This window comes from Haemaphysalis longicornis, unplaced genomic scaffold, assembly GCF_048455015.1.
Source record: "Haemaphysalis longicornis isolate Haplotype H1 unplaced genomic scaffold, Haemaphysalis longicornis Haplotype H1 scaffold_1, whole genome shotgun sequence".
NCBI lineage: Eukaryota > Metazoa > Arthropoda > Arachnida > Ixodida > Ixodidae > Haemaphysalis > Haemaphysalis longicornis.
In genome coordinates, this window is record NW_027526203.1 from 442335038 (window position 1) to 442479216 (window position 144179).

General features: G+C 49.0%; 1 protein-coding gene and 1 pseudogene across 2 annotated transcripts; one reads left to right on the top strand and one right to left on the bottom strand.

The window, feature by feature from the left end:
* Positions 1-30709: 30709 nt before the first annotated feature.
* On the top strand, positions 30710-31640 carry LOC144162175 (CCR4-NOT transcription complex subunit 7 pseudogene; annotated as a pseudogene).
* A 14113-nt stretch (positions 31641-45753) lies between these two features.
* On the bottom strand, positions 45754-112868 carry Fz2 (frizzled 2). Of its 2 annotated transcripts, XM_077687535.1 has the most exons (3): positions 112633-112868; positions 110399-110477; positions 45754-50680 (listed from the first exon to the last, which is right to left on the bottom strand). In XM_077687535.1, exon 3 carries the CDS (start codon positions 50600-50602, stop codon positions 48860-48862), a length of 1743 nt encoding a protein of 580 aa, XP_077543661.1. In that variant the 5' UTR covers positions 50603-50680; positions 110399-110477; positions 112633-112868; the 3' UTR covers positions 45754-48859. The 2 variants fall into 2 exon arrangements, with proteins under 2 accessions (XP_077543661.1, XP_077543660.1); XM_077687534.1 differs by lacking the exon at positions 110399-110477 and having other exon boundaries at positions 112633-112867.
* Positions 112869-144179: the final 31311 nt, after the last annotated feature.

Below are 144179 nucleotides of genomic sequence, written 5' to 3' on the forward strand. Positions count from 1 at the left end.
TTGAACAAGCTATCACTGAGATTAAGCTAAACATACAAACTCTACAAAACAACCGCTAAAATTGCGTTCATATTAAGGCAATAAACGTACAAAAATGCGCCAAAGAAACAGAAACGATAAGCTTACATAAACACACAATCCTAACCCCATTAGCAAAGTGTCTGTCAATACAAGGTATTCGGACATAAAAATTACGTACTTATGGTTCGTCAAGCAGCACAGTTGCTTACAAAAGGTTGAAAGGGGACCAGGGAATGCGTCCAGCCTTCCTGCGAGCTTACTGCAGAGGAGTTGAATGGGCGCCAGGAAATTCTTGTTAACGCCTAAGGCGAGGACGTGCAACGGCCCAGATGTCGTGATGTTGCCTGTAGGATTCCTGAAATGGATAGCACCCAACAGCTATATACCATAAATGACGCTATGCATCAGTTTATACTGAAATACCAAGTCATCCTTGGCCCTTCGGCAGTGTAACGGTGCAATTACAAGCAAGATGGATGGGTTCATTCCGGAAACATTTATACCATTAGCAGTGGCGTACCTATGCTGTACTGTGCAAGGAAGTTTGTTTTCACCTGATCAATGAACACCGCGTTTAACTGACACGTTTCGGGACATACAACTTATGCATGTTGTTATAAAGGACCATAGAGCAAAGTATAGGGCTGCGAGGAAGCGTCTGGATAGTTGAACTCTTTGGAAATACGGCCCGAAACGTAGTAGTTACAATGCACGACGGGTAAGTGGGGAAAGGAGAGCTTGAAGTCAAAGGAAACTCCAGATTAGCTACTCCAGATGTAACTCTTCCCTGCATATACGACAGATAAAATGAATATCATTTTTTACGTGTACATGGCACCACTTTGGTTTTCGCTATGTTACGTATCAACCTATTTCTGTTGCACCAGGCCTAAAACACGGCGATGTCACGTTGCAGCAGTGTCGCAGTCTTGGATGTTGTGAATTTTTAAAATATTTTAATATTGTCTGTGGCAACCTGAAACGATAAATACTGAGTTGCTGTCGAAACATCGATAACAAAGAGAAAATGAGAGAGGTCCGAGGAAAGAGCCCTATGGCACACCGCACGCGGCCGAATGCATTCTGGTATGCTGTCCGTGACAGTGCACATAGCAGTAACGTCCAGTATGGTGCATAGGCGCGAAGAGCAGCGAATTAGGGACGTCAAAGTTAGAAAGCTTGGGAAACAACAATCGGTAAGCCGCATCGAACGGCTTGCTACGGTAACAGTAGACGGCGTCTAGTTGACCTAATTTTTAGACCACTGCACGCGTGTTCCATAAAACCAAGCAGATTTATAGTGGTCAAGTGTGCGGCGGAGCACCTCGCACAGCGCCCTAACTCGCTGGGAATTGCTGAAACACTGGGTGAGGCATCGGCTGGAGTTCGAAGCTCGGCGATGGGGCAAGTAAGGCTTTTGTAGTAATAATTATAATAACAATGATCATTTATTGACACTTGTAGCACATGCAACAAAACGCGGGGCCTGACAAGTACAAGAAAGAGGCTTGACGGGCTCCCTGAAATTCAGTGCGCGAAACAATAACGGCTGTGCATCAAGAAGCAAGATAAAAATGCGCTGATCACTAAAATTTCCAAAAATGAGGCAGCAGTTGGACGACAAATTTCAGTTTCAGTAACAAAAAAAAAATGGTTCAGAAATTCTGATCACTGTCTTCTGATGCGTGAGCATTCTTTTCAGCCAGACCGCTATACACCGAGCCCCATGATATCTGCTTCACTAGTATACACCGGTGCTTTGCTTGAAAGACGCCATATAACAATGTATGGAGGCCCCAGATATTTTCATGAAACGCGAAACGCCAAGGTCCTTTGAAGTCGGCTTCAATAATACAGACAAATTGATTGTTGGGAAGACACATTACAAGGGCAATGTAACCAGTCTGATAACAATGTATAAAAGCCCCATGTCTCCCTACGAAGCTCTATACAGCACGTTTCTTCAAATTTGGCTTCCCTACAATACACAACTCCATTGCTGGGAAGGCATTAAACAAGGGGAAAGTTAAAGTATCTTATCAAACTATGAAGGCCCCATTACTCTCTGAGGAGTGTACCTATATGCCGAGTCCCTTTTAAGTTGGCTTCACGACTGCACAAAAAATTACCCCATAACCCTGAGTAGGATGCGGATCATCGGGGGGTTCCGTTGCGTTCCGTTGTGTTAGTAGTTGGGTTTGGGGGAAATTGTCGAAGTTCCGGTACCGCCGCTCGACGTTCTCGAACCGACGCTGCTTGACGTTGCCGAAGCTCAGGATCCGCTGCTCGACGTTGACGCTTCGAAGCTGCTTCGCGCTGACGAAGTTCAGGGTCCGCCGCTCGCTTCAAGCGTTTGCGTTCAGCGTCGCGTGCCCTTCGCTTCGCAGCTTTGTCTTGAGTGGACGTAACGTTGCTATTTGTGCTTGGGCTGATGCTGACGCGTGCTTGCGTCAGCCCACTCACTGACGGGACTCTTGCTTCCATCACACTTCACCGGAAGCATCAACGGAGTCAACCGAAGCAGGCGCTGCACTGAACGCGCGCAGCGCTCTACCCGCTTTGTATTCACACTTGAAGGAGAGAAGACTAGAGGAGGAGAGTAGCGCATGCGCCGCCAGAGCAGAAGCGAGAACGCAGGAGAAGCGCAAGCAGGTGGTAGGAGAGAAGTGGAGAGAGTAACGCGCAGCTGTTGGAGAGCGGGAAGGAGGAGAGTTGCGCATGCGTAGTGTGAGTGCGGACGCCGACGCCGCAGGACATACCCCCGAGCAAGAGCTGCTCCGCATATAAAACGCATTTTTTTCCATTGCAGGAGCATTAAATGGCCCATTGAGCGGGAAAATCGGCGTTGGCCATTTTCCCGTATCGAGCGGGAAAATGGCCAACAACGCAACAAAAGCAAAAGAAAAAAATTTTGGCCTTGATGAGAATCGAACCCAGATTTCCGGAATACGAGTCAAGCACGCACCCCACCAGTTCGACAGCTCACTGACTAAGGGAGGACTTTTGCATGCTTTGTGAACTCGACTTGGGGCGGGGAGGGGGGAGTGGGGGGAGGGGGGGCAAGTGGGAGAGGTCGACGACTGGTGCACGGAGCTCGACGTGCAAAGGGTTTGACTTTTCTTAGCACGCCGGTAGGCGAAACATCAAGGTAACAACTCGTTACAGCTCCACATAGGCATAGCAAAATACATAGGCGGATTGGCCAGTGACGGTGACTGCTGCCGTCACAAGAAAACGGCTGTTACACCGATTCCCATTTTTGGTCTCGACTGAGCCGGGTGCCTACAACCTGCTCGTGATATTGCGTCTGAGGAGTGTTTCGTGATTTTGACGCACGCTATTGAATCTGAGAACTTGCGTCTAATTTTGGCGTTCCTGTGCTTTGCGCCAGTGAAGGTTGATGTGGATGCAGTAGTCTCAGCCTCCAACAAGAGATTGAGCGCTTGAAGTTTTTGAAATGTGTTGCATGCACGCAGAAGGAAACAAAGGCAGCTGACACTAGCAGTTAGGGTTTTTGCAAATATTTCTTGTGCAAGGCGTTCCCTTTGCAATTTAAGTGGAAGCTCAAATAGAAAGCAACCGAGAGCCGGTTTCACGTAATGCAACCTCCCCACCCCCCTCTTTCTTCCTTTTCTTCCTCGTGCGCTATCATGTTTCTAGATATGTATAGTCGCGTACAGTATGCATGAGCTGAACTGCTGATTAGTATTCGGATTATAATTCCGTCGAAACAATGACCCTAAAATATAAGGTTTGATGCATGACAACGTTCTGCTACTAGTGTGTGTATTTGATTTCAATTGGTTTTAGGGCAAATCGATCACAGCAGAGTTTGTATAGCAGGCATGCTCAGGATGCGCCCGGCCGCTGCAAAGGCACATTCAAGAGTTGTTCTTTGAGAGTCAAATATTAGGCTTTTTTTTTCATACCGGTCATTTTTCGCGTGTGGCGTAACGTGCGACGGCATTGTGTGATTGTCCGAAACCCGATCCTGCCCCTGGCCGAACAAAGTCGACGTTTGTTTGAAAGCGACAATGCTTTTTTTTTTTTTTTTTTTTTTTTTTTTTGTCGAGCATTACTGTGCGGCGCAAACAGGCGTTCCGGCCGACATTTTCCCTACGCAGAACCGGCTGGAGGCTGTTCGAGGCATGGAAGGCCGCTCCGGGATCCAGTGTCCGCGGCTGGGCGGACCGGCAGCCGGCCGGCCGCTTGCAACCGGAGAGCCCGCTGTCACGAGGACACTACCCTTTCGCGCGCTGTGGAGCCGGATGTCGCGGCGGAAGTCGCGCCGAATCCCGAGCCTGGGAAGCTCGCAAATCGGGTCGAGCCGGTAATCACGTGCGCGTCTGCGTCGATTCTCACGGAGTGTGCTCGTCTCCGTTGTTCAGTCCTTCGTGCCTGTCTCATAAACGCTTATGCCTTGCTCTTGATTGTCGTGTAATTTATATCGGTCACTCGCAGCATGCAGTTCCTTTTTTTTTACTTTAACGAGCGGATTTCTATTTTCGTTTTCCGTTCTGGCGTTACTGAACTAAAGTTTGGCCAGTGGGAATTTATTTCCCTGAAAGCCCTGAATATATTTCTATAATATACTTCGATACAAAGCTGCTGAATGACAAAGCGCTTCGTTAAAGAGAGCGAATTCCATGGATAACTATGGAAGCCATGCAATTTGACTCGAGAACATGACGTGCGCTGTAGCACCGTGCATCCGGGGGAAGCAGACTCACTGGTATTCTCCAGTGTGCTTCCGGCGATTTGTTTGTTGCAAAGACAAGGAAGTGAAATCGTCTGCAAAAATACTAGCAAAAAGAAAACGAAAAAAATCCCCCCCCCCCCCCCCCCCGTAGGCTGCTCAACGGTATTTCAATGTATGCACTCTAAAAAATTCTGTAAGGCTTTTTCGCTGAAATGTACCTTAATGACCAGTCATTAAATCTAAGGGAGAATATACGTTGAATAATGATGGAATACACATTATTTGATTCAAAAATGCTATGCGGTTTGGCATACCGAAATGCAAATGTTCAGTGTGTAATATCACCTCGCCGGCCATATCTCTTGCGCCGAATTGTACCTGCTTTGATTGTTTGACCACCAATATTTGTCATTAAGGTGCGCTGTGGTGAAACCGACCCACCGGTGCTTTCAAGAGCGTAGGTTGTTTCAATCGCATGAAGACTACCGAGGCGGATCGTTAGGTTCACCAGCTTCACGTAAAGCGACCAAGTACGGCATCCCTCGCACCACAGCTCTGCTTGCAAAGAACACTGACGTTCCCCATGAAACGAAACGTCATTTTCAAACTGCAATGGAAGCTGTTTGTGATGTCTTCAGCTTTCCCAGTGTTTAAAGGGACTGTGCAACACTTCCGAAAAAGGCTTTCACTCTTTCCTCCGGGTCTGGAAGCACTGCGAAAGATATAATTGTCGTCAGCACGGAGCGGCACTGCGTCATTTGCTCGTAAGTGGCTATCCAATGTATTCATTGCTGTAAGTAAAGAAAAGCCTGCAAATTGCCGCTACATCGCTGTAATGATGTAATTTGAGTGGTCGAAGAACGCCAAGACCGGGATAGAGAGAAAAATACTTTGAACACAAGCTTCTAACTTATTTGATGGGCATAGAGTCGTAATTTAGGCCTCAGGTACTTTCACCATCATCATCATCAGCCTACTTAGGTCCACTGCTGGGCGAAGGCCTCTCCCATTGACCTCCAACCGCCCCTGCCTGCGCTGCTCGACCCCACAATTTACCCCCGAATTTCTCTATTTTATCCCTCCATCGGGTTAATGGCCTTCCCCTCTTCTAGACCCATTTCTCGGTGTACACTTTGTTACACTGATTGTCCACTGGTTGTCGGTTCGTCTCACTACAAAGCCAGCCCAAGACCATTTCTTTTTCATTATTTGAACTACGATATCTTCTACTCGATAGTTTGTTCTTTGATCCAGATAGTTCGTTTCCTGTCCCTGAGTGTTATTCCTAACATTATTCGTTCCATGGCCCGTTGCCTAAGTTTGCTTTCTAGTTGTTTAGTAAGGTACCAAGTTTCAGCTCCATATGTAATCAACGACAGCATGCTCTGGTTGTAGATTTTTCTTTTGAGTGGCAGAGGCAGCTTACTTTTCATTATTTGGGAGTGTTTGCCAAGTGCCCCTCAACGCATACCTATTCAGCGCCGGATTTCTCCCTCGTGGTTGGGGTAAGCACTAACCATCTGTTCTAGGTAGTTATATTCTTTTACTTCTGCTAGTGTTTCGTTTCCTAAGCTGAAGAGTACGTTTTTGGTATGCTTATTTCCTCATTTCTTTAGATTTATTCGTTTTTTTTTTTTTTGCCCCACGGCCGTTCTTTCCAATTTTAGTTCCTCAAGCATTGTTTGCGTGTGTTCGGCAGTCTCACTCAGCGAGACTATGCCGTCCGCAAACCTCAAACGGCTCAAGTATTCCCCTTTTATCCTTAATCCTATGTTTTCGTTGTCAAGCTTTCTAAATACCCTTTCCAAACATGCTGTGAATAGCTTTGGCGAGATGGTACCTCCCTGTCTTACTCCCCTTCGGATTTGAAATCTATCGCTTCGTCTGTGGAGGGTTATCCTGTCCGTGCATTCCTTATATATGTTTTCTAAAAGTTTTATGTAGGTTTCTCTATTTCCTTGTCTTTTACCGCTTCTAGCACGGCAGCGGTGAGTGCGGAATCAAACGCTTTTTCATAATAAATGCCATGTAAAGGGGTCTAGTGTACTCTATGGATTTTTCTATCACTTGATTGGCGACATAGATGTGATCCCTGGTTGAGTACCCTTTCCTAAATGCAGCCTGCTCTCTGGGTTGTTGGAAAATCCAGGCTGCCACCTAAGCGGCTAACTATAACTTTGGTAAACTGCTTGTAAACAACTGAGAGTAGGCTGATAAGTCTGTAATTCTTGCGGTCATTGGGAACTCCCTTGTTATGAATCAGAATAATGTTGGCGTTTTTTCAGGCTATGGACACTTTTTGAGTCTTCACGCATTCGAAAATAGTACAGCAGGGTTTTACAGTACAATATCTCCTCCCTCCTTCAAAGTATTCACGGTGATGCTGTCGTCAACTGGGTGATTCCACGAGAGAACGAACATGCGTGGACACGCGCATTTTTTTTTTAAATGCAGAGCATTTCTTAGGCTCGCCTCTTCCTGCGTCGGACGATGTCAACAGCTCTGCGTCCGCAGCAGGTGCGCCTCTCCTCCTTCCCTCCTCTCTCTCAACAGCAGCTGGCGCGCGCATGCGTCGTAGTCAGCCCGTTCGCTCCGTCGCAGTCTCGGCGTAACAGGTGCGTGATAGCAGCGCGGTGGGGCGTGCGTAGAAGGGCGCGCGCTGCTTGCGCATGCGCGCTCTCCCCCCCGTACTGCTCTCCCTCTACTGCGCGCGCTGCAAATATTAAGCGTCTAGCGGCCGCTCGTGCTTCAGTCACTGCGTTGCTCCTTCCTTCCTTGGTTGACGCTCGCCCCCACGTTTACTCGTGTCTGCTACTCCAGCATCACGGAAGAAGCGATGGAAGCAACACTGCCTTCAACCAGTACTGAGGCCCCAATGCTCTGCATTTACTCGTGTTCGCCTCGCGGGAAGGCGCGGGAATTTTTTTTTCATATATTTTCGTGAGTAATGCGCAAGACAGACAACAGTTTCAAACTGCAATTCTTTTTCGTCTAGCGTGCGTACTTCGCGAAAAAAATTTGCAGAGGGGCCGCGGTTGGCACGCGATTTCCAGCGACTGCAGTTTTTTCCATCTTTGGGGCTTTGCGCACGGCAAGGTTTGATCATTATGACTGGAATGTGCTTGAAACCCGAACTACACCAATATTCCAAACAGTTCAAAACAAATTTTGCGTTCTGTCGTGAACAAAAAAAAATTTTAAGATGTGAAATTGCACCATACGCTAGATTGCAGTATGCTGCTGAAGTATGGAATCCCCATTTTAAGAAGAATGTTATGCAGCTTGAAAGAGTTCAACGAAAGACAGTGAGATTTATTTTTGGTAAATATAGAAGGCATGATTCGCCATCCTTGTTGATGCAGAAGTACAACGTATTGACTCTCGAGGCTCGCCGAAGAGTTAGTCGCCTTGGGTTTCTTCATAACTGCCTTGTAGGGAAAACTAAATTATTACTTCCTAATTGTACAAAACCTTTAACTTCACGGGCAGCTAGACATAACCATGAATACTCATTATCGCCAATTTTAGCCAGAACTGACACTCACAAGTACACATTTTTCCCCCGAACTGTGTCTGAATGGAATTCTTTGCCACGAGAGGTTTTTGAATCTGCTGATTTTATGTAAGAGCTTGAGTCCCACATTGTAAATTTTGATGGTTGAACGTTGCTATAATCTTCGTGTTGTCTTGATTGTTGTTACTAATCTTCATTATACTGTATGTATACTGTGTAGCCCCTCCTGCCAGGGCCAAAATACTGGCCTGCAGTATCGTTGAATAAAAATAAAATAAATAAATAAAACTTTGACGCCCCCCTATCTCCCTCTCTGTAATTGTGATCAACTTGTAGGTGGTAAGTAATGTCGACCAGATATTTGTAAACATATCAGTAAAATATCGCTTGTCTAGAAACTATATATGTTATATATACTCAAAAAAAATGATTGACTGCTGTGCTTTTTCTAAAAATGCATAAATGTAAAAATAAGAATAAAAAAAATCCCGGTCTCGATTTTCTTAAAAGTGTGTGTGTGTGTGGGGGGGGGGAGATTCCTCGAGAGGATCAACAGTACTGATGGAAAACATGTCGCATAATTTTGTTTGTACCGAAGTTATAAGCCGCTGAAATCACGCGTTCAAGACGCGTCTCTGTGCCGTGTGCTCCGGCTAGTAACGCTGCTTTTCTAGCTTCGTGCTTTGATAAAAAAGGGTGTGTTCGGATTCTGCGGCCACACCAGGTACTTTTCAAGCTTGTATGTCCTTCTAAAAAGAAATCCACGTTTTTAATCTTTTTTTATTTGCGATGTTTCTCTGAATAAGCGCTAGCAAAGCTACGCCTGTGGCGAAGACGCGCCAAAAAAAACACGACTTTGCGGGTGTAACGTCTCTTTTAGCAAAATCAAAAGGCAGGGTAATAATAAAAAGAAGTTTTCTTGGTTAGGCGCCGATGTTAGGTTGAGGTTGTCATTTATCCTGTCTACACTGACCTCGTTCGGCTCGTTCAGAAGCGCGAATGTGTTTTGAAGAGTTATTATAAACTCATGTTATCTGGCTCTGACTGATTCTATGCGGGGTTTAAAAGTTTTCACGAGTTTCCTTCTTTCTCTTCCCAGATTCAACCTCAGCTTGCATGTAACCTTCCTATAATAGCTGCTCCGAATCTTACTTAGCACCTCTACGTCTTGCACAATACCTGGATTGTCGCCTAAAATCAAGTCGATTTCGTTTTTTATTGTACCATCGGGACTTCTCGATGTCCATTTCCTATTGGTTCGTTTGTAGAATAATGTGTTCACCAACCTCAGGTTATCTTTCCCTGTAAATCCTACCAGTGTATCTCCTCGACTGTTGCGATTGTCTATTCCGAAGTTTCCCACTTACCTCTCATCAATTTGCTTCTTTCCTACCTTTGCCTTAAAGTCTGCCATCATAACCGTGAACTGCGTTGTTCCCTTCTTCCTTGATGATTAGACGTCCTCGTAGAAGCTGTCTACGGCTTCGTCATCATAGCTGGTCGTTGGCGCATAGGCCTGCACTATCTTTAACCTGCATCGCTTGTTTAGCTTAATCATAACACCCGCGACTCCATCGTAATGCTGAAAAACGCCTCCACGTTTCCTGCTATTTCCCTGTGGATTAAAAATCCCACCCCGTGTTCTTTCTTCTCTTGGGGTCCACTGTAACACACACTATTCCCGCTAGTGAGCACCATGAAGCTTTCTCCTGTCATTCTAACTTTGCTTAGCCCGACAATATCCAACTTAATGTCCGAGAGGGGGGGGGGGGGGAAACAACATCTTTACTCGCCGGCTAAAAGGTCACGGTGGCTCTCACTCCCTCGCTAGGAGGGGGGTGCCGGCCGCGACTGCTGGCGTGTGATCGCCGCCAGCGCAAACTGCGCGGCGGCTTTCTGTGTGTCCTTGTCCGTCTCTCGCACCGCACGCGCGAGATGGGGCGGTAGTATATTCGTTCCCGCTTCCGCGTCGTTGCAATCCCACATCATGTGGGTCATGGAGCTCCTCTAGTAGTACAGCTAAGCTTCCGTCACTAGACAAGGCGGGTGCGTTGAACGTTGCCAGGGTCAAGTTCCAACGGTGGCCTGTCCAGACCCATAGAGTCGTGGCTCCCGCTGCTGTATCGCTTTTCTGACCGCCGCCGTGGACAAGGTGCTCTACACTTGCGGGGGACTTAGGGCCGAGAGTGGAGTTGGTTAGTAATGGCAGGGTGGCCAAACCCTTCCCTTGTGAGGGAGTGCTGTTTATGTCCCTAAGAACCTTCCTAGTATGGGTTAACCTTTCTAGTGTAGCCCCTTAGGTATCCGGGTGATGGTTGCTTCCGGAGCAGGCAGCACTCCATACCTGCACGGGTTGCCGACACAGAGCCAGACGAGATAGAGATAGACAGCGAGAGAAGTTTACCGCGGACGGCGTTGCCGCGCACGCCTGCAGTGCTGTTGAACCACCGTTTGTCGGTTTTGCTTTTTATGGGCGCGGTTCTGAAGAAATCAGCTGAGACGCTCGCTTACTGGGGTGATCCACTGACGTCTGGCCATTGCAAAGATAAGCCACTGCCATGCTAAAGTGTATAGCTACGAAAAAAATGGGTAGTTTGAAGCTCACTTGGCCAAAAAGGCCGTTTATGTTGTATATACTCCCTTGCCATTTTAATACCATTCTAAGCCGAAAAACTACTTATCGTGTGCTGCGCCAACAACGGTTGCCTTTTGGCAGTGATGCGCAAACGTTAGGTAACTCTGTGTTCTTGGGCAACCATTGTTTTACTTGCTTAGACACCAGGTGTGACTCAACGCGGTCACCCCCACGCCGAAGAAACAAAAACGTTTATATCTGTAAAACTATTAGCCCTAGGGGGTTCAAATTTGATACAAAGGTGCTCTGGAGCTTTATGAAAGAGGAGTGCGAAAGAATTAGAGCTAACCTGTCAGATTGCATGTAGTAAATTTGAAAATTCGCGCAGCTCCGTCTAAACACGTCCGCCATGAGGCGAAGCTTCTCAAAGCTACGGTGATTGTTTGTATTTGGGGTTTTGACTGTAACTTCACCAAAAAAGCACCTAGCGAGCTGATTTAACTTGTTAAACTATCGCAATAGTCCCGCGATAACGCGAGCATGGCCTTAAAGGTGCCACTCTGTCGCGCAAGTTAGCTAGGTTTGTTTTACTTGCTTTGACACCAAATGTGACTCAACGGGGCCGCCCCCGGACCGTAGAAAAGAAAACGTTTATATCTGTAAATCTATTGGTGCTAGGAGGTTCAAATAGGAGGAGGTACTTTGCGACCCCCTAGTCGAAGTACTGGATGTGTTGGTTGACTACGTTCTGCAAGCAAGTGGCTGTCCTGCATCACTGACCGGTCCGAAGCCTAGATAGGAAAGAGGGCCATTCGAAAATTGAAGCGCATGCCAAGAAATTACAAATGTACTTTTATTTTGCTGCTTGAGACGCGTAGATGCAGTGATACGTAGCGCCACTTGCGCACATTTGATTTTTTTCCTCCCGAGACTGGGATTTGGCCACCCTGGTGTGGTATTCGGCCTCAACAGAACCCTGATCGCTAATCTTTGGTATTCGTTTTAGTGGCAGTGGGCGTCTTTTGGTATTACCTCAGAGTGTCCCAATCGTTCGCTTCTCTTCGGCATTCATATATTTTCTATACCCAGCTGTGGAGTACTGCGTTGTCCGATAGCAATAACATCACAGGTTACCAGCGCGGCCAAACTAGAAAGGCTTTCCAAGGCAACAACCACACGCCCTCTCCAGAGCAGGATCTGGCCATTCTGGTGTAGTGGTCGTCCGAAACTTCCAATAGATCATGGGAGAGGGCTTCGTCCTGCAGTGGACGCAAGTAGGCGCGCGATGGCTTTGACAAAGCTTCGTTAAACTACATATTTTCTGCCAGCAAGTCATGCCGTAGTACGTGTCACAGTAGCTACATTACTACGAGAGTTTCGAGTGTTTCCCGCAGCCGAACACACTCACAGAATTTTTGTAACTGAAGGCTACTACTGGTGGTTGCAGCGCTATCCCGATACAAAGTATACTCATCTTGGTTCGCCAATATTCCGATATGTAAGCAGTTTTCCGTATTTTCTTTCTGCGCCTTGCTTTCAGAAAGCGCGACAACGTAATGAGCCGTTTATTTTTCATTGGGAACAAAGCAATGCAGCGTTTATCTCCAATAAACAGACCTTCGCTCACCAGTATTGGGATCTTGATTGCCTCGCCTGTGTGCCGAAGGTTTCTTCGACACCTCCCCGAAACTTGTGTGCGGAACAATTTGATAGTGTGTGTTGGTGGTATTTTCCTTTACGGGCTGTTAAAAACAGTAATTCTTTCACTTCATCTCAATACAACTAAAAAATGATTTAGGGAGATAGAAGAAACAATCCATACGACCAGTGAGGAGGAGGCGGCCCTCGCCCTAGAACTCCCACACCCAGAGTCGTCCTTTCGGACTCTTAATCGGTGATTAGCAACTTCTCTGCAGGGATATGCTCCATATCACCCTCGAAATCATTTCCCGTGGAACACTGTACCACCCCGCAGCCCTACTGTGAACCCCGGCCGACACAGGCCCACAAGCCAATGAAACGGGCAACCGTATACAGCTCTAGCTCTTACCAGCCGAGCAGGCCCTTCTTTTCGTTCTTCCCATGGCACCCCCAGAATTCCAGGAAGCTCTAATCTCGTACTGCGACATAACCATCACTTCCGCCTCCTCCGCAGGATATATCCTCCCCCACACCCTTCCCTCACTTAGAAGGCCACTTGTAAGAAACCAGTTTCAAGAAAACAAGCAACTGAAAAACAGGCCCTAAATAAGTTGAACTCGGCTTCACACTGAATTTGCTATCCAGAAACAAAACCTCTGTATTACGAGACCAGCCGGCCAAGTTCACTAAACAAAGTTTTAAACGCATGTTCTAACGTGCGCCTGACACAAGGGATATTTACGGGATATGGAACGCGAAGGCGCTGCATTGTCAAGGCTAGCATCCCTACGATGAATGGTACCGGATATGCGTTGTTCTCGCTGCCCACACTTGATGCATGCTTTGATTCAGCTTTAGACCAAGCACACCCAGTACGATTAGGCCGTCCATCCTGCCACTTAGTTTATCCCTGATCCCACGCACCAGTGAGATGCACATTCCCTCCCCCTTGACAGAGACGTCCCACAAGCAATTTAACGGAGCTGGACTAAGGTAGATGCTGCCAGGCCTTACGCAGGCAAGGACAAAAGACAACATTGCACATCGCTGACACTTCCCGCCGGTTTATTTCGATCCAGCCATCGCGGTACAGACACATCTGACAGCCCAGAGGCAATAAGGAAAATAAAGAGAGGTGAAGATATCTGGAAAAAAAAAAAAAACTTCACGTTGAAGTGGCTGGTTTAACGCTACGCGCAACTACCCGCCGCTCCACGGGCGGCTACGCGTCGCTCCGTGCAGCTACACGCCATTCCAAGGCAGCCACAGGTCGCTCCAGGTAGCTACGCGCCACTCCAGGCAGCTACGTGCCACGCCATGGCAGCTGCACGCTGCTCCAGGGTAGCTACACGCTGCTCCACGGTAGCCAGACGCTGCTCCAGGGCAGCTAGACGCTTCTCCAGGGCAGTTACGCGCCCCTCGAGGCTGCTAAGCTCCCCTACAGGGCAGGTATACACGCTGCTCCGTGGCTTACAAAGGCCCGCACCAGAGGCTGGGTGCTGCGCATGGAAGCCGGGAGGTGTTTCTTCCAGGAGTTCTGACCCAAGCAGTGCTTCACTTCGGCCTGACTGTGGACTGCAGGTTAGGTCGCCACGTATCCCGAGTGGCCGGCCATGGTAGCCCGACAGCCTTCGGGACTCCCAGGCTGCCTGTGCATGCCACCTTCGTCGACCATCGAGGCGAATGCGCTCTGGGGTGTCTCGCCTCACATCCTCTCTCGCTAAGGGAGGCTCCGAGGAAGGTGGGTGCACTCAAATGTAGCAATCAAGTAGCGGCGGTCAGCAGAGGCTGGCGGGGTGTCTCATTTAGAGAGACGAGGTCTTCGACGACATGCTAAGGGAAATCGAATATGGATGTACGAGCGTGCTGGCGCGGGTTGCACGAGCTCCACAAGCATTTCTTCTTTCTCACAAAACCCGTGGGTGCAGCATCACAGTGTTTTAATGAGTGGCTAAAACGTACGCATTTCGGCATTTTTGGCAGTGGATATCCGACGCTGCTGGCTCGGACCAGGGGGGGCTCGGGACAGGCTGGTGACCTTCCGGGACATCGCTCAGCACTATCGCATGGAGCGCCAGAAATATCCCGCAGCGCATCCCACCCTCAACAGACGTCAATCTGTAGCCTGGCGTCAGCTGCAGGCTAATGCCTTCCCCAATCCTGCAGTATTGAGCCACATTTATCCCGACCTTTATAAAGACCAATGCAAGGGGTGCACCCAGCGAGCCACACTCACTCACATCATTTGGGCTTGTGATGCTCAGCCGCGAACTATACGAGCATGCTTACGAATCACCAGTGCGGAGCAGTGGGAGACCTGTTTGCTTAGCTCCGACCCCGAAATACAGGTTAAGGTCGTCCAACTGGCCGAAGATGCCGCTCGCGCCCAAGGACTGCAGGCTGCCATCTGAGGGGGAGGAATTCAGGAAGGCTCCCACTTCCGCTTCCTCCTTTCACCCAGTTTTGGGCAAAATAAAGTTATCATCATCATCATCACGCTACAAATGGAATCATGCACCCCTCCTTCTAACGACGATGATGGTTGAACGCGAATCTCTCTCGTGATGGATTCATTGGTTGGCCAATCCCACATGAAGAGAATGTGCTACTCTGGAGGTACGTACCACTTTTCTAGAATACCCACAGCAACTCTCGGGTCTGCACTTCGTACGCCTAACGACTGGGTTTGGTGTGTACGGTGATAATCCGTACCTGATACTTGGCGTTCGCTTGAAAAAGGAGCAATCGGATAAACGACGGTTTTATAACGCGAGGGAGCCATGTTCGATTCCGCCCGCTGGAAGCGTTTTTTAGGAGCGAAGCGTTTTTTTCTCTACCTGTAGCTGCTGTTGAGGCGGATGTCGAAGCAGCCTGTTTTGATCCTAAATGTCCGTAATAGCATATGCGTGCGTATTTTGTACCAATTTTCTCAAAATTTCTGGCACACTCTTTTTCTATAAACAACGCGTAGTTTTGAAACTCACATTTATTAGGGATCGTCCGTGTTTATGTGAAGCCTTAGAATAGTTAACTACAGGTGATTTTACAAGACTAATGCAAAAAGAAAAAAAAAGATTGCGCAAGTCCGCCTCCACACAATGCCCTTTGCCATGATTTGAAGTGCAACAAAAACACACGGACGAAGAACAGCTAGACGAGACAAGCGCCTGTCTCGTCTACTCTGTTCTTCATCCGTGTGTTTTTGCTGCGCTTCAAATCATGGCACCTATTCACCAACTGACCAGCAAGAAGTTCTTCTCACATTGCCCTTTAATGGCCCATAACTGGACTCTAAGGAGCAAATTAGGCGAATAACGGGGCCTCGTGCGAAGCTTACTTTCCCGCGAAGCAAGCAATCAATGGTCATTCACAATGCATGGTGAAAAAGGAGACCCACATGGGTTTATAAGGGTGTGTCCGCCACGGCTGCCGCTTTTTGCCCAGAAATGTGCAAATTCCGTGCAGCCTTGAAACGGGACAATTATATGTGCATTATAAGGCGCCAGCAACCGATGTACCAAACCAATAAGCTAAAAAAAGAGCTATAAAACTACGCGAGTGTACGTGTGTGTGTACACTCACCCTCACCTCTTTCTAGACGCGTAGATGAACCTATTTGCAGTCTGGTTTCTCAACTAATTGGCTTGCCGTGTTCGATGCATGGATTCGTTAAGATGCCTCATAGTTGCGCCATCGATAGTTTTTTTTTCTCTCTCTTTCCGGTTGCCAGCGTAATTTTGTGCTTCGTTTGTCACGTTCTTCGAACAACACAGGTATAAAAATGTCCCGTGTAGGCTGTAGTCCAGTCAGTAGTACAGATACCACTCTTACCCATGCGGTGCAGTTAAGACAATCAACCAATCAATAAATAAATCAATCAATAAATAAATCAATCAGCCATTTGTTTAACGTGCCCAGGAACAACCGAAAGGCCTTTATGCTGGCGCACGCGAAAAAAAAAGAATAAATAAGAATGAATAAAAATAACACAATACAATAAAATGACAGTATTCAGAAGAAAACTACAAATCAAAAGAGGCCCAATGAATTGAGAAATATTAGGACAGCAGGGCAAAAGTACATTAACATAGTATGACAAATAGCTAGCGACAATGAGAAAAAATCATTGTCTTACGCATTGTCGCTGACAATGCGCAAGACAAACTGAAAGAAAAGGTCGGAGCAAATTGCACAATATGTGATGTTACGTTATAACGGTAGAAAGCTCGGAGGAAAACGCTAACTGTGACTTATCAAAAACATCGAGGTCAAAAAAATAGGAGTTATAAAGACTTTGTATCCTGTGGAGTGTTGAGTGTTGACAAAGGCAGGCAGTTACAAGAAACGGCCTGTTCTCTTGTTAGCTTACGCGGAATAATAATAATAATAATAATAATAATAATAATAATAATAATAATAATAATAATAATAATAATCAATCAATCAATCAATCAATCAATCATGTTTATTTACGTGCCCAGGAACAGCCAGAGGCCTGAGTGCTGGCGCACGGGTAGTTACATGAAAACAAAATACAAGAAACATATTGAAAGAAACAAACAAGCGACAACACACACACAAATTGAAGTAGCGAAAATTACAGAAATAAAGCACAGGCGGAGTCTGGGTACAGGTAAAAAAGAAAAAGAAGATGCCTTTGTGGCTCAGCTTATTGTAATGAATACACAACAAGCAGAGAACAAAGTTTAACAGTAAGACGACAAGAACAATGACAAAGTATAGAGACAAATGATAAGACAACCATGATAAGTAAACAGTTTCAAAAACCGGCAACTATATTGGTTAAACAGAACCACAGAGAAACCAAATTTCAGCAATAAAAAAAAGAAAAACGAACGACAGAGATATCATAGATGTTTAACATACTGTGTTCAACAAAGCAGAACGGTAAATTGTAAAGGAGCTTTGAAAGATGTCAAGGCGTTCAGAGAAGCGGTTGTAGCAATTCTGTATTCTGCGCACTGGAGAATGATTGGAGTTGCGCGCAGCGGTCAAGAAAGGGCGATGCGACCTGGTGGGCCTCTGTGGAACACTAAACTCTAAACAGTTTAGCAGGTCTGCGCAACAAAGGTCACCATGAACAATTTTGTGAAGAAATGCAAGGTCTGCACGCATACGTCTGCAGGTCAACGAAGGAATGGAAGGAACTATGGGTAAGTCAGAATCAGGACCCGAACTGTGATTGTGATGACGGTGCTTAAATATGGATAAAAACTTCTTCTGCACACGTTCTATTGATTCACTACTAGATTTGGAGATGCCGTTCCAGGCAACAGAAGCATATTCTAACTGGGGGATACATATTGCATTGTATAGCATTAGAAATGGATCTGGAGAAGAGAATTCCTTTGTAATCCGACACACATTTCCAAGACTTCGGAGCGCTCGCCGGGTGATGAGCCTAATATGAGAAGAAAAAGAGAGGGTACCGTCGAAAAGAACCCCGAGGTCCCTAATCTCCTCAACCCTTTGCAACGGAGCTCCCGCTATACTGTAGGAAAACAGTAGACGATGGGTTTTCCGGCTGTACGTGACAACCTTTGTTTTAGCTGGATTTAAAATTAGACAGTTTTTGCTGCACCAGACCGATAATTCCGACACATCCCTCTGCAAGGCACAGCAGTCCTGAAAACTGCTAATGTGCCTAAATAGTTTGACATCATCAGCATAGAGAAGAAATGAAGATTTTGTTAACACTGTTGACACATCATTGATAAAGATAGAAAACAATAGTGGACCCAGCACAGAACCCTGAGGTACACCACTCGTTGCAGTGTAAACACTAGACCTTTTGAAGTTTACATCTACGTAAAAGGACCGGTCAAGGAGATAGTTGGACAACAAGGCAACAAGACTTGCATCAACACCGGACATAGTAAGCTTGTTAATTAATAATTTATGGTTCACTACATCAAACGCCTTACTGACGTCAAAATAAATTACATCCAACTGGCCGTTTTCACAAACTGCAGCCGAAGCCTGAGTCATGAAGCTTGCAAGATTTGTAACCGTCGATCGACCCGAGAAAAAGCCGTGCTGATTTGGTATCAGAACGTTCTTGACGCAGGCAGCAAGAACGTTGTGCAGAGCTGACTCAAAGAGTTTTGAGGCGACACAAAGGAGTGAGATTGGGCGATAGTTGGTAACGGCTGACTTATCACCAGACTTAAATATTGGAAAAATTCGAGCAATCTTCCATGCACGAGGAAATTTGCCGAAAAGCAAACAGTTATTATAAATGGAAGTTAAGACAGGCACAAAAATGTTGCCATAAGCCTTCATGAGGGCTGCTGGAATTCCGTCTGCACCACAGGAAAATGACGGTTTCATCCGTTTAAGGCTATCATTGACAAGTTTTTCATCGAACATAAGTGTACTAAAATTAGACATATTATTAAACAATAGGCGTTCGTCGGGACCATCTGGCAGTTGAAAGACAGAATGAAAGTACTGAGCAAAGCTCGTGGCGACATCCTCAACCTGTTCCCCATCGGAATTAATCAGACTAATGTGTTCTTTAGACGCCTTAGAACGGCCGCGTACATACCTCCAGAAGTCAGCCGGTTTCTGAGACGCAGAAGCCTCTAACGACTCTATATAGAGCTGGTGGTCACGCCGGTAGAGGCTTTTACAAAGTGAGCGATACCGACTAAAATCCGCTTTCCACTTGTCAAGCCCAGACCGCTTGGCCTTTTTGTGGGCACTGTCCTTAAGTTTAAGCGAACTTCGAAGTTCTTTAGAGAACCAGTGGGGAAATTTGGAATGAACAGGCTTATAAAAAGGGATGTACTTTTCCATGCCACTCCTGACAATTTCGGTAAAACGTCGAACCTGTTCGTCAACATCATTGACATCAAAAACACTAGACCATTCAGCAGATGAATAAAAGTGATAGAGCCCAACATAATCTCCACGCTTGAAAGCATATCGCGGGACTGCACAATCGTCAACACCACCATAGCAATGCTGGGCAGCGACAGAGATAGAGACAATAAGAGGGGGGTGAAACTTGTCGGGGCGTACAAGAGATATTTCGGAGGCACACACTTGTACGTTTTTCAAGTTCGAGAAGCACACATCTAGGACATTACAATAATAATAATAATAATAATAATAATAATAATATGATGATGATGATGATGATGATGATGATGGTGGTGGTGGTTGTGGTGGTGGGGGTGGTAATTCTTTATTCTACAAGTCGCATACGAAACATCAACAGAAAGGGGAGTGCCTAAGCCATCAAGGGCTTCTGGGTGCTACCCGGAAGTTGTAAGCAAACAAAAACACAAAAGTGCGAACAGAATAATGGGGATTTGGTTCCCATCAAGTGATGGAGAGACTGCGGGTAAAAGCTGCCGAAAGAAGCAGCTTGACAGAAGCCCACATCCCCCTATGCATGGCAATCGACACAGCAACACGCACCAGCTTTTTTTTTTCTGCGTTTCATTTCTTTTCTATCTGCATTCAATTAAGAAATTACAAAACTTGACAGAATGAAAACAGTAAATGGATCACATACAGTATACTGTTTTCGGTGCATATTATAAATATTAGCGGTAGAATAATGCACAGTCCCAAAACACGTATACACTGAAAAAAAAAGTACAACCACAATGATTACAACAAGCGTGAAAACAATCAGAAAAATGAAAGTGGCTTGGGTATACAAACATTTCAGTACCTGTGGCCATAAAGTGTTGTGCTTTTTTTTCTGCTTTTCATTTCTTTTCTATCTGCATTCAAGGATATCACACTTCCTTCCGACGAAGTTAAACCCATGTACCGTGACAACCTGTGTCTGTTCTCACTGCACGGCCAGAGTTCGATTGACCTCAGTGGCTGATTCATTTTCTTCTCAGATTGTCTTTCGTATGGTGTAGCGAGAGACGGACTAAGTTGCTTAAAAAAACTTTCTTTGTGTGTCAAATTTTTTTCCTTAATTTCCCTAAAATTTTCTCCCTTCGAATTCCTCCTGGTTTTGATTGTTAACCTTCTTTCCCAATGAGATGTCAGTCCGCCTTGGGCGATCCCCCACAGTGGGTACGCGTCATTGTTATCTTGACTCCAACCAAATAGCCGACTTCGCTCACCGTCCCCGCTAGTTTCCTAGCGTTGGCCAAGGCCAAATTTCAGAAATCTTTAGCGTGGACAACTCCCCCCACGTACGAGTCGAGCAGGTGCTTTCGTCATTCACGTCCGACTTTCTGAGTGGAGGAGTGAAAAAGTGAGGCAGGCGCAAAGCTTTCTAGCATAACTTTTATTGCTGTTCTCACGCGAGCACTGACTACAGTTGTGCCTGTAATGGTCGGTTCTCATCGAGCCGTACTTTGCGAGGGACCAAGCTTCGGGAAGGCCTTTGTCTCGAGCCCTTGGGGTGGGTGGTTAGCGCGGGAGGAGGCGGCGCCCACTGAGCACGTGCCGCCGCTTCGGCCGGACGGGGTTAAGGGGCCTTCCAGCTCGCGCATATGAGAGCGCCAATCAATAAATCAGGCAGCCTGGCTGGTGCGGCTCCCCTCTGCCAGGCACGCTGCTTGGGCTTCGTAACAGGATGGGGTTCGCGACCGGTAATCCATCAAATGTGCTACGCTTCTCCCGCGGTTGCCATGGATACTCCGCCACCGACAACACGACCCACGCCCCTCGGCGGGCGGCGCGAGGAATACAAACACAAAGTGTCACTCCAAATGGCACCCGCCGAACGCAGTAGCTCATATTTTTATCGCGCTCTCCGCTACTTGCAGTCCTATCTGCGTTTTGCTTCGGGCAGAATACCTGGAAAGCGGGTGCTAGCCAGTAACAAATGAAATGCGGCGGAATTAGCTGCCTCACTGACCAGACGCGGACGAGTTGATTCGCAACCGGCTGGTGTACTAATGTACTTGAAAATATTTTTGCGCCATCAGAGTACGCCAACATTACGTAATTTATTGCGACATAATACGAGTTCTAATACGGCAAAGACGTTCCAGATCATTTATTTTGTGGGGTTTTATAAAAATTCGATGAACTTCCCATAAACTCCTAAAACGCACATGGGTCTGGTTCCCCACAATGCACCTCCGCGACCAACCGCAGACGACAAAGAGGTATGGGCGGCAATCAAGAGGCCCAGAACCCGATTTGGCCTGAGAGATATGACCTGCACTGGGACATTGTGGCAATGAACGGACGACGTTTAATGTTACGTTACTTCGGGACTCCCTATTCGTCAAATCTGCTTCCCTGAATGCAGCGGTTCGGCAGTAAGGTGCATTGTGGCCAAGAATACCAGCGTAAGTTTTTAGAGTGGAGCGCATAAAAAGTGCTCTTCGGTAAATTCAACTGTATTACACGCTTTGCGGCAAAGCTAACTTTATAGCAAAAGCACCGTCAAAAAAGGGCTGCTGAAGAGCTTTTCAAAAAGATTTTGTTGGGGCATCACTCGTGGTTCTCTTCATGCTGAATTCAACAAACATGTTTGCTTCATGTGCAAATACACCAGAACCACTTTTTTTCGCCAAAAAAAAAACGACCCCTGCCCGAGGACGCAATCAAAGCGCTGCCTTTCACGATTGGCCGGCGGTGGATGACGTCATATCCGAAAGCATCGACGCTGCGGTGACCGCTCGGCCTGAAGAGCTCATTTTGTTCCCGTTCAGATACGGGACAGAGAGTCTTCTGGCGAATGGAAGACTCACACAATATTTTCTTAGATAAGGGAGCCTGAGGAAAAATTAGCAGTGTCTTGGATCGGCTATGCCTGCAGGATATACGTAGCGTGAGCTAAGGTTCAGCTGGTTGTTCTAGTAGCTGATTCTCTTGCTTACTGCTGCCAAAACGATTTCCAATCCAATCCAATCCAGTCCAGTCCAGTCCAGTCCGGCGCGCCAGCTGTGCGCCGGGTGACTGTGGAGTGTTAAGTGTTGACACAGGCAGGCAGTTACAAGAAACGGCCTGTTCTCTTGTTAGCTTACGCGGAATAATAATAATAATAATAATAATAATAATAATAATAATAATAATAATAATAATAATAATAATAATAATAATAATAATAATAATAATAATAATAATAATAATAATAATAATATAATGATGATGATGATGATGATGAAGGCCGTTGATGGCCTTGGGGCCATCAACGGCCCGCCCATTATAGTGCGCCACCATGCATATACATTGCATATACAAAGTGGCCGAGGGTTAGCAATTTCGCGTGGCTCCTGGAGAGCCAGGAGCAATTGCTAAACCTCGGCCAGTGTAGCTCACACTACAAAACAAACGCAACAAGTTCCCTCGCTACGAGCTTTAGAAATGGGTTTCCCCCAACGACTCCCGACCGACTTCGGCTTCTTCTATGCAGGGAACATCTGAAAATATTGTATCGTAGCTTTGACTACCAGCGCTAATCACAATTTGTAGCACAATTTTTCAACACACCATCACCCCTTTGCTCGCATGTGTAACTTTGCTTCTACATTCGGGCAGGCGGCAACCAGCTGTGTGCAGCGGCCTGCGTCGATTCATGCGCGCAGGCAACAGCGATGCGGCCACCGGTCACCGCGTCGCGTGGAGGGTCTGGTGCCTAGTTACACCGTGACCGTTCACCCTAGAGAATGTTAGTTTTGGCATTGCGGCACGTACGCAGTTTTAGAATATAGTAAGCGAGCGTTGTAAGGGGGCCCCCAAAAGTTAGGGTAGCCCAAACGCAACACGCTCGCGTCTTCTCCAACAGCTGGCAGACGGCTTGGGTTGCACGATGTTGGGAACTTTAGGCTTTGCGTCGAGACAGCGTCGGTAGTCTGAACAAAGTCCACGGAGCAAGAATATATTGGAGGCGAAACGGCACATTGCGACAAGCGCGGGCGAGCGACCAGATAATGTCACAATGAAAACCAAGGCGGACTGCAAAGCTTGGTAGCTGCGACGGCGAAGGAGAAGGTAGCGGCACCTGATGGGCGAAGTGATAGCGGCCGCACTTATTCCGCGGCTGAGCAGTGAAATGCCGATTGCGGCGGCCGCGCAGTTTTTTCACCCGCGGCAGATGCCGCTGGCTTAACGTATGATGAGCGCTTGTGACATTATCTGGCCGCGCTAGGAAGCCTAGTTTCGCCTCCTATCTTATTCTTGCTCCTTGACATAGCCTAAGGCTATGTTCAGACTTCCGACGCTCTTCCGACTCTCGACGCTAAGCTTGAAGTTCATTCAGACAACCAACGTAACAGCCATATCGTGAGCTATGGACGTGAAAAAAACGGTGTGTCACCGGTGTCACGCAGTTCGGTTGGCTGAGGTGTGAAATGACGTCATTCTTTAAAGTTATTACGACAGTTGCGGCAACAGTCTGAACCCGGCTTAATGCTACTTTCGCGGCAATTATGTATGCAGAAGTGGAGTTTCTCAGTAAACTTACGCCGAAAGGAGAGCAAATGGTTTTGCACGGCATGCGCCTAATCGTACGCTTCATACAGGCAATCTTCAGCTAACTTACGCGGTACACTTTGCATTGAACTCGGGTCGTCGGTGCCGCCCCCTTTCGGCGCACTTCTACAGCAGCGCCGGCACTCGTGCTTTGGAGCGCTCATTTGCAGGTCGCCCTCTCAGTGCAGCGCGCATGCGAAGAAGCTGTGCCGGCGCGTGCTCACAAGTGGCGCGGATTCCTCGCGGAAGCCGTGTCTTATCGCCGTCAAATTGAATGAGCAGGGAAGCTCGGCCCGCTGGCACGGCGAACAAAAGGGGCGCGCTCCTCGAGCGCCGAAAGCGCGCGGCGGTTCAGCTCGCGACGACGCAAAATGGATCGCCTTTGTCTCGGCCAGACGCACAGCGGGGCACACCTTCTTGGTCGTCCGGCCGTCCGCTGGGCAGAAATTGATTCCATAATTAGATCCGGATAATGAACGCTGGCGCGCTCACTGTTACGACCTCATTGTGAGAGGGAATTAGCAGCATTTCCGCCTTTCAGGCGCCTTTTAATCGCGGCCAGACGAAGAGGTTCGCCCTTTAATACGATTGACGCGCAGTTGTAATTGAACCACACTACACGATAAGCGGTCCATCACGTCTCTCGGAGCATTCTACTGGAGTTCGGTCTTCTGCGCTGAATAATGTCAACGGCCCGCCCAAATAGTTTGAAAGCCGGAGTCTGCAGCTCTTAAAATTGCCTCTCCCAGAGGCTGGCTGCCATTATTTCAGTTTGTCGACAACGTGCATTCATGCAGTTCGTGTGTTTTGCTTAGTAGTAACGACATAATACTGTTACAGTTTTGATGTAGTCGTATTTTCGGCTTACGAATGGTTCGGAACGAAATTCACGGCTAGAAGACCTTAAAAAGGTCGTAAAAACAAAAAAAAGTTCGGGTAATTCTAAATAAACCCTTGTTTACATGCCGTTCACATTATATTTAACGCAGACTTCACGTAAATAAGCTATATGGCGAGGCAAACAGAGAATAGGCAGGTAACTTACCAGCCACTCTCCCGCATTTGAGTTATGACGCATTATAGCCAGACTTCTGCACGTTACTGAAAAAAGATAACCGATTACAGCTACAATTACTTCATTCTAAAAAATAACTGATTACAAATTGTTATTGCAGCCTCAAAAAAGTAATTCAGAAGTTGCTCTAGAGTAATAGATTACCTCCCACGTTACTTTTCTCACAACCTTTAACACTAACACACATATATACACGTCAGTTGCCGACCGATTTTTCGGACCTGGAAGGTAACGAAGAAATACTAGTCCGAATAAAAGAGCAGTCCGTAAAATTCGCCCGTCGCAAAAAAACTAACTTTATTTCATTTAAACAGGACTGAGGAATTCAGGAATGGTTCCTTGCCCTAAATTCCTCCTTCGCGTGAGAATGTCTGCTTGTATCTCTGCAAGCAAAGCGTTCTTGTCCAATGTTTACGAAGATTGTTGTCGTGTTGTTGTCCAGTGCGCAATCTCGGCACGAGCCGAGATCGCGCACAGGACGGCCGTTGCGTCGTCTCAGGAGCACTTCTGGGCCCGCGGTAAGGGTCCGAAGGTGGCGGGCCGGCGGTGGGTGCATAAGGCCGTAGAAGTACGGCCCCTCACGAGCGTGTACGGCAACCTTTTGTTTAACTACGGCAGTGGAATTGGGTGGCTTCGAAACACTGGCGGCCACCTCCCGCAGAGACAGAGGTCGCTCATAACGCCACTCGCTGCAGTATGTACGTCCTCGAAGCTTATCCACGGGGGTCTGGTAATTTGTCCGTTCATATATAGGGGGATGGACATGCGCCGCGTGCCCCGGGGAACTTTGTGAACTGGACGGCCGTCCAAACGCTGGCGCTATCTGTCGGCCCAGCCGGTACCTCCGGAAGGGGAAAGGTTTGGGCGTGTTGGTCGGCCTCCCGTGGCGGACACCAACGGATATTGCGAGCCCAGCTCTGCTGTTAAAAGAACAGCATTGCCCGTTTTTGCCTAGCGCTGAGAGACTCCCGCACGTCTAACCACTTTTGCAAAAGGAAAAGAGTCGATTACAGGAAAGAAGTAATTTGATTACAAGGATCGTTGCTCCTGAAATAAAGCAATTCAAAGGTTACAAAATTACAGTAAAATGTAATCGATTACAAGTAATATAGCACTTGTAACGCGTTACGAACAAGTCTGATTATGGGCACCTTGTTGCGATAGGCTCAGTCCTAGAAAATCGAACGCTAATTAAACAGTCCTTATAAGCTTGCAAAACGATCTACTTGGGCTTGAACTTCATCGCATATTTTTTATGTCAGCAAGAAGGGTTGGGTAAAAATAGAAGTTCCGAACGAAAACACCAACATGAAAGCAGCTGCAACGCATACGAAACTTCCGCTGGCCCACCATGGGAAACCCCGCCGTGGTGTAGACGATTTTCGGGCGCGCGGTCCCTTGGGGCCGCGGTGCCATGGTTAAAGACCGTTCTAGTTCGTCTGCGGCCTCGTAAGACGTAACGCAGGAGAAGGCTTCTCTTACCTCTTATCTTACCCGCTTCGCCGTGAATGTGCAAAAACTGGGGTTACGGGGTAGGTTTTTATACATGGATATCATCTGCATTTTATGCTGACAGCAGCCCTGCCCAAAAAAAGCTGCGTATAGAAGGAAAACTTTAGAAAATTGGCAATTTTGAGTTAACTAGTAGAAAAACGCCCGTCGCCTCCCCGTCTGGTGTACTATCACAAACTGAAAGCGGAAACCCCTGTAGGTCTCAGAAAAAAATAACGAAAAAAAAAGTCTGCCAGAGAAAAAAAAAAAACAGTGCCATTCCACTCTCTGAAGGTGCCATGGATGGCCAGCGGAGCTGTTTGTGGGTTATTTCTTGGCCACCAACTCCCCCTCAAACTGCGCCGTCGCGCCGGTGAAGCGTTCAGCGGCATTGAAGCCACGCCGACGTCTTGCATTTTCGGGGTCCCGACGGTGTATTCGGGGCCGCGACGGGCATCGCGCTTACGCTTGGCGTCCGCGTCCTGACGGTCGCCCGTGGTCTTCCGGCGCGTGCGCATCCATTGACGCCTACTTCTTCGTTATGAGTCGGCTCCATTGTGCAACTCACAATGTGGGAACGCCAGCTTACAAAGACCGAGCTTACAGCGATTCAATCGTACAGCGATTCAAAGACCAAGCTTTCACAGACCAAGCGTCAAAATGAAAATGCATTGCCGTGAAGGCATTCTTGCAGGAGCAATATCGGACATCTTATATCGAAACGTGGAGCGAAGTAAGTGAACAAATGGCAGGAGAAAGAGGGGGTGCCAATGTGAGGAGGAAGGAAGCGGCTTTTTTTCGGTCTACGCAGGCAAAAAAATGGAGTAGTTGGCCCATAACAACTCCGCTGTAAAAGTACGAGAAGGACGTCAGCATGCAGTCGCTTGGTCAAGATTGAAAACACCCGTGAGTCTGCTCACCCACAGTGCGCCTAGACGTCTAATAGTATACGGTCAGGTGGCCAGTTAAAGCAATGGCAAGCAGCGCACAGTGTACGATAGGCTAGAGAATCATACGGTCCGCTATGCGTGGTGTCCGAGCAGATTGGGTTTGTGAGCCAAATTTTATCTTGACGGGGTTCGTTATTAGACAGAATTAGGCCCTTAGACGTAGTGATGAATCCATACAGTTGCGTTGTTGCAAAGCAGACTCAAAAAATTTTTGTATCTACGAGATCATTTCCGGATTTTATTATACATTTCATAGGTACTTGTTTCGCGTAGTTATTACGGTACAGAAGTATTTCCCAATGTTAAGTGCAATTATTTGCTTGGCTCAACGGTGCTGACCCATTGCGACTCGTGGCGGTCATTTTCACAAACGCGAAGGATATAATTTCTGAAACGCCCGGTAAAATTGAAAAGGTGATATTTTTAACATGATCTTCTTCGAATATGTGGCAGTGATTAGTGTGCTTGAGTGAAGTAGATTTACTTAATGCGCACACGCTAAAATTATTTAGCCATTTATGGCGAAAAAAATTAACAATAATTTAGTTCTCGGCTCTAACTTATTTGTGCCGCTAACAATGCTCCTGTATTGCGACTTCCCACTATTTTCCTCCTGCGATGTCATCGGATCTCTTGAGGCTGTTTATCGCGACTTTAAGACTTTGAAGTAAAAAAAAAAACCCTTCAAAAAATGTGAGTAGGACTGTCTACCACCATTACTCGGACGTGAAAACAGTGCCTAATTTCATATTACGTTGTGAACGTTTCAAAGAAACATCTCATTTTTTTGTTAAGAAAAAAGTCTTGCCTGGATGGCAAAAACAGGACCAGTGCAGCATTTTGAACGTCGTTTACTCATCCATTAATTCAACTTGTAAATAAACGTGATAAGCAAGCTAACTACCGATCTAATTAATCAGGACAAGTAAAATTAATCTTCCAGAACATAGCTAGCCAGAAAGGTAACCAGAACAAAATGGAAATTGATAATTACGCGTACATTTTTGCTGTAACTACCACTATTAGCTCATGTTTCCGTCCCCTTTTTACTAAAACTGCCGTCGAGGCTAGGGCATACCAGCAGAAACTCTACGGTAAATAGCGAGCCTTATTATTCTTCCCCGCCACCGTTATATGGCGTGCATATTATAGTCACGCGTTTGAAATAGCAAACCAAGCGCAACCAGTCGCGCGGCTACGAAACCGACCCAGCGAGATAAAAGAAAGCCATGGGGGCGATTCCCTCAGCTCCAGCAAGAGGCTAATGTTCAGTTTAGTCAAGTGGGGAGCCCGAAAGAATAAAGGTGTCAGTAAGCGGAGCGTGCCGCTGTAGCTCACTTCACAAGGCGACCACAGAGAGACCTCCTCTCGTTCAGCCTAGGAGGTGAAGCACACAGAGGCACCGGTCGATCGCGTACTTTGCGCCGCAGTTCGGCCCTTGCGTCAGCGTCTGGCGTTTACTCCCTCGCATGGTTGACTCTGCTTATCTACATTAGCAATACCTGGCAGAGGTAGGACGGGGCGAAATGAGCACGAAACACGGGTCTGTTGTTTCCCGTTTTCGTTGCTTCCCGCGATCCGGACTCGTTTTTTTTCTTCTTCTTTATCGTTCTTGCCGGCGCAGTAGGAGGCCACCATATCGTGGCTCTGCAAGAGTTGAATAGTTGCGCCACAGGCTAGGACAGCGGGGAACTTCGTGGTTGATACGCAGTTCCGACGTGCACGACTTGAGCGCTGCGTTGGGTGACCGCTGCTTGCGACAGCTCTTGCGACAGCGCTTTTTGTTGCCCCCATATGACGGGATAAAAGATGAACTTTGGTGTAATTTCGATGATGGATGCTGCTCGGCAGCCGTGCGTCTCGCCAGGGATTAAAAGAGATACCGCGAGGCACCACGCGGGCCAAGCATGCTAGGCCGGCCGCCTGTGGGGAAACATGTATCAGGGATTACCATGCGAGAAATGGCGGTTGCACAGTTACGGACGATATTTAAAAGGAGCAGCGCACATTCAGATATGCGTATTGTATGTCACGCACAGCAGACCGGCAGCTGGTTGGCGTTCGTGGGAGGTGTGTCACCTGGGAAGGCGGTGCGCCCCAGTTTGAGGCGCGGCAACTTGCTGTCAACGACGAGCTCCACTTAGCAGCGAACTTCTCAAACAAGGAAAAGGAGAGAGCTTTACTGTTGATGAATTGATTGCACGCATGTAATTTTCCCTTTCTGTCAGCATAAGCTTCTTTGGTTTCTCCTTCTTTGGTAGTTCCGTTGAGAACATTTAAATGATTAACATATACTGATTCTAGAACCTCATCAAACCTCATTGCTGAGTCGAACGAAAGCAGCAAGGCGCTGACGCTTCGCAGCGGCAACAGGCAATGGCTTATTACCGGGGTATACTTATACTTGTACCGTACGTGTCTGTCGCTGTGTGCGCGTCACCACGTGTTTGTCACCGGTTGCCCATCCCAATGTCGGGCCGTCGCATTTGATGTCGCGGAAATACCTGTAGGAAACGATTATTTCACCAGTTTGGAAGTCCTGGCACAGAACTCAGGACAATCTGCTTCTTCCAATTCGAAGGGCCAGCAGGCGGAAGAAAGGCCGACGAGACTGCGGCACCTTGCGGCGACGGGCCTCCACGTAGACGACGCCTCCGCATAATACGCCGCATGGATACATAGGCGCCATCGTCGTTCACTTCTTGACTTCATCCGCGAAGCGAACATTTTCATTTTCATCTAATCACCATCAACTCATACCCCCATATATATGCCCTGTGGCAAAAAAAAAAAAAAAGCCATCGTGGCTTGTATATTTCTCCGCAACCGGAAACTCCAAAGACCAGAAATAAATGCGTCCACATCCCTCACACGACACATAATCACGCGAGGGAGTGGCCAAAAATGACTGAGCCGTCTGTAATGCCATCAGCCCCACGCAGAGACCTACATGTGTCCGTTTTAAAGCAGCAACTTCAAAACACATTGTACAAAATATTATCCTTAGGAAAGCACCATTATCGCATAGCCGTAAGACAACAGCTGCCGCTTTAAGGTGTATCACTGTGGAATGTTTGTCATTTATTTTTTGGTGCTGCATAGAGGACGACACATGCTTATGACGAGAAGGGCTAGCAAGACGCATAGGCTCTTGGTCATACAGGCCCTCTGTATACGATGATGTATTTTTTTGAAGCGCCTATGGTAGACGAAAAAGGCTTATTTAAAAAGCGCAGCCGCAGAAGAAGACGACGATCTCAGTCGCATGCACAGAAGCCACAGGCCAGAACAGCCAGAGGTCGGCGCCCGTACATTCGTCATGCCCCGTCCCAGCTCCGGAAGTCATAGCCCCCCCGCAAACGAGGTGAAAGGGCCGAGAACACTGTCTCATCCCTGCACTATTAGGGAAGTGTGGGCCTCCAACCTGGACAAGGAGTTCGATATCATTATGCACTTGGTCCAGAGGTACAACTACGTCGCTGTTGACACCGAATTCCCCGGTGTTCTTGTCACGCCACCAGACCAGCTCCAGCCATCTCTGTACCAGTACAGCCTGGTGCGAGAAAATGTCAACTTGATGAAGCTGGTTCAACTCGGACTTAGTTTTTTCGACGAGAACGGCCAGCGAGCGCCAGAGTGCTGCGCCTGGCAGTTCAATTTCAAGTTTAACGTGGAGGAGGACGCCGCTGCGGAAGACTCCATCCGCTTTCTGAGGGAATCAGGCATCCAGTTCCACAAGCACCAGCGACATGGCATCGACCACAACAAGTTCGCCGAGCGGTGCACCACGTCGGGCGTCGTCCTCTCAGACACTGTGAAGTGCCTCGTCTTCCACGGAGCGTACGACTTCGGGTACCTTCTCAAAGTGCTGACGGGGCAGGATTTGCCAGAGAAGGAGTCTGACTTCTTCGAGCTACTGGGCCTGTATTTCCCGGCGATATACGACGTCAAATGCATCATGAACGACTGCCCCGGTCTCTGGGGAGGCCTGCAAAACGTCGCTAACAACCTGGAGGTTGCCAGAGTAGGGAGCCAGCACCAGGCAGGCAGCGACAGCCTGTTGACCGGCGCAGTCTTCTTCCGGATGCGGCAGGTGTACTTTGCGGGCAGAATGGACGACAAGTACTCCGGACAGGTATCTGGCCTGGGTGGAGTCAATTTCAGGCCTCACTCCAGCCCATAGTATATGGCACTTCCCGAGTGAACAGCTTGGATATCTGACAGGATGCCACCGAGGCTGAGCCCGACCGTGAGGACTCTCACTTACCAGAGAATCCCAGCCACGCTGAGCGTGATCGCGATGACTGTTGGTGGTAATGGCAGCTGCTCCTGGTCTGGGCATCCCCGCCGAAATTGGGCGGCTTAGACTGTGTGCTCGGTCAGCGCTGAACCCTGCAGCTGTTTCATCTAAGACCCGCAGCACAGACCTCAAACTGTTTCTCATTAAATTTTTTTGCCTCTGTTAGCGCCATCTCAGGTGCCATTAATTTTGCAGTATTTTGCGTTCTTTATTGCAGTATTGCAAGTATTCTTTATTGCAGTATTGCAATTCGCCTTGTAACCGTAGGATTACTCTGGGTATGCGAATCAAACAAGTATTTACTCAATCGCGTAAGGAAATCTTCATCGCGTAAAGGGATCTTCAGTCTTGTCCGACAAAACGCGTCAGTATGATACGGCCAGTGGAAGTTCATTTGCACCAGGCTCAACTTGCGTGCAAGCGCCTGCTGGGTCAGCGGATGAGTGCACCCCGAAAGTACACCCGGGGGGACGACCGGAAGGACTGGCGCGGAAAGATGCTTTGCTCGTTTCTTTTCTCCTTACGCTACAAAAAACTGGCCGGGGTTGAGCAGTTTCGCGTGGACCCTGAAGGGCCGTGCTGCGCAAGCGCGAGGGGTATTGGATCGCATTGGATTAGATTTGGATTGTATTGGATTGGATTGGATTGGATCCAATCCAGTTGGAGTACGGGTGTGTAGAGAATTTGGTCTGCACATTCACCGGTCTGCGCATTATAGAGGAGTGACGTCATAGCCGCGGCAAACGCAGTGGCGCTGGCGCGTGCCCAGCTGTGCGCCTCCGTTGCGCAGTAGCCAAGCTGACGCTGCGCTGGAGCCGCTTGGTAGTCGTTTCGCGTGCCTCCTGGAGAGCCGTGCTACGCATGCGCGAGGAGCAGTGACTGGACTGGACCCGGACCGGACCGGACCGGACTGGACTGGACTGGACCGGACTGGACTGGCCTAGACTGGACTGGACTGGACTGGACTGGACTGAACTGGACTGAATTGCTGAACCTTCGCTCACGCTACGTGAGCGAAGGTAGCCGAGCTAAGCAACTGCTATTTTTTTGTTTCGGTAAAACGTCACCCAGGAGAACTTAAACGGATCTATGCGGTCGAAACCACCCTAAAGCAGTTATTCCTTCCGCTTGGGCTCAGGTTACCAGACGACCTTTTCATGGCGAACCTGTTTACCTCTGCCCCCCAATGGTACGATCGTGTCCGCACGCCGACAAGTTTAGTTCAGTAAACCTTTAATGAGGTTGGGGAAGGAGTTAAAGGGAGAAATTTTGGTAGAGTCCTCTTTCCGTAGCCAAGAAGCTTGTGCCCTGGCCCAAGTCCTGTCGATCAGCTGCAGGCGGGGGTCTTCCAAGGCCTCGCTTGCCAGGGTCGCCTCCCGTGCACGTTGCTAGTGTATGAAGTGGGGTATTGCTCTCGGTTTGCCATATAACTCGGCAGTTCCATACGGTGCGGAGAAAGGTGGTTTTTTAGTTACATTTAAAACATTCCTCACTAAATCTGTCTGGGAACATAAGAGCCAGCCTTGATTTCTGTGGGAATGTGTTTGTTTGTGTTCTTCTCGGTGTTTGTACATCGTGCGCGTTTAGTGTCATGTGAGATATGGATAGTGTTCTCCTTTCAAGTCTTTTTCTTCACTTGTCCGTTCTCCGTAGGAGTCGTATGGTGGAAGGGCACAGGAGTGGTCTTCGTCGCTGTGGTTGGTAATACTTCTCGCAAGCGGGTCAGCGGTCTCGTTTCCTTCCAGGCGTTCATGTGCAGGGCCCCATGTAATGTACGTACAGTTCAGCTTTCTTGGGATGCTTTGTTTTGAGCTGATGGGTATTGTCCCCGCAATGATGCTTCTGATGGCTCTTATCGAGCCCGCGATAAAAACTTCGAACAAAAACTATGCGCCCACCGCACTTCGCCGTCGTGGAGGGTAGCCGAAGAGTGGGCAATCCGTCCCGCAACCTTCTGTTTCGTTTCATTATCCCGTCAAATATTCCCGGGAAAGGGCGACCGCATCTCTTTTTTCCCGAAATTTGCCTGATGTTAGGCATCACGTTGCACTTTGAGATCTAACGACGTTTGCAGGTACCCGCAGCTTGACGTACAATACGTCATTGCATTACTTTGTCATTGCATGGCATGCCGTTAGGCGTAGGCTACCTGCCATTAAGCTTAACAGGACCACAGCAGATCAATATTTAGGGATAGTGGAATACGCGTGCCACTGAGAGAGGGAAAGAGAAAGACAAGCATTTTGTGGTCTTCTTTTGCCTGTGTAAATACGCAGAGGTTTGTGTCCACAGAGCAGCACCTACGCCAAGGTGTATTGGCCAACGCTTACCCACGTCTTTTATTTTTCGTTTCGGGCCAGTTCCAAAACTTCTACAGTGTTACATAACCATAGAGCAGCAAACGACGCAATGGTGTATTGGACCACGCGTTCCCCGCGATTTTTCTTTTCATTTTCGAGCCCCAAAACTCGTGCCATGCGATCAACGTTACACTAAGAGCATACACAGGTTGATGGGTGAGCCACAGACGAATATTGCCCCCGATTGTGCGAATGCATGTGGCATTAACACCGCTTATGGAATGCTGATTCTCACAGTCTCACCCATGAAAAATCGAAAACAGACGTCGACGCCCACATTATATATAGTCACTCTGCAGGGCTGACCCAGTAAGGAGACACACAGTATACGTACCGTCAGCGATTGTAATGTTGACACTGCCAAATACGGCAAGAAGGGCTGCTTCCTGGCTTTTGTCTTGAATAACGTCGGAGGGGGAGGAGGAATAAACGTGTCTCTAAAGCAGTCAGCTCTAGTGAAGAGCCCTCATTCCAGGACCCCTTGAGTCCGTCCGGCTTCTTGAACTCTCTGCACCAGCCAAAGCTGGTCTTTAGGGTCCGAGCTGGGCAGGGCTCTTTCCCAGTGCTCAGGGGAGGGGAGGGGCAGGGAGGGGGGGGGGGGTTCTTATCACAGCGCCACATGATATGGTAAAGGGTGCCCGGAGCCTCGCAGAAGCGGCATTGCGAGGAGTACAGGGTGGAGGCCAGAATGTGGGCTCTAGTGGGGTGGGGAAATGTGTTTGTTTGGATGCCTCGGAGGTGGCGCTCTTGTCCTTTAGTGAGGCTTTTCTGTGCAGGGGGATATAGTGTTCATTCAAGGCGATAATGCCGGGGGATTTTGTGAAATGACAAGAGGGGGCAGACCTTCCATTGCTCGCCGAAATCCTGACCTGCCTGATGGATCAACTCTCGGGCACGCTGATGGGCAGCTTCGTTGCCAGACACGGCGGAGTGGGCCGGAGCCCAAACAATCCTTACGGAATGTCAATGAGGATGCTGGAGAAGAACTGTTCTGGCAGGTCGTGTTATGCAACCGCTGGAGAAGGTTCTAGATGCTTGTTGGCTGTCTGTGATGATCATTTCTGCAGAGGTTTGTGCAATGCCTAGGGAGATGGCCGCTTCCTCCGCCTGCACCGAGCGGATGGCAGGAATTGATGCGCATGTAATTACGTTTTCGGTAGCAGAAACCCCAGCGGTCATAGCTCTTTTCCCGGGTTATGAAGCGGCGTCTGTATAGACTGTGGCAGAGTTTCGGCTCTCGCATGCTTAACGATCACAATTAACTGAGCACACAGTACTGGCGGTGTTTGGATTACGTCTTTGCCACAAATCGGCTGTCACTGCTGACCCTCTAAAGCAAAATTCCAACATCGCATAAGCACTTCTCACGCTGCAGTGAGTGCGGAAGCATCACTCTCCACCCTTTCTCTTCCTCCACATGTAGACACTTCCTTACACCACTTCCTTACACCAATATGGCCCTACCCTGGGCCATATTGGCCATTCATTAGGTTATTGAGCTTATTCAAACGAATTCAATCTTTTCACATTTCTCTGCTCACACTAGCTAGCACGCGTGTTTTAATGATAGACTTTAAGATACTCAAACGCGAAAAGTTTGGTCTGTCTGTCTGCCTGCCTGCCTGCCTGCCTGCCTGCCTGCCTGCCTGCCTGCCTGCCTGCCTGTCTGTCTGTCTGTCTGTCTGTCTGTCTGGTCTGTCTGTCTGGTCTGTCTGTCTGGTCTGTCTGTCTGTCTGTCTGTCTGTCCGTCCGTCCGTCCATCCATCCATCCGTCTATTTAGCCTTCCGGCCAAAGGTTAAAGCAATTCGTCAAAATGAATTATATGCAGGCAGAACCCTTCCAAACAGCTAAAACGGCTGGCGTTAGTCATACATGTCCTTAATATTTAGCGCAAAGAAAACCCCAGGCACATTTAATTAAGACAAAATGTCAGTAAACCGGTACTCCCAATGTTCTTTTTCAGGGATACACGTAGTGTTGGTTTTTTATGATAGCAAGGAAAACAACGACGCGTAAAAAATGGCGCAGAAAGGCTCCAGTACGTACGAGATGAAAGCAATAACAAAAAAAGAACTTCCGTTCGTGCTGTTACAGGCAGAACACGAAACAGAAGATAAAAAAAAAAAAGTTGCGCGCTGGCCCAGCAGATAGTGCCGGACGAAAATCGCTGATCTCTGAACCGCACACCTCTCTCCCCTCCTCCCTACCCTCTCTCACTTTTTACCTCTTGCCTCAGAGAGAGAATACTTAGGGCTGGAGAAAGAAGTCAAGTGGGAGAAAGAAGTCAAGTGTGAAAGGAGGTTTACTTGGCTGTCCTTTTTCGAGAAGGGGTAATTGGGAGATAGCGCGATGGTAACGCACTACGCCCCTTACTCTGAAGATCCGGGTTCGAATCCCATACTTACTCTTTGCAGCGGCGGCCATTTTCCGTGCGGTACAACAACAAAAACCACGATGACAACGCCAGGGGTAATATTTTCGGTCCAGAGAGTGTACTTCTGCAGAAATAAACTCCACTCTTGAATGGGTTGCAAAAATACACGTTGGTGTAAAAACCTTCGCCACGCAGATTGCTGTGACAACACAAGCACCTGCGCCAGACTCTCACCTCCTACATTTGCAGGATGCACAGAGGAGCTGTCTTTTAAAGTGATGGAAGCGGCAGAAATACAACAGGAAGCTTAAGCTGAGGATAGCCCAGATTAGTCAGGAGGCTGCGTTTGTGCGGCAGATCTAACGCGCCAAAAGTGACAGCATCTATCTGTTCTGGCACTCACTCTGCAACTTTCAGTGGTGCCACTGATGAACGGTGATTTGGAGAAATTTTTGTGTCAGCAAATTATTAATTCTGGAGCAATTTGGAGCACCTAAATGCCAGTTTTGGAGCACCGTGGAGCAACTAGACATGAACTGCTAAATGTGACTAAAGCATCTCTCAACACTGAAAACTGACCAGTATTGCCCAGTAATTGACGTAGAGGTCGCCTAACAGTGTCAGATCGGGAGGAAGGCGCTTCAAGTTGCTTTGCACGCATGCGATCAGAAATGAACCGCACTGCTGAAGAGTAATGGTCCTCTTGTCCTTGCTATAGGGGAAGAATTTTCCAAGGAGTCACTGAAAACGCTTCCTAGTTGGCAGGCTCGAACATGCATTAAATAGCTTTCACAATCGGCTCTCTCAATAGCCCAAAAATAGCCAAATAGCCAATGAAAAAAAAATTTTCCCACCAACCCCAAGACCAATTAGCGCAATTTGGCTATTTATATCCCAGCCTGGCATCCCTCGAATCAACCAATAAGATTTCTTTTTTCACGTATTTCGAAACAGCCGCTGGATGTCACCAGAAGTTTGATGCAAATAAATCCCCTGAGTATACTCCCCCCAATAGCAAAATTGACGCAAAACATAATTTGCAAGGTATTTAGTTCTTTTCTGGTGCGGATAAAAGGCACCATGCCAGATAATAAGGAGTTTTAGCATAGTGGGTACCATCTGTTGACGCTATGGCGGCGAGTGGCGGGACCCGACTGGGCAGGTGCAAATTCATTCCGGTAGGGTGGATTAGTTCTGCGGGCCGGCCTTCGCCATGCCCGCACATTGACTCCACTGAGGGACAACCTCCTCACCCTCCCCGCCCGTGCCTGTGCAGTCGGGTCCCGGCAACCCACCGTCGTGGCGTGAGCCTTCGGTAGCCGCTATGCTAAACTAAAACTAATGACTACTGAAAGCCTACGACAAACCTGCGTGCGGAAAAACAACCTGTGTCTTGCACCTCTTTTCCAGTTTACGAACTGTTGAGGCAAGCCATCGTGTTTTACGTTTACCTTGTGCGCATTTCCACCCTAGATTTTTTATTAGAGAGTCTGGCTGCTTCTCACGGCCCGCTCCACTTGCGACGATCCACTCAGCAAGTCGGGCAAGCGAAGCGGGAGCTTGCAGCTGAGGGCGTCACGCATGCCGCGAAACGGCTCTCTTGCTGGATCTCGGAGCGGAGAGGGCCAGCAACAAAAGCCCCCTAAAACTATCTGTTGTTTATAGCGGGGGGGAAACTCGCCCCGCCGGTAGCGTCGTGGTTATCGCACCAGTCTGGTATTCTGGAGGTCGTGGGTTCGGATCCCACCTGGCGGGCATTTTTTCTTCGCTTTCTTTTTTCTTTCCAAATTCTTTATCGGTTTCAATGACCTACCACAACCTCCCCTTTGCTTTCCGAGGTTTTCTTGGCTGCCAACCCTTATTTCTGTGTTATATATATATATATATATATATATATATATATATATATATATATATATATATATATATATATATATATATACATCCATACTGGTTAGAAGACTGGTATAAAACCAGCAGGCGCTTATGCACACAGAAGGTAATTTAGAGCTCAACCTACATTTTTTGCGCCCCATAGTTCATGCCGGCATACTCAGGCCATGACAACGTAAAGTGATTTGATACAATACTTTTGAGCGTTCGGCAAGGTTACAAAAACTGTTATACCATCTTCTGCCAAAGCCGACAACCCCGAAGGTCTGGAATTTGTTTTCGTCTTGCATTTTCGCTGTTGTGGGTTATTAGCAGCTGGATGTTAACTTTGTTGGAAAGAGTGCTCGATATAGAAGCTGACGCCTAGCTCCGACTCTTCGCCTTCCGCACGGAACCGGCTTCGCAAGGAATGGGGCGACGCCGGCAATGTTTCATCCGGAGCGGTGCCAAAAACTCCACTTTAATTCACGCCGTGAGCTAGTGTATACGATTATAAGTGCTCTATTATGATAAAAAGTTACGCCCACGCAAAATATGATGCGGACAAAGCCTGATGCGCAAATCTCGCTGTGGCTGCTCCTTCCATGCATTCCATTATCAAGGTGATGCGCTGTCTCTTCGGGTAGGTGACAAGCGAAACAGTTGCTTTCAATCAGCTTATATGGGGATGCTGCTTTACAATGCGCGCGGAAGCTCCTTCACGTGGTATTTTTCATATTTCGCGGGTTTTCTTTGTCAGTCATAATAAATAAGTAGGCAATTAGTTCGTCGGTGAAAATACCGCAGTTAGATGCCCCTCGTGGGTACCTACAAGTTCCTCATTGACACTTCAGTGATTAGGACAGTAATTCTCGAGATAGGTAATTAATTACAATTAATTAGTTAAGTATCATTAACAAAAAAATTACTGTCTGCTTCTCCACGTTACTGCAAACATTGTGCACTAGGTATTCTTTGAGTAACGCCATTGCTCTTTTTTTAAACCTTGGTGCACGATAGCTGGGACACCCTGTATAACGAAGAACGTAGCGCCATATATGGATGTAGAAGGCGCCATATATGGGTTGACCAGGCCATATACGGTTGTACTTGGCGCTATATGTGGATGCAATTGAAGCCATATATGGGTTGGACGCGCCATATATGGCTCCACGTGGGGCCACATATGGCCATATTTGGCGACATATATGGGCTGACCACACCACATATGGCCCTATTTGCCCCCATATATGGCAAGTTATAGCCTGATATGAACACATATATAGCTATATATGGCCACATATAATTTATATATGGGCCATATATGGCATTTTCGTAAGGGCACGGAGACACGCTTCGCAGCGCCGCCCGTGGTCGCACTCGCCGCCAATAGAGTATACAGACTTCTGGCTGTGAAAATTTTGTTTATAAATATACTGCTTTGGCATCGCAGCAAAAAAGGCGGTTCAAGATCACGATCAAGATAACAGCAAGAAAAGTACACCTCTCGCGAGATCACAGGTCGCCTTTTAGGTCGAGAGCGCTAGATGGTTCATGAGCTAGGAAGACGTCCCATCTTTGAAGCCGCCTGAGCGAAGGAATACGTGAGGAAAGAATGCAGAGTCCGGAAGAGCTCACCTCCGTTGCTAGGTAACGCTGAGTGAGAGACTGCCGAGCCAGCAAGAAAGAGGGGGCGGCGGCTATGCTGCTAGGCAACACCCGGGCACGTTTCAGCCTCGTTCAGCTCTCTTTGGTCATTCATTGCTGTGGAAGTCGTGTGCCAAATTTGAAAGCCGCGCCGACCAAGGCTAGCGCTCGAGCCCGCGTGTATAAGCTTTGTGCTGAGCACTATTACCTCAGTTGCAACCATGCAGGCCGGTCCACCGGCGCTCTGCTACCGAACAGGCCCGGTTCGGTGGCAGAACGCCGTACTAAAAGAGTGCAGCAGGGGAGCACGAGAAATATCCTGGTAGGGACGCACTCGCCGTCTTAAATTTCGTCCACTTCGCTTCGTTTCCAGGGCGACCTGGCATAGAACGCAGCGATCGTAACGATCAGTACCTACAACGTACCGATCCGTCCGTATCAACTTCTCAGCATTACAGACATCAACGTAACCAAGTAAGACACGTTGGTACTACATCCACCTGCCCGTCGGCAACCATACCGTCTTTGCCTGGAACAAATCGTGTGCTCTGGGTCTTTGCTAATTCGTATGTACGTAAACACCTCTAACACAACTATAACGTTGCCTTGGTAAACCAACAATATACAAGAATCACCAAGGGGTAGCAACCCGCGTTCGCGCTAATCACGAACTCAACCCGTAAAACTGGATGAGTCGATGCGGAGATATATGTATACCCAATGCCTGCTTGTATACGTTTTTTGAATACGAGTATCGATGTGAAACGACATGTTTTTTATAGTTTGAAACGACAATTAAACTTGATGAAAATTCACATGCCGAAACAAAATCCTTGTTCAATCCGTTCTCTTGTTGTTAGGAATGTTTAGAACACAGACTGTACACACTTCCACAAATGTTGCCCCTTTTCGCTGCACACTTTCTTAAAATTACGTCATGGCGCTTTCGCGATTTCGGCGCATCTTGCCGTGCAACGTTCTTGGGGCAGCGCAAAAGTAGCTTTTTTTTACAAGAGTATTGGTTTGGGCGAGTTGGTACATAGCGACGTATCGAAGCGCAGCAGAGACGAGGACAGGAACACAGAAGGCGACACACAGAGCGCTCTGTGTGTCGCCTTCTGTGTTCCTGTCCTCATCTCTGCTGCGGTTCTATACGTTTTTTTTTACACTCATCGATCATACGTCGCCCTGGCACCCAAATAACGGGAAATACTAGACATATTCATAATAAAAGTCTACAGAAAAGTTCAGTGCCCTTCCATTCTGTGAAGAATGATGACCTCAGCGTGCGCGACTAATATATGCTTTGACAGGGTCGTTAGTCCAAGGGGTGCACGAAGCAAAACACGTCTGGTTTGTAATTTGCGATCGAGCATGCTTCCTGGCTAATTACCTGAATCAAACTTTAACAAACTAGAGTTTTATACCAGTGGACAAATACGAGGCTGTCCCTCTCCCTCCCGTAGTCGCCTACGTGATGAGAGCAGACGAGTGTTTACAACATCACTGTGAACCGTGTAATTTAGAAAAGTAAATAAAACTCGGCGTAACGTTAGAGTCGTTTTAGCGGCTAATTGTCATGTAATTTGTTTCGAGATAGTTTCAATGAAACAAGAGTTAGACTCACGTCCTGCAGTGATACTCCCTCCGAAGATGGGCGTACTTCAATGTGCAGCAATCGATGTGAGAAAACCATTTTACGAAGACCAAACTTTACGAAGACCTCTAAACACAAATGCATTGCTGGAAAGACATTTTATAGTGGAAATATAAGCCGTCTTATATTAAAATATGAAGGCTGTATGACTTTTTATTTGTTGTTAGTTTTTCCATACGCGAGGGTGTCAGTTGTTTTACGTCCCTGGGGATTTGATTGGGCGCCGCAACGGGGCGTTACGCTCGCGTGCGATTCTTGTCTACATTGCTCTGTTGCCCGAGACGATCTGCTGCGTTCTAGCCATAGACAGCTTGCTATAAAAAGCATTGGGCCTCCCCATTCAAACATCCACTTCAAGTCTTTTTCAAGGCCGTTTCTCGCCGTTTCTCGAAGAATTGCCACTAGTCGTCACGTCCTCTCCAGAGTCTAGGTTCACACACACACACACACACACACACACACACACACACACACACACACACACACACACACACACACACACACACACACACACACACACACACACACACACACACACACACACACGCACGCACACGCACGCATACACACACGCACACATACGTGCGCGCGCACACACGCACGCACACATACACGCACGCACGCGCACACACGCACGCGCCCACACACACGCATGCACACATACATGATACACGCACGCACAAGCACGCGCCACACACACACACGCCCACACACGCATGCACGTACGCACGCACACGCGCACGCGCGCGTACACACGCGCACACATACACGCACACACGCATGCATGAACGCACGCACACACACACACGCACGCACGCACACAAGCTCACACACAGATACGCACACGCGCACGCACGGGGGAGGGGGTACTGTAGAGTTGGGTACTGTAGAGTTGAAAATACATTAAAATTTTGACTTCACTTGACTAGAAATTAAAATATTGACTTGTACATACATTAAAATTTTGACTATTCCTGCCCCCTTTTGTTTTAGAAAGGTGGTGGGGGTACTCGTGCTATCAGAAATTGCCGATTCCAGATTTTTTAGTCATTTGCATTAGAGATATCTTTTACGCTTCCATGAATTCTAGTGGAAGTAGGAAACTATTTTTGCTCGCATTAACCTGTTCCGTCCTGGGCAGCTAACTTGTAGAAACAAGCCATGAATATAATTTTGGAATTAAATTCCTTGTACGTATGAATAATGCGACTAGCAATGACACAATTTACACAGAGGCGTAATCATCAGGATTAACACAACCAAAGATCCCAAACTGGCATCCGAAAGCAACATGGCATGATTCAAAATAAAAGTTGAAGTTAGACATTTGAAGTTGGAAGTTAGACATTTGATGTTAGACATTTGAAGTTGAAGTTAGACACACTAGTTGAAGGTCGACATTTGTGATTAAACGCGCATGCATACTGGTATTTAAAAAAGAACAAAAGACAGTTAAGTATTTGTTATAAAAGTGTCAGGTTAGTTTTCAATGAATGGCAAGTAGAGATCAATTTGACTGCAAGAAACCGATCCTTCTATAAAGAAATGGCTGATTAGGCAGGGGCTTTTTCTTTCTCCAAAAATAGTGCGAGACATCGGTAACAGGAAGTTGTATTTGGCTGCAAACCTGGCGGCATTGTTATATTGTAAGAAAATACGCTCAATTACTTCAAAAGATAGTTGTGTATGTTGTAACTTTAACAGCAAAATTTATAGCGTTGAAATAAAATTTAAGATTTAATTAGGTAGGAGTAGATCATTTTCATTGGAGTGGCATGAGCGATTTGTAACGACAAGAATGGCTTGATTTTGAATGCTCGGAATAGGCAATAAATGACAGCTATGCGTGTATCCCGAACACGGGCGATATTTAAAAAAAATGAATATTTCAGTTATGATTGTTCGCATACAAATACAAGTATCTCACGAATAATTTGTTCGCATCTATTTCCCACCGCAGATGTTTTCAGTTACGTTTATGCCTTCATTTTAACGTCTTACACATTACGATTGTTTGATTGCCTTCTCTTCAATTTTCAGTCCTTTCCGTGGCGTTTATTCTTCAGCCAACGGCCCTGCTAACCATGCGATCTCTTAGCTCTAAAGTACTTGTCAAGCTGACCGTGTTCATTATTCAAATGAACCCGCCGGATAGAAAGAAATCCTGTAGGAGTCGTTTGCTCGACATGCTCCCAACTTTGACATCGCACAAGCCCAGTGCCGAGCTTCCTTTCGCTCTGACATTCCAATTAAGCTCAAATTTTGACCGACTCCACTCCGTGTTCGGCCCTTTATTGTGCTGCAAATACGCTCTCCTTCTTCGCGGGGCCCACCTTTCCCGTTCGCTCGTCCAGCTCGTTTCGAGTTATGCCTTCCACTGCCGCTGATATTCGAAATTTTCCCGGGCGCATACTCGCCCGCCTCTCTAAGCCCAAGTACGAAAATGAGACGGTAGGAGAAGAGCGCTGGGCGCAGCCTGCCTTCCTCTCGCAGGCTTCTCTCGCTGCAGTCCCCCGGGCGAACCGAGCCCGAGGTGGCGCCGTAAAAGTGCAAAGCAAACCTGGTGGCAGAATTTGCGCCCCTATAATCGCCTGCTCCGAAGATAATTTGGGAAACTTTGCGAGCTCCCGGCCGTGATCAGTATTCCGTGGCGGCAGCAAACCACGCGGAGTATTTTTCTGTTCTTTCTTTTGCTTTTTCCCGCGCTCCAGCTCGGCGCGCTCGGCGTGTCGATTTGAAAGCGAAATGCGAAGACACGCTTTGCATCCTAATGGGGGAGCGCGCGACGGAACAGGTCCGTCCCCGGCGTGGGCCCCAGGGCGCGAACGGCGAGCAAACATCCCAGCCCAGCGAAATCCAATGAGCGCCGCCTCCATCAACACTGCGCACGGGGATTTAGCACCAAATATCTGTATTTTTGCCACCACCGGCAGGTCTGGGCTATCGCGGTTTGAAGGGCGCAGCTTATCAGTCAGCGCCTGCGCAGGGGAACCGGCCTGCCCAGAATTACCTTGCATCCATTTTTTGGCTGACGCGTTTAATACAAAACAAACAGAAAACGACACTCGAGGCACTGCCGAGGGTTGCCAGGGCGAAGTTACTCTCGGCCTCTCATGGCGATTCATGATGGGCTGTTCAACACAGAGAAAGAAACAAAGTTTATTCTTACAAACACGCATGCAATTAAGAAATGTGCTTTAATTTTGTTATGTGTATGAATATAAAATAGTATGCTTGTAGTTGCACCTCAAGGAATTAGCTTGCACCTACTATGTCTTTTTAAGGTAGCCTGCAGTGCAGATCCACCCATTCATCCTCGGCACTACCGTGTACGCCGCTGTAACATTTGATCTAATTCAACCTCTTGTCAATAAACAGCACGGTCGTTACGTTTCCACGTCAAGCCGCATGCCAGATTTTTCGCTCCATTTCATTAGACGTCTGGCAGCAGTTCAGTGATGATTGTATGTCAGAGCACTTAACAAAAACATCTTTTGCTAAGAACGAGCTAAGAACGAGGAGACCCCCCCCCCCCCGGGCTGTCCTAGATGAATGTTAGCAAAGGGGAGTTCTCTCTCTCTCTCTCTCTCTCTCTCTCTCTCTCTCTGACACCCATACGTGCACACACTTGCGAAACAAACGACATTGCGAGTCCCGCCAACCAAACACTCGCGCTGACGCAGCGCAAGCTTTTGTGTCGCTAAATTTCCATTTTCTACGCTGATTTCTCTGTTTTAAATTGCTCATTCACCAGGAAAGCGAGCCGTAACGCCGAATAAACTAGAACATACAGATTATTTGTAATTGTTTCTTTCCTGTGCTTCGGTGAATCCAGTGTATACTATAGTTCGGACATGGGCACACACAGCTACGAGTGCTTCGCGGACCAGACGGGAAACACGTACGTCAGTGTCAAAAAAAAAAAAATAACAAATAAACGAGAGTCATGATCTCATAAAACCTACCTTTAGGTTCCGCCGCTGTTCCGGTAGCCAGGTATTCCCCCGAGAGATTGTCTTCGAAGTTCTAGCGGTCCATTGAAACCTCCAGACAGGCCACTTCAATAACTTGAGCCGAGAGGCTATAGGATAGGTGCTCTTTACTACGCCCACGGCTGCACGCGAAGTGCGGGTAGGCAGCAAGGACAACAACTCACGGGTTATATCAACAATACGTTTCCTTTTTTTAATGGTAATGTACATTAAATTATACACACTCAACGAATGTCCAGGGAACGTTGCTCAATGGCGACGGAAGTGACACCGCCTTCCAATAATTGATAATAGCAATGACAATAGCAATATTTCTTTTTTTATGTACACACAAACGAAATGTACACGAGGTATGCTACAGCTAGGCGAACAGAAATGGCGTGACGAATGAACGTGGAACATGAGCATACACCTGCAATGTACGCCGTATGAAGTGTTCTGTCAGCGTTGACCCTGTCGGTTGTGCGAGGTTGAAAACGCAGAGAAAAAGAGAGACGGCGTGTGTGTGTCTGTTTGTACAAAGACGCAATTCACTCCAACAGGGGTTGCAAACTGTTGGCCACTTGTGATATGTTCCTTCTTCTGCTACCAGCGTTGCACGGCCAGCGGAACAGCGAAAACTGGCACACATTCGAAGGCTCGGCTTCGAGGGCCAGGGCGCGTACGCCTGTGTTGCATTCGAGACAAAGTGAATGGGCTCTCGCTGAGGCGTCTCAGCTGTGGCAATACGTATGGCTTACGAGGGTAACGGGCGGCCCGGAGCCTGCAAAACGCTCCCCGACTGGCCGATCACGTCGACAACCCGACGGCGACTCCTCCCTGGCTCGTTCCGTGTCGCGCAAAGGCCCGCACGGCCTTGCTACCACAAGTCTCTCAAGCTGCACGGTCGGCCGACGTTCTACAGGCCACGAGCTCGGACTCCGCAGGAGTATTAGCTACTGCTTGCGGTGTACATGGGGAGAAGGATTAGCCACGGGAACTTCACGAACGTAATACCGACAATCGAGTGTATTTCGGGTATCGGCCTACTGGAGACAGAAGAAAAAAGCTCGCTCCACCAGAAGGCGGCGTGAGATGTCGCACTCCTGGGCGGTGCTTAGTTTTCCTTCTATACAAGAAACACGGAGCACACGAAACACATTATGCACAAACTTCGTGATGACTTATAAAACGATTGCTGTACAGTGAATGACCTATGCACGAGCAGTATGTCAATGCTACGTTGAGCAAGTGCACAGAAAATTTCCTTCTTAGAGCGCGTTCTGTGGATACTCGTCACTTGAGCCAAGGCAAACTACCCGACCGGCAACAAACGCATAGTTCGCTCGCGCGTTGTTTCTTTTTCTTCAGGGGAGAACAGTATTAATGCGTTTTCTTTTAGCTCGAATAGCGCGCGCACACACTCACTGTTTACATTTCCGCCAACAGGATTTCCCTAGAACGCAGTTATTCAGAGCTGCGTTTCTTACGTCCCTTCATCGCATACGAAATGCTTGCTCACGCCTTTGACGTTATACTTTCATGCTGCCCGCCAAACGGTAAATGCGCACATAAAGCAGCCCTTGCCTTTGGCCAACAGTAGACGGGCCCTCAATACCGAGCTTTTCATGGGCGCTACGACGCCGCGAGCGTGTGAGCGATGCAATGACACGTTGAAATAGGTCAGCCGGGGTACCGACACCGCGCCACGCCACGCATACAAATGGCGGAAGGGCTCCTCGCCAGTGCTCGGGCTTGAGCCTTTCCAGAACCGGAGCGCGGACAGCCGGAGACGGGCGCAGTCTCGAATCACGGCCGCTCTTGGAGAGGGCGCGACCTGCCACGAGGTGGCATCCGGCGTCCCGAGAGACCGCCGGTGCACCGTCCTCAGACGTGCCTTCGTTTGACAGCCCCAAAAGGAAAACTCGCAACTTCCGCTCAGGCTAGACGTGAAAGCAGAAAGCCCATTGCCACTGGGCAGCTCGCACAGCAGCACTGGACCCTTGGGGGCGGGTGTCAGGCCTGGAAACTGCCCTTCTTTCTGGACAACGCTGACGCTTTTATTACAGTAAGCTCCTGCTACAGGAGAATCGAACATTTACGTTGCGATTACATCTTAAAGACGACGGAACATTAAACGTAGCCATAACAAGCACAGACTTAACCACCACTCGTCACCAAACGTACAAGGGATATTTCTAGTGTGCGGGGTGTGTTGTGCAGTGTTGTATTCGCGAATTTGGGAGGGAGGGGGCAACGAACGGTGAGCATGATTTCGCACAATAGCAGGCACGTTCAACAATACACACAAGTATGTAAAAGTATTGCAGAGTAAATCGCACGAACATCTGTGGAAATAGTTTTCAGTTATGGAGAAGTAAATGGCCGAAGGCGTAGAAATTCGTTTAGCAGAAGCCTTTCGTTTCCATTGATTCCTCATCTAAACACTTTCAGAAACATTTGTTTTCTTACATATAAAATGAAGATTATGGTGTCGTTAAAGTAGACAAGACAGAATAATTGTAACTACGCACGCTCAGCAAAACAACGCCACAATAATCTCCCTGTGTGTCCCATTTTCTTCACTATCTCTCTCAGTCTTATTGACGTGAAAACATTTTCATTGGTATCTGACCAATGTCCACTGTTCCACGTTTGAGCACAAAATAGGTGTGCTATCGCCATTCTTAGGCGCGTTCATGCTGGTCTGTACATTACATACACAGAGTACAACACACGCTCTGGTAGTCATCTCTGGGCGCAAAAGAAAAAGAAAAGGCCACTACATCAACTGCTCCTAAGTAACTTACTGCTGCAGAACACGCTACAAGTGGTGTCAAAAACACCACTAAAACAGGGAGGCTTAACGCAACCGGTCATGCGGCTTAGAATTTTCTACGGTGCAGGCTGCCCCCACGTACCGCCTAGTTAGTTAAAAGGCCTCAGTGACCTCTCTGTCCCTTTTGTCGTTATTCACCCTTGCGCTTAGATGGAAATGAGAAAGGCAGCCGTAAAAACTCATGCATGGCTACGGCAGCGCACTCTTTGGGTCAGTATCTAACAGCGCTATGGTGTTAGCCTCTGAATGAAAGCATGGGGCTCTGCAGGACGTATATGGCGCGCCAAGTGTGCTGACCAGCGGCGCCCTCGGCTCGTGCGCATGATTTGGAAGTCGGGCGCCCCCTGCTGCCCAACGTGCCGGGCAAATGAGCACGAATCCGGGCGGAGGACTAGACGGAAGATGCTGAAGGCGCACCGGACACGTCGGGTGCCAGCAGGGAACCTCCTCAAACATGTGACAGCGGCAACTGCTTACCGCCATGGCTGGATAACTGCCCAATGTGGCTTACTGGACTCATGGACTGTTTGAAAGTTCGCACATGGGGATCTGGAAAATCGCCGACGCCTCCACCGGCCACGCTACGACCTCGGCGGCGACGCCCTCCGCAAAGTCTGGCGTAGAAGTTCCACCAGGACTCGAGCGTCTTGCCGGACCATATCCAGAAGCCAGATGTGATGCCCACGACTAGACACATGAAGTACTTGACCATGAACATGAAGAAATGTGGCCTGGGGGCTTCGTTGTTGCGCGGGCAGGGGCAGCGGAGCCGGCGCAGCCAGGGCTCCCGGTAGTGGTGCTCGTAGAAGTAGCAGGCAATCACTACCGTTGCCGGCACAGTGTAGAGCACCGAGAAAATACCGATGCGGATCATGAGCTTCTCGAGCTTGTCGGCCTTGGCGCGTGCTTGGGCCCGGATCACGGAACGGATGCGGAAGAGCGACACGAATCCAGCCAGAAGGAAGGAGGTTCCCAGAAGCAAGTAGAGGCAGAGCGGGCCAAGCACGAAGGCGCGCAGGTTGGTCAGGTCCTGGTTGCCCACGTAGCAGACGCCGGCTACGGAGTCACCGTCGACGGCGCTCAGCAGGACGGCGACGATGGTCTTGACGGTGGGAACGGCCCAGGCCAGCAGGTGGAAGTACTGCGAGTAGCCCGCAATGGCCTCGTTGCCCCACTTGAGGCCCGCGGCCAGCAGCCAGGTGAGCGTCAGGATGACCCACCACATGGAGCTGGCCATGCCGAAGAAGTAGAGCAGGATGAAGACCAGCGTGCAGGCGAACGGCCGGCTGCTCACGTAGTAGCGGACCACGTTGCCATCGCAGGCGATCGGCTCGTGTCCCATGGCCAGGCGCACAAGGTAGCCGACGGACACCATGAGGTAGCAGAAGGAGAGGAAGATGATGGGCCGCTCGGGGTAGCGGAACCGCGCCGTGTCGATGAGGAACGTGAGCACCGTGAGGCTGGTCGAGACGCAGCAGAGCACGGCCCACGTGCTCACCCAGTACGTGGCGAAGGTCTGGTCGTAGCCGTTGAAGTACACCATGCGGCAGGGCAGCGCGCACTCGGGAGGCCTCGATGACAAGCCGCGGGCGTAGAAGTGCGGGTCCGACGTGTTGATCAGCGGCGCCTGGCACGGGCACTCGCAGTCGGTGGAACTTCGACCCGGCTGCCGCTCGCGTTGTCGGGGCCTCGTGCCGCCACCCCGGGGCTTGCTGGGCGGAGGCGGTGCGGCCACTAGGCTGGTGTCGGCGCTGTCGGGGCGCGCGCCTTCCTTGGCGTCCATACACAGTTGGTCCTGGTCTCCGTACTGCGGCAGCGCGTCACAGTTCATGCGCTCGGGCCACGCGAAGCCGTACTGGCGCATGATGGGAGCGCAGCCCGCCCGGGCACGCTCGCACACGGACCGGCAGGCCGGCACGCTGCCCGAGTACTCCTCCATGCAGATGGGCGTGTAGAGCGAGCAGAGGAAGAACTTGAGGTCGTCCGAGCACTGGATCTCGACCAGGGGCCAGAACTGGTGCACCTCCATTCCGGCTTCGTCCTGGGTGTCCTGGTTGAACTGGTTCGGCATCGAGGTCTGGTTGTAGCCGATGCCCTTGCACATGGGGATGGTGATGTCCTCGCATCGTTCTCGAGACCAACTGCTGCCAGCCGAGGCCAGCAGCAGCAGGACGAGCTGGTGCAGCCGCATGGCTCAGCGATCCCGCGTGCCGAGCCGCTCACATGTCCGTCCGTTGCGCGTGCGGCCGGAGACGGCTGCACCGGCCACCTGCAAAAAGAACGAGAAAGCCATACAGCTGCCGGCGACAAAGAACTCGCACGCTCCTGAGCTAGCCGCCGGAAGTGGCTAAATGGGGTCCCAAAGGGCACCCAGCGCCATCCTACCCTCTCCAACTTGAAGATACAGCCCGCTGTCGTGGCTTGGGCCACTCGTAGTACTCGACTTAAATTGACGACAGGAAAGTTGACGAGAAGTAGCCCGTGTAAGTAGCTTACGCTTGACAATGCAACAAAAAAAGTGCACTTGACCGATTAAGGGCCACCAGAAATAAGCATAAACGGGGAGTACACAAGCTAGAGTTTCCGGAGCAATCACCCTCCATTATTGTATGTTATTTGCACTGCACTGTAAAAGAAGCGATAGAAAAATTTAAGAAGGTAATGTATTAAGTCTAGTCTGCGCTTATTTATCACCCTACTTCACCGTATTTAGTTTAATAACGTCCCAGCCCCCTGGCTGGGATGGAACAGACATTTCCACGCGCACACGCACACGTTCGGAAGATTAACAAACAGTCAACTACTTTTTCCGGCGCGACAAAAACAATTCCCAGTGTAGCAAGTCTAGCTGCGATTCTATGGATGTCAACAGCACAGTGTAACTAGTCTTTCTTTTGCTTTAACTACAGGAACAACCGCGTGACCAGCGGTCTCGAATCACGTTCTGCACTTATCCTGCAAGCTACTATCCGTTTCTTGCGCTTCTTAGTCAAAAGCGCAGATGGAAATATACTTCTCTATAACACAGCTTTTGTATTCTCAGCTTTATCTTGCCTCGACCGAGCGGGGTTTGAACTGCGGCGTTCTGAAGTCTCCGCCCACCCCTTTTCTTGTCGTAACATTCTTCCAAAAAGTTTGTTTCGGCAGTTTTCAGATGTGACTATTTGAAGTAGAACTACTAGTAGCTGTTATATACAAGTGTGTCGCGCACTGTACTTCTTTTATTGAAGGCTTGTTCCCTATACGTAAACTTCGAAAAGCAACCAAAAGGCGGCTTATTGCGCGAACTTGTTTTTCGTAATGCGAACGGGCTCATGACCGCTTTTGTGTCATGTATTAGGCCGTACGTTTATAACCGTTAAACACATTCAATAACATTTTGGCTTAAAGGGGCAGACAACCGATTTATGGGGAGTGAATGTTCTTTAGCTTATATGAAAGCCAGCGTTTTGTATAGTGGGGTAAACACAAGTAATTTCTATATAAATTGGTGGAAATAATTTTGATTCGGCCCTAAACTTCCCGAAATCGCAAAGGTGACGCTATGTGGTGTCTAAACGGGACACTACCGTACGTATACCACGGCCTCCGGGATCAGCTGCTGGTGCACCGGTGCGCCGGCAGTTGATCACAGAAGCGATGCGTATACAAAGTAGTTCAGACGATTTCAATGCGTCATGTAAAAACCGCTCAAGAGAATAGAAAGGACAGCATTTTATTATTTTTTTAGCCGGGGACAACTTTTTAGGTACCGCTTTTTACCTCGCGCAAAGTTAAAACTATGTTGCCACGTGGCTCACTGCCATGGTTGCCAGCACTCGATTTGCAGCACACGTAAGTAAGTAATAGTTTATTTTTCATAAACTGTACAAGGTTATGGGGAAAGAAAGGGAAAAAGTTGCACATAAGCAACTTGACTGGCCCTTACAACCCGTGCAGGCAGATCAAAAAATTCTGCTTTCGAACGTTCTGTAGCCCTATCGGGAAAACCGTTTCGGTTCAAGGTGTTTAATGTGACCCCCTTTTTTGAGACAGAGCATGTACTCCGCAAAAATCGGTTGTCTGTGCCTGCAATCCCCAAACCCGTCTATTATTTGTTTATTCGCTTACGATTATTCCGTACATTATCATTATCTTTCCGCTTAGTGACGCTTTCCGCAGTGTTCTTGCTCCCAATTTTTACGGCCCTTAATTAGGCGCGGAGGAGCTTCATTCAGAGGAGGACGCAGTCATGAACACCTACGCGAGGGAATCGGCAACGGTGTGTTTCCCTCAGAATTACCCACGCGTTTCTCCGGCTGGGCGCTACCGAATCACTCAAAGTGACGCAAATGGCTCTGTTTTCACCAACTGAGGATGCGGAGAAGCCACAAAATCTTCGAAGACAGTTCGGAGATAATAAAAGCGGACGTTCTAATATTCTAGGGGCGATTACTTAATGCGCTACCCAGGGCCCAACCACATTTCTACCAACCAGTGGCGTCCAGTGATTTCTTTGGCTGGTCTTTCGTTAGCGGCCAACAAATTTTGAAACGACAGCTGCGGCCAAACAGCGCGAACGGTTCGACAAATGAGTAGAGGTCGAGGCACGTAAAAGCTGGGCCGCGTCCGCAATCGAAGGCGACAGGAAATGTGTTCTGGACGGTCATGCAGGGACCGGGCTCCGGCGAGTCGCGAGCATTTCACCTGAGGGGCTAAGTCTCAGGCCATTAGCAGTATCTAAGCCAGCCCAGCTTATCTAAATCCCAACTTCCGCGCGATAACAGACACCGGTCAGCAATAGCGGGACAAAAAATCCACGCCCTGGAAGGGGCAGCAGGCGGGCGGGAAAATGTCTGGAGCGGGAAGGGCCCCAGCTGTGCGCCACACGGGAGCCAAACCGCTGTCAACGCAGCCGCAGGCAGCGGGCCTGGCGTCTCGGCCACGAAGCGCGCAGCCTCCGCCTGACCGCCGGAGTGTAGCCAGACGCTGTTGTGAATGCTGTCTCGCGAGGCGTCTCTGCGCTGCCCTTTTCTTCGTCCGCTCCGCCGTAAAACAAAAGCCGGCCAGTCAAGAACGTGCCACAACAGAAATTCTGGAGGATAGAGGAGCATGTCTCGCTACACATGGTCGGTCACCGATCCGCATCGTGCGAGCGTGTTCAGCACTCAGTTATATCGTAATTTCCGATAAGGAATTTCTCTTCCGTACTTACTCCTGTCGAATATTCATCCCTGGTATGGGGCGGCGCCTTGCTCACGCCGCCGCCGCCATCATCATCATCATGAACTAAGTAAGGGGCGGGTTGGCCGGCCGCTATTTTGTGAAACACGGGATTGCACCTACATGTGAATACGCCGTCTCCGCTAATGAAAAGTAATTCATGTAGGGTTAGTTCAGCGATCCATTATAACGAGACAGTAGCGGATGATTTTTTTCTTATTAAGTGGGCATTTTATTAACTTTAACTTTCATCGGAGAACGCGCCAAGAGAAAAACCGTTCTACTACATGAAGCCAGAATTTGAGAAAATACTTAAGCAATGCGAAAATCCATTGGGAGGCGCTTGGTAACTTTCCTGTAAGTAGCCGTCAAAGGCAGCAGCTACTGTAAGCGTCGCGCTTCCACAGCAATATTAGGAAATGTTCCAGACGGCTGGAGTTGGGTCATAGTCGACACTGCGCCAACTGACACAATGCATCTAAGCACTTCTATTCAAATGTGTGCACCCGTGCGCTGGTGGATCGCTACCATTCGTCTCATGCATCCTCTCTTTCTTTTTCCTTTTTTTTTCGTTTTCCCCGTGTGCATAGTATACAGGTAAAACCCGATCAACGAAGTCACCAGAAACCGCGAATTATTTCATTAAATCGAGAACTTCTTAAAATCGGGACTGCCGATAATTAAGCAATGCGCTAAAAGTACTCGGTGAAAATCACCATCATCATCATAATCATCAGCAGCAGCAGTAGCAGCCGACTAGGTCCACTGCAGGACGAAGGCCTCTCCCATTGACCTCCAGCCACTCCTGTCCTGCGCTGCTCGAGTCCACAGTTTACCGCCGAATTTCTTTATTTCATCCCTCCATCGGATTAATGGCCTTTCCCCTTCTTCTAGACCCATCTCTTGGTATCCACTCTCTTGCACTAATTGTCCACCGGTTGTCGGTTCGCCTCACTTGTCGGCCAGCCCAAGTGTGTTTCTTTTTCTTTGTTTGAACTATTATATCGTCAACTCTAGTTTGTTCTCTGATCCAGGTAGCTCGTTTCTTGTCCCTGAGTGTTATTCCTGACGTTATTCGTTCCATGGCCCGTTGAGCCGACCTAAGTTTGCTTTCTAGTTGTTTAGAAAGGTGCCAGGTTTTAGCTCCGCATGTCATCACCGGCGGTATGCACTGGTTGTATACTTTTCTTTTGGGAGTGCTTCTTTTGGGAGTGCTTTTCTTTGGGAGTGCTTCTTGGGAGATTATTTGGGAGTGCTTCTCGAAATACTTCGTTAAATCGGGAATGGCGCTGAATGTGTTTCGTTAGTTCGAGTTCATAAAAGCATCGAGCCGTATAAGCACCTGCAGGGGAATCCGAATTTGTCCGTTATATTGGGAAATTTGTAAGATCAGGTTTTCGTTAGATCGAGTTTCGACTGTATATGCGGCGCAGGCTGGTGGGCATGTAGTACATATAATGGGCATGCCAGCTACCCTGGGGGGAGGGGGACGGCTTTGCTGCGGGCCTTGGGAGCTAAAGGGGCGGACAGCAGGTGCGCTGCCGCGTCGGGGGTGCACGAGGCGGCGGCGGCGGCGCGCCGCATGGGCGCCGCCGGGCCCGGCAGGTGGCTCGACGCGATCAATGCGGGCGCGCGGTCGCAATCCGACGCAGCCGCCCCCCTCGCTTATTTCGCAGCGCACGCCAGAGGCGGGGGGCCGTAAATCCGGGGCTGCGTGATTTTTACGAGCTGTTAACGTCCCGGGCCGTTTTGTCGAGCGGAACCCAACAGCGTGTGATCGCCGGGCGGCCGCTTTTGTTATTGCGGCTGGTCACGCTCGCGGCAGCGCGCCTCGGCGCCTCCGGCGATTTATGAGGCGCCAAGCTCCCAGTAATAAGTGCTTGCTTAAGGGCACTCACGCCCCCGTGTCGAACACTGGTGAGCAAACAGCCGCCGGCCAGGTGCGGCCCACGGGGGCACCGCCGCTTCCGGGCTCGGCGGCTGCCTATGGCGGAAAGGAAACAGACGCAGCAGTTGCGCGCGGTCGGACACCGTTGCGAAAAGACCTGACCGCAGAGTGTTGGGGAAGAGTAATAGGCGTAACGCACACTACACAGTCGCCAATTAGAGCCCTGGCCCATATCGGTAAATTCTTGGCATAACCGGTAAATATGGCGCAGCCCCCTCCCCTTTCGGCGTGATGAGGTCGGTGGCTTGCCTGTCGGGTGATTGGTGTGAGCCATACGGTGACAAATGTTTGGTACAGCTTCCGACGTAGCGCGGGCAAAAAAAAAAAAAAAAAAAGGAGCCCGCTGCTAGGCATGCCGTCGGCGTGAGCGGGCGCGGGGAGATTGCATTTCACGCGCGAAAGCAGTTCTACGGGGAGATAGACGCAAGACGGGTCGGTCGAAGAGTCGGCAGAACCGCTTCCCACGACATTTATCACGTGCCGGCTGTCATCATGCGATCACTCGCGGAATCCCCAATGGGATCCACGCACACCGCCAAATCTCCCCGGCCGCGCGATAAGATCTCCCAGTTATCCGGCGGCCAACCCCGCCACGGGCGGCCGTGGCCGGTCCTCTGCCCCTCGGAGGCCGCGCGGAAATCTACCTTTCGCCGAGGCGCGCCTCTCTCACCCAAGGATGCCGGAGATAGGAGCTGGCGCCTTTACTCATTAAATGACACGTTCGCATTTTTATCGGCGCGGCGTGTATGCCTTTTAGAGGCGGAAACAGCGTCAAGAGAGGGAAATGTACACAAAATGTGGACGCACTGTTGCTGTAAATCAGGTAGCCATGAAACGCACCTGGCTCTTCTCTCCCTGCAAGCGACTATCGGAAGCGTCATTTGATCACCTAATTCATGCTTACAAACGCTCGTACGTCTGCTTTACCACTAAACTCTGAAATGACTAAGCGCCGTTATAAAATGGACCAAGTAGACCAATTATGCGAACCAACTCTGAAAAATTACGCCATGAAAGCAAGGCGCTTTGCATTACCCGTCTGAAAAAAAAAAAATGTCCTCGAGTCTGCTTCCCCACAGCGCACAGACGCGGCCTGTCACTGCGATCAAAGCGGTAAAATCGGCCAATGGCGACACCCAGCATGACATATGACTGGAAAAATATAGCCTGCGCTGTGACGTGGCGCAATGCAAGCATGACGATTTGCACTGCGTGATGTCACAGCGCACGTCACGTGAGTCAAATCGCAAGTCCAGCCTCTTCATTTGTCAGATTTGTTCCCGCGGATGCCCCGATTGGCCCTTCAAGTGCATTGTGACAAAGCAGCGTAGACGCTTTGCATTGGCACTGATTGCATTTTTATTCAGAGTCAAATCTCGTGTCGCGCCATTGTGGTCGCGATTCGTCAAATTCACCGAACCGCGAGTAGCCGAAACGCCGTGATTGGTCATTCGGGTGCAATGTGGTAAAACCAGCCCACCGATTTTTTTATACAGTGTGTAGTGCACATGTATACGTACGTTTGCCCGACACGGCATCACTATCATCATCATCTACTCTTACTAACGTAAGAAGCGGAAATGAGACATACCACGATCGCACCCGTCATATATCCCGCACGTCCTAGCAAGAGCGCTCTTTTGTTATGAAGGCCGTGCCGCCTGAATAGGCAGTACAGTGCATATGTAGAGAGAGAGAGAGAGAGAGAGAGAGAGAGAGAGAGAGAGAGAGAGAGAGAGCGAGAGCGAGAGAGAGAGAGAGAGAGAGAGAGAGAGAGAGAGAGAGAGAGAGAGAGAGAGAGAGAGAGAGAGAGAGAGAGAGAGAGAGAGAGAGAGAGAGAGAGAGAGAGAGAGAGGGGGGGGGGGGGGGGCGTCATCACCCTTCATCCCAACAGTGATTATGACCCGTCATTCACGCACTACACATGTGTATATTTTCTGCGTGTGTGAATACCTGTCCTCGTTTCTACGCTATTAGTAATTCCTTGAGAAGGTTATAGCCTTTACTTGGTTTTCATTGTTCACACTTTGCAGGGGGGATGCATAAATTTAATGGTGCGAATCCCCCCGTATGGGTCAAAGAGCGCTGAAAACTTGTAGGCTAATTAGGGCAGCATCTAAGGAGCTTTAAAGGAATGGGGACATCATATGGGGACAACATCAACACGCGCAACTGGGCGTGGTGGTTGGTCATTCAAGAAGCACTGGGCGAAGAAGACCCACGGTAGAGCGTATACCGCAGTCTTCACTTCCTTCGAGAGACGGGTGTCCACCTATACTTGTAAATAAGTTATTTTTATGCCAACATGCATTCTATCGCAAAAAAAAAAAACTTAGGCATGCGCCTTAACTAGTTCTCACAAGTAAAGTGTTGCCTCGCACCTCGCAGGGAATATTTTAACGAATGCGTCAGCTATGAATCCGCGTTACGTACACCAGTGCCTGTTACACGCGCTATCTACAAAACCAAGTTAAATTTAACATAACATCAACTTGCCCGAGGGTAGAAATAGCTTCCACACAAATCGACCAGAGTATTAAACATGCGTGAAAGTGCAGTTCCGAGAAGTTTAAACAAAGATATCTCCTTTTCTTTTAACATCCGACACCCTCCGTCACCTCTAAAACAAAGTAAATGCTGCTTTTTTTGTGTGTGGGTGGGCTATAATATGGGTAACTGCGGGGATTACTTGCCCGAATTCGCATAAAAGTGGGCAGGTTTCACCAATTACACCTACACCTACTCAACTGAAACTTTATCATCTTGACAATCCTTTGTAAACACCGTCTCGTTTCTTTCTTTGAATTACTGTGCATTGTTACGTTTGTAGTTGCCATTGTGCGTTTGTAACGTGATCCCAATGTGTTACAGTTTTCTAATTTCGTTATTCTTTGTGCTGTAGAATCTGGCACTTTTTTCCCGAAGCTAAATCCTACAAAGTTGTAACTTTATATATGAACTAGATGATAGTCTTTTTTTTTCTTTTATCCTTCTTTACATTGCACTGCAAGTGTCCAGTGTCATGATTTATTTTTTTTTTGAACGTGAAGAGCGTGGTCAAAAAAAATATTTCAGTCATATTTTCTGTTCCTCGCTTGGTGTTGCTTTTTTACTTGCAAATAAGAAATTCCGGAATTGGTTGCTATGTGCCCCACTGCTTTGTAAAGGGAGTTGGGTCCTCGTCAAGCTGGCTGCGGCCAGCTTTTTGCCCTCCTCCTGGCATTTTCTGTTGTTGTTAATTGTTAAGGAAACGCAAAATGAATGAATGAATGAATGAATGAATTGGCGCACTTTGCCCTTAGTCGGCGTTGCGCCATAAAAACCCAAACATCATCATAATTAGGTTTCACCCCAACGTAACCTGTTTTTTAACAAATTTCACTACTCAATGCGGGAGATCTTACGAGGTGAGAAGCGCGTGCTAAAAGAGCAATTAATTTATTGATAAACCTAACTGGGAGACAAAATGGGGCGTATACATGCTTGAAATTAAGCATTCAAACCGTTTCTTCACTCTTATCTTGTAAATAGCGTGCGTAGACATAATGCGAACCCAGATATCGAGCCGACTCACTGGAAGCTCTGTTTCCTATAGCGCGGTTGTGCATCGGCAACGACGCAAAGCCGTAATGTATTCAGAATGCAGAACGAACGTGTTCGCTACGCCGAGAGCTCGAACCAAAGTGGAAGAGAAAGGTGAAAAACCGCATATTCGTGAAGCCCTTCTCACAAAACGCGCAAGCAAGGGTACACATGGTGTAGAATAAACTCAGACTAAATTGAGAGGGGAGGGGGGGGTGGTTACGAATTACAGCGTGCGGGATGACGTTGTATATACACGGTATAGAGCCGCGATGAACGCGTGCACTCTTAATAAAAAAAGGTCGCAAAAGGGTAGTAACGGCCGTATTTACTAACTCCTTACGAACCAATTACTACCCCGCGGTACGGTATACGTAGGCTCTGCCACTAGACACTGCATGGTTCGGAAATTAACTGGGAGTAGAAAATAGTATACACTAGATTAAGGTTATGCATGGCCCGTTAGTAAACGCATGTAGCTCAGAAGGGCATTATCGCTAGGATTTTACCAGTGAAGGCAGTGGTGCTTACTGCCTGTTTCAATTAGTAACCCTGACTGGTGCTGCATTTACTATACGTCCAGTTACTAAGTACCTAGTGTATACTGGGACAAGTAACTTGTTAGTATTTCGTTATTGAATACCACAACCCCTTTTTTTTCAAGAGTGTGGAGCAAAATGGCGGTGGCGGAATTTAATGAACAGAAATATAAGCGGTCATGTGACTTCTCAATGTTGTTCAAATGGAGGACTGTTGCACCGAAGCTGCGTTTAAATTATGGAGCGTGCGGGAGGAATGGAGGGTTACGGATTAATTTAGAACATCCGGGAATATTGAACAAGCACAGAAATCTCATTTACACTAGAGCATTCCTATGTGTCGCCTCCATCAGAAATGCAGCTTCCCCTGCCGGGAGTCTAAGACACCAACTAATGCGAAACAGAACGCCGTAACCTGTTCATGCAGGTGGTGGTGGTGTAGTTTGGTCAGGCGGTGCTAGCCTTGCATGATATGACGGCAATTGCTCCACCCGAGTGGCGCCCGATGCGTCAAATGTATGACTTCTTCACTATGAGTCCGCGAGTTGTGTTTCTCATAGGAAGCTGATAAGGAGGAGCGATACCTCTCTACGAAGTGTCCGATGCCCCCCTGGAAGGAGGGCGTGGTCCACATTGGTGTGTGGGGCTGTTAATAGCATTGTAGTATTGGTTAATAGTGTCGAAACTCGGCCTAGCACCGACGCAGTGGCACAACCAGAGCACGGTGAAAGCTGGTGGACGCGTACCGGGAGCAGAGTTCTGCCGCGTTCTAGCTGCTCGCCAACAATAGAAACACGTCGTGTTGTCAAAAGGAATTGCGAATTTTCGCCTATCATGTATTAATATTGCGTAAGCATTTTTCGCGGAGTACGCCAACGTTGACAGTGGAGTGCTGTGTAGCTGCACAAAAATGCGTAATTCACGAATATAAAAGATTTAATCGTCAGAATAGTGCACATGTACAAAAGCAACAAAACAGAAGTATCCGAATTTGGCGTTGATAGCAAAATCTCAAAGTTTGGCAGTCATCGTCGGCCGCAGACAACTAAAAAAACGAAAATAAACGATAAAATTAGGAAAAAATCGCTCGCGCTGCTTATGACGTCATAATCTAGCCCCTGACGTGATTAAATCGAAGTTAAAATAAATATAATAAACTGAAAATTAAGTCACGAAATCTCAAAGGTCAATCTAATATGGTGCGCTCATGTGATTAGCTCAGACAAAGCAAAAAAAAAACAATAACATAAGGTGGCTCTCAGCTGACATGCTTTTTCGTGGTCATCAAGGAAAAGTAAGGTTGATGCAATGAACTCGAATTACACATGCACGATTCACTAAAAAGCTAGGCAGTGACGAGGTGGGCAAGGGTCCACTTGCCCTACATTACATTCCGAGCTTCCCTAGTACGAGATGGCCTATGACGACTTGCCCTATTTGACGAGTTCACCTATGACGAGCTGGCTGTGACGAGTTAACTTGTGACTAGTTCTCACAGACCCATTTATCCTATCATGTGACGTAAGGCTGCCGTCAAGAAATAATGCGCCTCGTACGTACATTGCACGCATGTCTCGGCAGCCTCATCGCTGTCGCCATTACCACCTCCGGGCTCTTCACCACCTCATCTCCGCTTTGTAGTTTCCGGTGCTGAACTTATGAGCAAGGTTGAGGTCTCGCAGTAAAGCTGACAAGTACTCCCTCTCAGTATAGCAGAATGGCCAGTGCACCTCGTTTAATTCAGCGCATTAACTTAGCGCGTTTTTTTTTAATTCAGTGCGGCAATCTATTGATTCAAGCAAAGCTGCATCTTCTCTTTGTCGACCTTTCAACACTAAACTGATGTTGCCTGACCGTCAGCGTGTTTATGCATGCGTGGCAGAGCCCTGCTTGTAAAGTTTAACATTACCCGCAATCGCGCGCAAACGGGCGTTAAGATGAAACTGCCACGGTGACAGTGAGACGCTTTGCTGAACATCTCCACTACTAAAGCCACCGCACCACCGTAGTGGGTGCCCTCTCGAACCCAACTGCGAGGGCCCATGTTTTGAAGATAGGAGACTGTCGAAAGAAATGGGTAAACGGAGTAATCAGCAGCAGTGTGCCACGCCGCACTTTAACTTGAAGGAACACAGTCCGACACGCAGTATTAGACACCGCAATCGCAAGCCCAGCCAGAACTGGCTTTGCTTTATGCTGTCTCCGGCATATAGATAGGGCCGGGTGCTGCGAGGCTGGTGAACTGGAGGCGAGCTTAGGACGCCGATCATTCGGCCCACGGAAGAGAGACCGGCCGGTGGCAATGAATGCACGGCGTCCAAATTAGGGATCCATTCCTGCGGCTCTGCCCGGGCGTCCATTAGTGGGACAAGAGCGACCGCTTATCTGCGCGGGCGCGAGAGTGCGGCGCGTCCCTGTGGCGGAAGGGCCACCGCAGCGACCTGTCACATCTCGGGCTCCTTTCATAAGTATCGGTAGCCACCTCGTAAAGATAGGCCGCGGTTGGCGTCCGCTTCTGCGGATGCTAAAGTGCTTTCTCGTGTTGGTCCCATCGCGTCCCGATCGCAGAGATGCGGGCAGGAAAGGCGGCGGTCAATGTCACCGCACTCAGGTTCCGGGCCGGTTCTTATATACGCCGGCGTGGGCCGTAAAAGCGAGACCTGCGGCGGCCGCGCGGCGAAACGTGCAAGAATGAGTGGCACGGCGCGAGAAGAGGCGGCGCCGCCGCCGTCTTCGCGGCCCCATTCCGATCTTATCGACGGGGCCCGAAAAGTCGCGCCTCCGAGCGCTGTCTCTCAGCCCATTTGGGGGCTAATCATGACGCCCACCTAAACACTTTTTTTCTTGAAACGGTCCTCACTCACCCTGTGCGATACGGGCTTTCGTTAAGCCCGTCGCGACGCCTCCACATCCTTGCGTGCCCGACCGCTCAACTGGCGCAGACCAAACAACGGACAAAAACTTCATCACCCAATAAAACTTGCTCGCGGCAGCCGAGGAAATGTCCACTTTTACTGGGGAACGGGATAGGTGAGCGCATTAGTCGATTTTGAGGCGTACGGTGTAAATTACAGTACCACGAACTGACCGCGCTGCCTTCCTGCCCGACTCGAATGGGAATTACAGAAACAGCGTGTGAAGCGGAAAGAGAAATTCAGCGAGACAAACAGCGAAGCTCGTTCTATTCTTCTATAGCTTCGGCAGCGTTGACGGCACACCGAACTTTACGAAGCAAATGTACCGTGCACGGTAACTTAACTGCTTTGGCGTATCGCGGATAGGTCTAGGTTTCAACCCCACACCTGGGATTCTTCACCTCATCTCCTCCGTCCCCGAAAGAAATTCCGGCCAGCAGGGAGTGTTGCGCGGAGACGTAACATAAGCGGACTCGTGTCCCACTGCGCGGTACCAGCGACTCTGCGCGGGACGTTCCGTAAATGAAAGCGGTCGCTCACGCCGCTGCCTTCCATCGTGCCCGCGCTCTGTGCTCGAACGCGGCGCGCAAGAAGGGGGGTCCTTGTAGTGTGCGGCCCCGCGGGCGCGTCCGTCGAGGGGAATGGGCAACGTCATCGCGGGAGCACAGCCCGCGTCGATGGCTGCCTGACACATTCTTGCCGGGAGCCGATCCATAATGGTCTCCGACACCAGCCAGGGTTGCCGCTAATCTCCGCCCGGCGTCTCAAGGGGACACCGTCTTCACTGCTGTTGGCCGCCGAGTTTGCGCAGCGGAGACATCGGGAAAAGAGACAGCCGAGTCTGCCCGCGAGGCCCAAAGCCCGCGGCGGGCGAGGCAAGCGCGCGCTCTCGAAGGGGGCTGGCGGCGCTGGGCTCTGCTAATGCGAGTCGCGTACGCGCGGTGTTTATCTTCTCCCCCGAAAGCCCCGATGCTTGGCCGACGCCATCTGCGCGCATGGCGGGTACGCAAAGAGCCGCAGATCGCGAATTATGGTGCAGGAATGAAGGCAACTTCGGACGTGTTCAGTAAGCTTAGCCGTAGGCACTGAACGCTGACCGAGCGAGCGCATTAGCCTGCACCTCACCGGCCGAAAAAAAAAGAACGAACAAGTGGTAGTGTAGATGATCCTTTGCCCTTTACTTATGCGTAGGCAGCAAGTGCTTCGGGGCAAATTGGGGACGTTAGTCGCACGGAGAAGCGGAGACCGTGCGGGAATTGGAATTGCACTTGGTTTTTGTAACTGGGCCGTAGGCTGTAGGGTCAGTCATGAGCGCAATTACCCAAATTCATGCAAATAGTCAAATCAGCCTCCTTGCGTTTTATGGTCTCTTTTATTGTCGACTTATCGTCGCTATCGACAGGATACTGAAAGTTGTAATTCTTGTTGAAACGGCCAAAATTTGCTGCATTCGGTAGGTGGACGTAGAACGAATAAATTTGAATTTCACTTCGCCGACCAACACGGGAGAGACTATATGCTGAGCGTGCATGTACTATCGCGCTCACTATGTCCTACAAGGCTCATCAGTATTCACCGCTTTATACAACCTTCGTCTGGTACCCGCGGTTAAAGATCAAGAGCGCGTTAGGGGTAAAACGTCCTAATGAATCAAGCCTTATACTAACGTTTATGCCAACAGTCATTGTTTTGACGATATAATCGGCCAAATACAAATGAGCGCTCCAGGTCATAGTGAGCGCGATAGTACGCCCGGAACTTGGATGATTTTTGGCACAGAGGCGAGAGACTATGCCGTTTATGCGGAACTTATATTACAGATATCTAATTAATACTAGCACATGAAATGACAAGGGCCGACTAAGTGGATAGTCTCTGTCGAATAGGTTCCGGAGGGCCGAAGGTGCAGAATTCCTGAGCAGACAAGGACCGATCCCAGAGTATTGGGGTTTTACATTTTGTATGGCTCGACGCTAGTGACTTGTTTAACGTAACTCAATCCCCGCTGACCAACGGCATGACACGTTACTGTTAAAAATCCCTGGTTTCGGTTAGAAACGAAGCAAACAAACAGAGCGAAAAATGCCCCCCGTTAAAATTTCGGATCATTTTTATTTCTCTGCACAATATGGAGACAAAAATAAACTGCCTGTCTTGAGTGCTTGTTTCCTTTTTTGCTGGCTTCTTTAATCAGACTGTGCATTGTCGCATTTTGTGCATGTGACGACTTTCCTGGTAACAGGTTAAATTCCCTGTTTCACAACCAGTCAGGGCGGGATTGGTTGCCTTGTTTAGACGCAGAACCTTCAAGACTCCGTTTTCACTTTCTTTACCGTTTCTTATATAAAAATAAATTTAAAAACGGAAGTAGTTAATGAAAGCAGGTTTCAACGCTGCATCATCTCTCTCTCTTTCTCTCTCTCTCTGAAAACATATTTGTCTCCCACCATTTGCCGTGAAGGTATATAACAAATGTAATCTAACGTCTGTATGGCAGTAATGTGATGTAGACTTTACTCTGATGAAGGCAGCCTCTTTGCCGATACGTCGGTAAACATCCTTGTTATTGTGCTTACCGTGTGTTCGACTGTGTACTCACGCTATTTATACGCTCTCTCTCTCTCTCTCTCTCTCTCTCTCTCTCTCTCTCTCTCTCTCTCTCTCTCTCTCTCTCTCTCTCTCTCTCTGAGCGCGTGTGTGTAGAGGGCAGGGGGTGGGGCAAGTAACGGGAAGAACGGAGGGAAGCTGTTGGTTACACTCAAAAACGAAACGACCCTTTACCCACAATTTATCAGCTCTTAAGTGGCTTCACTGCGGTGAACGCCTGTATCTGGAGAGTTTACCAGATTCTGAGGAAAGCATCCCGCCTTCGTTAGAAACAATCTCGCGCGGTAGAGAGGCGCAGAATGCAGTCGGCCAATTTCCGGTGGGGTGTCACATGTAAACAAGCGTTGGGCGCTTCAACAAACACGACCGGCCGAGATTTGGTCGTTGAAGGGCGCTCGCAAACATACGGGACTAAGGCCCCTGTATTTTCAAAGGTAGCGCAAACTCGTCCTCTCCCCGCCGTTCCCTCCTTGCCCTTCGCTCTCGGCCGCCATTAGTGAGCGACAGCCGCCGGGCGACTCGCGTGGTCACCGCACAGACGCGAACAGCTAATGTTTGATCCGCGTGTTTAAACGGCTTTCTGCAGGCTAAACACGAAACGGAAGACAAATGCCCACAAGACGGCGTGTGCTCAGTGCATCTAGCAACGGCGTATTTCGGCCAGCCACGACGACACACAACAAGAACAGAGGGGAAACGTGCAAAGCGACTCTTACAAGCAGAGAATTTATAACCGGCACTGCTCGCCCTCAAGCAGCAACACGTAAACGCAGTTTTGCAGGAACCGCTTTAGTTCCCGACCAAAAATGAGGGAGACCACAAATGCACGAAAACGAGGAAAGCTTGTAACATGAAGAAAAAAAAAAAAGCCCCTTTCTTATGCTAAGGAGCACTGCTGTAACCGAATGCAAGAGGCTTCAGGATGTAAGATGTTTTTTTTTTTTTTTTTTTTTTTGTCCCAGTAAGCAGACTTCGCTCTATCACAGTTGATAAGCCTCAATGGATCTTCGGACCAGACAGTCGGGAGACTTAATCACAAGCCTCGTTTGTTTTTCGCGCCATTCGCACGGCACTAGTCTGGCGTTTGGCGATTACTTTGCGCGCAATAGATGGACGAAATAAAAGGACTTCGGCCTGAGGAGGTGGATATTTCTTATGTAAAGGCGCGGGGACAAGGCGAGCGGAAGCGCTGTCCTCGAGCGCGGCGAACAACTGGCCGAGTTGGTGTAAACAAGGCGGTCGCGCGCTCCACTTGACGCCGACGGCCGGGAGGTCACGGGACCCTTGGAAGCTGTAAATCACGCACTCCGCACGACCTCGGCAATTAACCCCTCATTTGGAGTCCGTGTAAACAGCGCCTGACGGATGCGCGCAGAGAGAGCGCCGTCGTCCGCGGAGCGCGCTCGCGCACGCACGCGCCACGCGGCCGCGTCTCGGGCGTCGTCTCCGAGGCATCTCAGCAGTGTAAACAGCCGGGGCAAAGCGACGACTCTCCCAAGCATCGCTGCGTGCAGCCACGGGACGGATTCGACTATGCGCCCAGGCGGGTTTTCGAGTGGTCAGCGCCCGATGCGTGCTCGGCTCTGGCGAAGAGCTCGTTTGTCTGCAGACGCATCTTTCTAAAAGAGCGCCGAAGCGCTCTAATGGGCGGTTCTCATCGGTTCAGTTCCCCCCCCCCCGTTTGTGTTCCCGAACTAAAGTCGCCTGCCGAAAGGATCGCCGAAGTGTTCTTAAGGGGCCTTTCTCAGCGCTGAACTTCACTCAATTTCATAGGTCTGAAGCAGGCTTTGCGATGCGACGACGCCCCATCTTGGGAAGAGGAGAAGTGCGCGGGAGATGCTGAGGAGGGGACCGACGAGGCGAGGCACCGAGTGCAGCGTTCCATTAGCCCTTGTGGATATTCTTGCTGGACCCGACCGGGCGCTCGACTAACGTGGCCAACACCAGCAGTAGTAGCGGAGAAAGCTGGCCCGCTTGAATATGGAATTAACCTCCGTTGAGATGACTCCCAAGGCGCTCCCGGGAGGCGCGAGCTTGACGGGCTCGGTGGCCGCTGCGGCGCGGGCGCGTTGTTTTGGGCCTAAATGATGATTGTGTTGCCTCGACGCCGCCGTCGTTCCACAAATGCCCGCGGCGGTGTCCGGGAATGGGCGCATAATAACAATAAACTGGATGGCCACTTTTCTGCCACGTTTATTTTTTTTTTCCTTCGCTGCGTGCTCCCCTACAACTTCTCTGGTAGCCCATTCTTAATATTCGCCCTTACACTTCTGGCGGCGCCTAGCAGCGAAATCAGTTTTTTCTCGCACTTTGTTCGCACGTAGAGGAGGGGGTGGGCCAATTTAAGACACTCTCAGTTCGGTGAAGGGCACCGACCTCCCGGGCTAGCTCAATACCTTCTAGACTTCAAGCAAACCATCGCGTCGCAGGCAGCCGTTCGGTCGCAGGCAGCCGCGCCAGGGTGCGCCGCTACATTTGAGTAGAGATGAAAGTTTTCATGAAATTTTGAGGGGTGGGTGATTAAAAAAACTGGTTATTTACATGTTTTTTTTAGGAAAATACGAAAGATTGAAAAGAGACGATTCCGCGTAGACCTATAAAAAATTCGACAAGCTTCTTAAAAGGCGCAATCCTTAGATCTCTCATCAAACGCGAAAAGTGACCGTAGTTGCTGGTGACTACACGAATAAAACCAAATTACGGCCGCTGTAAAATTAAAATAAGTAAATAAAATATCCATATAAAGTTATTTGGGTTCCAATGTATTTTAACACGGGTGGCCAAGAGCCGCAGACAAGTGTGGTAACTACCGCACTAACCTCTGTACCGTGCCAGGATGTAACAAGAATTATTCAGGTGTGTGCCGCATCAACGCTAAACGTGACGGCACCGCAAACGGGATGCAGCTGTGAAGAAGTCTTCTATTATCACTGGATTTCGCCTTCAAATCACTCAAGAAACTTATGCGCCCGATAAATTTCCTGTTAACACTGAAGAGAATATAATTGTTACATGTTGCATCACAAAAGTCCCAGCAGAGCTTCCGCCCTCGAAATCTGCGCGTGATTTCACGTCAAGGCATTGATTTCAGGAAGCGTTTCCCTCATTGAAGATTGGTTGCATCACAACAAATTACCCCGGAGAAACTCTGTGCTCTTTTTTTTTACAATGTTCTCCTGGTTGAAAAAAAAAAAACAAACGAAAAAAGCCTGCTTTTTCCCCTAATGCTCTTTTATTTTTTATTTTTAAATTGCTCACATCTTTACATTTGAGGCATGAACGTCCCCTCGACTTTTACGGTGAAGTCAGTCGTAGTGGGGGAGGAGCTACCAATCTGTTACGGAAGAAAAAAAGATAGCTAAGCCACATGTGGTGAATGCCTTTCCAAACGAGGAGATTATGCATTTATGTTTTGCATAGATGTGAAATCTGAGACTGAAGATCCTTTGTCTCCAATGGCCGAATTACAGGGAGATGGAAGCTGCCCCACCGACCTGTTCTTGTCTTTGCGGAGGAAATCACGTTCAGATACCGTAACAGAGCACGTTGCCAGGATATTTCTTTTGTTTCATGCTGCCCGCAAATGTCACACACTTGCCACAATGTCACAAATTATTACTTCACGTACCGAATCTGCACCTGGTGATCGGACTAGGAATTTCGGGGTGCTGAGCCCGAGGACGTGGGTTTGATTCCCGGCCGCGGCGGCCGCTTTTTTGATGGAGGCGAAAAGGAAAAACGCCCGTGTGTACGAGATTTCGGCGCCCGTTAAAGATCCCCAGGTGATCAAAATTAATCCGAAGCCCTCCACTACGGCGCGCCTCATCGCCTGCGTTGCGTCGGCGTGTTAAACCCTACAACCAATCAGGGATTTCGGGGCCAGCGCCTTAGGATAGCGCTCTGAGCAGCCGATAAGAATGCGGTAGACTTCGCAGAGGAGAAAGTCTTCAATGTACAATATTTACACTGTGTATGATCAAGCGGAGCGTGTCCGACACTCCCACCGACTACGTATCTGACAACAGCAGCTGTGGGCCACCCGGCTCGAGAAATTACGAGGGAAGAGCTCCAGGGCGGCGCGCGCAAAGCAGCCTCTTTTTGTTTACCACTTGATTCCCCAGAGGTCAAGTTCTGCTATCGCGGTATCTTGCTAGCGCTGTGCCGCTTACCTTTCCGCGAAGTGAAAACGGCAGAGTCGCTTGTGGTACACTGTACTAACGCTTGAGGGGGTACGGGGGAATTTTTCATGTTTTTATTCCCCCAGCAGGGTCAAGTTCACGAGAAATCATTCCAGGTTTCAGTCTCACAATTCTAGCGGCGACCGTCAAAGCGTCGTCTTCTGGAAAACTGCGTTCGGCGTTAACCCCAACGTTCGGCAAATGACTCAGTCCGGCTGGCGCTGCAAGCAATCGCCCCCGGTCACCTCTTTCAGCAGTTTCGAAGAATCAGTCATTCTGTCCACAGGGGAACCTGTTAGTGTGCCGACGCAGATCGCAACCAACCAAGGCTACCGATTAATTTAGACCGCCTAGAGATGCCTACCATTCCTGAAATGTACACACGCGAGATATTTTATTTGTTTGTTTCGTTTAGTTTTTCGCCTCCATCAAAGCCATAACCGGTGGCGCGACCTTGCGCTGATAGCACATATAGTTACCCACTGAACCACCATGGTGAGTTACATTCCATTTGGGACGCGAGTGTTATTGTTTCTTGCACAAGCTGGCGCCTTCTGCACCGGGCAACGCTTTGTGCTACTGCCCGCGATCGAAAATTTCCCGGCAATCTTCAGTCGACACCGAGTCGGTTTCGAGTCTGAACTGCGGCGAACACTGGTCATAGCGTGATTCCGCCTTAAACACCTGCGTGGTGAATTAAACTCACTAATAGCTAACACTGCGTGTGGTATGTTGAAAAGGAAGTTATCGGCAGTCCGCGCACTCCAACTCATTGTTTCAGTTTGGAAAATGCTACGCTCGAGTTCAGATCTCCGACTTATCCCCTGCGCTCTTGGTTAGAAAAGAAAAAAACCGCCTCGGTAATGACCCGCCGTTATCCTAATCCATTCTGCATTACACGACTTCAGGTCAGGACGGCAGAAGTGGCTCTGCCCGTGGTCTGTGCTCTACTACTCCCCCTCCCCCTCCCCCCCGCCCGCGACTTGTTACGCTAGGCGGAACGAAGGACCACCAGATGCTCGCCCCCGCCGCCCGCCGGCTCGCGCATATTCCCGTGTCCGCATTCGCCGCCTTATCACCGGTCGGCACAATCGAAGCTGCGGTCGCCGCACCAGCGCCAGCCCGCGCGGCGCGCATGCGGCGCGTCGGGCGCCGGTCTAGCCAGCCGGCAAATGCGGTTGTCGCGGTGCATTACCTACAGCGCGCGGGCCCCGCCTGGGCGCGCGCCGCCGCCGCTGCTCCCCCGTCTCAAACTCCCTTCGGTGATCTATTGTGGTAGAGCCGTTCGATTGTGTGTGCTCAGCCGAGGCACTGATTTTTCCAGCTTTTTTGCAGTCTCCCTTTCCCGCGCAGAGAGCGCGCAGTATTCGCTGCACGTGTGCGTGTCATGACGATGGGGCGGTGGCGGGTAGCGTTCACCACCCGCACCGAAGGGAATCCGTGAACGCCCAAAGCCGGCCCGAAGAAGCGCCACGTCTGACCGCCTCGCAGTCGGATTAGTACGTGCGCGTGATCCAGCGCATGCGCTTCGCCGCAGCAGGATCTTCTCACCGTAGCGCATTTGCATTTCTTGTTACGAGAGGCCTTCAGCACTTCCATTGATATCCACGCCTACGCGCGCCTTTTGTGGGCCAAGAAGGGCGTTTGGGCAAGCGGTGTTTTCGCTGGACAAAAGGCGTAGCTCGTACCTCGTACTCGGTTCTGGTAGAATTTCTGGTTTCCGAGTTGCCTCCAAGAGTTAGCAAGCACACTTCCCTTAAGATGCCAGAACCTGTCAAATTTTGGGGTAGAACGAACCTACCACCTCGGCTACGAATTAAGCTCGTGTCGGGGGAATATCGCATACAAGGGGGTTCTTGTATACAACTGAAAATATAGCGCGCAGGACGAACACGTTAACAGGCATTACATAAAGAGAGACCAAAGGGTCATTTTTACAATTAAGTTTTGACACGTCTAACAGCGCGTGCACATCTCAGTCCTCGAGTCACAATGTAATAGTACGTGTTGCTTCAACGTGCCGCATTAGGATTGCACCTCACGGAGTTTACGGCGTTGTGACAAACCTCGCGGGCTATAGTTCTACAACTGTGTTATCTCAGCAGCCTTGAGAAAAGTTTATTGCGCCAGTTGACAGAGTGCTCTTGTCGAGAACACAGCACACAGCGTATCTAGGTTGACAATTACATCCGCAAACAGGGCGGCATACTCGCCTTGCGCGCTATATTTTCGGTTATATCGCACCGACTCCCCCAAAGTTATGCGTTTGCGTTTCTTTTACGTTAGCATACACGGGCCACTGCGGCGTGCAGTTGCGCTCGAGTGATCCTCCCCCAAGTTATCCTGCTCACTTACGCAGTCATAAACGTGGCAGAGGACCATGAAGGAAAGAAAACCCGAGATAGGCTGCTAGTATCCTAAACGCATTACGGAAAATTAGGGGGAAGTGACGTCATTTTAAGAAGTCTTTGGCAGTAGCTAGTTACTAGTAACGCGTTACCGGTAACTAGTTCCGTTTTTGCAGAGTAACTAGTAACAGTTACTAAACAGAGTAACTTTTTTGCCGAGACACAGGAAATACCCCGTTACCGTTACTTTTTTTATAGAAAGGTATCCTTCAGCAACACTCGTTAAAGGCCGACTTACAGTTTGCACTTTGTGCCTTTCCGGACTTTTCTCCCTCCGCATTTCACAGCACGGCTGCCCTCGCAGTTTAGGAGAAGAGGTCGCTACGAGGATGGATTATTTTCGCTGCAGACGAGAATGGATTACCTTTGCTGCAGAAGACAGAGGTCGGAGGTCGGTCTTAGACGTGATGTGTAAAACCCCTCCTTCGTCTAACGCGAACAAAAAAAAAAAAAAGAAACTGGAAAGTAGACCTCTGAAAAAAACGGAAGATCTCGGATGCCATCTTTGAGAAACAACTCATCCCAAGTAAGAATAACCTTTGCAAATAAATTTCCCGACACCAAGGGGGCATTAGCAAAAACGTTGGCTCAACAAAAGGAGGCGCACACAACGATTATTGGTACTATTGGTCTTGAGTGCGTACTCTTTTAGGTTCCCTTCGTCGAAGGTTTTACCGCGTGCAATTTCGACTACCCGCACTGCTTCGTACGTTTATACTAAATAAACTCTATCATTTGGTTTGCGATCCATTACGAAGTTTTGTACATTAACGGAAAAGTAACGACGTTACTCTTTCACAGTAACTGTAACTGTAACAAGTTACATTTAAAAATTCTGTAGCTGTAACTGTAACAGGGCGACTTTTTTGGCTTTGGTAACTGCAACACATTTTTTGCTGGTAACGTGCCCATGATTGATTTTAAGGAGGTATATAAGTAGTGTTGCTGGACTGCAGGTAAATCTGGCTAAATGCCACGGACAATTTTCACGGCACTTTGACAGAGCTACAGGTGAGAACGAAACGGGGAAAGCTAGTACGGCTGATTCCTAACGGATTTCGCGTCGTTCGCATGTTTCTTCTTCGTTCACGTACCCGTCGTAACCGATCAGCTGCTGTTTGAACAGAAGTAGCGGCGTAGAAGGCTAGGCAGAGCAGAGGATAACGAGAAAGGGTAGTGGGAACCGCATACATCTCGACATGGCGGGAGCGGCTCCACAACGAGTGCTGTCAGGGCCTCCCCTGACTCACATTGTTCTTCCATGCGGAGGACGAATTCACTACCCCTGTAAGTACCCGCGCATTGAAGAGGATTTGCGAATATGGACCTTCCTTGACACGTCCGCCACAGCGTTTCCAACATCCCAGATCAAAATTACACTGAATGACACCAATTGAGTTATCAGTCCTCGATGGTGGTGGTGGTGGTGGTGGTGGTGGTGGTGATGATGATGATCATGGTGGTGGTGGTGTTTTGCGTCATTACTCCAAATTGTCCCGATAATCATATTCGCATTGCGGATACAGTTGTTTTTGTTTTTCGTTCCAGCAGCTACATGTTGGCCAAACAAGACGGCACTCTTGTTGAGGCAGTGCATTTAGGCAAAGGCATCGAACGTCTCTCCATGTTCCTCCACCAAATCAAGTTGTTTGGTTTTGACTGTGACTTTGGCGATGTGGCCCTTTCAACAAATTTTGTTTAAACCAGTCTATTCAAGTAATTGACGCGCATGCAACCCATTAAAATTGCAATTATAAACAAAAATTCACTGATCTTTCTGTTTAAGTGGTTTAAGAAAACAGATCTTGGGTGGCGAACTATTTGGGGCGGGCGTCAAGGAGAAACGTCCAGTCACGGCAATGAGACGGAGTAGCAGCATCTTCATTGCCATTCTTAACTTCTAAGCGAGTAGTGTCGCGAAGGCCGCGATATTTTTGATATTTTGCCGCTCTGCGAACGAAGCGCGTTGCATTCGTTTGAAAACGGCTTGTCCGGGAGTCAGGCTGACAAGTTCAAGTACCGCTGTTGATGAATGAAGACCTCCGACAGCTGCGTTATTGTTGTATAGCCTGCGTGGCTTCTTTGTGCCGGCCGGGCTGACGTGTTCGAGGGGCACGAGGAGCAGCCGTGGGAACGCTTTACGCATTTCATCGTTTTGTGGGATGGCCAGGATGTTGCGTATTTATGCGCACAGCGGCGAAGAACCGCACCTTTGTTGCCTTAAATGCCAACCGCACTCAAAATTTCGACCTCTTGAAGGCCCTATTTCCGATTAGTCTGCGTAAAAAGAAAGCAACATGCAAAATACAACAGCTGAAATACGCCTGTGGACGCCGCAAGCGGTCAGCAAAAATCGGGGATTTTGAAACCGAAACCGAGGAGAGCGCGGCCATTGCAGTGACGTTGCAGCCGTCCAGCGAGCGGCCGGACGGTCAGCCGCTCGGGAGGAAGTCTGCGCGCAAGCTCTACGCGCGCACGTGGCAGCAGGCGGGTGGAGCGTGCGCAGCAGAGCTCGACCGGTTCTCCAGCGGCGTGGCTGGCCAGAGGAAGAAGCCCCTGTCGGCTGGAATATCACAGGCGCGTCATGGCTGCTTACACGATTCGTCGGCCGGTGCTGCGTGGTCTGCAGCGGAGCTTTTTTAAACGCTTCTGACTGATTAACGAGGCGTTTCACGGGGCTACCACTCGTGTCCCAGCTGATTTGGGGGTACTAACTACGCATTAAAAATAAAATTGGTCGAGGTGAAATTTGAGTGCAGTTGGCCCTTGAGCCAAGGGTGCCCGTCGCGCCGGAAGAATGCCTGTTTATAGTTGTCGGGGATTGATTGTGTGCTTGATTGTTTTTTTTTTCTTGTAGAGCTTCCTTGCATTTTATGTGCTTAGGTTTCCACTGACGAGAGCGGCTAAGATATGTCTTTCCGTTTTGTTTAATGCTCTTTTATAGCAAGCATCGAGCCCACATTTTCTGCTGTTGTTTTCCCCCGTGTCACTGTATTTTAGAGATTTTATAATGTCTTTTAATGACATTTATACTGTCTTTTAATGATGTTCCCGCGTCACTGTATTTTATCGATTTTCTACAAACCTGGTTGCTGTTAAAAACAACAGTATTGTTAGATCTTCGGACAAAGTTCCTAAATGCTGTTCAAGCGGCCAGTGGGGAGAGGGGGAGTGGAGGGGGGAGTCTGCGGCTCTGTCAAGCTGACATCTCGTCGGCTTTTTCTGCGGACCTCCAGCATCCTGTATATGTTTACTTGATGCGAAATGAATGAATGAATGAATGAATGAATGAATGAATGAATGAATGAATGAATGAATAATTACAGCTTGCAAAGTGCGGGCGCGTTTTAAGGGGACACATGTCCGTCCGAGCAATCCGGTTTCCGACGCGGCGCGTCAAATATCTAGCAGATTGGATGCGCGCGGCAGCGGTGCACGCTGCGGGACATCCGGCGGCCAAACCGGTTCTCAGGGAGGAGACGCGCGCGGGGACGCGTGCTTTTCCGCTCATGTGTTCGTGAGTCATTCGTGGGGCCAGATATGAATAGAGAAAGGTGCGCCGCCGCATCTGGGGAAGTTGTAGAGACTAAGATACGATGAAATTCCGATTTGTTATGGGTCCATTAGAGTGTGTCGCCACGAAGGCGAAGATAGGTGACGAGGGACTGACAGCTCCTTTTGTTATGCGCGCGCAGTGATGACAAAGGCGGGAATTTCGTCGGCGTTTGGCATAATTTCGGCGCGCGTCGTATGAACAATACTTCGGAGGCCGCCCGAGGGTCGATGGCTAGCGTTCAGAGTTACTTTTAGTTGGTCGGTTTTAATCTGCGTTGTAGTTGTGCCTTGATGTTTATGAATGAGTGTGGATCACGTGATCATTTGTGCACAAACAGTAGGCCCTCCTTACTCTCTGTTGGGACGCGCCCTTGGAGGCGTGGTTTAGGTGTAATAACACTGAAGTGTTTGGTGTTTTTGCGGGTTCGATCTAGAGAAGCTAGAGACAAGGGTCAGTCGATCGAACGAGAGCGAACGAGGGCAGATGCCGGGAGACACTCGTGGGTTAAATATGTTCACCTAAGTGCGTTTAGGTATTTCTCTGTTTCTTGCAAATTATGTATATTCGTTAATTGGCATGTCTTGAATAGCAACCAAACGTCGTCGCCTGTAGATTAAAAAGGGGTAACTCCAGGACCTTAAACATCATTCGGCACTGGCAAGCTAAACGGTAAGCCCCTTTAAAGTAGGACAAGCATTCTGAGCAAAAGGAAACAAAAGCAGCCCGTCAAATTTTGGCTGTCAGTGCGAGGCGCCCCTCAATCATAGCGGATGCCTGTACCGCCGTACGCGATGGATGCATTTATTCTCCATTCACTGCGGGAGGAATACTTTACTGAACTGGTCCCCGCTGAAGAATCCATAAGCTCCACCGCGGTCTCTATGAAAGAGTTTTCCCGCGCACTTACTCAATCCTGGGCTAGGGTGAAGAGACTTCACGCCCGCACCACCTCAACAGATCCTCAGCACTGACTCATCCCGGGCCAACGGGATACTGAAGACAGGAGGAGGCTCCTCCCGAGCAGCACGGCGGCTCACACAATGGCCCGCGGCAGAGGCAAAGGAGTGAGGAGCAACCGAGCGAGCCCCGATAAGCGCTGCCAAGTTGCGTCTGAGTGACGGAGCCATTGTGCAAGCTTCAGCCGCCCTTCCGACGTCCCATCCCGGCGATTTTCCCTCGCTCTCAAGTGGCTACTTCAGCCTGCTTTGGTGTGCCGCCGCCGGATAAAGCGCGGGAAAAAGTGCGCGCGCGATCCTGGAAGACGCGGCGGGAAGCACACGTTTGCTAACCTCGGGCTGACAGCCACTTTCCGGCAAAATTTGGTTATACATGTCACGATTTACTAACAAGCAGGCTCGATCCCGGCCGCGGCAGCAGTTTGTCTGATGGAGGCGGAAAATGAAAACGCTCGTGTGTCGATATTTCGGCGCACGTTACAAAATGCCCAGGTGGCATATAAATGACTAATCCGTAGCCCTACCCTGCGGTGCGCCTCATAGCAGAGGTGCAGTTTCGGTGCTTTAAACCTTCAAATTTTGAATTTTTTAGTATAGGCGAGGTGTTCACGTTGGGAATGAGGCGTTTTCACGCAGTTAGAGTTCATGAACTCAGTTCAATTAACATTTAGAGTTTTTTTTTTCAGCACAGAATCATTAATTTAACGATTCCGGGAAAACACCGTGCGCGCTTCTTTCACACTCCATAAAGGAGCTACATCACTGCACACGAGCAGAAATGCGCGCTTCCATCGTATTTAAACTTTCGTAATTAGTTAAGCGCCAAGTTAGAAGAAGCGGCAACGGCATGGTACAAATACTGAGCGTGGCGGTAGCGCTGGAAGTTCTATTTGCGGTACTGATCTATGGACATTCATCTTGTCGATTTATTTATCCATGAGGCTGGTGTCTCTACACCAAACACTCGCTGTAACCTAATGTAGCTTTATAACGACTATGCCGACAAGTGCCGCGCTAAGTATTTTGCTCCAAACTATTCGCCGCGAGCTCGACATGTAGGTGGCGACAGCGTCGCGCTGCTAGTGTGGATGCTCCGCTGAGCGGCCCGTAAGAATGCACACTGTGGGCGCGCTTCGTGCCTTTTTTCCCCCGTATGTGCGCACGAAATGTGCAAACAAGAGTGGTATGCTGTAGTTCGGTTCCTCAACGTTCAATGGATATCATGGAAGCGGCAATAAGTTTTCATTACTACGCCAAAAAAAGGGACGACTCATCGGGAATCTCAGAATGGCCGTAATTGTGACAATGAACTTGTACGCTGTGGCTCGTAGCAAGCTCGATCTTTCCAGACTACGGCTTTGAGCCTTCAATAAAAGCATAAATAAAAAACAAATCAGGAAGCATCGCTCTCTGAAATTCAGTTTACAACGGCAATCTCAATCGCTTTCACTGGTAGCATGACGCATTCTTGCATTTGTGGGATGCCCTGAAATGGTAACACTACTTAACTGCCCCGAAATTCTTTCTAAGAGCTTACGATATTTTTTGTGTTCAAAAGGCAACATAAAATTACTGAATTTTGATCAGCGCAGAAATATAAATGTAACCGCTCTAACGGATCTTTTAAATGAAATTTTAACGACTCAGAAGGAAGGTTTGATGAGTACGGTTTCGGATCACTTAGTTACGGCTTTCGTCGCAAGTGAACTTGCGATTTGAATTGTCAACGCACGCAGTACAGTCAACATCTGATGTTTAGCTAAGTTTTCGCAAAGTGACAAGCAGGGCCCGTTTGCCCGTACGCATAAGTTACCGATTAAGCTCCCGCTAACGAATAAGGCGCCAATAAGTCGAATTCGGCCACGGGAAAAAAACCGGTTGCCAGAAAACGCGACAGAAACGCTACCTTAACCGAGCGTTTGTATCAGTTTCGGGCAAACGACTTATTACCTATACAGCGCTAAAGTCGTAGCTGAGAACTTATTCCCACACTTATCGCGTTCGGGCAAACGGGCCCAGGTTTACAGTGTGCAAACCAAGCTTCTGGGACATCACAGTGAGCACAAATTTTCTGTTACGGCGGCTCTGTTCACCATTTGCGTTCCTTTTAAAATCTAACAGGTGCCTGCAACAGCGAGATGTGTTTGCATTCTTGCGTATAAGGTCGGTTACGAACGCTAAAGATGGCAATAAATGAAGTTGTGCTGTTGCAGATGTAGTAAAACATTTCCTTTTTATTTCTCGTTGCGAATCAGCGCAATGGGTTCCCGGTAACTACTTTGTTTTGTAAACTGAATATCGCCTTTGTCTTGGCATTTAATTATTCAGGATTGGTTAAAAAAGCAAATTCTGTGCATTTAGTTTTTTTTCGGGAACAGGGGGGGTCCTGCCAACGTTGCAAGAGCAGCGAGAAGAGAACGCATGTAACGCGAAAAGCCAAACTATGGTTATCAGTATTACTTACAATCGAAACTACACTAGGCCTCGTGTTCTGTAGCGCTGAAAAAGCAGTACGTATTTTCAAAACTGATTAACCCCCCTTTGGTCCGGGATTGTCCAGGAATTGTGGCTCGCCTTTTTCAAAAGTGTATTGAAAGCAATCATTGTGGAAAAAAAAAAAAAACAGTGAGTCATGGCACACACCTCTCACACATGTGGGCACGTGCATTATATTACGCGTTTTCTCCTCTTTCTTTAAACTTAGGTCCATCTTAAGAGGTAAGACGTGACCATATTAGGCATTTGGTTATGCTGAGTGAGGCACGTTTCTGGACAAGGTGATTCATGTCGGATTTGAAAATGATATATATGAACATGAAACACGAAATGCCACATGACAGACGCAAACTCACAACTGCTTAATTTTACCGAACTCTTGCGCATCCATAGAAACGTATTTTAAATAATACGTAAAATTAGCAACTCGATACAGTTGAATAAATGTTTATTCCTCGTCCTCAGTATAAACAATGACTGTCCAAAACTGGTATTTATTTTAGAAAAGGTACGGGAAGGACACGATCACACAGGCGCTTGCGGGTGTAAAACACGTGTCCGGTAATGTATGGGCGATAGCGCACGGGTCGTGTGCAGTGTAAATGTTTTTGTTTGTTTCTTCTTTCTATAAGGACACAGCGCAATTTTACAAGGGTGTGGAATTTGCACGCGTATGCACAGGTCTTGTCGCTTCTTACCCGTTTCGCGTACTAAACTTTTATCCTTGAAATAATCACCACGCCACCTTCAAAAAGCACCCCTCGACGTTCCCGAAACGGCAGACGACTGCACTCAACAATAAGAAAAGTGCAATGTGTGGAAACAATGTTTATAACACGTTTCACGCTCAAGCGGTGACCAGGGCGAAGATGTTTCGTGGAATTAAACCACCGCATTAACCCCTTCAACGGCCGCTGATTATTGCGTTTCTAGAGGAAATGCGCAAGCAGAGGTAACTATGTCATTGCTTACTGCCAAACGAGCACACATATTGGTTGTTTTGTCGGGTGCAGCACGCGTCTTGCGCCGCACGCAACGTGAAAAAGCAGACGACGCGAGAGCGCCATCCACACTAGGAGCGGTTCGTCCCGCCGCCGCCAGGGGCCGACTGTGTTCGCGCTCGGGGCGAATAGAAGCAGTCGAGAATCTTCCAACGCCCGTCACTGCCATCAGTGGCTAGCCAATGACAGCGCGAGAGAGACGCGGGAAGCCGAGGTCCGCTATGAAGGCATCACAACTCTCAAATTCACGCCTCAAAGTCGCTCGCGCCTTGTCAAGTGGGTGGCTTGGCATGCTGGAGCAGGAAATTTGGGATTATATACCAACAGAATTAATTATGACGTTTCGGAGGAACCAAAGGCACTCGTCCTGATTTGAAATCGGCACCATTCTCCCCGTTAGAACAAAGCCTCTGAAGTAACTTATTCAGAAAGTAGTTATGAGCTAATCATGTCAATTATCGTTCAATTGTCCTCTTTTAAGTGGTCGCTCAGTGCGGCAAACGGACGTTGAGAAGGACACTCGCTTAAAAAAAAACGCACACACTGACCCCCTTCCACTCTTACACACACACACACACACACACACACACACACACACACACACACACACACACACACACACACACACACACACAAAAAAAAAACATCCGTGAGCAAGGGAGATAACTAGACATAAATACGCGCGAGAGAGACGGGTTACCGTGGCCCCGGTTGACGAAATCTCGCAACAGACCTGACAAGTTGCCGGAAGTAGCGCTGAGCGCACCCGACGGAAGTTTAAGCAACTCGATCCGCCGCCGAACGCTCGCACCGCGCGCGCATCCAGGGCCGGGGTTACGACGACGACGAGGCGAGTTGCGCTCAGCTGGGCCCTAATCGGAGCGATCATCTGAGCAACGAGCGCCCAGGGCGCCGTACGGGATCGGCGCGCTGCTCGGCGGACTCCAGTTTGCGTCGCCGAGCCGCGGCTGCGGGCGAAGCGCGGGCCGTGAAATAAGGCGAGATAAGGCGGCCGACCACAAGCCGGCTAGTGCACCCGCGGGGGCCGTAAAGCGCGCGTCGCACGCCGCTTCCTATTTTCACGTCGCACTCTCGCGCCGGAGTCCACTGGCGGCGGCGCGCCACTGAGTTATGGTCAGCGCAGCAGCGCGCGCGAGCTGAGCGCGCCCAATTGCGCGCGCCCACATACGTCAGAAGACGGTGTGTTGCCGGTCATAAACCTGTTGTTGGCGCGCTCTGGTTGCCCGGAGAGGGGGCACAATGGTTTCCTTCCGGACGCCCTCGCGACGCCCGATGCATATCCATAAGTCTCGATTTCCAGCCGGCACCCCGAAAGGGACACGGAGCCCGAGTCGGAGACAAGCGCGCCTTTCGTTTCCGTTTGCGGGGCGGCTTCCCGCCACCGGACGACAGCGCTGGTGGCGGTAAGGTAATGTGGACGAGCTGCCTCCGCGCCGCAGCAGCGTTGTTTGTGGATGCAGGATTCCTGGGCACTACAGATGGAATGAAAATATACGGGAGGCCGAATGGAAGGGCAATATTGTTCACTTAGTCACCTTTTCCGGAAAGTTGGACGAGAACGGCAAGAGCTACCTGGCATTGCCAGCTTCCAGCAGTACTGCGCAGAATCGGCGTGAACTGCCAAAGTGCTAGTCATGGCTCAGTAAAGGGGATACGCAGAGAGCATGCTTTTATGAAAGCCACGCGAAATCGTGGCTTTATGTAAACCGCGTTCGGCGGATACCCCCATGACAGCTGCATGAGGGTGCCAGCCAGTTGCAGTTGCATGAGGGTGGCAGTTGCAGAGTGCGCAAGATTGATAGATTGGTAGCGGCTCCAGAACTGCGAACTTTTAGATGTCCGTACTGTCTATAGCCACAAGCAGCAGCCATGTATGACACAGTTGCCACATGAGAAGCGCGAACAGTCCGTACTTCGCTATGGTTCTCATGGTATGTTTTGTTCTTGTACATGCCTATGTGAAGCCAACGGCAGCCTGCGGTAAAGCGAAGCGGCTACAGAGTCAGGCACTGAGACATGAGCATAGGTCAGGTTTTGGACAACATGGCAATGTTTTTTCCCTTCGAATAGGACATATCCCAAACTACATTATTTCTATCACTAAACCAGGGAACAAAAACGCCTACTTGTCTTGGCCACGCTTTTCGGTAAATTATGTTCACTACTCAATAATGCAGTATTTTTTAAATGTTCAGCTATATACATGAAGAAAAACTGAGAGTGCATTTGGTGTGTGTGCAACTAACATGGCTGCCATGCCTCTAATTCTGCGGGAGTCATCGCGGAGAGTGCCGCCGTCGTATCATTTATGCAACCTTCGCCACCTTTTTTTTATGTAACCTGGATGGCAAATCGCGGCGTCAGCAGCAACACGCGACGAACGGGCTTGGAATGAAAGTAAAATTTTCGCGGAATTTCTGAAGATGGCATATCATGTTGTTCCTCTGTTTTGTATGTGTGTGTTTGCATTTCTTCGAAATTTAGTTTTTTTCCCCAGGGCATTACGTTGCCTAAACTGGCTTTTGGTTGTAACCAAGCAGACCTTCGCTCGGAGAGCACTGTCTAATTCGTTGGTTAGAACTGGCATACCGCAAATACTGCTGTTGAAAACACAACAGCTTCACACCGCTCATGCGTGCCTGCCTTTGAGACGCTGAAGATACAGCGCATAGTCGCAGTCATGACAATTCCTGCTACCTCGCTGGAAGTCTAAGTGCTGAATTCCCTAACAGGTGAACGTCAAACAGGTGCGCTGTAGTCCACAAACCAGGGCTGATATCTAGCTGCCTCACTTTCCATCCCCCCTTTTATTTCGCTACCTTTTTCTTATTGCCTGCAGTTGATTCGTGGTACTGAAACCCTCGTGAGACAATGTAAGAATTACAGGAGATCGTTTTTTTTCTCCCTAACAGCAAACATATTTCACGCGGCCTGTTTTCGTACCCGCTCACTGCCTGATAATGTGGTATAGAATTAGGCCGACGAAGCGGAAGTGCAGAAACAGACACAGCGCCCTGTCCCACGACTAGTTTCAAGCGAAGCTTTCGGCAACCGCGTTTGACCGACGACGCGCGAGCAGACAGGTGACCTCTCTAGCAAGCGCCACGACATCCTGTTGACATGCAAAACGAGCCTCGGACGAGGGCGACGACACGGGCTTCCCGACGCCGCGTAACCTAACACTGCCAAGACGGCGTCTGCGAGAGCAAACGAGGCTAGCGCACGTGAGCCGGAAACTTTGTGCGCTGCTGTAGCGGCGGTGTGTAAAAGCGCTCTTAGTATGCGGCACGCGTGGCGCCGGTGCCATGTGTTGCTCGGCGCGGCACGAGGAACGCCGCCGACCGGCCAGCTCGTGGCAGAGGAGTAAGCGCGGGTGCCGCCGATCGCCGCTAAGCGACTGGGCGGGGCCGCAGAATTACGGGGAACGAGCGGGTCGATGACGCCGCGCGGCTCGCCCTGGTCGCGTGTCGCTTCGGCGAGTGGGCCCGATAAATCGGGGCCGCTGGGACGCCCCTAATCGCGCATGTCCCGTATACGCGCCGCTTTAATTAGCGACGCCTTGTCAGCGCCACTTGGCCGCGTAAATCAGCCTGCAGGTAGCAGCTAGCCCCTGGCCACCGCGACACCCACACGGCGAAGGTGTCCCCGTACATCGGGGTGCACTGCTTGCGCGTTCGCGGCTCTTACCCATACACGCGCTCTTGTAAATAATTTGTAGAGCAAGTCGTATTGGGTAGGTACGTTCATCCGTTATGCGTCCATAATTTGTCAACGGAATCCATGTTCCCCTCGCAAGGCGGTGGACATGATATTTACTAGCCTTAAATCGCTTAGAAGATTGACAACGTGCTATCACGTTCATTCATTGTTTTGTGTTTTGCTCTCTGCACAGCGCCAGCTATGCTCCGGCAATCTCGTCATCCGCATAAGAAAAAAATCGAAGCCCTTTTCTTGATAAAAGATGCTTTAAAACGCGAAGCTTTGTCCCACGCAACCTGAGTCAGTCAAAGTCCTAAATCCAGACTGTTTCGACCTGTCGGAGTGGTGAAATCGGATAGACGCCGACTTGATAGCGCGAGGGACCCAGGTTGGATTCCGACCACCGAAAGAGTTTCTTTTTTTGTTTGTGAAGCGCTTCGCGTTTAATCATCGTCGTCGTCGTTGTGCCCTTTGTGTAAACCCATTGTGTAAAGTTGGCTTTCCTGCGGTGCCTTTTACTCGGACGAACGACGCCATCAGTGAGCCATAGGAAGCTTTGCTTTAAAAAGAAACAAGAGCCGCAAGCAGTGACGGTCCCGAGAAGTGGGACCATCACTGTTCAAGGCACTTATAAATAAAAATTGTTTTTACTTTTTCTTTAATGTCAGCTCATATTTTCCTTCATCGCCAGAAAAGCGGCAATAGCTATTGCAGCGTTTGTAGATCCTGGCCCAAGTACGGACAGTGACCAGAACTTTAGAGCGCGGAGATGCCACACAAAACAGTGAAAAGGGGCTTTTATAGGTGTTGCCTGGTGCTGACGTTATGTTCAAATTAAGCAAATTGTACCGGCTGAAGTCATTCACTTGCCTGTAGGTCGTCTTTAATAACACTTTTGCTTTTATCGTCGTTGTTTTGGTCGGGCTTCGGAATGGAAGGTGACGTATTTGCAGTAGAGAAAGGATTTCCTATTGCAGCGCGATAGGGCGGCCATTTTCACTAGAGGGTGGGGAGTGAAGTAATGAAAAGTATTATTTTGTTCCTTTGCAAGAAGTATGGGTGCGCCTCTCGCATGCCGTTACAGAGAACGCTTCATGTTTTGGGGACTGCTTCGAACTTACACTTCATTGAAGCGCTAAAACCGAAGCAGATTTGCTTTTGGGACTGCAATTATCACGCATACAGTACCATGCAATGCATCGCGGGCTTTCACTGCACTGGCTTTACATGTACAAAGCAAACACAAACTCAGTCCAGCCAAGACAGTTCAATCGAAAACAGCTCAGAGCCGCACACACAAATGTATTCATTGGACTTTAGAAACCAAGATCGTTTTTTTTTTTTTGCTGTTACTAATTATTCCATGACATTCTCTAATCTAGTTAAAATGTCAGTTATTGTCCAGGCTTTTGTTTTATCTTTATACAGCAATCGTAAAATTACGAATCAAGATGTCCTACAATTTCCTCTCAAGGTATTCCCAAATTTTTCAGACTGAACTGGAAACGAGTGCAGTATTCAGCTTTGCATTCTTCTTTTGCCATTTAGTCAATTGGTCCAGTTCTTTCTTGCGTAAAAATATCCTTCGCCAGTCTTTAAAATATTTATTCCGTATTTATTTCAATACACGACAGTGCTTGGGAAACGCTGCTGGCTGCAGTAGTTCTAAGTGAAAATAAAGAAATGAGAAGTTCAACCACAAACAGGTGTTAATTATTTCGGTAAACAGTACAAGTAATGCAACATACGGTTTTTTTTTTTATTTTGATTTCCTTTCCGTCTGACAGATTTGGACACGCACCCCATCCACCCAGCCGATCTCGGGGAACGTCATCGCGATTGCGGCTCAACGGTGTGCGTTCGCATAACGAAACTTGCCACGCAAACACGCGTGGAATCGATTGGAACTCGAGCTGTGTGGAATGAGTGCCTGCGCCAATCGCCACCACCCGGAAGTGTGGGCGCGCGAGGCGGAGGTGCGGCATTGTTAGAAATCATTACCCGGAACCGGTACAGCTGATGTTGAGAGTCACATCGCATTGAGTGCCCGGCTATGAATTTCTTCTTTCACCGACATACTTCGCATTCAGTTTTCCTTCATGGAGTTCACACATTTACCAAGTCAACACTCTTTTCAGGTTTCTAATGGCGCAAACCCTTTCCATTAACGATTTCCACCTATTGAATTTATCTTGCACGTGCTCCAACATTCAGTGCACCAGACATTTTTTTAAGTCCCGTGTTGTTGATAAATTCATATAATGCTACACATGAAAAAACAAAGGGCATACTTTAAGCAATCAGGCCTATAAGCAAGCGGTGCTTGATTTTTCAATATATTTCTGCGATGTGTATTTTATGCGGTTTTATAAACGCTATCCGCGCGCCCCGACCTCGAGGGACAAAATATAATGGTGGATTACAAAAAAGTTTTTGTTTTACACTTTTTTGCTTCTTTGCTAGATAGTAATGGCCAAATTGATTCAATATTTTGATATTTCAATAAAGCTTTCGTCAATATTTTTATACTTCGATAAAGCTTTCGACAAGGTTCCCAATCACAGTTTATTCCTGAAATTAAGGAATATTGGACTTTCTAATGTTATTGTTTCATAGATTGTGCACTACCTAACCTATCGTAAGCAATTTGTCGCGCTCGGCGACGAAAAGCCGGACTTTGTTCCGGTTCGCTATGGAGTCCCCCAGGGAAGTGCCTTGGGACCATTGCTTATTCTTAATTTTTGTTAATGATATTGGGCATGAAGCTTGCGCCGGTGTGGAAATGCGGTTATTTTCTGATAACTGTGTCCTTTTTTGTAACATCAGCTGTCCAAATGACCAAGAAAACCTCTCTAGAGGCCTAAGTAGCATAATCCCACTGGGGAATCGTTTTATACACGGACAAAAGTGTCCTAATGAGCATCACACGCAAGAAAGCACCTTTGAGCTATAATGAGCAAATGAGGTTTCCACACGCGATAAAGAGGTCAGTAGCTACTTATCGCAACAACAACATGCAAATTTTTTGTCTCAGTGGCCCTTTAAAAGAGGTCACTTCCGTAAAATATTTTGATTTGACATTAACAAACACTTTATCATGGAACGATCACATTCACAACGTATGTTAATCTGCATTTCGTAAGCTGTGTTTTTAGGACATAATTCGTAAGCTGTGTTTTTAGGACATAAATTTTAATTCTAAGGCTCTAATGTTAAGCTGATGAGTTCTACACTTGATTAGACTAAAGCTTGAGTACGCGTGCATAATTTGGGACCCGTTTACATCTTCAAACATCAAAAAGTTGGAAAAAATCAAAAGGAAAGCCGCCAGGTTCATGTATACTAAATTTTCACCTTATGATTCCCCTTCAGATTTAGTGAGGGATAATAAGATTACTTTACTTCAGGTACGTCGAAGGACACTCCGTTTAGATTTCCTTACTCTTCTCATCAATAGAAAGCTTGCCCTAGACCATAGCGATCACCTAACTCCCCTGTCTCGACGGTTTACACGCCATGATCACCCGGAAAAGTTTACTCCCTATTTCGCTCGCACAGACCTATTCAAGTTTTCTTTTTTAACACGAAAGTGTTTTATTTCGGGATACACAAACATTTGAGTGACGTCATATCCATCACGGAAGTGACGCCAGTGCAACGAAGCAAGTGGCCTGAAAAGGGTGCACCCCTGCACACAGGGTATTCTTGCGGGGAAGCAACCTTTAGAACCACGGAATACGTTATACTTAGGGTTGTTCGTTTTTGGGTTTTATATTTTAACACGAAAGTGTTTTATGTCGAGATACACCAAGATTAACTAACCTCATATCCGTCAGGGAAATGACGCCAGTACACATTTGCCGAAGCGACCCGCCAGCAGGACGTCGCTCACCAAACACACCCACAAGACAGCCGCCGACCCGCAAATCATGCTCAGCTGCAGATTTCGCTGCACATTTCACTTTCGTGTTTTACCGATTCCTATAACAGATGAATCAACCACAATTTTTTACCTAAACGGTAAATGAACGCAATGGTGATATTCAATCTCATACTGTTAAGTGCCTTGCTTAATGTTCTCATGTTTGTTGCGTATTTTTGTTTTTGTTTTTCTTGTTTCTTTTTCAATTGTTTGCGTCTTCTTGTTGTGAAGCGCCTGTCCTGCTTAGACCTATGAAAGGTCTGCAGCATATAAATAAATAAATAAATAAATAAATAAATAAATAAATAAATAAATAAATAAATAAATAAATAAATAAATAAATAAATAAATATTCACTGAAGCAAGAAATGATAGTGCCATCTTCGTACATCTAAGGGACGCTGAGGCGAAGCTCGCTGGAGTTAAGGCGCACTCTTGCAACTTCTGCGTCTAGTCACATTCAAAAGGACATTTCTAAACGGCCGAGCTTACGGCCCAATCTGCCCTCCTCCCCCCCGTGCCATTTTCAAAGGGACTGTCCTCGGTCCTACCAGGAGTAAGACTCGCCTAGCCGCTATGAAAGCCAATCGAGGGCCCTGTCTTCGCAGGCTTCACTCATCGAACGACAGAAAGAACAAAACTGGAGCGAACTTGACGAGACAAGGGAACCTTTAACGGAGAGACATTTGGCCGGTTTCTAGTTTCGGCGGAAAGGCGCCGGCGCGCACTGGCGCATTTCAAGTATTGGCCGGCCGATATCGCGCTGCTACGCCGAGCGGAAACAAGAAAGCGGCAGCTGGGCTTCGTCGGCAGGGCCCGCAGCACGCGTTTATCGGAGGGGAAACTTTGGGGGAAGTCGCAGCCGCCTGACGTGCCCGCACTTGGAGCTGCTGCTGCTGCTGCTCCGAGCCGTCCTCCCGGGGGCTTTTATCTTTCGGTTAATTCCAGTTTCCCGCATAATTACGCGCGATACGCAAACGAGCCGAAAACGGGAGCTGGAAAAGTCATCCGGGTGGCGCAACCGGGCCCCGGATAGATACAAGGCGCGCAATGGCGGCATTACAGATAATTAAAACGGGGCTCGCGGCCCTCTCCCCGGCGGGCGGCCCTCGGCGCGGCACGATCGATGGCTCGAGCCCGAGAACAATCGCGCCGGGAGGAATGCCCGCCGATTTATCATGTCGCCGATGGCGGCCCGCGCCAGGTCCCTGGCTGGCAGCGCCGCGCCGCACCTGCCTGGGCACACGCTGTGCGGACACGCAGGGTACACGAGGGGCCCCGCGAACATCCGAGATTTAGAGCGCGGCCGCCGCCACCGTGACGGTGTGGAAGGTCACCGACGGGCTTCGGGATGATGAAGAGGTCGCAGTTGCCGAAGCAAAATGCGGCAAGGAGGAGTGTCGTAAGTGCCGAATCGCGCTGCGTCTATGTCGTTTAGCATTTTCTTGAGTCCGAGGGTAACTACCGCATCTGAAACTGCGGCGTCCCAGTGACCTTCACTAAAATGTAAGCATTTTAATTCACCCGCAAACGACACAGCGTCCGTCATTTGCGCTTGCCAAATTTCAAGCACTTCGTCGTGTTTTCTCTATCACGAGCATGGTTCTGGCGAGAGGTACAAGAAACAGAGCATTAATTAAACACAGGCCGCGCCGATTGTGCGACCGCCGTTGCATTCGCGGCCATCCACTGGTGCTCTAGGAAGAAACAAGGGTGCTTGCTTCGCCGTCAGCGCTGACCAATCAGGGCCATCGGAAATCTGGGCACGTCATATCACGTTTGTTCAGAGGCGTGCTTTCAGCCAATGAGTACCTGTCGAGGAGGAGGAGAAACCTTACTGAACCGAAAAAGAGGGCAAGGTACTCAGTCCAGGATTCCTTTGCTTCTCCGCCGTTTCAGAATTGTATCGCTGCCTGTTCGGATCAGCGCTGGCAAGCTCACTTTCCCACTTCTCGAGGTCAGGACTCTGCATTGGACTCAAGTCTGGGTCATTCTGGCACTCCCAGGCTACATGATAGAGCAGGGCCGTAGCCAGAAATGTTTTTCGCATAGGGTTATAGGAGATTTGCCGAAAGGGACACTAAGTCTGGTTCACGGGCTGCCTGGAAAAAAATTTCGGAGGGTGTTCGAACCCCCAAACTCTGGGTAAGTCCTTGCGAAAGAGAGTAGCTGGTTGGTCGAAGTGTCTGCGCATGAACACTGGGCAGGGCGGCATGCAGTCTCGTACGGTGCGGGACGGTTTACTTTTGTTCTTGGCGGCGAGTCCCCGTTGTGCTATGGCTACATCAAAGGCAAAATTCTTCTCAAAAACCTGCGTACAGCAGTGGCATAAGCGAAGCTCGTACGACAAAAAGAAAGATATCGCCCGCGGCTGGTAATCGGACAAGCTACGTGTTGTGCAGCTGCACGTCACCTCAACAGTACTCAATCCTTTTGACCAGCACGGAGGCGTGCTTTCAACTTCGGGTCAATCGCGTGCAAAAAGACTTCGTTATTCGGTTGGTTACAGCATAGCCGGTTTCTTTCAGTTACTGCAAAGCGATGCGCCATTGTAGAAGCCTCTGTTTTTGTAAAAAAAAAACTTTACGTTATTTCCTGTGGTTAAGGCCCATACGGTCCGCCTCATCGACTTTTTTTATTTCCAATAATACCACAATGGCCTACATCGCCTGGGAATGAGCCCGCTCGTCACAAGCCCGCGCTCACCACCGGTGAAGTCGTCGTCGCCAACTCGTCATACCGGCCTTTTGGTACAGTGCCATCTCGACATAGGAACTCTCGGGCAAGGTGCCTTTTCGTCGCATGGGTTTCGTCGCACCGCGACCGTGTGAACGAAAGCCTTGAAGGGCTGACACATCGCCTACGACTGAACTCAGCTTACACCAACAGTCACCTTTTTCGCCTCGGACTGACGACCATCCCGTACTACGACAGCTGTTCTTCTGTAGAAACTGTTGAACATGTTTTAATATAATGTGTGGCCTACTTGGAACCAAGATCCAGTTTTTTTTTGTTGAAGATATTGAACGCCTAGATCAAGGGCTGGTAACTCTGAAGACCATCCTAGAACCATGGACTTGCCCCTCAAAGCAGCACCAGGCTCTAAAAAGTTTGTTTTCTTATTTGGACGACATTGGTCCCATTTTAATATTGCGAATTCTGTGACACAATCTGGAAAACAGTCGTTGAGCACGTCAAGCCACATCCCCGACACCTAGCAGAGAGCATGTAGGCGATTGCAAACGCCGGCAAAGCTCTGCTTTTTCAATAAAGAGCCTTCTCTCTCTCTCGTGCATATGCGGAGCAGGATAAGGTTGCGGTGGAAGCAGTTAGGTTTGTACAGATTTTTCGCTAAAGTCAAGCATCCTTCACATCCTGAAGCTAAAGAGAGAGAGAACTCGCCAAGGGAACTCGCAACACGCGAAGTGAATTGGGATCTCGACTGGGAGCGCTCGTTACGCGGGGTGCATCATGGAAATACTCGTCTCACACGAAGCCGACGTTGCTCAAACAACGACATGTATACATGTGCCACTTGGATCGGACACGCCGACTGGAACTGCAACCTGGTAAGGTTCAGTGCTGGGGTCCTCTCGAGTAAACGTCTTCTGCGCCTGCTTAAGTCAATCTCAGACGGAGTCACCAAAGGGGGCATGGAGTGCGCTGATGTCACTCAGGAAATAACTTTTGTATGGTAAGCTACACTGGCCGAGCTTGAGGAGTTTCGCGTGGACCCTGAAGGCCCTTGTTGCGCAAGCGCGAGGAGGACTGGATTGGATTGTAAATCCAATCCAATTGGAGTACGGGTGTGTAGAGAATTGGGTCTGCGCATTCGCCGGTCTGCGCATTCCAGAGGAGTGACGTCATAGCCGCAGCAGACGCACTGGCGCCGGCACGTGCCAAGCTGTGCGCCTCCGTTGCGCAGTAACTAAGTCCGACGCTGCGCTGGAGCCGATTGATAGCCGTTTCGCGTGGCTCTTGGAGACCCGTGCTGCACACGCGCGAGGAACAGTGACTGGACTGGACTGGACTGGATTGGATTGGATTCCTGAACCTTAGCTCACGCTACGTATATCCTGGCATAGCCGAGCTAAGCCACTGCCAATTTTTTTTATATTTCGGGTCAATAATGTCTCAATCCTTGGCGCTGTTCTTTGCCGCCCACTGAAAAGACTACTGTAGGAAGCCGACTGAGTGCGTTCTGAAGAGGCAGTGATAAGGCCAGACCCTCTTGAACGCAATCGGCCGCTTGTTGTGGCGGATAAAATCGCTTCTGTGAGGCTAAAAAAAGCAGAAAACAGGAAGGGCGGGACGAGATAGGCTAATGTGGTGGCCACAACGAGGTGCGTTGACAGCACCTTGCATCGAAACGTTATTCTCTACAGCTGGGCGCAATTATTTTAATGCAAGACACTAACGTATCTTTTTGGCGCATATATCTCGCTCTTATACACTCAGCGCAGATCACTCGTGCCCGACTAACGAACCGTGAAACCACAGCCCCCTACAAACAATACCGTGGTTATGAATGAATCGCTTTATTGGAATCTCGCGTTACTCGAAGCCTTTCATGGAGCGTATAGAGACTCAGCAGTGTGTTGAGACCACAACATACCCCCTTTAACGAAGGATCGTTTCTAACGAATGATGTTTCCTGCTCGGAGGGCTTTGTTATAGAGAGCGTTTACTGCTTGTTGACAGTGGCGAGAGACCCTGAAGCGCCGCGAGATTCTATCGCCACGCTGTTCTAAATTCTCACCCGTCTGATTACTCCCCATACGTACCCATCTCTTCCCCACTTTTCCTCCACCTCCATTCCAGCCGCCTCTTCGTCACCTCTATGGTGCTGAAGTTGAGGCTCCCCGTAAGCCCAAAGCCTCCGCCAACGTCGTTTCCCCATGCATCGCCCCGCGGCGGTCGTACCTCTGTGCAGCTAAGGCCCTTTGTGCATGCCCTGACAATATGGTCTGTAGTTTCCCGATCTCTACCGCAGCGTACAGATGTTTCACCCTGCTGCCTGTAGACACCCGTGCATACCCGGGTTCTCACACCCCGACCGTGCTTCAAAGAGCAATGCACTGCCCCGCGTATTGCCATAGAAACCTTACTTCCTGATTTCTATAGTTTCTCTGTCCTATAAGTCTCCGGGGTTTTTTTCGTGTCCATTCCCTATGCCGCTTCCACTCTGCGCGGCTTTTTTTTTTTTTTTTTTTTTTGCTTTACACGCTGGCGTAGGCTTGTACTTTTCGAAACGAGGTCCGTTTCTCCCGACGTCTTTGATCTTGGCCTATGGGAAGAATATTACTCGAGGGGTGGCACAGGGCGCATGACCGCCGAACCAGAGAAAAGCGTTTGTCCTACAAGAAACCGAACTGGAAAACAATGTTTTACTCCCTCGATCCCCCCTCCTCCATTTCTTTCCCTTAAATAGGCCATGCAGACAAAATAAAAACTTGTTTTATTCAAAAGATTTCGTGTTTTATAGTGCCCCCAGCGCTTGTCCGGATACAAACGATGCTTTATTCACTGAGAAATTAATTAATTTCAGTTAAAATTTTGATTTTCCTGCTAAATCGTGTATTTTCGTGGTCTGCAATGATATCACAGGAACTGACCGCTCTGCAGCCTTGGGTTCCTTGATTCACGCGTCCGCCGTACAGGGTAGAGACACGTATACGCTGACGCCGCCATTTTGGGTCACTCGCTCGCCGCCGAAGCAAGTCATTGTAAAAAACCGTGCTAAAATTGTCGCCGCAATACGGTTTAAGTTTGAATCATATCTTATCTGTTTCGCGTTGCTGGGTGTCATGTAAAACAAAAAGAACAAAGCGTTGAGCCCGTCGACCCAATTGCGGCGGCACGGGACCATTCAAAGGGTGTCTCCACCCTGTACGGCGGCGCGCGTTTGTTTACGTTACTGAACCTAGATGGCGCCACCATGCCGTGGTAAGCCGTATTTAAACCTGGCTTGTTTTTGTTCTGGGAGAAAATAATTGTTTCGTGAAGCATAGTGCTCGCTAGACAAATATGGTCACGTGAGACACCGTTGCTTGCGTCAATCGGCCGGTGTCGTCTGAGACAACCCCAAAGCCCCGCAGTGCTGTGCAACTAAACCAAGCGTAGTGCGCGCAGTACGAACAGCAGTACGCATCATTACTTCTATGTTGACATGTGCTTTCGTAACTTCCACTGTTTGTCCCACTATTATTTTGCTTTAAAAAGAATGAGCCCTAAATGTAAGCACAAATAGCTCGTTCTGCAAGCTTATAAGCTCAGCCTAATTTGCGTTTGCTTTTGCCAGCCTCCGCCAATCGCAGAGAAGTCTGGTATGACATCATAGGTTCTGTTGCGGGAAATGAGCGAGTGGGTCACATGGCCATTTTTTTCCCCTAATTATATAGCTTATTTGAGCGAAGCTTACGTTAAAACTGGTACCAGCATGATTCTAACGAGGCCGTATTTTGAATGATCCAAACTTGTGTTTTGTCTTCATGACTCCTTTAAGGTTAATACGGCAACTGTTCCAAGTATTTAGGGCTCGGACGTCTTCAAGAAAAATAAAACCTAAGGTTTTTTGTTTGTCAGTTGTGGGTTAAATGAGTGCAGTGAGCAATTAGACCTAGTATTCGACTTCGATACACTGGCATGCCTTTCGCAGCCGGTGCGCATACGCAATCCAATTTAAAAAGTTTATTGTTTACGTTTAACGTGCAAACCGACAACGATAACACAGAAGCGTTTTATATCGACAGGTTAGCGTAAAAATTGTCGGGGAAATCAGAGAGAATAAAAACATGGCTGCGGCTTAGCTGAGCTAACCATACGCAAAGCAAAAAAAAAAAAAAAAGCTTGGCATAGTCAGGTTGAGTCTTGGTTTCGCTTGGTGTTAACCTTTGATGTAGCTGTGTTGCCGACCACGGCTCAAAGCCATTCGGTCCCGTGCAACGCTCACAGAAGGAGGCCCGGCCTCGCTTTCATTCACGGCGAACGCGGCGTTCCTCTTCGACGGGCGCAAGACGAGTCCCGTAGCCTAGACGACCCAGCGGCGCATGCGTAGGAAGCGGCGGGATTGGCCGGCTGCCGATCATCTGAGCGCCCGCAACCGCGGCGGCCGCCGCCGGTAGTTGAGCAGACAGAAAACGAGGCCTTGTGCGCAGCGCCGAAAGCGGGCCCGGCGAATCACGCGATGCGCTTCGAGGGGTGTGTCGCAGGGGGTGTGTCTGCGGTCAAAAGGTGAACTTGCGCATCCGCGGTGAAACCGCAAGACGAAGCGTTGCTTTAAAAAACGCACAAACTTCAGGTCTCATGCACCGAACTGGCCCACTAACTTAGATTACATATGATTCCTGAACGCCCGCCTAAATGTGCAGAAGAGGGCTGTCTTCTTTTTTTTAAGGCTGAGACTCGGCGAGCGCGAATCGAACCCATAACCACGAGCTCAGTGACTGCGCCCCGGTAATGTGTTTAAATGAGACGTGTAAGCGCCTGCTTGGATCGCAAGGAGCATAAATCTTGCTTTTTTTTTTGTCGAACACATCCCCTTCGACGACTCTATAAACAATAGGATGTTCGGTTAAAAGTGGAGATCACTTTATAGTGGCGCATCTGTGTCCGCGGTTGCACGCTCGAACCATGCTTTCCAGGTTAGGCTTTCGTTTTTCAGATGTCAGCGTCTACGTATAACAGAAATCGTAGTGCAAAGAGTGGCAAATAATTATGAGCATTTATCTGAAAATACTGAAGATGTCGTGTGTTTATCGGGTTCCGTTTAGCTTGTATTCCCCCCTCCCCCGAAGCGACAAGACGTTCACAGAAGCAACTTCAAACCGTAAGTAGTTTGCACGAAAGAACAGTGTCAAGCATGGAAAAGTAACTTGTAAGCGTACCACGGCTGTGGGATATAGAAATGGTAAGGCAAATGCGGAAAGCTATGGTGGTAGGGAGGTGTTGCGTTTTCCAACACTATAACCGCGTAAAAACGGCGTTCTGCCTGCTTAAATAAAGTTTCTTTAATCCAATCCAACACTCATCGAACAGATAACGTGAGGACCAGGAAACATCTGTGATTTGTGGGCCGCTTAATTTTCACGACGGCTAGAAAATCGCGTTGGAGTTGAACGCTCGCTAGTGGACAAGGTTCTGCCAGAGTTGCTACTTACAAAGTTTATCCTGAGGACCGAATCAACAGCTCATAGAAACGTCCGAATGCAACACCTCCGAGGCACAAGGCTCCATCCTGGGAGACGATATGCAGGCCCCAGCACTGATCTCTTCTTGGATATTTGCGCGAAACGGGTGCAATGCTGTACGTTTGAAAACTTCTTTATGACGTAGGACAATCTCTCGCAAAAAAAAGAATAAAAAAACCAGAGATAGGCTGATGCCCCTAATTCTGTCATTCCTATGCCAGCTCCTATGATGCACTTCCGTTGCATACTTATGCAACATTTTGCGTCAAAAGCGAACCTCAGGACTTGGAAATAGCAGTTCGAGAAAGAACACGCAGAGGCGATGCGCGTCGTTTTTGCTATGCAAGGCCAAGAAGGGTGTTCCCCGCGCCCACAATCAGCATTGCAAATTAAATACTGCTCTTCGGCAAAACTCGCGCTCGTCCGGTCGTAACGGACGCAGGGTGTGCCCGCTGGCCAGTTGCTCCACGAACGCTAGCTGACACGTGCGTCGCGCAGATCCGAGCTTCGTCTCCCGCTCGCGCGCGGGGATCAACCAGGTGACGCCTGTGGCCGGGCTGGGCTGTAGCCGAGCGATGGATGGGCCGGCCTGAGTCCATTGCGAGGCGCGCGGGCCGCAATTGTCGCCGGGGCGCGCACACAAAGGGGACCGGAGCTGCTCCTCCATCACGGGTGCGCGGGACAGGCCCCCCCTTCCCCCGGGTTTACGCTCCGGCCGGCCCATTTATATGGATCAGAGGCACGCATAGTACGGGCGGCAGGACGCCCGGCTGCTCGGCCCACCCCGCCTCCCCCTGCGCGCACGTGCCAGCAAGGGCTGTCTCTTCGAAAGCGACCGCCAAAGACGCCCCTGACAAATGTCGCCCCGCCTTGGCGAACAGTTGTGCGAAAGTTGTCGTGTGTCTGTCACGCGACTGATTGCTGAATTCTCCGAGCAAGCATTGCAGTACATGTGCATGTCCCCGCCAGTGTTTCGACGGCAAGACGTACTTGGATCTGAACCCGGCACACGAGCAAGCGAATTATCGCGTGTCGCGCGTTTCAATAATATTGATACTTGTGCTCTCTTGGAATACCCCTTTTTACACAGTGACTCGAGCTTTTTTTTTTTTCATCATTTTAACGCGACATATGACCTGTGGCCTACATGCTCCAAGTTTCTGTGATTTACGCGGTATTACACAGGGAAATTTTTTTTAAGCGACGCAAGTCCCTCATAATAAAGGTATTACAGTAGAACCTCATTATAACGAACACTGATATAGCGAATTATCGGCTATAGCGAAATAAGTACGAAATTTGGTTGGTCACGCTTCATTTCAATGATACTTATTCTTTTATAACGAAAGCTAAACGGTGAGAGCCGCGCGCACTATCGGATATAACGAAAAAATATTTCACCAGTATGCTGAGAAGCTACAGTAGACTCTCGATAAACGGAACTTCAAGGGACCGGAAAAAATAGGTCCGGTTAACAGGATTTCCGTTTACTGAGAGAGATGTTCTAAGGTGCAAATTTGTGTGCGTACACACTTCTAAGGGCATTTCATGGAACTATAACCACTAGAAAGTGACTGTAGCTGATAGTTTTCAGAAAGCAAGAAAACTACAAGAAGCGTAGGCACAGCATTCACAAAGTTGATTTGGCAACAATGAGTCGCTGTGCACTACAAAATGCGTCAATTATTTTTGTTTGAGTCCTTGCAACTGCATCTTCACGGAGGCTAGAGGCCTCAAATTCGCGAGTTCTTACGAGCCACCGAATTTAGAAGACGGCAACGTGGTAATGAAGGACGAATAGCACAACGATGACACGAACGAGGCGACAGGAGGTGAGCCCTGTAGTCTAGGCGTCTAGAATCGAGACCGAACGACTGGAACAAGAACTGCGATGTTGCATTCCTTGCGCTAACGCGGCTAACCACTTACGAGACGATGCTTACGAGGCCAACAAGGCTAAAAAAGCATGGATGAAGAAAAAACAAAAAACGAAACAGCCGGAACCGTAAAAAGCTGATTCTCATGCCAGTGGATTTAACAAGAAGTTCCATTTCTGGTTCCGTTTACACGGTGATGCGGAAATTTTAGTTCCGATTACCGAGAGTTTTTTTACGTTATCTGAATACAAAACCAACCAAATTCCAGGCAACTGTTCCGTTTAAGCGGCAATTCCGTTTATCGAGATTCTACTGTACTTGCAAAAACTCCCGTCGTCTTATACTGCGGAAGTACAAAAGGCCCCCTTGTTCGTGGACACTGTAGAAAACTTCATCTTGTTCAGTGCTTGGAATAGCCACTAGACAAAGATCACATCCTTCCTCGAAAAAATAGGAACGCAGGCCTCTTTTGTAAAATGAACTCTGTTCTGTAGTAACTTCCCGTTTCATGGTCTGGTTCATTGAGCTTGAAATGCCACAAGGAGAAGGATAAGGGTTACCTTGTTTATAGTAGGCTCGAAGATTGATATAATGCGTTTTTGTATCACGGATTTTTGCGGGAGCCGGGTTACCGATTGGTTCGAACCGACTTTTAGCTCTACTGTTACAACGAATGTCAGATATAACGAACTAAATTACTGTCCCGAAACTAATTCGTTATAACGAGGCTCGACTGTACACTCTAACCCACCAGTATGTTCTGCCTTGCGGAATGTTATAGTGCAGGCACGCCGACAGGGTAATCACCGGTAGATAGGAAGCTACATGTGCGCTGCCCTTTCCATCCCCATGTACGCGACAATCTCTCTCTCTCTCTCTCTCTCTCTCTCTTTCTCTTGATGAACAGCGGCGTAGACACATCCATCCGGAGGACGGAAGAAACGAAAACCGCACAAGTGTACCGGGGCCAGACGTGCAAGCCACAGCGTCGAAAACACGTGCGCTGCATGCCACGGCCAACAGGGCCGATACAAGTGCGACCCCGGGGTGAAGCGTGAAAGATGCGCGCCACCCACGGGACCGTCGGAAACAAAAGCGAAGTAGAAACCGGAAGCGATGTCGTCGACACCCCGCTGCGTCGCCGTGTTTATACGCGCGTACGACATGCGGCTCTGCGACGGGACAGCGGCGTGTGAGATTGAATAGAGAACGGTCGTCGGAGTGAAAGGTCCTTGGCGTCGTGGCAGGCGCCGGCAATAAAAGCGGCCCGTTCACGCGGGCCGGTAGCGCTTCGGGGGACGTTACACTCGGGAAGCAGCGGCACGGAAACATCCTGGCGCTGCCGGAAACAAAGCGACTGATCAATATTGCGCCCTGTCGAAGGCGCCGCGGGACCTCTTTCCGAAAACGGCAGCGATCGCGCGGGAACGGCACCTGAATGGCCGGCCTGATTGATCGGCGCGCATGTTGTTCGCCGACAGCGGTAACCTGCAACAGGCCTACACACCGGGCGACAACGTGCTTGCCACCGCGCGCACGACACGGCGAGCGACCTTGGCTCTTTTTTACACCACGTCAGCTTGAGGCCTGCACTGAGAAATTGGCCGAAGCCCCCCCGCGGTAATCACGGGCGGGCGTGTTGAATTCGTTCACTACAGCGGGCGCATTCTGTTTTCGTTAGTCTTAAGGGATAAATCTTCGCCTTTTGAAGAATCTCCGCAAACGTGAAAGCAAAAACGTTAATTAAAGTACGCTAAATATATATGTATATATTCTCATTCGTGGAGGCACCTACCTTCGTAATGTTCATGTGCGTCATTTTTTTAACAAGCGTTTCAGCTGTAAGGATTGAAGATTCTCTCGGGACATTTTTTGGTTCCTGCATAACGCAAAAGCTGACGCCATCGCTCGCAGCATTTATCTTTATTTCGTATTCTACTTTCCTACCTCACACCTTGCTTTTTTATTTTTTGTGTACCCATACAACCTGCGAAACGCAGATTGAAACGCGTGTTCCAGCCTAGGAGGAAGAAGGGCGAAAATATGCATAAAAAGACAACAGGCACGTCCGCCACGCAGGCCCGCCGCCCTTCAGCCGCACAGACTGCAGGGCTGCCGGTTTAAAAACCCGCGGCCACGTCAGCGTGCGCCCAACATCCGGCCCCAGCTCCCTGCGTCGTCTCTGGGCGGCCCGCACGAGCGCAATCGATCATTTTCTCGTCCGTGCAGGGCCCCCTTTGTGCCCAATATGCGAGAGCCGGCCGAAAAGCGGCACCCACGGCTGGCTCGCCCGCCGTCGGTGTCGCTAGGACGGCGACAAAGTGCAAAAAAGACGCCATGAGACGTCCGTACCGAGAGGCTATGATTTGGGTTGGAGAGCTTTGTCTCTCCTCGCTTCGTAGCGTCTTCCCTTGTTCAGCTTCAGTCTCGGGCCGCCAACTCGGGCTCAAATGGAAGGGCCGCGCGAAAAGGTCGGAGCGCGCAGCGGCATCGACAGGGGAAGGAAGGACGTGTGTTTCGATGGGGCTTTATCGATTTATCGATGGCCGCGTGGACGTCTTCGGGCGCTCGGCTATCCGGCAGTGCCAACGACCGCGAGGTGTGGGCGGGGGGAGGAACCCCCTGCTTTGCATGCGCTCCCGTTTCGCGGACGCCGCGATCCCTCGTGGCGGTCGGCCTTGGGATGGTAACTGGCTGAAACTTTCTTTTGGAGTGGCCGAACCACACGGGCTTTTTTTTTTTTTTTCTTCTTTGAAAGGGGCTAGATGGAGGAGGGAGGACGGTGATCAAGGAAAAAAACTTTCTCAAAAAAAAAAAAAATAAGAACGTGTATTACAAAGTTATTGGCTGATGAAATCTCTCGCTGGAAGCTTTAGGAAACATGTTTTGGCGAATGTAAGTTCTGCACAGCTTCGAGTGTCTTGCTTGTCAGCAGACTTGAAAGCTGGAGTAGTTCCGATATTTCTGGAAGGAAAGGGGGGGACAACGACGTGCGGCTACCCCTCTCGGCATGGGGTTTGAGGCCTCCGTTGCTCTGGAAGGGGAGGAGAAGGATGTTCATCACGCCACTCAACACGAGGATAATCGCGAGGCGCTGCTGTACTTCACATCCACAGGCGTCATTAGAGTTTTAGCCCTCCGTATGCTCCGTTGTTGTACCTGCGTACCGTGTTGACCGGGACCCGTCTGGGCACTTGCGCACTCGTCGCGGTAGGGTGGACTAGTTCCGCGGGCCTGAAGCCCCTTCATCGGCTAAAAACCGATGAAGGCGACTTTACACGGGCCGGCCCTCGCCATGCCCGCGCATTCGTCACGGTGGGGGATGCCCTCCTCGCCCTTCCCGCGCGCGTAGGCGGGTCCCGGTCAACATGGTAACTACGGAACAGACGGTTCATACAGAGTGCTAAAACTCTCTATAAATTATGTGTACCGCTGCTAGAGTGCGTCTAGAATTGCGTAGCCAGATTGCCCACAAGGATACAAAGACCTCATTTGTTTTTCCCTCTGACCTTCGCGGTTTATCAGGGGTACATTAAACACCGGCTGGACCGTTTTGTCCATAGGATTCGTTGCTGGGCATTTTGGTTCACATTACTGGATACTAGATTAGTCAACAATAGGGATAAAAAATTTCAGAGGGAAAAAGGAGCCATGAAGTAGCTTTGAGATAAATTTACACAGCTATATACCGGCAGCAGCGGGTACAGCAGCCACTATAGACAAGCAACTCCAGGCCAACTCTCCATCAACAAAAACTACACCCTCACTATTCAACGTTCAAACCAATACTACAATATTCAAAGCAAAAAGCACCCCTAAAAATGAATTTCTTGTACATCAACACGGTCGCTGACTTCCCTGCGTGTTCGAAAATTGGGAAAAAATTGCATAACCCAGCGGATTAAACTTGAACGTGTTCCGGCCAAGTTTGCATAACACCCGCGAAGTGGAACTCGATAAACACGGATGAGGTTTGCTAAGGTTGATTCAATTTTCCCGCGTTCCAGTGCTTGCGCCATCCACTGGAGCCTTTCGTTACTGTTGAACTTGGAACACTTTGAACACCGCTACGAGGTCCACGCTCGCGGAGGCACTCGTTGCATTTTGGGGCCAAAATATTGTTTTCAACACGTATTTCTTATTTGCTACCACAAATAGCGAGCATACATTTATTGTCAATTTGAAGAACGCCGCGAGTACCTGTTGCGCATGGATGTTTTGCCTCAAAGATGCCTAATGTTTTCTTTTTTGCTCAGCAAAATTTGACATGTCTGAGTATGTTTCCAGACTTAGTGTTTCGGAAAGGTTTTGCGTATATAAACATTTCGTTCAAGAATTCTGTTAACTTCTGGACGGATGGCTGAATCGATGGACGTACGGACGGACGGACGGACGGGCAGACAGACAGACAGACAGACAGACAGACAGACAGACAGACAGACAGACAGACAGACAGACAGACAGACAGACAGACAGACAGACAGACAGACAGACGGACAGACCAAAATTGTCAGGTTTAAGTGCCGAAAGAAAGACTATTGTCTTTAAAAACGAACATTTGCTGATGTTTCCTTTGAAGTAACCTTGCGAATGCGGAGGAGCTAAGTTAGTTGCAGTTTCAGTGGATGCGCTTCCAAGTCGTTTTTTTTTTTTGTCTCAAGCAGGTAGACACTGTCCATGCGAGCGTATACGCAACCATTTGGTGAAATTTGAGCTCTAGATATAATGACCGCAACTTCCATGGTCTAGTAGTCCAGCTAATCTAAGAGCCCCTCCACGTCTTTCTGCTCTCTAATCCAATCGCATACTTTCCTCATAAGCTTTGAATACTTTGATGTAAATGTATTTAAACCAATAACAGTCCTCCACCATAAGCTGTGAATACTTCTGGTTAAATTTATCACGCGTGGTTTTTAGCAGGGGGAAGTTTCTAACTACGAAATTTACGCAGACACTGCGTGTCGTGGCAAGTTGGTTTGTTTATCAAGGTAGTCATGCGTCAATATATCAGCCTGGCATTGGGCAGAGAAGGCTCGTAGTCCTGGCACGTTCTCCTCTGATTATCAAACACTGTACGCGGCTTCGCTTGTCGATCATCTTTCGCATACGAAAGCGTCCAGAATTTTGTCACCAAACACAACCTACACCAGCAAAAACTTTTTTGCTTTTTCGCATGTTTTTACGCCACAGCATCTCCACTCTAATCATTACTACTGTTCACTATTATGAATAGCGGAATTACGATCCTGTTCCCTCGTAATTCCTCTCCACAGAGGTGAGCCAATGAATGAACCCATTACCCCATTCTATGTTCCTCTCGATTCCCACTAAAGCAGCATCAGCCGATAATTGCTATGAAGCTATAGTATACTTTACCTAATAAGCTGTGTTGTTTTCCTTCTAAAAAATTAAATTGAAATCGGTGTGAGTTCTTCGACCTCCTATCGTGGTTGAAATATGTAGCTGAACTCGTGAAGTCTTTTATTTCAATGTACAACGCAATTATAGAACCCCTGGTTTGTTCGTAACACCCGGAAGAAAAGGAAAACATTAATGGCGCGGCCGCCTCGTAAACTGTATTGCGACGGTTAGTGTCCCTAAATAAAGGCTTCATACATCTTATTTAGTGGCCCTATAGCGACGGTGTTACGCTGGTCCACGATCTGGTTTGATGCTCGTATACCTCAGTCTCCAAAATTGTAATTCACTTATTCCGTGTTTTTTTCTTACTGTTTTTTGAAGGCAGAGTGTTATCAGTTTTATGCGCGTGCGCGTAGTCTCGCCTATTTCACCGGTGGACACCGCGATAAGGCGCTGACATGCCGATAGGTCGCCGCTCTCGTGATAGTATTAAAAATTTGGGAGGGTGCACACTGCTGCTCTTTCAATGTGTGCACCATAGAGTTTCTTAGTAAGTATACTAGAGAGGAAACTGCGCCTCGTAAGCCATGTCGTCATGGGGGTTCATGGGAAGACACCCTTTTTGGCTTGGGCTTGGCATGACAATTGGATTCTTAAGTGGTTTTTAGGATTTGCTTTCTTCACTATGCATTAACACGTTTACGAGCTACAAGGAAACCGAAATCCTCCCGTTTCTATGGTAGCCGTGTTCAGTGAAACAGCAGGCAATGCATGATCGCACCTGACGTTGCTCATGCCGCAGTCGAAGGACGTATGACTGAGCGGGTAATATGCCGCCGCGAAATTTGTAGCCGACGAAAAGAAGAAACAAAACGTACTTCGACGAAGACAAGATACGGCAGATACGGGCGCTTGTATGCGTTCTATCTTGTCATCGTCCACGACTGTTTAACGCCACATTTTCATTTTTCTTAAAACTAGCTGGCGGTCGCGGTGCACCCGCTTACCACGAAGGCAACGTTTTCATAGGCACGCTCAAAATAGTTTCGAAACTCTTCAAACAACTAATCATTTGAAATAATGGTAAAACTAAAAAAATCACATTCTCCAATGAGTTACCCCCAAAATATTAACATTGTTCGTATACAACCTCGGCCTGCGGAATAGCAGGCACAAGCGTACCGGCAAAAATACGCTTTACTTCTTTTTTCCTTAGTTTTAAAACAGCCTGTTTTTATTTTTCACTCACATAATTGCACACTATTCTTCGCGTTTTTGTGGCACTTTGTTTAAATTTGCGGTCACTAAAACGTTTCAATCCAAGCCAATGATGAAACTAAGGCGAGCGCGATGTATAATGGCGGCCCATGACGACACAGACGACCTTGATGTGAGCCGCATAGACGCTAGCGCCAGATTCCTCTCTAGTGTATACTGTAAGAAACTTTATGGTGTGCACAGCCGGTAAAAGGCTTGTCTATAACACAGCTTTCGTACTCTTAGCCCTATCCTGCTCCGACGGAGCGGGATTTGAATAAAACGACTGCGGAATTCTGAAGTCTTAGCCCTTCGCTTTTGCCTCCGACATGTTAGGAACGAGTATGTTTCGGCAGTTTTCGGTAGTAGCTGGTTGAAGTTGAAATCGCTGTCATAGACAAGCGTTTTACCGGCGGTACGTGACTGTTCAGGGCTGCTCTTTCCACCACACTTTGAATCATGCCGGGAAGGCGGACAGCCCACGCTGTAGTTCCCGCAGTGCCGTCCACGAGCAACAAGAGCTAAACGAACAAAGCACGAAGCCCAACAAATAAAGTACAGGAAAAGATTACTTTCGCCGTAGTTCCTAGCGTGCATTAGGGCTTCCGCACCAAAATGCCAGAGTCAGCAATAGCGTCCTCGTATAACACGAGCGGCGCCGCAAATAGAAGCTGGGCTTCTTGCGTTACACGAGCGACTCGTGCATGTTTTACCACAGCCGGCCTTAGCCGGAAGCCGCGTCATTTTGCCCTTTTCGTGCGCCGCAACTCGGGATTCAATGCGTGCGCACAAAAGGAGACGCGTCGTATGCAGTATGTAGGCAGAAAAGGCGGGTGCGTCGTTCTCGTCCGGCATGTTTAGAAAATACGCCCTAATGAGTAATGAACTGGGCGACGTCCGTGTATTAATGGAGCGTCACTGAAGCAAGATTAATGCGTACGCCTCCATTGGGCACACCGCCGCGGACGTCCGGTGTCCGCTTTCCATTTGCGACGCACTCGGTGCGGCTATATGCGGCCCACTTGGGACCTGGCCGCTCGCGCGCTGCCTGCCTGCGTGCTCGGACCATTCATTAGCCTCGACGTCTTTCCGTTTTTCGCGCAAAAATTAGGCTCTTAAAAACCATCGAAAACAGTATCCGACGCCCCCGCACGCCTGCGCTTTCTGCGTTCGTTCCGATAACATTTCTGGAAGCGGTGAAAGCGTCTCTTCTGTGTCCTGATGGAGAACCGTAAAACTTTATAGAAATAAAACTAACGCCGCCCGCTGAAATGCTAATGGCCCGACTGTTTTGGGCTGTGATCTGAAAAGAAGCGGCTCGAATGTTAATTAATGATGTGGTGCAAGTTGACAACCGGAGGGCAGCACAAAAAGATAAACATGGGAGCGGCTAGTATAAAAAAACAGCTTTTCGGTAGCACAGCGAAGAAAGTTGGGCCGCTATTTGGACGGTTGCACCTTATCTTCTAGTATAGCGTTAGTGGTGCGCGCCAATCCAAAGGAAAAAATAAGCAAAAGAAAGGCAGGAATGTTAACCAGGCTATGGCCTAGTTGGCTATCCTACTCGTGGGAAAGGGGGAAATAGAAAAAAAGGAAAGAGAAAGGACGCCATCCCGCTCCGCGAAAGTGGATGTACAGCGCCGCTGTTGTAAGCCACTACACATGCTGAAGGGGGAGGCTGTGAAATGTTCCTCGTTGTCTCGGCGGGCTTGTCGCTTGCGGGAAATGCTGGGTCCTGATACATGCGCTCGGCGTCTCGGGACGAGAACTGCTGGGTCCTGTCTAGCCTGACGCATGCGCTAGCCCTCGAATAACGTCAAACCCCTCCCCTTCTGAGAGCAGCTGCGAACCGAATCTTTACCAGAACACATGGGGAGGGGGTCCTATTGTTCACCGGTGCCTTATCATCCATCATGCGATTTCCATGCTTGTGTTGTGTTTTTTTTATTTACACGAATACTGAGCTTTATGCTGCACTCCCGATTAGCCTGACGCATGCGCTCGGCATCTTGACCAAAAAAATCCCGCCATCTCCACGAAGTGAATGATGATGAGAGGGGCGAAGCTAAAATGCTTATCGGTAAAACCGTGAAACATTCGCCCGCACATCATATAAAGACTCGACACGTCAAGCTTACCACCGCTCCGTTGACAAGCCCGTCGACGACGTCGATGTTTGTGGTGATTATGTAGGGCTTGTTTGGGACGATGAGAATCTCCATGGCTAAGTTGGCGATTTCGGTGTGTGACATTTTAGCCACCTCGGCCGTCGCCTTCTGCAGACCGTCTTGTGTAGCGTACCCCCGGTACGTGTCTTGAGCTCGCAGGCGACGAACGACAACCTCTTCTTCTTCCTTTCCTCCTTGTTGGGTAGCAACGAACGCGTTGAACGTTTTGACCTCTTCGGCCAATCTTTGGTTGGCCAAGCCCTAGGGGGATCCTGTCACAATCATCATTAATGTGCCGTATACAGCAGCAACGAGGGACGGGAGAGGGCCCGAGCAAGAGGAGCTTCACCCCTAAAACTGCTGGAATCTGCCTGGGTTTTTTGTTTAAGACACCAAATTTTGCGACCAACGAGAGGCTAACAGCTTCGCTGTAAAGCAGAAAAGGGAGGGGAAAGTTAAGGACAGAGCGTAAATAGGTGTGCCCAGCGTTAGGACACTATAGCTCCAAGCTTGCAAGTCATGCACTGGCACTGTGGGCAACAGAAACAGGCGGAGGGGGAAAGGACGCGTGGAAGCTGCGCGGATATCGAGGAAGTCCGCCGCTTGCAGACGTTAAACGGTATAGGCCGCAAGGATAACGACCAGCAAATGCTCTTTGAATTTCTACAGGGAGGGAAGCCCTGGTGTCTGGCCCCACGCCGGCATAGTTTGAGGATTTTCGGTGCCTATGCGGGTCTTTATTTTTACCTCATACCTTTAACTTCATTGTCGCCATTCGTTTTATAACCTCAATCCCTGGAAATCGCACATCTCTGATCGAAACTTCGTGCGCTTAGAGTGCGCCCTATCACCTTTTCTAATCCCGCAGTAACGCTCGCAACCAAGCAACGGGTGGTGGATCACCATGGTCAGTGTATTGGTGCGCTGCTGCGCGACAGCCACTACCGGGGACCGAAGTCTCAGGTGTGCGCGGAGGGCGCCAATCCTCCCGGGCAGCGCGCAGAAGCCGGGGAAAAGAAAGAGACGGGATGGAAATTGGCCCCCGCAGCCTGCTGTCGTCGGAGATATGGATGGCCGTCTTAGCCAGGACGGGTTGCGCGCCTCAGAGGCGCTCGCCACGATCGATGGTCGTTAGCGGACAACCCGCTCGCGGGCCTGGCTCGGGCCCCCGCCGTCTCTGGGCGGCTGTTTGCGCACAGCCTTCCTCATCGGGAAGGGCCGACCGTCTCACGCGCATCTTCGCGCTGGCACTCAGCACAAACTGCCGCGAATAGGGAGAGCTATTCATTGCTCCAAACGAGGAAAACGTATTTGCTTTTAGCTTCCACTTCCTCGCACGGCAAGCAGGGGAAGTCGCAAGCACTAAAAAAAAAAAAAAAAACACTTTTGGTTGTGCCGCGTTTTTACACCCGTTCTGCGTCCCTCCAAACATTTCGCACCACAGCTTAGCAATGGCTTCAGAAATGGCACGCGACGAATTTGCGAATGCTTAACGACGAAAAAAAAAAAAGCTGCTCGGAAATAATTTCGTGCGTATGTAAGAGTCACCGAAAGCCGGCGGTCCTTTCCGCTCTCAGCGGAAAGTCAATGTTTCTCATTCACGGATGTATAAAGCGGGGGATGACGGAGGAAGAGGAGGCGAAAGAAATAAAATCCTCGTCTCGCTGTCTCTATCCGGTTGATTCATCTCTTGCACTGTACTTTCGATTCGGCGCGGCCTCTCCGCCCAACCGGTCTCCTCCCATTCTGGCACCAGCGCGTAATGCGAGCCGTCTGTCTATACGATCCGCTCAATAGTCGCCGACTGGCCTCCACGCCACTACTCGGGCTCGTGGACGAGGGCGGATGGCTTCGAGAGAACAGATAAAGATTCTTGTTTCACTTCCCAAGTTCGCCGCTATTCGCTAGCTGTGTGTTTTTTTTTTTTTTCGACAAAAGTGCCTCTTACATGGCCGGCAGAAAATGATGGAACCCATTTTTGCTATGGCCATATTGCGTGCTCCGAATAAACCGCGCGACGCAAGCAAACAACCAAACGCGCGGCTGAAAATGGGGCCATTTGTCGGCACGACGACTTGGAGGGTGCTTAGGTGGAAGAAAGCCCGGCGCGCTCCCAACTTGTACGCGCGTCATTTTCTGGGCACGTAATGAACACTTCCGGCAATATCAGTTCCGAAAACAAAGAATTCATGTGTACGGCATGCACGTCGGAGCACGGTTATGTGTAGGGAGCCGGGCATGCTGTTTCAGGCTCCCTCCAATACGAGGGCGATCTCAATTAAGGCGCCCACGCGTTTTCCCTCGTTACACACAAAGCCGAGTGTGGGCGAGCGCACGCACCTCACTCCCCCATAATCCTGTCTGTCCCTGCTAACATGACGAGCGGATGACAGGAAGGGGACTCCCCTCGTTCTGGCAGTTAACAAATCACTGTCCCCCGCGAAGAAACGGCCGCACTCCTCAAGGCAGACAATGCCGTGTCCGCCGTACTATGCTGTGTACACGCATCCGACACCCAGGTACTGTACGTGTTACGACTCATCAATCTTTTCCAGCCATAATGATGATGACGCTGCCGTGACGTACGCACGAATGGATAGGTTTGCTTGAAACCATGCATGGGTTCTTCTCTATGACAAATAGAGCTCTTTTTCCCCCCAATTACTTACAGAACCCCGCACCCCGACTTCAACCTCTTGCTCTCCCCTCTCTGCCTCTCTCAAAAAGAAAAAAAGAAAGAAAAGGGAAAAATATTGCAACCACCTGAAAGTAATGAGCCTTCGTTTCATAAGATGCACTTTAAGTACAAAATGGCTACGGCTGGTCTGTTGTCAGCAAGCAGTTTTGTTACTATCCTTTTTTTTTTTTCTGGTTACAGGGTTCTGGGCGAATTATGAGGCACATTTTTCTCCGTGTGTGACGGAGAGACGAGGCTGCGCGCACCCCGGGTGCGTGTTGCAGTGATGGATACTTTCAGAGTGCACCTTTATTCTCGGGGTTTCGCTCACTCGTTGGCTAAACACAAACGATTGTTTAAAGCTCCACTACATCTCTACACACCCCGCCCCCGCCTATCCATTGGTATGCCTACCCGGCAAAGCAAGGTTGAGAAATAATATTTGTTTCCTGTTCGCGGCAGCGCAAATTCTGAAGCAATGACGAAAAGTTATGACGGAGCTATTGCGTTTATTAACCACAAATTATGTTCGTTGTATGAACACCGTCCATTGACTCGGGACGGCCACTTCTTCGTTTTAATGGGTTACCCGCTTGATATACCATTACTGATTTCTCGGGCTTCTATTTCCCGGTGCTGCTTTTCTTAAATAGAGCAGATGCCTATCGGAATTTGCCACTTTTTTCCAGTCTTGCCTTCCGCTCAGTTGTTTTCTGTGATTACCGGCGGAAAAGGCAGCGATCATAGAAGCTCCAGACGAGCTTTATTTCCAACGACTGAGCCTGTTGACGCCGACGTCGCTAGAGACCACGGGGAACTCAAAAGGGTGTAATATACGCCCCGCAATTCTCCCAACATTCTCATCAATATTGCTTGGGCTCTCTCTGTTCGGTCTACGACGGCTGAATTTGAGACTGCACGATATTGAACTTAAGCATCGGGTGCTAGAATGGTTTATTTAGACTGCAGCAGAATGGCGAGTTGGGCTAGTTGGTGAAATTGCATTTTGAAACCTTCAGAAAGCGCAACACTGAAAAAACGCGAGACGAAGAAAGGGAACGCACGACGAGCGCTTTCTGTGTTCCCTTTCTTCGTATCGCGTTTTTTCAGTGTTGTGTTTTCTGAAGGTTTCAAAATCGTTTATTTATCCGGAGGTATTTCATTCAGCCACAATATTATTTCATTCCATATCAGCCACAATACTATCCTTTACACAGGATGTGTAAACGCGACAAACGTTTTAAAAACCGCCTAGTTATTCTTTATGTTCATTATTTTCAAAACACTTTCCGTGAATAGCAAGTCGACTTTCATGTGTGGAATCCGCAAAGCTCAGCTTTTTAGTTTTAATGTTGCTTGCATTATTGTAAAGAAGCACAGTAGCGGGACGCAGTGGTTCTCGTACGTCGTATGATGAAAGGACCGAACCTTGCGGTGGGCCCCTGCTTTCCAACTCCAACCGGGCACACAATAAAGTTGTTCTCTCTCTCTCTTGTACACGTACCCCCTGCGTAGATTTGGCAAGTGCATACAAACAAAATGGCCTGGGCTGACTGGGCTGAGATTCAGAAAAAATCTGTTTACACCATTCTGTGCCATAATCCGTAGGCAATAAACTTTTTTTTTTTTTTTTTTCATTTTTGAGCACAGGAGCTCCCGGGGAGGTATTACATTTTTAGACGCGCCACCAAGGAACAAAATTACGCGGGCCGCGGATTCAGTCAGTAACCCAACGGTATTTATTCTTGCCTGGGTGGGTAGCACTTAACCTACTTTTTCTCATAGTAATTCTTTGGCCGCGAGGCAGTGGTGAAGGTAATATTGGTAGCTGTAACAGCAGCCTGCAGCCTTTTACAGCCTACTGTCATTGCATTAGGCGAATGTGTTCAGAAAACAGCATTATCCTGCTTTAACTAATTTCACAATGGCTTCTCCTTATCCTTGCAATATTTTTTTCCCTTAGAACAGAAAAATTAGGAACGCTACTGATTGTTTTTTGCTTAGTTCTGCAATTTGCGCTCGAATCTAGAGCCCTCGTTGTTTTGTAACTACGATACCAAGGGGTACCGGTGTAGCCCACTCAAAATAAGACACATTTCCGTCCACTTCGCTGCACATTATTAAGCGCATGACTAAAAGGGATTTTCGATAATGCCGCGCGGATAAAAGCACGGGAAACTATACTACGGTGAGACGTTAAGACCACAAAAAACAGCTATTGTTAATGACGTGGATCACCGCACTGATCATCCGTACAAACCGTTTTCTGCAACGACAATTTATAACGATATTTGCGCCTGTCAGTACACGGCCGACAAATGGTCATGCTGGCCAGTTTTCAGCTTCAACTAAACCCACTCTTTGCGACGCGTGAATTGTCGCCTTTTTAGAATCTCCATCTACTAAGGCTAACATGTATATGCCGAACCATATAAATGTCAGAATGAATACGCGGACGCGTGTTATCGCCTCGAATTTCGCCTTCAACTTAACGCCGGTTGAAGCCAAGCTGATCTGTCCGTTAGAAATTAACAAACAAAAACAAAAAAAAAACAGTCGCTTTCTTTATCTGATAAATTTCTCCAGAACGAAAAGCCAGCCTTTTGCAGCGGTTACAATAGTGAGGAATATGCACCCGTACAAATAAAAATAATACGTAACAGCGACATAGCAGTAATGCGCTCGTAGTAATCTTAGTGGAGCTTCTTCCTTCAGTGGCACATTTTATTCTGTCCTGTAGGAACGCGAAAAGTCACCATAAATGCTTATCCGATTAATTTAAAAAAGAACGCGTCCCGCAAAGCAACATCAAGACGTTACTACACCTGCTGAACTTCAAAACATAGCACAGTTTCCCCTCACCGTCACATGCGCGGGCTGCCTGGTGTTTGATGCAGCGAGCTGTTTGTCTCCGGCGTTTTGTTTACACGCGTAAATAACGGACGAACGGCTTTTCGGAACCGCGGCCGACACTGAAACCGCGCACTGTTTCTCGAGGTGAAATACTCGGCTCAGAAGAGCGAAGTATTTTCCCTTGAGAGCGGTGCTTCGCTGCCAGTGCCCCCCGAAAAGCATGCGCGCATATGTCTTTCCAAAAGCACTCCCGCACAAAACTACGGCCACTATTGCTTCTTGGGAAAGGTGTAGTATCGCGAGACGCCCATTTCAGAGTGTTCCTCCAAAGTGGGACGAAGACTAAGGAAAGAAAACCAAGAATGGTGCCGGGAGAGGTATGTAATTCCCCCACCGTGTCCGCTTCCGCGTAACCATAGGCATTCTTATTCCCGCGCGCCCAACGACAACGAACTTCGGCAAAGGAATCTTGGGGGGAAAGCGGGTGCGCGCACCTGCACTGTGCACACAGCCGATCAGTGCCGACATGAGTTTTCACGGGCGCGTGGTGCCACAGCCGAGCCGCGGCGTGCCCTGGGACGGGCCAATTGTTTGCCATCTGCTGCGGGAGCATCCCTGTGACAACCGGCGGTGGACGAGTGATTGTTTCCCGCGGCGTCGGCAGCACTATCCCAGCGAGGGGATACGCGCTGGAGCGAGGTCGCGCGCACAGGGTCGAGGGCAGCGAACCCAGCCGCGCGGATAGCCCGAGCTGGGGCGCCGACACTGCGGGGAAGCGCGCGGCGCAGGAACCGGCATGGACCACTCACCGGCATGCCACACCTTGGCCGGCCGAGATCGATGGTGCCGAACGAAGAGCGCCGCGTGGAGCCGAAGGCAGCCGGGCCTCGGCTACGGGGTCCGGGGTTCAGTTGCCGGCGTGCACGGTGGTGTTAGCGGTGGTGGACACTGGATGCAGGCGACCCGGTCGCGCGGTAGCAGCCACTCCCAGAGGCAGCGACCACTCTGTCTGCTCAATATACCGGCCGGCCCTCCCCATCGCTTGACGGCCCTCTCCTACGCCGCCGCTGTCGCCCCTGGTGTCGGGCGGCCGAGGTGGTTGCCATGACGACCGGACGGCGGCTCCGTCGCCCTGGCAACGGCACGCCGGAGGAAGCTGCATCGCGGCCGACGCCAGGATGCAACTCGAAGAGGGAGACTCGCCGGCGCTTTTTCGCCAACGCCTCACGTATTCGATCAAGATCCGCGGCTCGTTTCGCCTTCGCCGGCGTTACGTTACGAGGCTCCGAGTGGGCACCCGTGGTCGAGGCGCCACGCCGCCTTACACGCCGGCGTCTCGGTCAACCTCGCAGCTCTGGCGGCTTTCGCTCCGGCACTCGACGTATTCCGCGCTGGCGGGTCGCTAACCACGTGGAAACTGATTGTGACAGCACTGCGTCACACAGAGGGGAGGCGTAGAGTATAGAACTAGAATCCATATGATATGTTCCCTTCTTGTCGCATCCAATATGAAAGCAAAATATTCATCAGGAAAAAAAAGTTTCTCTTACGTCTTAATTTTGCATCACTTGTGCGCGCGGAGTGGTGGCTTTGCGCCGCACCAAACACAAAAATGCAAAGGGAACTCTTCTACGCTGTTTTGTGAAGTGGCCGCGTGCACGACTTTCGTTCCCTACTGGCGGTCGGAACATTTTTATTGACAGGTAGAGAAAAAGGAGCCGGGGACTAAAACCCCAGTGCCCTTAGCTTTTCCCTAACCACAGTGCACCGCAACGCGTTAGCCGAGACAAGTGGATTAGCAATCGAAAAAAATAATAGGAAGCTGGATTGAATAAGTCACGCTGATGAACCATTACATTTATGTCCGGAATACGCGAGCAATTCGTATTAGGGTGTAACTAACGCTAAAATATCGAGAAATGTTAAGAAACTCAAAGAGCTCATATTTAAATCATGAAAAAGAAGAAAAACTAACCGCGGGATGCGGAGCATTTTTAAGCAGATTCAAGTAATTGACTGGATTTTTTTGCTTGTCGTTAAAGGGGCCACGAAGGCAAAATACAAGTTTGGTTCAGTAAAAAGGCTGCTTGTCCTTCTAACAATGACATTAATTTTATCCAAAATTTCGAAGACATAACAGAGATATTAGGGAAAACAGACGGAGCAGTGACTACGCCACAGCCACTTTATGGCCATTTCTTTATGACGTCACAGAATCTCGTTAGTGCAATCGGTGGCCGCCGACGTAAGCCACCGCCAAGAAACATAACTGGGCGATTGCAGTGGTGCCTCTAGTTGCGTTTGATCGTATTGCTAGAATGCTAACGTGCGGATAACACGCTGATGACTGTTTTAGTGATGGCCCATATTACGTCACTCCTGCACATAACACGTCACTGTGGCGCGAAATTTGAAAGAGTTCCAATGTTTTTTGCATTTTCTAAGTTACAAAACTTTTTCCTGGCTGGGATGGAGCTGACGAGGGAGTTACCAAAAGCTACTTCTTTCGGATTGAACAAAGTGTATTTTGTCGTCGTGGCCCCCTTAAAGACATGCTCAGAACTGATCACAATTGACAAAACAGCGCTTAAACAGGACCACGCTTTTTCAGAACTGATTCCCATTCTCGGCGCTCGATTACCAGACAAGTTAGGTCTCTCCGATTTGGCCTGCACACTCTGCATGAGTTCAGGATTAGTTCAGCCAGCTCAGCGCAGGTGTCGCCACTGAAGAACCGGTTCTGCACTTTTGTCGTCAGCTTGTGCACCTCCTCCCTGGGAAGTGCAGGGAAAACCGTGAACTCATCCTGCACTCTCTGCACCGTCGGTAAATCGAAGAGAAAAGTGCAGGCGCCGTGCGCTGTACTCGAAAATCGAAGAGGCGAGTGCAGCCAAATCGAAGACACCTATTATTGACAACGTATGGGTACGAGCTAGTTGGTACTCCATTATAATGCCGTGAAGCGCAGCGAGGAGGACAAAAGACGAAGGAAGGACCGGTCCTTGTCTCCTTCGTCCTTTGTCTTCTTTGCTGCGCTTCACGGTTTTATAATGGGGTATTATTGGTTTTAAGAAGTATTTGAATGACGACCGGGTAGCCGTAAAGAAAGAACGACAATGGTGTAACGCTACTCGACGAGCAGCATGAATTAGGGAACTCGTGTATGTGGCTAATTCAGCTCATTTCAGAACGCCGTGATGAGTAAATGTAGGCGTAAGACTGTAGACAGATCGCTGAAATTTTGAAATTAAGAGGCGAGGGTTGAGTGGATCGGACTGGTTTTGTATACTGTGGTGAGAATCATACGGCGGGGGAAGTCATAGAAAATCAAAATCTGGCCTGCCACGGATAACCGCGATTGTGATGGGTGTAGTTGGAATACTTTTATCATTAATTTCGAACCCATAGATAATTAGTTATAGATTCTAATACTCTCCCGATAGGTGATTTAAGCGGTTCAATTCATCTATAAGCTCCGATAGCTGTAAAACACCTATCGCACTTGTGTGCGGCAAGCGAAGCCGGCTACATCAAACGAACCGGGAATGCGTCCTTCATGAATGAGGGTCTACCACTGCGGTTGTTTTTATTTTGGACAAATTGTTTCGCGTTGCAAAGGCTTCGCCGTTTCCTAATGAAGAGGCCATACTTAGAGCTACAGCTGCAAAAAGGCCCGTCAGTCCAACTGTGTACGATGAAACTGAATGACCCAGTTCCAGTGTTGTTTCCGTTGTATTCCCCGAGAAGTGGGTCTTGGGGAGGTAATGTCACATGTCGTCACAACGATACTGAGCAAATTCCAAAATCAATCAATCAATGGATCAATCATACACCTACTCATGTCTTGGGAATAAAGGAGTTCGTTCGCATTAATTGGAAGGCATCAGATGCTCTGCTTCAGGGAAGACTGCAGCAACAAAGAAACATATTTTTTTATTCTTTGAGAAATAGCGCAATATCTAGACACGCTGCAGACCAATAATAGGCAGGACAAGCGCTCGCCCTGTCTATTTTTCGTCTATCGTGTGTCGATTTTTTGCGCTCATGATTCTTTTTGATGTTGGTCCATGATGTTGGTTCATGATTCCTTTAGAAAAAAGAATCATGAACCAACTCCCCAACAGCAAGTTTCATTAATTTTCTTTATCTTGTCGGCATTGAATGCTTCGGTGCCAACCATTTCCACTGCATTAACGAAAACCTACGTTAATTTCATAACGTCTCTTCCCGAAAGCTGCAATGGTTAAAAACAAAAACAAAGCACAGTTGACCATCTGCCGTAAACCACGTTCAAAACCACAACAGCTAAGCACTGACGACAGCGCAACGCTGCCGTCCAGTACCGCCAGTTACGTGTCGCCGCTCTCGACCACGCGAAGCTGTAACCCGCACCGCCGACGAGCATTTACGACGCGGACATCCCCTCCGGCATGCTCGGACCACAGCCCGTCAAGGTGGCTCGCCGGACAACGGCGCAGCTGGCACCAGCGCGGTGCTGCCGATGACACGCAGCAGCTCCCCTCTTGACGCACGTCTGGGGAGCCAGCTCTTGGACGCAGGTGCCCCGCCTTCCCTCCGCGGCCATGATTAGCGGCAAATTACTGGGAAACGAGCTTCGGCCCCAAAGCCCTGGGAGGTGTAGCGTGAAACAGGCAGAACAGAACAGTTTGTGGTGTTTCTCTCCTTACTTCTTCCGCCCAGTGCAACTACTCACCCAACAGTCAACGATTCGGCCTCCCCTCAGTGAATGAGCTTCTGTACGCCCCTCCGACGCACGAGCTCGCGCCTTTCTGCGCTATGCGAGGGTTTTATTGGGCGCAGGTGAACTCTTCGTACCGCTTACACAACCCGAAGCATGCTACACGCCCGTCATATTCGCCCCGGGCCACCCCTTTCTTTTCTTTTTCTTGTTTTCCGTACGGAGGGGAGCAGTTCTCACATTTCAGGAAGCCTGCGGTACGCATATTGAGCCAAACCTGATGAAATGAATAGATGAAGCTGAACCTCACATACATATAACCAAGAAAAAAAAAGACAGGAAAGAGTTCGATATAATTCAGAATCTAATGAAACAGCACTTTGAATTGGGGATCTTTAAAACATGGCTGCGTCTGCTGCAACCCGGGGCTTCCGAGCCGATTCCCCCCGAACTGGCTGCTGCGCCCCACGGAAGTGACGTACGTCAACAAAAAAATTGCGTAACTGCATTTAATTGCAATTACTTCAATAGTGTTGCATATATTTTCGGCAGTGACACACTAATATTACAGTATCGAGATTTATTTTTTGCCTGAGTTTATTGTCTTTTAATATGACATCACCTAGTCACCGTGACGTCATAGACATGCTTTGTAGATGTTTGCATTATTTTCTCTGCGAAACTCGAGTTTGTTATTTGACACTCGCGTAGAAGTTGTGTAAACAAAGCACTTTTTATAGATCTACCACGGGTTTTACGAATGACCTACGGACGAGCGGCATGGAGAAGAGGCCGAATTCCATCGAAGAGCGAATTTTGGCCCCGTACTGGCCTACGTACGGGTAGAGTTCACTCTAGTACGGGCTTGTCTGTTCCGTGGTACGTCTGTTCCGAGTTTGTTCTGTTGGCCTGTTTCAAATATTCCAGCTTCGCGCGGTGCCGAGGCAAGCAAGAATGTACGAGCGTCGGCGTTGTGCGGAGTCGCTCACGAGTGGTGCGGTGCTGCGCTGTGTTTTCGTTTCATATGAGGTGTTCAGCTCCAAGCCTGTGTCACCGCGCTTGTATCTTCTGCAGTAATTCACAGTCCGATGACTATTCGTGGCAGCAACGCGAAGTGCTGGTCAGCGCTTGCGCAGAGCGCAATGTTGTCATATCAAATACGTACGTATCAGAACCAAATGTTGCCCCAAAATGTGCAGTGAAGTACGAAGCACCGTGTTGCCTTCAAAACGTGACCGATGTGTGTGGTGCGTCATAGTTTTCCAGAGGTTTGTTTGTGTGAAGCTGCTGGCGCCGCAGTCATCGATGCTATCATCACAGTCATTGTTATACACGGTGTTGTGTCGGTATCACAACGCGAGGCAAATACTTTGATACTGCTCCGTACTCGACTTGCAAGTGTCCAGATTCGTGTCGCTGCAGGAGTGTATACGTGAATAATCTAGAGCCCCATCAGCTAGCAATGGTGCGTCGCAGTGACAGCGAGTTTTCGTTCGTTCGCTTCAACTTGCCGTGATCCCTGTCGTTACAAGCGTGGCCAAAAAATGCGCCGGATATCTGTCGTGGGTTACTGTGGCATTTTCCGTGTGTGTTGTGTTCGTGTGCTCCAAAATTTACGATGTCGCCAAACGTACGTGATCGTGCCCATTTATGACAGGCTAGGTGATGCGTCAGTGGCTTCAGCAATAACAGATGCTACGTGCTGTGTTGAACTGTTATATCTACATTCTAAGCATACCATCTAGGTGACCCTGCGTAGTTGTTGTTTCTATTTGCTCTAACCTCAGTTGCCTTGTTCATCTTTTTTGCAGGGTATTTTTATTTACGTGTGCACGCAGCATATTAGCACTAAATCAAGCTTACACACTTACCTGTGCATGCCATAACCCTCTTTGTAATCACGTGTGCATGTGCTACTGTTACCCTGCAGTATTTCGTCAGCTACTGTGCATGCTAGCAAAGATTGTTTGCATGTCGTTCTGAACCATTGCTAATAGCCTGAATTTCCTTTAGTATTACTAGCATACCTTTTTCTTTCTCACCTGCTGGCTTCGTGTTGCTTTTAAAAGGAATGAATGATTTAACGCTTATGTCGGACAAACTTGTAAAAAACAATACACGGGATATACCTGCTAAATTTCTCAATGGCACAAAGCACGTACACTGATCGCACAGGCTAAAAGTATGTCTGACGTGCTCCACACTCTTCGTCTGCCCCTCAATGCAGTCATGCTTGATTTTTACCTAACCGGCAAAACCACTTCTGCTCACTGACGAGCCAGGGTCACTGTCACGCCCACTTCACAACATATAGTGAAAGCAGTCTGTTCTGATTTTTACCCAACAAACCAAACCACTTCCACTCACTGACTAGCCATGTAGAGTCACTGTTAATAATTAATCGTTACTAATAATTAAAAAAATCCAGATGTAACTGTAGCGATGGTGAAGGCGGTAGTGAAAGTCCGGGGTGGGCGACTTTGACGGCGCTTGTGGGTTTCAGTGCATTTGGACTAAGAACGGCTCTCACGGGGTGGAAGCCCTAACATCCTTCTGCTCGCAAATCCATAAAATATTTCTCTGTCTCGTTGTTTAATGCAATGCAAAGTTGAGGCCATTGAAAAGCACCATCAGAGAAACATGAGAAAGCGTTGCTTTTGCCTCCGTGGAATGAACCAAGGTGGACCCGCTAGGTATATCTGCATCTAAGCATACATTGGGTGCTACTCCGCAGCCGACTGGTACCCGTTGGCAAACCTGCTTCCCACACAACAACACAAACACATGCCTGTTGCATGCGGCCTGTGCGCATTTTGTTTGTCTGCGTGGAATGGAATGGCTGTGCCAGCAGGAAATAATTCATGAAGCACTGCAGGGCAGTGCAACAGTCGCCAGAAAAAGTTTCCATCGGCAGACTCGCATACTCGAATGGCAACTGGCAGGCTCCATGGTTCAACACAGTGGTAATTCCAGTGTGCCACCAATGCAACAAGTCTCTCCATAGTATCAGGAGATTCGAATATAGGTTAACAAGGGCGGTATGACAACTGTCGCCGTGCTGAAAAATGCCACAACAGGGCTGTATTGTGCACAGATTTTTGTTGCCACTCCCATCCCACCTAGTTGTGCCAGCTTGCAAGTTTACCCCGTATCATTTCAAATTAACTGACGTTTGCTGGTGTTTCATTGATAGATGCAAGCACCAGTAAAGTGTGTCTGTCATCTTTAGCACTAAAATCATGTTCTCAAGGGGAAACCGAGTTTAACGAGGTTGCGGACATGAAAGCTGGCAGTGCTCATGGGGGTCGTAGCAGAAAAGTTGCAGCATGGCATCGTGCTGTTTTTGCTATGTTGATGTTATAAAGCGCATGGTATTTATATGGGTCGTACGTTTCAAACAAGGCACTAGCTGGAAGTCGTTGCTGTCCCTTCCCTTTGTTACACTTTGTAGTCGTGCTCTTTGTTTGAAAAAATTATTAGAAACTAGCTAGTGTAATTACAATTATAGAACTAATTTTCTGTGAAGGAAATGCTGCCTTGTGCCGGCTAAAGGATATACACTGTTTTGGCTACACACATCATAAGACAAGATAGCAATGCAATACTCTACAGAGCCCGTGCACAAGCTGCTGCCTTGCATTGGTCTGACCCACAGAATTGACAGGAACAGCTCCCCAGGACTGATTCCGAGCAAAGGTTCTGGCTCGCTCATGCCCCTCAACTTCACAGAAGTCAATGAAACCTTGTTACACAGGCTGCGGCTTAAAGTAGCATTGACCTGAAAGTATCTGCACATAATCGGACGCGAGGACAGCCCAGACTGCCTTCTGTGTAAGGCTGTACAGGGACAATTGATCATTTGCATAGTTTTTGACCAAGGTATACTAGTGGGTGAAAAGACCTTGAAGCAGCCTTACTACGCTTGAATGCTTACCCTCTGTCTGAACGAAAGATTTTTGGCACGTGGGCTGACACGAAGAAGAAGATCGAGCTGTCAAATCGCTGCTTGTCCTGTCAGGACTCTTGGGTCTATGTGGTGAAATTTCACAAACTGGGGAACTTTTTTTTTATGGTCGGTAAATAAGTTATGCGAATTATGCAGTGATTAGTTTGTTTCTGCGCCCCATACATGCTTTAAGTGTACAAAGTTCATTGGTTGATTTCACTGTCATTTCTCATACCCTCAGTATTCAGTACCTTCCTTGCCCCCGTGCGATTTAAGCAGCAGGCCCAAGTTCAGTTTCTCAGGCTGGCCTCTTCTCCTTTCAAAAATCTTTTACTCTCTCTACCTCTCTCTTGCGAGCATGCCAGGTGCTTGTAACGGTTTACTAGGATTCGCAACGGTCAACATACGATAAAAATTACTTAGGACTACTTTCATTGCTGAAGTTCACTGCACTCAGTGTACTAGGGTGTTTGGCACACAATAGTAATTATGACTGCAGACAGCCTACAGTTCTTAAAGCCCACATCGAAATCCTGCCACGGACTCGTTCTTGCCTTCACTTCGATAAGGCTGTCACAAATGGGTTGATCAGCCGAACATGCTGGAAGGGATGTTTTTCTACACTCTGAATTAATGTTTGATCATTGTGCATACATTAAATACATTAAAGCATTTTTGCTGGTTCTTCCTTTTTATCTCTTGACACCCAGTGCAACCAATGGGCTGGTAAAAGCTGTGGCTTGTCATATGTGTTTCCAGTTCATAATGGTGCATTCTGCTTGTTGCCAAAGCCAACTGCAGAAAAGTTCTTCAGCCATAATGCAGTGCTGGCGATGGTCTTTTGTGGGCTATAAAAGCAAAATGTACTGGTTGTTGGTCAAATAAAGTGAGCCAATTTTGAATGTTTCTTCCCAATGCCGGATGTGTTTTCTTGGAGGCTGTGTGTTTGCTTAGTCCTTTTGGGAACAGTTGAGCATGTATGGCTCATGTGTTGGCCCTGAGACTAATCAGCATTTGAAGGTTCATGGGGCAGGTACAACTTGTACGGCTGGTGAGCGAAGGGATATAACTATTACATTTCTGATTTTCTTGCAACATGTCACTAGCATACAACAATTAGGATTTATAATTTAGCTGCAGTTCTTTTTTACGACAGTACTGCTATTGTGCCCATTATAAAATTAATAGTAATTACGACCAGCCGCCACACGTTGCTGGCCGTAATGTGTGCGGCGTCATCAGAAAACATCATGTCGTGGCTAAGGCGTTGCGCTGCTGAGCACGAGGTTGCGGGTTCGATTCCCGGCCGCGGCGGCCGCTTTTCTGATGGAGGCGAAAAGCAAAAACGCCCGTGTGTACGAGATTTCGGCGCACGTTAAAGATCCCCAGGTGGTCAAAATTAATCCGGAGCCCTCCACTACGGCGCGCCTCATCGCCTGCGTTGCGTCGGCGCGTTAAAGCTTACAATCAATCAATCAAGAAAACATCATGTCATAGTTACTCCCGCCGTTTACCCCGCACGTGTGCACGCGTTTTGCGATGAGCGTGCGGCATCAACCTGGCTTGCCCGTGGTGCTCGGAAAAATACCAGGAAAACAGTCACGTACGTCTGCGCCACAAGGATGAGCACAAGACACCTCGCAGACGCCCAGCTCGCGAAGCCGGTTCTACCGCGTGCCGACGCATTTCACTTTAGGAGGAATGGGAAAGCCTGCGGACAAAGCAATCCGGGTCAGCCAGTCATGCATGCGGAAGATGGATATGACGATAATTTTAGGGACCTTATATGACGATGACTACTACTGCCACAGTGAGAAGCGACGACGGAACACGCAAATAAACAAATTTCGCAATACGTGGTGGTGTGTCATTCAGTGCTTCAGGAGGATCTAAAAAGAAATCCTCCAGCTCGCCTTGCGTCACTTGGTGCAAGTTTCGCCAGTTTTAAAGACGAAGGTGTAACATCAAACGCGAAAACTGACCGTACATATACGTGGACTCGGCGGGGCCACCGCTGTATGGACTGGTGTACTTGAACTCATTTCGCCAGAGCAGCAGCCAAATCCTCTCACTACGGCGCTAAACCGGCACCTTGGCAGAATGGAACCTTGCTGCCACGTGCTGCCAGCTGCAGGTGCACGTGGCAGTACGTATACGCGTAAACGGATGCGCACACACAGCTCTGACTGCTGGGGAACTTCAGCGTGATGAGCATCCAGTCTGCTTGTCAGAAAACGAAGGCCTGTATGCTTCTTTCTTTTTGGACAACAAACGTCACATGGTTGGCCGGTTTTTCATCACTTGCAGTGGTAGGCTGTTGGACAGCTGCTGCTATGACCAGAAGCAACATGCGCACTACTTACATGGCGTTTGTATACAAATTATGTGCAACAACGCTTTTATCAATTTGGTGTTGACAGGAGCTGTGGGCACAGTTTATGTGGGAGACTATATTGGCGCTACATTTGCTGCCCTTACCAGCGTGTGGTACAGCGCTGTGCTCTCGCTGTTTATTAGTTACCAGCACAATTTTTACAACGGTGTGAAGTTGGTGAAATGAAGTACAGTGTATCTCCTGGATTGGTCGGTGCTTCCTGCTTCGGCGTGATTCTTTCCAGGCCATCACTAACAAGGGTGGCAAAGTTGGGCTTGTTCCAGAAGCCAAATTTTTTGACACGATCAGTACTTGTAGCACTGCAGTGTACCTTGTAACTTTGGAAGCTCGGAAAAGTTGGTACAACATGACCAAATATACAGAGTTGTAGGCACGACGAAAAGAGGCATATTAACACGCGTTTACTCCAAACATCTTTTTGTCACATCTAATATAATTCAGGCCTCTTTTGTCCCAGCTGTGCTGATTTCACTCCCCAAAATAAGGCACCTGCTGGTCTTTTTATGCACAGAAAATATGGTGAGGTTTCAAAACATTTCAGGCTGCTGCGCCAAAACTATACGGACAAAAACGCTGGTGTTCAGCGGCGCGTACTACAGTGCACCAGAGTGGAAGATCAAGTGCACTGGGCACCAGTAATCTAGACCCAAGAGAACTCTTGTCAAATGAGGACCTTCAAAGGTATTCCTTCGTCCTATTCTTCTCCCCACAAAAGCCACAGATTCTATGATCTAAATGGGAGCGCAAGCAGCCTTCATGCAACACTATTTAGACCTTTGCCGGCAGAGTCTTCAGCCAGTGCCCACGTTTGAGGACACATTCTTCCCTATTGCGCCACAGCAGATCAAACCTGATGGCGTGATGGGGTGCGCACACACCTTCCAAAATAAAAAGAAAGAAAGAAGTGCGGTTACAAAAGCCGGCGAATTTAAACCTGCAACACAATCCTCTGAATCCTCCACTCGGAGTGGTTTTGCCTTGCCCGCAGGTGCGCCGTAGATAATACAACACGTACCGAACGACAGCCGATGTACCAAGGAGGAGAGTTATCAGCCTGCGCTTACGGCTCGTACAAAAAGCGCGTGCTTTTCATCGTAAACAATGAAAAGCACAGCCGACCTAAACATGAGTGCCGGCACGGCCGCTTTGCACGGCCGGCATGGTACTTCGTACTAGTTTCGGCGATCAACAACGACGACCAAATCCAAGAAATAATAACAAAAAACAGGTGACGTCACTTCCGTGGGGCGCTCCAGCCAGCCCCGATCGGGCGATGCTGGAGCACCCCGGGGGAAAGGATCCCCGGGGTGCAGCAGCCTTTGCCTTAAAACATTGCTTAAAACAAGCCTTACGGACGTAATTGTCAAGGAATTTTAATGTATGCATCTGCATGGGTGTTTCTGAGTGTACATCTTAATCACTGTTTGCAAAAACATAAAGCCGCGAGGATTTTCGCACTATACTAGCAGAGTAGTCCGAATTTTGGCGTGGTAGTATGACAAGATGGCATTAAATCACGCGCATGGCGCGCTGATAAAGATGTTTCATCGCCGTACTCGGTATGCGAACTCGTGCTGTAGGCTGCTCTAGTAGTACCAGGAGTCGCTATCCCCGAATGAAGGGAGTATGAAGGCAACATTCATCCTTGCTCTACTTGAAAGAAACATCCTTTGGTAATTCGCTAAAGTCCATTCCAGCCCCGAAGGGCCTCGTTTTTCCCGAGAAAAGGTCACAAGTATTGACAAATTTACAATTCACCCCTGTTATAACAGTTCCGTAGTTCCTGCTTTACGCCCGTTAGATAACCTAGAAATTTGCTCGACAGATTTTTCGTTTTTTTTTTTCGCCTTGGCATTGTTTTCTTGCTTGAATGGCGTCATGCGAGCGATGTCGAGGCTGTTGGCCGGCCTCCTTTCAGTGGCAGCAATAAACGCATTCAAAGAGAATCGCGACAGCAGCAAAGCAGAAAATGGAAGGTGTATCTGCTGCGGCGAGCAAAGCACTCAGGGCGGCTTGCTCGTCAAAGGAAAAAGGGCAAGCGTTTGTCGGTAGCGCTGCAGGGCCCCTTTTCTGTATGCGCTGTGGAATCACGCAATGCAAGCGTGAAGTTCTGCATCGCTGAGGGCCACCGAACCGATCACCTTCTTGAGTCAAATCGTATACATATTGCTGCCAGTCGCCGAAGTTGCTTTGATGACGGTATTCATTGTTCACTCGAGGGTATTTGGAGAAGGTGAACAAATAAACGTGCATAATGTCATTAGTGGCGTCATTGTTGAGGTAGCAAACAGATAATAAGTGTGTTAACTGTATACGCTAGCAATCAAGCGGTTCGGTGGGGCGAAATCCCAGTCCCCGCTAAAATAACCAAATCGTGTTTTTTTCGTCCTAATTTTTATCAGGGGCAGTCAATAGCGCAACTTAGTCCCCGAGACGTTACATTGGCAGTGCAGGAAAGTAATTTTCGAGTCGCCACTCTCTAAACGAAGGTTACAGTGCACAACTTGTCAGTAACACCAGAATCTTTGAAGGACTCTGGGCCACCAGGACACCAGGGCCGAAAGAGTTACGGGATCAATGCACCGTTAAAAGTGTGCATTGCTCTTTTTTCTTTCCCTTTATTTTTCTTGCACGCTTCAAAACAGAAAGCATTGCGTTTAACGACGTGTTGTATTCACAACAGAACAATGGTTCCATAAAAACAGGAGAGCCATACAAAGAGTGGCAGAAGACGCGTAAGTTTTCGAGATGTCATTCAGATGGAAGGGTCATTACACTTGTTACTTAAGATTGAACAGCGATGACCGGTGAGATTCCGAAGAGTAAAAAAAAAATGCATGGGAGGACGTGCAGTGAGGAAAAGCCAGCTTCCGGAATAACTCCATTGTTACCAGGGTTAGATTCAACACGAATGCCGAACGATTTTTGCCAATATGTCAGACGTTTCTGCCATTATCTCGTATTGAAACCTTACACCCTTAGAAACTGCGCGATTTTCGCCGGAATCGAGGTCCTAGATCGTAATTCGACTGTAAGCAAGAACTGCACAGGCCCTTGGCGTGTTGAGCAGAGTATACCTGATTAATTGGGCAGTGCACCAGTTATAAATTTAACCGATTTACCTGTCCGTTCATTATCAATGGACGGTTCGATTACTTGGACTATTGTGGAGGTATTTGCGTTTACATGGTCGTTGCGAGTTGATTTATATTAATCGCAATGCGGATTGAAATCAGCGGGAATTATATTGGGGCTTTAGTTGTATACGGGGTAGTGAGACACAGTGCCTTTGCGTTCTGCTACCGACCTTTCGAGCACACTCCTGTCGGACGAGTCCGTTAGAATGCTGTTATGATAGCGATGGGTATCAGAATGCTTGTGTGCTGAGCCTCTGGAATTTTGGAATTTTATTTCTGATGTTTAAATTAACATATACCAAAGGGTGGCGCCTCGGGTAACGTGGTGTGTTCTGGCACCGAGTTAGGCGAACCGAAGCGACGCCACTATGTGGAGCGCCGGCATTTGATCAGAATTCTGGTACACATGCTTTGGGCACCACACTGCGACAGTTCGATAAAGACCAATAGGAAGAACCTTTCCATGGGCGACCGCGATCACATTGCCGTATAACCTTGGTAGGACGTTGTCAACCGATGGCGTCATTCCGGCACGACCGCTTTAGTTTCCTGCGGAGACCGGGGCAACAGCAAAACGGACGGTGCATCCGCGGCTTTTAACGCGCATTCTACATTTTCTCCTGCATTGAGTAAATTTGAAGAAAGTAACCGTACTACATGACAAAGCATTATCAGCAGGTTTTCCGCTTAGTTTGATCGCAGGTCAAAACGTCCACGGGGGATGTTATTGCGCCGTCATGGGGGTCGTGATAAAGTCTGCAGGCCGTGTGCTGGTTTTGCCCGTTGCCCCCGACTCAGCAAAACACGAGAACCGGGGCGTTTAATGGTGCCGTCGATAACTGAAAGGCGTAGAGTGAAGCGTGTCTACGCTGTCTTGAAAATCTTGTTCTAGAACTCGAGATTTTTTTAGATGCGGCGCTGAGAGGAGCATCTCTTGCCGGCGGCCCTGTCCTGCGTGCGTCCCTCGTCCGCGTCCGCACAGCTGCGTCTCTCCTCCGCTCGCCTCCTCTCCTCTCTCCGATAGTGAACACTCTCTCTCAACATCTGCGGTCGCGCTGCGCGTGGCTGAGCACTGTGCGCATGTGCAGTACTCTCTATCTCCGCGGTCTCCTCTCCTTCGGGCGCGCTGCGCATAGAAGCGGAGTGCCGCGCTCCGGTCGGTCTCTCAGTCGACGGTCGTCCGCGCTTGCGCTTGCGCTTGCTCTCTTGCCGTACCCGCAGATTGCTTGATGCGACGCCAATGGAACCCCCTTCAGCGTCGCATCACACCAGGGTGGGCGTAATTTTTTACCGTGCCCGCTCACTGCGACTTGCTGAATGACGTCCTTCCGCAACCGACGAGTATACGTCAGCTGATGCTATTACTGCTGAAGCCGCCGATCCTGCGGTTTACTGCAGCCACCGGCAGACGTGGGTCCGCCCAAGATGAAAAAGTATCGACGAATGAGTCTGATTGCAGCCAGCAGAAAGGTATGACCTGCAGGCATCAGAAGAAGCAACATTCAGACGGGGGTGGTAGGTGAGCGCTTAGGGTGTGTAAGCGGGGAAGCGACAGGTCTGGGAAAGAAGGCAAGAATTGGCCAGTGGAGAGCAAGGGTCACTGTAAACAGATAAGCACACTGGATGATAAGACCCCACGGATATAGCCCTTGAAAACAGTAACGCCAGATTTGACGCACAGGCAAACTGTCGCAGCAGAGTACGGCGGCCAAAAAAGGTAGCAAGCGGCTGAGCCAAATCTCACCGGTTTTAGAATGATATCCACTCAGGAACGAAATAACAATGTGTTTGGACAAATTGCTGCGAAGAACAACGCGGCGTTGAGAACAAGCGCGCTGCAGTTGCGTTTTGTTTTTTTTTTTTGTTTTTTTGTTTTTTACAAAGCGGCTGGTCCCAGCCCACAGGCTCGGCACAAGTACCCATCATAAGAGCTTAGCAGCGTGAATAGACGGAATCACCCTCCGCCACACGCCCAGCCATGGGCACTGTTGGCCACTTCAGCCAAGCAGGGAGTCTGCGCAAACGAATCTGCAGTGTGTAGAAATAAATGAAAAGAGGAAGGAAAAGAGCAACATGGGTACGTGGCAACCCCCTGTTTTGTGCTTTCGCAAACGTGGCACCGTCTCACTGAGAGGCTCCATCAAAATATGACTCGCACATCAGCAGTGCACGTTTCGTATGTGCACTGTTATAATACACGATGCACTCTTCTTTGTCAAGCAGTACGTAATACGGATACACAAACTGCATCCAAAGACAACGTCTCTGAATAGAACTCAGCCCCTAGTGCTGAGTACGACGGCAGAGTGGTGCTGCGATAATTGGAACACTTTAAACGTTTTTCCTGAGCGAACCTCCGCTCTGTTCGCGCTCAAACTTCACACGAACGTCGCATTTTGGGGTCTATTTTGTTTGACACCGGGAACAACGACGGTGCTTACCTGTTTATTCAGAAAATAAATAAAAACCATTTTCGCCTTTGGAAAAATGGCGGCCGATTTGAACGTGCGAGCCAGTGCAAGCTGATCTTGGAACGGCGGCGCCACCGGGGGTATGCAGAGCGGAACGGACGATGGGGATTCACGGTAGGAAGGAGCCAAATGAGGTAGCAAATGATCAGAAAATCTCTCGTCCCTAGTTTGCGATGGTCACAAATAGTTGCATAACCGCTGATACCAATCAAAATAAAATATTCCCACGGTTCATTGTCGCCAATAATTTGTTTCCTCACGTGCTTTCACATTTTCTGCAGAGCCCTTCGAAGTAACTATGATTTTTTGATCGTCTGCTACCCCCTTTGGCTCCTTCCTGCCGTGGAAGGAGCGTGAATTCCCATCATCCGTTCCGCTCTGCATACCTCAGATGGCGCCGTAGTTCAAAGATCAGCTTGCACTGGCTCGCACGCCAAAATCGGCCGCCCTTTTTCCATAGGCGAAAATAGCTTTCATTTATTTTCAGAATAATCATGTAAGTACCGTCGTTGTACCCGGTGTCAAACAAAAACAAAATAGGGCACAAAATGCGACCTTCGTGTGAAGTTTGAGCGCGAACAGAGCAACGGTTCGCTCAGGAAAAACTTTTAAAGTATTCCAGTTGTCGTCGCGCCATCCTGTATACCAAATCCGTATAGTGCATGACGACCGAAGTCACAGAACGGATTTCTCAAGTAGTGCTTTTGAAGCGTTCGTGGTGGCCGGTGGTAAGTTCCTTGTGTTCGCAGATTCAAGGAAAAACAAAACTTAATTAGAACTTTTTTGCTTGATTAGGAGGGATTTGAAGACTCCGTGCTAGAAGTGTTTTCTGTAGGTGATTTGCGTAAAAACTCTCGTAGTGCTATTTTTTAGAAATAATTTTAAAAGGTGATACCCTTGCTGATTCTCGCACGTATGCGTTCAATCGCGCCCTTTTAAAACGAACGTGGCATTTACGAGCAACTTGTACATATAGGAGATGTCCACTTGTTGATTAAGAGCACTTCCATTGTACCGATGAGTATTTTGACGGTAGTGCCGCGTTGTCCGTAAGTGAGCAAGTCTTCTTTAAACAAAGGGCCTTTATAAGTTGGTTCGCACATTTGTAATTTCGAATAATATAGCTGTATATCTACATCCATTTATTAAAATGAAGCTTTAGTGTTCTCCTTGATGGCATCTGTAACGCGAAAACGCCAAAGTGAAAGAAAAAAATTCTTCCGGGGGCCGGAATCGAACCTGGGTCCTCACGTTATGACGCCGGCGTCTATCCGATTGCTCGAAGTGGTTTAGAAAACTTAGACGGAAACCAAAGAATCCGTCACAACAAAACTTCGCGTTCAACCATCATCGTCGCTTGACGGATAGGTGCGTGATTTTTTATTTCAGGTACCTTCAATCGCACGAGTATGGACATGTAATAGCGACGTACTCACGCCATCGACGCAGCTCGGCACAGGCGCGCGAAAAATAGGCGTACTCCGACGTACGGTGAATGTACTGTCCAAACATCGAAAACGAACTATCCGCGCACTGCACGTGCGCGCTCCGCGATTTGAAACTATACTCGGTTACAACTTAAGAACGGCACGGAAGTTGCTGCTGTGCCTCATCACCGCAGCCGGATGTCACTCCGCGCAGCACAAGTAGCGCGTTACTGGGAATATTTTGAACATGGCACGAGCCGTTTTTGTATCTTTTTGGACCTAATATGCTTATAAACTACTGCAGCGACGCCAAACAAACTACGTGAGAAAAGGCAGACGCTATCACGCATTCGTGGCAGTCTCCTTTCAAAACGCGCGCGCCCGTTGACATCCGGGTCCGTCGCTTAGGCGGAGTGATACCGTACATGAGCTGGTGCCGTTCTTAACTTGTTCCCGAGTATAGTTTCACACACGCGTCCCAGTGGACTGGTTGGCCGATGGAGTTGGTAGCGATAACGGGGCTCGGTGCATTCCCTACGCGTATCTCCCTAGGCTGAAAATGGTTATGAGAAAGGTTCCGGGTTTTCGCGTTCTTCGTTCGGATGCAATTTAATTTTCAGAAACGGTGAAGGTAATCCTAGGTTGAAGCCGGTCGAGTGGCATTAAACGCTTGCCACATGAGCGTAAACAACACGCGATTCGCATGCGACTGGTCATGGGCACGGCGAGGGGGGCCACCCCTCACCGGAACGAATGCGCGGGCACTGGAACGAATTAGCACGTGCCCAGTTGGATACCAGTACCCGCCACCGGTAGCGTAGTGTACGCTAGCCGCTATGCTAAAACTCTCTAGTGATAGCACGATTGGAGGCGTCACAACGACGTCACTGCGTAAGCTTCATACAAGGCGCTACGAACGAGGAGGCCCTAGTCGGAATTGTGAGTATTTCGAGTGGCGCAAGTCGGTGCTGCTTTACCGCTATCAGCTACTCCTGCGAAGGAGAAAGGGGTTCCCGCCACCACTCCCTACACAGCATTTTTTCTATCTTCTCCGTATTTTTTTCGGAAGTAGCTGGTGTCGGTCGGTTAGATGGCTCATGGCTGCGCGCAGTTGGCGGTGGCAATAAACTTCAGCGAACACCTCTGAGTAGCAGCATAAGATAAAGATAACGCAGCAGGCATCATACATAAACAACGACAATGCTGACACCTGGTAGACACATGTTGCCAGCGGCACCAAAGGCATGGACAAGCGATATCGTCGTAGGTATATATACACGCTCCCACACCGCTTTACTGAACATATAAAATGCAGTGTATAACGTGTACCACAATTAATTTCTACTTCAAGTTGATAAATGTTTTTCCTTCCTTCCTCTTCCCCAACCGGCCTTTTGCCCTCCTTACCAATAAAAAGGCTACTACTACTACCTGCTCGGATTTCTCTTGCACTTTTAAAAAGGTATCTTGTATTTGTCATTTTCGAGGGCTCAGAACTGCTCCAAAGCAGCTCCGTATTTTATCTGTCGATAGAATTTATATGGCGGGAGAAGTTTGGTTTGCCCAGGAGCTGTTCAGCACTTCAATGGACGGGCAAATAAGAGAGACCATAAATCGGCCAGAGTGCGCCGAAACAGGGAGGCAATAGCGGGCCGAACAGTGCCGCAGCGACGCCGACGACGCCGGCACGCACGCATCGGAGCATGTATCTGGTACAGGGACTGTAGTCGCAGCAGCCATATTTCCGACCAATCGGAAGCCGCATCGGGCCACTCCGTCGGACATGGGGTTGCTCGCTCTCGCGTGCGAAGTGCACGCACGCCTACGTCGATGCGTGAGTACGTCGTTATTACGCGCCGAAGTGGTTGGGCCTAACTTTGCGTGTGCGAAAGCACGCACGCACTATTGCACGCACACGCACATCACACACACGCACACACACACACACACACACACACACACACACACACACACACACACACACACACACACACACACACACACACACACACACACACACACACACACACACACACACACGCACACGCACGCACGCACGCACGCACGCAGGCACGCCCACCAATTTACTGCGGCGTGTCCCTGCTTCCACACGTAAACAGAACCTTTCAATTTTGTTGCTGCACAGTTCAAGTTACCAAGTGCTGCCTATATTTCACCGTCTCTTTTTTGCCTTTCGATTCCCCCGCTTTTTGAAACAGAAACAAAAAAAAAACTGATCTATTTCTTCTCTGAAAGAAGTCTCCTGGTGGCTGAGTGTTTTAGGTTTACGAGAGCGTCCTACCGCGACAGGGAATGTAGCTTCCCCAGCATAATTGCTCATTCTAAATATGAAACTCGAGACGAAAGCGTGTGCGCTGTTCTGTCGACGTAGCTACGGTCACTGCTTCGGAATTACGCCTCCGTGTAGCTAAAACACTGTATTTGCACTTAGCGTTCGTGCATACTAAGCAAAAAAACTGGAGGTACACAACCTGGCAGGCGCTGTTTTCTACTCATATGAAATAACACAGGAACATAAAGGCGCGGGGATTGTCCTTACGCACAGCTTTGCATATTTTTGTTTCTTCTGAGTGGAGGTGGGAGGAGGAGGAGGGTTAACAAAGACGTCGGAGGAACACGTAGGTTTTGGTGCAGTTGTAGTCAATAGCAATGAATTAAATTTATCCATATCAAGGCTTTACGCGCTCAAGCTGATTTAGATTTAAACCATTCAGGCGCATTATATAACGTGGCGTGCGTGTTTGTTTCTATTTTTTACCGCCATCAGAAAAATCATGCACCCTTCCGTCTAATGGTGGCGGTGGTTGAACGGGAAGCTTTCTCGTGAGGGATTCCTTTATTGTCTGAGTGTCGACATTGACTCGCCAGCGGTTTGGACTTCAGTTTCGAGTAGAGACGCACTCGGTGAGACATAAGAAGCTTCGCTTTAGAACCGAAAACCTAAAGCAGGCTTCACCGGGGGAAAGGGTATATTTGAGGCGGAGTACGCGTCAGAGGTGGAAGTTGGCTTTCCTGCAGTGGGTTTTGATTTTGAGGCAGACTACAGACGCCATCAGTGGGACATAGAAAGGTTCGCTGTAAGATAGTCACCGCTTGACCGCGTTTCAAGCGTGCGACTTTGGGCGCGGCAACAGAAGCCTCAACGGTCGCTCTTTGTCATTTTTCGCCTTTCTTATTTCTTATGCAAATTTCCCGTACGTCCACACTGAGGTGATACAACTATAAAGGCAGCAACTACAAGCAGTGCATCATCAAGTATGGTGCTTGGAGGATCATCGCTGAATTATCCTATCCTATGACAGTAACTCCAACGCTGCCGCTGCAATTTGTACAGAGTCCTTCAATGCTTGCAGTACCCTGGGATTTCCATTTTTCGCACCGTATATTCTTCGCCCGCTACACCAAGTGTGATGTCAGCGACATAAAATGGCAATAGCTGGGACTAGCTCGACATTTTAGTAGCAAGGAGGAAATATATATGCAACATGTCTGATGCGCCTGACAGCACGTGAATGGGGGTGAAAAAATCATTACCCGTTCAAGCTGCCGTGATGCCATCTTCCGAGGTGTGAACGGGCGGCCAGTCGTCTTACGTGCATGATAAGTTGGAGTACGTGGCTTCATTATGGATATTAACAGTGTAGGATGGAACAAAAGCAAAACACCATTATGGTGAAAGATGGAAGGCATGAGCACGGCAACGGAACGTCTTACATGCCAGTAACAATACGCGCACGCGATATTGGATGCTGGCAGGGGATCACGCAATACATAGTTCCAGATGATGTCACCGCACGCAACCTGGTTCCCAGGGAACCAGGCCTAACAAGAACCCCGCGTTGCGCAACACGAAAAAAAGCCTCGGTGAAAGAGTTGCCGCTGCACCGCTCAGGTATTCCCTGGACCGAGTTGCGGAAATGTAAACTTTACTTTCGCGCATGGTATTGTATTTGTATGAACGGCATCCGAACGGTGGTTGTAATAATAAGAAGACACTAGCACCTGTAGAAAAAGAATTGCCTCCAGTCTGCCGCGATCACAGAGCACGTTGAAAGAACGAATTAATTTATACCGAAGCTGTATATGTCTGATCTCCCCAGTTTTCTCGCACGTCTGGAACGAAAACTCGGGGTCTTGGCCGTGTGTGAAAAAAATCATACAAAATAAGGGCGCTCGGGCCTCGATATTTTGATGTATGTCTTATTTTGCCCAGGTGCGGCGTCTATCTCCAGGCCAGGCGCGGCGCCTATCTCACCCCTGCCATTGCGCAATGCCGCGCATTCCTCGGTGGCCACCTGTGCGGCCGGCGCTGTGATTGGGGTAGCCGTGCTATAATAAAACGTCATTGTCTCTACCCAACAATCGTGTCTGTTCTTAGTCTGTGACGTCCTTATAATTCCTGTCTCTGTGTGTCCTTATATACTGCTTGTGGTCTTATAATTCCATATAGCGAATTCCCAATATAGCTAAACCACATCGTAGTATATGCACGCACAGCGCAAGCTTCGCTGTACTTGCCTCTTCCCAGGGTTGAAGGGCTCTGATTTTTGCTTTACTCAGCGTAATGCGGTTTCCCACAGTCACTTTACGTTTTTGTGTAACTTATTTGAGAGAGACTATGTTGTCTGATCTTTATGTCATGCCCGTGCTGGAGATGATCAGTAAATGCTCCGTTTGTTTTCCTCTCAATCCTGACTCCGCCTGAACTCGTTCATTCTCGCAATCTCGACGCGCGTGCACACGGCGCGGTAAGAGCGACCTAGCCAATAAATAACTTTGCAACACCTCTAGGCTGCGTAATCGGGTATGGGGTGTGACACACGGCTCCTCGAGATGTACTCCCGTACGAGTGATCCGGGACGGCTCACGTCAATAAATATGCCAGCGAAAGGTGTCCTGAACTTTCCACTCTTGGTTACCCATGCGTCCGCTCTGTGGATTACTTGTCCAAAGCCTACTGGCCTCGTACTAGGGCACCCAGCGGTAATTTCAGGGTCAGCGCAGCTCACAGTGAATTCGGCACAACTTTCAATCTCAGTGGCTGGCGTGGTCACAGAGCTTGAAGAGCCTGGAGTACGGGAATGAGTGCATGTTCCAAAGTATGTTATGATGCCTCCTCCAGTACAGGTTTCGACCAAACGCTGCTATGGAAGCTGTGCGGTACAAATGAGGCAGTGAAAGCGAGCGAAATTCCTCCCACATTTGAAGCAGACGAAGCATGTCCTAGAATGTCAACGGCTACTCGCAACATCATCATGAAAATAATTTCTGGAGACTCGTATTGAATGACGTAAGTTGGCTGGTTAATGATAAAAGCTGCGCTGAGCGATCGAGTGAGTGAGTGGGTGAGTAAGTGAGTGAGTGAGTGAGTGAGTGAGTGAGTGAGTGAGTGAGTGAGTGAGTGAGTGAGTGAGTGAGTGAGTGAGTGAGTGAGTGAGTGAGTGAGTGAGCCAGTAAGAGAGTGAGAGTAACTGATAATCATCACCTGTGCGCTGTTTGAGAATAGTATAGCTTCACTCATAAAACTTCCCGTGCGCCTGTTTCGTGCCACAACGTACCCGAATAACCAATCACTGTGACCAACCGAGCGAATTCGGCGACTGAAGTGGCCCAACATGAGATTCGGAGCAGAAAATGTGCAATACGTTCACATGGGTCAATGCCGTGACCCAGGTTGCATTTTAGTACCAAGTCGCACGCAGTTATCACCGCCCGCAGCATTTGCTATATTAGTCTCAGTAATTGGTGATTCCGTTGGAATGTTAGGGATTTGTATCACGGAAGCGCTTGAGTGCGTTAGTGGCGCTGAGGCTTTGTACGAAAGGCTCTATAGAGCTTAGTCCTATGCCTCTGGAGCCAGACTAAAAAAAAACCGCCTCTAGTGGAACATGGTTTCCGAATGCGGCCCCAGCTCTGGGCGAGTTCTAGACACACTTCAATCGGGGGCATCAGGAAGAATAAACAACCTTAAGTGACCTAACCTCACAAATTACCGTACTGTTAGCCCGATAACAATCAAGCCTAGACGTTCGCAATGCGCTTCGCAATATTTGATCGTGGGTTTAACGCGCCCACGCAATGAAGGCGATGAGGCGCGCCGTAGTGGAGGGCTCCGGATTCATTTTGACCAGCTGGGGATCTTTATAACGTGCGCCGAAATCTCTTACACACGAGCGTTTTTGCTGTTCGCCTCCATAAGAAAAGCGGCCGCCGCGGCCGGGAATCAAACCCGTGTCATCGTGCTCAGCAGCACAGCGCCTTAGCCACTGAGCCACCGCGGCGGGTGCTTCGCACAATTTAAGGTGGTGAATTACGCAGGCAAAGACGAAGGACAGAAAAGGACGCAGATGTCCTTCGTCCTTGGCTGCGCTATACAGCCCCTTAAATATGCTCCACCAGCTTTGCACTTGTAAAGGGAATGACTGAAGAATTCCCCAGGAGCGCAGAAAAAGTGTGTATGTGCATTGCAATATAGCGAATAATGTAATGGAGACGTATCCTACTGAATGTGGATGACGGGCAGGGTGGTGGTGGGCGTGGGAGCGTGCAAGAAATTCACACGCGGAGGGCGTCTCTCAAAACGAACCAGCGAGTGGGCTCAAGTCGGCTGCTGTTCCCGCAGAGTAATGCAAGGTAATACCCGCACAGTAATGCAAAAAGACGCAATCCGAGATTAATGATCGACCCGCGGAGTTCTCAGATCAAATTATTTGTTACAGAACGGACATGACCTCGCGTTCCGTTAATTCCTGCAAACATCCCTGCTAAAAATAATTACTACACCCAGAGGGCCCGTGCAATTATTTCGAGCATTTTTACTTTATTTAAGCACTTCAACCTCACGATCCTGCAAGCATGTTTGTTTTGCTTGCTTTTGTATCGTACGCAGCTGGTTCAAAAGTTATTTTTACCGATTTGAAGGGGGGCGGGGGGTGCACCTGTATAATAATTACCTGATTTAATTCCGAGGAAAAGCAACTGAACAATCTAAATTTTGAGTCATCACCTGTCCCCAAAGTTTCCAGTGTTCCCTTTGTCGTTACTTTTCCGCGCCATGTAAAGGAGCCGCGCCGGAGGCGCCAGATTAAGCGAGGAGTGCGCAGTCATTTGTGCAGCCTGCTTTTCTTCCTCCCCCTTTTTTTCTTCGCTATCCAGCTCTCGAGGAGACCTTTTGCTTTTCTCCTCGCTGGAGGTGCCAAGGGAAGAGAAAAAGGGAGGCAGAGGCGGCGAAAGGATTACGCCCGTCGCGCCGGATCCCTTCTTTAATGGTTCGCGCGTCCGCACAAATCATTAAGCTTCCCTTAAGTGAGCCAGCCGGGGTGCCCAATTTTTGGGGGCGACCCGAGAAATGCGTGCGCTGGCTAGCTCACCGGCGGCCGCTGTCCAAGAAAACCTGCTTCGGCTGCACCAATCGATCTAGGCGCTTAAGGCCCGCCGGAACACAATGACGACGCTTCGATCAGCGGCAATCGAACCCGCGCCTAGCGCGCGCCGACGCGAGAGCTCCTTTCTCTACTTGCCAACCGGAAGCGAAAACAGCGGACCGATTACCCCCCGCTCTCCTCGCAGGACTCGGCCGCGGACGGCCCGCCCGGGCCCTTCTGTCCCGCGCCGCAGCGGCAGGGTAATCGCCGGGCGCTGCCGCTCTGCTTAACTTTGCGCCGCATTTGTGCGCTTTACTGTGCCAGCAGGCAAAGGGGGAGAGTCTTTTTTTGCCCCGTAATGAACAGCGTCATCATTAAGCTCGAATAATCAATTATTTTGCAGCGTCCGTAATTAGGATTAGATAAATTACCTGCGGCAGGATTTATACTTTCTGGATGCACCGAAGACCTATCTCACTTTCTACCCGTTAGCCTCCCAGTGCAAGCTTCTAAAAATTAATATCGATCACGGATTCCCCGCAGTCCACGCGTAAGGTACGCATTGACTGGTATGCTTCCCGGTATCCTCCATGCTGAGTCCTTGTTGTTAGAATTATGTGGGACGTGCGCAGAAGGACGTATCCGGGTTAATTCCTCTTTCGAGTGAATACGAGAGACCGAGGAATATGGAGGCAGGTTAGTGGTACATTCATCCGCACGCCAACACGTGCGCACTCGCCCACGCTTCTTCAGTTTTCTCATAACCAACGGTGACGAGCCATGGGCCCTCTCCTCTTCAAGGTGGTCGACGACGAGAAGCTGCCGCTTCTCCATGAAGGCTGTATCATCGAGTGCCGATCGCTCCCCTCCCCTCGCATCCGCCCTCAGTATCTCTTCGGCGAGGAATCGCGGTCCCACTCGTCATTGCACTCGTCTTGAGGAGTTCATCATGATTGTGATGACGACGTAGTGCGGCTTACGTGCAGCGCACAACACACTTCTCTATAACCGCGACTTCCGCTCCAAGTGGCTGAGAACAATAAGTGCAAAAAGGGCTGACGTACGCTCTAGCAGACGGCTAAGGATTCAAAGGGGCGCAATAGTTCTCAATGAATTACATTAAGCCAAACAGAACGAAAGAACTAATGAAAGGCATAGTTCTAGGCAAGTGCGTTGGCCTCTGCACGTATAGGAAAACTTTTGCTCACAGCCAGGACGACGAAACTCTCTGTAGTAAAAGAAATTACAAGGTTACCTTGGCACCCCTTATGGTGCAGTGAATGCGAAACCAGTAGTGTCCAATCTATGAACGGGTCATGTAATCATCATCATCATCGTCATAATCGTCGTCGTCGTCGTCCTATTTTTCTTTTGCGCCCTGATCTTCCTCCCCAAGTACACAACCTATCATTATAATCTACCTTGTCGTTACTCAAGCCATAGGCCATCCTTCTTGTAATAACGTTTGTTCAATTCAGTTCAGGTTTCCCGAGTTCGCACTGGTTGCACACCATCTGTTGGGACAGCGCGCAATCTTTTCTTTACATTTCGCTTTTATTGTGCTTGGAGCAGCTCGAGCCTACATCTCTTGTTATAAAGCAAAGCTTTACATGGCTGGAGGAAAGCGCTCTTGTGTACGCGGAAAAGTCTTCCTCCGCAACGCGATAAGCATGCACGCGTAAAAAAAAAACCACCTTCGAGGGGACTTAGAAGCAAGGGGAGAGAGGGTGACTGGGTTTATCTCGCTCCTAGCAGAGCGGGCTGCATGACGCGCAGCGAGCTACTGCGTGATGCACAGATCCTGCAATGACGGCGGTAGGGGCGGTCTGTGGTTCTGTCGGAGCAGCGTCAACGTGGCAATGGCAAACACCAGCCGAACGTAACTTCGAAATGGGAGGCCACGCGTCATACGTGCTTCCGAGGAGCAGGCAGCTTATTATCTGCGACACCACGAGCAGGAACGGGAACGAAAGAAAACACCACAAACACGCAACGTATGACGAGAAATACTTTAATGAACCATTTAGGGAGTAACGAACGTGTAAACACCGGTCGCACGTTACAACTTCGCTGGTTAACCATCTGTACGAAGTCCATGAGCGCATTTCTTACAGTGAAGCTGTATTTGTCTAATCCTCCAACGAAAACTCGGCGTGTGCAACCAAAACTCGGGGCCTTGTGTTCAGCGTATGAAAAAATTCATACATAATACGGAAATGTTTTAGGGCCTCCATACCTATACGTCTTATATTACTCCTAGAAAACGTCTTCCCAGCATTGCATTTGTATTTAAAGGTGAAGCCGACTTTAAATAAATCTGTGCATGGGTGGTTTTTTGTAAGCTAGCTTTCCCACATTGTGTGTTGCGCAGTGAAGCATGGTTATGCACGAAGGAAAAAAAAAAAAAGAGTACGATTACAGCCCCACTTTACACTACTTCACCACTGCCGCCTCATTCCGGAGTCATGTATATACTGCCGCCACGCGGGGTTTATATATCTCCCCCTTTCCATTTTATGCGTGCATTTGCGCGGAAAAACGCAATGTGGGAAAACCAGCTTACAAAGACCAAGCTCACACAGACAAAGTCGTAGGGCCTTCATAGTATTCTAAAATACCATGGCTTATATTGACCCTGGACGAATGTCTGCCGACAACGAACTTGTGTTTAAATGTGAAGTCGGCTTTAAAGAGGCAGACAACAAATTTTTATGGAGTGTATGCCCTCGAGCTTATATGAAAGCCAGCGCTTTATTTACCGGGGCAACCGCAAGGAATTTCGAAATCAAAAGGTGAAAATAATTATAATGTGGCACTAAACTTTCTGAAGTCTGAAAGGTGGCGCCATGTAGTGTCAAAGCGTGATACCACCGTGCGTGTCTAAACAACTCCGTCGGTTTCTTTGTATCCCTTGTACATAAAATAAATGCGTGTTACCACCACCACCACCCGTCGGTTTCAAAGCGTGATTCAAGAACCGCATAAAGAAACACGAAAGACTGCACATTATTATTGTTTTAGCCGGAGACAAGTTTTTAAACAGCTCTTTCAATCTCACGTACGGTTAAAAGTTAGTTACCTCACGGCTCACTGCCATGGTTGCCGGCATTCCTTTTGAGCTAGAGGCCACGTATGGCTGGTAGATATAAAAATTCCGATTTCAAAAGTTCTACGGCGCTATCAGCAAAACCGTTCCGGTTTAAAGCGTTTGAAGTGATGCCCTTTAATGTGGGATAGAGAAGGAAGGAAGGAAGGAAACTTTATTAAGAAAGGATGGCCCGAAAACGCAGGGGGAATGGGGAGGGCAGGAAGGACGCTAGTAATGTCCAGCCATCGAGGCCGCACAGACGAAGCTCCAGAGTGCTGTCAATATACTCGAAAAAAAAATCGGTTGTCTGTACCTTTAAGATCTGTGCAACCTTGGTTTTTGTAAGCTGGATTTCCCAGATTTTGTGGTGCACAGTGTGGCCTACTCACAAAATAAAAGTCTTATGCTAACGGGACCCGGTAACAGCGACGCGAACTTGTAATAGCCGACGTCGTCCGACGAGCGTTCAGGCAAGACGGCGCGTAAGCGATGAGCGAGAATCTGCGGTGCATATTGCGCGTCAGAGAATGCCGCAAAGCCCCATCGGGGCGAAGGTGACACTTTTGGAGAGTTCAATTATGGGCGCCTACAGTGCGTTCCAAAGAGGCTTTCTCGATCATCATTTCGGCTCGATGTGCAATGTATGTGACAGACTGTGGTTCGATAGCGACCTGACCGCCGACATAAAAGTCGGATACACACACGCCAGGGAAGCATCACGTTAGCACCCTTCAACGCACGCAGCTGCAACCACATTCGAAGAGTGGGATGGCCGGTAAATTTTTTTTTTTTTCAGAGGCGACTGCCTACGCTGACTTCAGACAAACTCCTATCCTCACCCCACTATCCTCCATGCCGTGTACCCAACCCTCTACTACGCTACGTGTAATTTCTCTCCCCAACCCGGCACCCTGTACCACATGTTATTGGAGTGTCAGAAAACTCCATCCCTTAACCCAAATCCTCACCCAACGTACGAGCAGTGGGCGGGCCAGATGGCCAGCACCGACCTCTCAGTCCAGCGTAGCCTGGTGGAGAGGGCTAGGGCAGCCAGAGCGGACCAGGGCTTCCTGGACTAGAGGAGGCCCCCACCTACCGGGCGGGTGCCCAACTATCAGCGCCTGAAGCTCGCCTAAATAAAGTTTATTCACTCACTCACTCACTCACTCACTCACTCATCCCGAGATAGGACACACTTTGGAAACGAACCCGAAAGCGGGCGCGGCGATACGCGGTGCTCGTCAGCGGTTGCGCATGCGACGTCCAAACATTGTGTTTAACCTACCGTTCTGATGTTGCTAAACGTCGGAAAAGGGTGCCCATGACGTTGCTTGGCATACGGTAAAGCTCAACCTCAAGGCTGCCTTAACATTAAATCTATAAACGTGATAATGGTGAAGTTGAGGCTTATCTTTTCTCCGCATACGAGGTGAGATGACGAAAAGACCGCGCAAAAACTAAAGTCTAAAGAGCTTGACAGCTGCGTTTCCCCCGACATCAGTCATCCACGGCTATGCGTTTACATAGAGAATATAATATATAATGATTACGCAGCACACATCGTTATGTATACCGAGATACTAATGCAGCATGACACAGTGCACACGCGCAGAAGGAACACAGTGCATTAAAAAAAGGTACACATCTGGTAATAAACAAAAAAAAATACATTGGTGGCATGGTACACAAACAGCAACCAGAAAGAGTTAGAAGGAAGGTCTGGTGAAGTGCGTTGGGGGTCCGGCAACCGCAGCCAGCCGTTAATGATGACAGCTCGTTCAGTGAGACACTTCTGAGTCTGCAAGTGCGAGGAACCCAGCGCCTCCCCCAGAGCCCGACAGAGGGGAAGGGGTCTTCAGGACATGTCCTTGTGAGATGGGTGTCCTTCGCACCACATGCAGAGAAATTAGGAGACGGATACGGCTAAATACGATTCATTCTGGAGCGACAAAGCACAGTTGGTAGAGCACTAAAAAGTAGTCGTTGTAGTCGTAGTGCGGAATGCTGTGGGTACCGACGTTAGGCCTAGGGTGTCGCATACCCGGCAGTTGCTGCTGTTGTTCCAGCAAATCGGAATATCCACATAGTAGCAAATACTCGGAGTGCGAGGTTGTCCAATACTTTATATGCTTGAAGCATGCTGAGGGATGCGCCAAGCAATCAATTAAGCCGTAATGCAATACTTAGAGTCACGTTAACAAACCAAAAAAATGTGCCGGTTAGGTACCGTTTCATGTTCAGCCGACTTCGTTTCGTTTCGGTTCAGTTACGGTACGACTTAATCACGCAGCGAACCGGTTCGTGAGCCGGTTCACTAGTTTTATTTCCTTTTATATGTCAACTCATACAACGACAGTAATAAGGAATCGGATGACAGCCAGTATGATTTGTTGATTGAATTGCTGCGATTCTGAGAGGAAATTACAGTGAGCTTCGTTAAAACACCAATAGATCGGATACCAAAGCGCACCATCTTCTTTCGTTATATTAGAGTACCGCGTTTCAAAAAGCTCGAAACTTTGCCGCAAAACGTGATGTACTCGTGCATCGATGTAGAATGAGTCGCCGAAGAGGAGTGCCGCAAAGAAGCGCGCCGCAAGAGCGGCGCGTTCGCGATAGAGGCGACGACGAGGACGACGACTCGCGAATGGGCCGAGAAGCTTCGCCGGCATCCGGCTATTTTCAGTTGCTCGGATAGTTTGGAGGCCCGCGCACCCGGGCGCGAATCCCTCGTGTCCGCCGCCGGCCAGGGTGTCCCGGGAAAGCGCCGCTCCAGACGTAAACCAAAACACGCGCGTCAGCCCTTTTCCGCGACGCGGCGTGTTCTGGGCGCGCGCAGGGGCCTACGCCGGGTGGCTTATCAGCATTGGAGTCCGGCACGTCTTGAGAAGGAAGACTGTCGGGAGAAGTGGGTCGCTCTGGACTGGCTCTCACAAGTCTCACTGGTACTTCTCCTGTATGCGGCCGCCTCCTTTGGCGGCGTCGTGATAAGCCCGGCGGCTTTGGCATACCGCGTAAACACAAAGACATCAAAGCCCAACCGCCTGCAATCGGTCCGAGGGCTCCAGCAGAGATGGATTCGATAGAATGAAAACGCCATCGGATAGAGTATGGGCTATATACACGCCAGAACAGAAGCTGCAATCTCTGAGCTTCCCGCAGCGTCATTCAGTGCAGTGTTCCCACAGATGCACTGCAGCGGACGTGACAATACAAACAAAAAAAAACAAAAAAAAACGATGTGGTTACCAAAGTAGCGCACACGTGGTCATTCACCGCTCCTTGTGTCAAAGCACTCGGATTTTCGTTCTTGCTGAATCGACGCTTGATAACAAAAGTTATGGTTATGCATCTGTTTGACGACGGCGAGCATATCATGCAGACCGACCATTTGCCTGCTACGCGCACAATTTAGGCATCGCTATGTTGGAACCCATCAAGACAAAGTTGCCGTCGTGCCCCATCGTCTAGCGAGGTTTTGTGCCCATCTACTGCAGCTCACAAATGCGACACGCGTCGGATACGCGGAATCTGCAGTCGGGACCCCTTCCAGCGCAAACAACTCTCTATTTGCCCAAGTCGGCTACCGGTTCCTCGAAGGTACGAGTTAAAAACCCGTCTAAAGAACTAGAATCGAGCCCCTCTTCTCGCCTTTCGCGCACCTCCAGTGGATTCTCGTTCATTTTGCTCTGTGCAAGGCCGCTTCGCGCGTGAGCGAAGCTGCGGCGCGCCGGGAATTTGACTGCGCGCCGAGCGGGCGCTGATTTATCCGGCACGAGCGCAGTGCCGGCGGCAGCTATGCGCTTCA

Coding starts and splice junctions, on each gene's coding strand:
- Fz2 (XM_077687535.1), bottom strand. CDS start 50,602: ATGCGGCTGCACCAGCTCGTCCTGCTGCTGCTGGCCTCGGCTGGCAGC.